At 47.1% G+C, this 143,189-nt stretch overlaps 3 protein-coding genes and 4 non-coding genes across 10 annotated transcripts; all 7 read right to left on the bottom strand.

Moving 5' to 3' along the window:
* Positions 1-33,493: 33,493 nt before the first annotated feature.
* Positions 33,494-42,152, bottom strand: RPSA (ribosomal protein SA). Its single transcript, XM_075573924.1, has 8 exons — positions 42,026-42,152; positions 39,772-39,939; positions 39,044-39,162; positions 36,689-36,934; positions 34,879-35,007; positions 34,467-34,626; positions 34,289-34,330; positions 33,494-33,659 (listed from the first exon to the last, which is right to left on the bottom strand). The coding sequence occupies exons 2-8, from the start codon at positions 39,902-39,904 to the stop codon at positions 33,559-33,561; spliced, it is 930 nt and encodes a 309-aa protein (XP_075430039.1). The 5' UTR covers positions 39,905-39,939; positions 42,026-42,152; the 3' UTR covers positions 33,494-33,558.
* On the bottom strand, positions 35,556-35,714 carry LOC142468648 (small nucleolar RNA SNORA62/SNORA6 family). The gene has a single exon (XR_012788806.1). It is a non-coding gene; the product is annotated as a small nucleolar RNA SNORA62/SNORA6 family (small nucleolar RNA).
* On the bottom strand, positions 38,150-38,308 carry LOC142468651 (small nucleolar RNA SNORA62/SNORA6 family). Its single transcript, XR_012788809.1, has one exon. It is a non-coding gene; the product is annotated as a small nucleolar RNA SNORA62/SNORA6 family (small nucleolar RNA).
* On the bottom strand, positions 39,365-39,520 carry LOC142468652 (small nucleolar RNA SNORA62/SNORA6 family). Its single transcript, XR_012788810.1, has one exon. It is a non-coding gene; the product is annotated as a small nucleolar RNA SNORA62/SNORA6 family (small nucleolar RNA).
* On the bottom strand, positions 40,337-40,495 carry LOC142468650 (small nucleolar RNA SNORA62/SNORA6 family). The gene has a single exon (XR_012788808.1). It is a non-coding gene; the product is annotated as a small nucleolar RNA SNORA62/SNORA6 family (small nucleolar RNA).
* Positions 42,153-52,147: 9,995 nt separating the features above from the next.
* On the bottom strand, positions 52,148-66,529 carry SLC25A38 (solute carrier family 25 member 38). Of its 3 annotated transcripts, XM_075573923.1 has the most exons (7): positions 66,262-66,520; positions 64,465-64,546; positions 63,062-63,241; positions 58,796-58,964; positions 58,136-58,323; positions 52,781-52,930; positions 52,379-52,468 (listed from the first exon to the last, which is right to left on the bottom strand). In XM_075573923.1, the coding sequence occupies exons 1-6, from the start codon at positions 66,441-66,443 to the stop codon at positions 52,808-52,810; spliced, it is 924 nt and encodes a 307-aa protein (XP_075430038.1). In that variant the 5' UTR covers positions 66,444-66,520; the 3' UTR covers positions 52,379-52,468; positions 52,781-52,807. The 3 variants fall into 3 exon arrangements, with proteins under 3 accessions (XP_075430036.1, XP_075430037.1, XP_075430038.1); XM_075573921.1 differs by lacking the exon at positions 58,136-58,323 and having other exon boundaries at positions 52,148-52,468; positions 66,262-66,529; XM_075573922.1 differs by having other exon boundaries at positions 52,327-52,930; positions 66,262-66,519.
* Positions 66,530-70,771: 4,242 nt separating this feature from the next.
* MYH9 (myosin heavy chain 9) lies at positions 70,772-139,263 on the bottom strand. 2 transcript variants are annotated; one of them, XM_075573918.1, is made up of 41 exons: positions 139,078-139,263; positions 119,918-120,268; positions 105,969-106,125; positions 100,310-100,337; positions 99,456-99,549; positions 96,876-96,968; positions 96,368-96,431; positions 95,847-95,945; positions 95,164-95,307; positions 93,430-93,525; positions 92,642-92,760; positions 92,353-92,505; positions 90,590-90,763; positions 90,304-90,477; positions 88,360-88,474; positions 86,952-87,145; positions 86,740-86,861; positions 85,832-85,901; positions 85,350-85,510; positions 85,097-85,205; positions 84,652-84,783; positions 83,816-84,022; positions 83,056-83,193; positions 82,354-82,477; positions 81,908-82,079; positions 81,582-81,794; positions 81,318-81,462; positions 80,574-80,780; positions 80,383-80,487; positions 79,626-79,778; positions 78,547-78,795; positions 77,825-78,037; positions 76,854-77,066; positions 76,359-76,520; positions 75,144-75,272; positions 74,701-74,789; positions 74,200-74,323; positions 73,816-74,024; positions 72,883-72,991; positions 72,554-72,726; positions 70,772-72,007 (listed from the first exon to the last, which is right to left on the bottom strand). In XM_075573918.1, exons 2-41 carry the CDS (start codon positions 120,248-120,250, stop codon positions 71,893-71,895), a joined length of 5,880 nt encoding a protein of 1,959 aa, XP_075430033.1. In that variant the 5' UTR covers positions 120,251-120,268; positions 139,078-139,263; the 3' UTR covers positions 70,772-71,892. The 2 variants fall into 2 exon arrangements, with proteins under 2 accessions (XP_075430033.1, XP_075430034.1); XM_075573919.1 differs by lacking the exon at positions 139,078-139,263 and adding an exon at positions 137,588-137,609.
* Between the last annotated feature and the right edge of the window lie 3,926 nt (positions 139,264-143,189).

Here is a 143,189-nt window from a genome sequence, read left to right as displayed (position 1 = left end):
CATGTCCTGCCTGTCTGCTTATTCCCCATCACGCTGTCATGTTCAGAGGAAGTGCCGAGGGCTAAGGGCACCTTCAGGAGGGCGCAGTCCTGTCTGCACCAGACACCCCGCTTCATAATCATTCGCCACATTTGTTTCCCTTGATGGGGCCTTCGTGTTGTTTAACCCCTTAGGTGCCCTGACGTCAAGAAAAAAGTGCCACCCCAGGGTCCTTATGCCGGTTTGCCAGGGGCCGTACCCGATGCGCGCTCCACCGTGCATGCTGCCAGACTGAAGGGGCGCCACCCTCCCTCCCAAACACAGAACTGATCACGTGACCAGGAACTACCGCAGGGTCCGTGGCCCCGGAGGCGGGACTCCCCACTGGCAATGACAGGGTTATTTTTTTTAACTTTGAGGGGTCTTCCTCTCGCCCGTTCCAAGGCTGGTTTATATATTATTATTTTTTATTCGGGCGCTTCGTTCAGGACGTTTGAAATATTACGCACCCGGGGGGTTAAAACGGAGCTCTACCCAGAGCCCCATGCAGCGTTAAGGTTACCATGGCAACCTCAGACACTAGCGATGAAGAAAATAATGCTCAGGCGGTCAAGATACTAACGTTCTACGAGCGAAACTCGCTTAGGATTCTGGGGGATTGCCGCTTCAAAGTCTACATTAGGAGCGGCCAACTCCAGTCCTCAAGGGCCACCAACAGGTCAGGTTTTAACGATATCCCTTCGTTGACTGAGCCACCTGTGCTGAAGCAGGGATATCCTTAGAACCTGACCGGTTGGTGGCCCTTGAGGACTGGAGTTGGCCGCCCTTCGGAGATCTTAACACCGTGGTCTCCAGCTTCCCACTCATTCTCAGGTTGCCTAAACTAAGCCGACAGCTCCAAAGCTTCGGGTCCATCGTCACCTGCTGATAAGGTGGAAACCGATCCTCCGCCAGCTGAGGGAGATGATATCTCGTTGGCTACAGTCACACCTCCTCCCTCCTTCCCCCCCCAACTCCGAAATACAGGTGCTGAAGCACAGGTCGTCCAGAGGTCTTCCCGACCAAGGACACGCAGACAGGGCAGCGGCCGTCACTTATTACAGCCGCGCAACACGTGAATGGAGAAGAACGTGGGAAAGGCATCGGTGGGTTCTGCGAGGGAAGCGGGCGGTGGCAGGCTCCGGGGGGGGGGGGGGGGGGGGGGGGAGTCGTGCTTCTTTACGGAAAGGCTGGTGTACTCAGGGGACAGCCTCTCAGAAGAGGTGGTAGTAATACAATAAAGGAATGCAAACATGAATTGGGATAGACACAAGGGCACCCTAAAAATGATAGGCAGCAGAGGATCGAATAAGGTCTAAAGCAGGGGGTGACCAACTGCAGTCCTCAAGGGCCACTAACAGGTCAGGTTTTCAGGATATCCCAGCTTCAGCACAGGTGGGTCAATCAGTGGCTCAGTCTTCGACTGATCAGGGAATGGGCAGACTAAGTGAGCCACTCAGCTCGTACCTGCCGGCACTTTATAGGGGTCTGTTTTATGATCAACAAAAACTTGTCCAGCCACATATCTCAAACTGCAGCCACGAGTCTGCACTGCAAAGCGAGGGGATGAAGTGGCAGCGATCGCTCCCGTGCAGCTCATAAAAACATTCTCCATGCAAAGGCTCCGCGGGCTACAAACCGTGTCACTGAGTGACTCCAATGTACAGACTCTTATCTTAGTGCAGGTGCAATCCCACGCAGCAGGCCAAAGCGCGCGTGTGGCAGTTATAGTTGGCTGAGGTTAGTCAGCCTTTCTATAATGGTGCAGCGCGTGCGGCAGGGAGCGTGGAACCGGCCGACGGGGGAAAATGAGAAAAAGAATGAATTCGCGCCGCTGAAATATTTGCGTGTGTGTGTGTGTGTGTGTTTATACGTTATTAAAAAAATATATATTAAAGGATTTATTTGAAAACTTATTTTAAAAAAAACACACACTCGTGCACAGAATACACACAAAACGTGTGCGGCACGCACGCACGCACGCACGCACGCACGGCCACACAGTGTACAACAGCCCTTAAACTACTCTAACCGTGCTACAAACAAAGATCTGGCTGCTTTTGTTTCTCTGGAAACAATGACAAATTGCATTTCTTAGGGGCCACTGAATGTGGGAGTGTTTGTCACTCACGTGTGTTCTTTCCCCTTTTCTTCCCCCCCCCCCCCCCCGTCTTTATCAGAGAGGTAATAAAGATAAGGGGAGGGGGAGGGAGGGGGCTCTGCCTGTGCAAACTCTTGTAGAACACACAGTGACATCAGACAGAAGGGAGCAGCCGGAGGAATTCTAGGCTGCGCTTATAGTGCCTGGCGACGCAACGTCGCCCCAAAACAAATGCATTGTCGCTGTCGCAAGCGCTTATAGTAAGCGCGACGCGACCGAGCGACGTCGCAACCAAAAATCTGGTAGCCGGTCAACTTTCGCGGGTGGCGATGGCAACTGGTAACATCATCTATCACGTCGCCGTCGCACACACTATACGCGCGGCCTAACCCCCTCCCAAGTCTCAGCTCACGTGTCTGCATAATAACTTTAAATAATGATTTAGACGTACTTATAGGTGCCAGCCCTTAAACGTGTCACCGTCATTAGTGCACTTTGCTCCCGGGAGGAATTGCTCCTTACAGTGGAATGAGAATTGCGTTTGCAGGACCACAGGAAGCAGTTGTATGTTGGGCAAATCCCCCCCCCCCCCCCTCGCTTCTCAGCGGCTTTGTCCTAAGCGGCTTTGTGCTCTCTTAACGAGATCTGCGTTAGCCAAACAGTGCTTATCCGGTCTGATCTGCTAGGGATTAGGGGACGGGAAACAGGAGCCGGGTAATCCAGGGAAGGGAGAGAGACAAGGAGGGGAGTGAAGAGCTATCCCACAGGCTACAGCACAGGGGGACCAGCGGGAAACAGCAGGAGCATGGGGCAAAGCAAGAGGTCCCAGGCAAAGAGGTCCCCCAGCAATAAGGTCCCAGGCAATAAAGGGTGGTCAATTGGAGAAGGTTCCATTGACTGGGTCAAAAAATAATAATTTCTGTTCTAGGGAAGACGTTTCTGTACGTACTGAATATTTTAATTTATATGATGTCAACATAATTCAGAAGAGGGGTTGAACAGCGGGTCATCATGCCAACCTTTATTCAAGCTTGACCCTTAAAGGAGCATGTGCTCCCCCCTAGGTGGGAAGCAGGGGGTCTCTGGAGCTCAGCCACGTCCATTCCAGCTCTGGGGACCCCCTTCTCCCCGAGATACTGACCTCTGTAGTGAGCGGCGGTAGCAGCTCCGCAGGTTTAAAGCTCCCGGTCACACGGGGTCAATAAGAAGCCGCAAGGGATGATGTCACGGCTTCCTATTGGCCCACGTGATGTGGAAGCTTTAAAGCCGCCATTTCGATAGCCCCCACATAGCTCAGCCGGAGCCGCTACCGGCACCCCCTACGGAGGAGGCGATTATCTCGGGAAGCAGGGGGTCCCCGGAGCGGAAACTAATGGGGCAGTACAGCTCCGGAGACCCCCTGCTTCAACCCTATAACTATATAAAAGAAAAAGGATAGCAGGATAGCAGCTTTCATTATATCCTCTCTGACTATAGTAAACATTCACCATTATTTGGCACAGAGGAATGAATGGAAGTGACATAGTAGAAGACTTTATTTAAGATGTAGCATCAACTTGCTGAGAACATCTATAATCCGTTGAAATTTGCAGACTGATTAATGCTTTTCACTCCATTGGGAATGTCAGCGATAAAGTCATTCGCTATATACGCACCTCTTCCGTGTCAGAAGACCCGTTCCTAAAGGAGACGGGATAAGGGGAGGAAGTGGGAAAGACGGGGGCCAGGACCAGCGAGTGACCAGTTAAAGAGCCAGGTCCAGCGAGTGACCAGTTAAAGAGCCAGGTCCAGCGATTGACCAGTTAAAGAGCCAGGTCCAGCGAGTGACCAGGTAAAGAGCCAGGACCAGCGAGTGACCCGTTAAAGATCAGACCCTCACCCCGAGGTTACAATATTTACAGACATTTTCAGGATACAATTACAAATATATATTTACACAGCGATTTTCTATATCTAAAAAACAAAAAAAAGGAGGTCAATCATCAAGTTTAACCTACAAGGCGTATATAATTATAATTCTTGTATAGAACTGGCAGTATACGCAGCGCTGCAGAGTCCCTGCTTCAAAGAGCTCACACTCTAAGGCGGCGTGCGCTGTGCGTGTAAGCACCGCCCCTCAATGGGGTTGGGCCCAGTACTCACCGTCCCGCTGAAGGTGCAGCTGCGTCATGCTGCAATGTTTAGACCTTGCGACGGAGGTTCACCCAATGAGGGCGAACCAGCCGCGTGACGTGATGACCACGCCCCCGCAAATCTCCGACCACGCCCCCTCCCGTCGCAAGCTCCCTCTCTCCTGAAGACCGCAGATCATGGTTATCGCTGTGCACGTGACAACCCCCCACCCCCCCCCCCCGCCGGGCGCGCGTCACAGTGATGACTGGGACCGCAGCCTAAGGCCTCGCTCAGACAGGACGCTCGCTTACGTGCGCACATTCGCCGCTCTTTCGCTGTGTTCTGTGGGAGTTTGCAAACAGAACGAGCCCCGGCGGCGCAGTGCAGCGTCATCGCGACTGCAGCTCGAGCTTCCAACTGAAGTTGACATTTCAAGCGGCAGCCGCGTCACGTGTACTGCGCCAGCCAATCACAAGCACACTTATTTCAGTTACGCCCCCAATCACGTCATTCTGTCTGCTGGGGATGTTCGCACATCGCCCAGCAGACAGAGGCTCGCGGACGCGCGTCCGTGTAGCATCCGGTGTGACCGAGGCCTTATGTGGGTGCCTGAGGCACAGGGAGATAAAGCGACTTCTCCAAGGTCACGGGGGGCGGAGGCTGGGATTTGAACCCGGGGTGACGCACTTTAAAAGCAGCGACCTTACTCCTTCCCCGTCAGAGAGAAGTAGTGGTGTTGTGTCTGGGGGTGGGGGGTGTTACCTGGGCGGAACAGTGATCTTTTAGGCTCGGGACCCCTTCCCCGGTATTAAAGATCCTTACCGGTGTTAAGTCTCGCGCCGGGAATGTTAAAATGGCCGCCAATCTCACGGTTCCCGCAAACCTATAGGAAGCCGCAACATCATCATTTGCAGCTTCCTATTGGTCGGCTGTTTAAATGTCCTGGGAGAACACTGGTAAGTGTATCGGGAACCAGGGGCGGTATTGGGAGCTCAAAATAACACGGTTCAGCTCCGGAGGATAACCGGTTCCAATCCCGTTTAACAACAAAAAAAACTAAAGATAGGTAAAATTGTCGGGATTGCTCCTTTAGTTAGAATTAAATCCTTTGTGCATTAAAAAGAAGACGAAACTTTGAATTTGTACCTTCCCAGTATTATCACACAGTCCCAGGGGTCCTGCATGGTACCTACACATACATCCACACCCTATACTCCATACCCTCCGCCTGTACCTCTCAGCACCAGCCACACCTATCTCTGCCGGTCTCCCATTGGGTGACACTCGGAACCTTCAGCTAACTACAGCAAGTTAGGGATCCCTGGCTGATTGGATGATTAACCTGCGCGTCAGGGGGAAGTTATCTATATATGTATTATATACAGACATACCAGGGCAACCTGATCTCTGCGTATAACACACTGCATGTGGGAACTTCATAGGAGTTCCATGCTTGTAAGCTCCTGTACCCCACAATGACGGGGGAACTAAGATGCACCCTACAGATGTAGCTAACGTTATTGCCCCGTTGACGTCCTATAAAAGAGACAGGTTAAATGCCCGCCCCAGCATTGGTTTCAATGGGGGCGCCGTGTTACCTACACCTGTATATACCTGCCGCCCCGGAGCCCCCGCGTCTCTATACTCACCATGTCGCTTCCGGGCTCGTCTTCGACCCGCTGTCTCTTCATGCCCGCGTCAGCCGCCAGCTGCGGGAGCTGCCCGGGCTCTCTCTTGGTGCCACAGGCATTGAAGCCCAGGAAATGCCCGTCGGCCGTCACGACGTTTGCCATGGCGAGCGGATACCGCAGGCCAACTTCAATACCCTGCTGGTACTCTGCGACCGCTGGCGCCAACCTCCCCGAGCGGGCGCCAGGAGCGTAAAACAAGCCGACGAAGCCGCGTCGAGGCGACAAACCCTTAAACCCGGGTTTAAAAAGTAACAGCAAATCAGTCCCGTGGCGTCAAAACAACCACAAATCTACCGGGTCGCCAAACGGGCCACGCCGATCCGGTCGCCCCCCCCCCCCAAAAAAAAATCGGATAAAAACAGCCACCAAATTATAGCGCGGGTTAGAGCAGAAAAAAACAAAAATGGGGGGGTGGAGGGGTTAATATTATTATTATGGGGGAATAAAAGGTAGCAATAAGGAAATAACAGAGGCTAATAATGTGCGGCTTATCAGGGCACAAATACACAGGGGGAAGTGAAGGAAATGGATTTAAAGCTGGAAGTACTATCCCCCAGGGGCATTTGCGGCTGTAAATGGGGTGGGTGAGGAGACACCGGAGAGGAGACACCTGTGGGTGTGCGGGGGGGAGGGGGGAGAGAACAAAATAATCCCACAGCTGCACAGAGAGCGTCCGACACACAGCGCGGCCCGAGACCGACTGACAGCTTCGGCTATTTCCGGAGCGCGGCCCGAGACCGACTGACAGCTTCGGCTATTTCCGGAGCGCGGCCAGAGACCGACTGACAGCTTCGGCTATTTCCGGAGCGCGGCCAGAGACCGACTGACAGCTTCGGCTATTTCCGGAGCGCGGCCCGAGACCGACTGAAAGCTTCGGGTATTTCCGGAGCGCAGCCCGAGACCAACTGACTGCTTCGGGTATTTCCGGAGCGCAGCTCCGAGACCGACTGACAGCTTCGGCTGTTTCCGGAGCGCAGGCCCGTGCCCCGGCAAACAGCTTCGATACCGACTGACAGCTTCGGCAATTTCCGGAGCACAGGCCCGAAGCTTCCGCTATTTCCGAAGCGTGGAATCCAGAGACTGACTGGCAGCTTCGGCTATTTCCGGAGCCCAGGAGGCGGGGGAGGAATGAGGACTTCGGCTGTTCCCGCCAAAGCGCTCGGGGATTTCCCTGGGCGAGGCTTGTGTTTTAGGGGGCAGCAGGTAGGAGGGAGCTGGTCACGTGATTGGACGTTCAGCGGCCATGTTGTATGTGGGCAAAGCCCAAGAAAAGTCAAAATAGGGTTTAAATTAACACAACTTTCATCAATCTCCACATCATTTGCAAATTAAAACTGTAGGTGGATTACTGTAACTGTCCTACAGACAAACGTAATGATATTAATGATAATATTCCCATAATAGTTTTATCTGAGATGTATTCACAATTTTACACAAATGTGCGTGCTATTTCAAGATTAGTTATATGATAATATACACCCCCACATCCATCATATACACCCTCACACCCGTCATATACACCCCCACACCCGTCATATACACCCTCACACCCGTCATATACACCCCCACACCCGTCATATACACCCCCACACCCATCATATACACCCCCACACCCATCATATACACCCCCACACCCGTCATATACACCCCCACACCCGTCATATACACCCCCACACCCGTCATATACACCCCCACACCCGTCATATACACCCCCACACCCGTCATATACACCCTCACACCCGTCATATACACCCCCACACCCGTCATATACACCCTCACACCCGTCATATACACCCCCACACCCGTCATATACACCCCCACATCCGTCATATACACCCTCACATCCGTCATATACACCCCCACACCCGTCATATACACCCTCACACCCGTCATATACACCCCCACACCCGTCATATACACCCTCACACCCGTCATATACACCCCCACACCCGTCATATACACCCTCACACCCGTCATATACACCTCCACACCCATCATATACACCCCCACACCCGTCATATACACCCCCACACCCGTCATATACACCCCCACATCCGTCATATACACCCCCACACCCGTCATATACACCCCCACACCCGTCATATACACCCCCACACCCGTCATATACACCCCCATATCCGTCATATACACCCCCACACCCGTCATATACACCCCCACACCCGTCATATACACCCTCACACCCGTCATATACACCCCCACACCCGTCATATACACCCCCACACCCGTCATATACACCCCCACACCCGTCATATACACCCCCACACCCGTCATATACACCCCCACATCCGTCATATACACCCCCACACCCGTCATATACACCCCCACACCCGTCATATACACCCTCACACCCGTCATATACACCCTCACACCCGTCATATACACCCCCACACCCGTCATATACACCCCCACACCCGTCATATACACCCCCTCACCCGTTATATACACCCCCACACCCGTCATATACACCCCCACACCGTCATATACACCCTCACACCCGTCATATACACCCTCACACCCGTCATATACACCCTCACACCCGTCATATACACCCCCACACCCGTCATATACACCCCCACACCCGTCATATACACCCCCACACCCGTCATATACACCCCCTCACCTGTCATATACACCACCACACCCGTCATATACACCCGTCATATACACCCTCACACCCGTCATATACACCCTCACACCCGTCAAATACACCCCCACACCCGTCATATACACCCCCACACCCGTCATATACACCCCCTCACCCGTCATATACACCCCCACACCCGTCATATACACCCCCACACCCGTCATATACACCCCCACACCCGTCATATACACCCCCACACCCGTCATATACACCCCCATATCCGTCATATACACCCCCACACCCGTCATATACACCCCCACACCCGTCATATACACCCTCACACCCGTCATATACACCCCCACACCCGTCATATACACCCCCACACCCGTCATATACACCCCCACACCCGTCATATACACCCCCACACCCGTCATATACACCCCCACATCCGTCATATACACCCCCACACCCGTCATATACACCCCCACACCCATCATATACACCCTCACACCCGTCATATACACCCTCACACCCGTCATATACACCCCCACACCCGTCATATACACCCCCACACCCGTCATATACACCCCCTCACCCGTTATATACACCCCCACACCCGTCATATACACCCCCACACCGTCATATACACCCTCACACCCGTCATATACACCCTCACACCCGTCATATACACCCTCACACCCGTCATATACACCCCCACACCCGTCATATACACCCCCACACCCGTCATATACACCCCCACACCCGTCATATACACCCCCTCACCTGTCATATACACCACCACACCCGTCATATACACCCGTCATATACACCCTCACACCCGTCATATACACCCTCACACCCGTCAAATACACCCCCACACCCGTCATATACACCCCCACACCCGTCATATACACCCCCTCACCCGTCATATACACCCCCACACCCGTCATATACACCCCCACACCCGTCATATACACCCCCACACCGTCATATACACCCTCACACCCGTCATATACACCCTCACACCCGTCATATACACCCTCACACCCGTCATATACACCCCCACACCCGTCATATACACCCCCACACCCGTCATATACACCCCCACACCCGTCATATACACCCCCTCACCCGTCATATACACCACCACACCCGTCATATACACCCTCACACCCGTCATATACACCCTCACACCCGTCATATACACCCTCACACCCGTCATATACACCCCCACACCCGTCATATACACCCCCACACCCGTCATATACACCCCCTCACCCGTCATATACACCCCCACACCCGTCATATACACCCCCACACCCGTCATATACACCCCCACACCCGTCATATACACCCCCACACCCGTCATATACACCCTCACACCCGTCAAATACACCCCCACACCCGTCATATACACCCCCACACCCGTCATATACACCCTCACACCCGTCATATACACCCTCACACCCGTCATATACACCCCCTATCCTGAAACTTGGGTCACGTATTGAGGTATGAATAGCTTCAGTTAGCTTTAACTCATGTCTTCCCTCTTCCAAAGCATGACAAGTCCTTAATGTCTTTCTTAACTTTATTGCAGAAGTAGAAAACACAGGAACTTGTAGGTGTAATGTAGGCAGAGAGTGCTTCTCTATGTGGAATGCTTCTATTAGGTTAGACTATGGTAAGACAGAAAGGCCTTACCAGGGGTGGATGCAGACAGGACTGTACTCACTGTGAGCTTAGGTGGAAAAGGAAGTGAGGGGCAAGGGTCACACTAAAAGTGAAGTGAGACTACACTAACTGTCAGCAAGGACATGGGGGAATGGGACAGCCCATTAACTTGGAGGACTGGAGATGTTGCCAGGGCAACCAGGGGTGTGACAGACTGGAAGGAAAAAGGGCAACATAATGTATCCATTCCATCTGCACTGGGAGTAAAACTGCAAGGAAAGTAACATCCAAGTACAGCTAGCAGGCAGAACTGCCAATGAAAGGGGGGGGGGGTGAAACAGAAAAGGCAGACATGTTCCATGACACTCCCCGTCTGGTATCTGGAGATACCACAATATAACAGAATTTGTGGAACATATGTGCAATGCAAACATAACATAACAATGCAAAAGTCCATGTCCACATAGCGAGGTGATACCGGCCGGTACCACTGGCGTCAAAGTCCTTTGGCCAAAACCTTCTGGTAAGGGGGGCCAGGTGGATGCACAGCTCCAGGTTAGCTGGTTGCACCACAATGTCTTTGCACTGTTGCACTGTTTTCTTTCACTGTTTTCTTTCAACTTTGTGAGAGAACAGTCCTTTTGTCTCTATAGTTTTCTCTACAGAATGCATTACCTCGTGGATATGCCAGTCGTGGTAGTCTGTCACCCTATCACCTGGCGTTTGGCGGAAGGAGATGGCCTTTGGCTCCTTGCAGAAGCGGATCAATGCCCCTGGAAGACTGGTTGTCAAGCCTAATCCAGTGAGTAGTGCGCCGTTTGGAGAGGCTTCCTGGTGCTGAGCATTGGAGCTGAACGTTACCCAGATCTGGCTGGGTTTCTGACAGTGGTGGACACCAGATGATGGGAGGTGCCGGCATTTTTTACCTTCCTTCAGTGAAGGCGCTGGCTGTGGTGTCCGCTAAGGAATCTCTTCCGCGTGAAGACCACAATTTGATTCTTGGTCTCTGGCTCCCTTTGTGGGTTGTGGCGGAGCGGAGTGAGCCTAGAGATGGCATGTTCTCTATTGTTCGGGAGGCGTCTTTTTGGTGAACGCACTGGTAGCGGAGTCACCCAACTGCCCGGTCCATCTTTGGAGAGCTCCTTGACTGAGAGCCTCGGGAATCCTCTATCTTCCCTCGATGGTGTTTGCTTGTCGTTGTCCCTTGTTGTCTGGAACGCTGTACGCCCTAGGTCATCGGAACGTTTCTCTTGCACGAGAACGTCTCCACGTACTTTGACGATACTCCTTTGTGTCTCTTTGTTGACCGCCATCAGGAAGTTGTTTTCTCCTTGGACAGGACGAAGAACAGTCTCTTTTGTCCTTGTAAATCCCTTTGTGAAATGTCTCTACGACTGTCTCTTTTTTGACATGCGAGAGGACAGTCTTTTTGCCACTGTGGCTTCACCTGCAGGGCGCAATCCTTTGCGGCTATGCCAGCCGTGAGAGCTGGCTGCTTTGTTGCTTGATACTCTGTGGAGAGGAATGGCTGTACATCTCAGCTGTGTCATTGCTCTCAAGGGAACTGTCTGATTGTTTCTTTTCTTTTGGGAGATCCTTTTGTCGGTCACTTTCGGGAGGTTACTTTCTTCCTGCGGTGGAGTCGACTCGTTATCCTTGGTTGTCTCAACCACTAAGCATCCTAGGCCATTGTCACATCCCCCTGATGTGAGGATGTTCTCGTCGATCTCAGGGGTATGACCTTGTCTCTTCTCTTCACTTGGCCCTCCTGTCACTTGGAGATGGCCAAGACACGGTTCAGAGAGGGACGTGTGTCCACATTCTGTTATCGCGTTCTGCGGGCGTCAACATAGTCTTGTCCGTGCCCTTTGTCAGTGCACGCGTTGCCCACTATCACCCATCCTAGGTCAAGTCTTTGGGCGTATGGTGCGTTGTGGGGTCCGTTACGCTGTTTACGGACTTTATGTACCCTCAAGATGTCCCTACCGAGCAGCAGCAAGATCTTGGCGCCTTGTTCTACCGGCGGGATGTAGTTGGCTATTCCTCTGAGGTGCGGGTGATGGCGTGCCACGTCTGGTGTGGGAATCTCGTCCCTGTTTGTGGCAATGTGGTTGCACTCGATGTGTGGGGAGAGCTATCTTCACTCTGTTATCCACTGAACGTATGATGTAACCGCTTGCTCTTCTCCCTGTTGTCTCAGTTGACCCTGCACAGGTTCTGAGGGTGTAGGGTGAGGCATTGTCTTGTGAGTTGAATAAGTTGAAGAACTCCGTCTTCGCCAATGATCTGTTGCTTTGATCGTCGAGGATTGCATACATCCGAATAGTCTTCTCAGGTTGTCCCTGGGGGTGCACTGCGACAAGACATATTTTGGAGCAGGACATTTTGTCACTTCCTTTTCCGTAAACCTCGGTACGCTGAGACGTGACAGATGTTGGCTCTCCTTCTCCTTCCTCCCCACCATGCTCCGCTACGGAGGATGGGTTGTTGAGTTGGTGGAGTGTCAGCGCCTCTGGATGTAAAGATGTTACGTGCTTGTCACTTTTGCACACTGCACATTTGATTTCTTCTTTACAGTCTCTGGCTAGGTGAGTCGTGGAACCGCAGCACCTGAAGCAAACTCTGAATTCCCAGAGTAACCTCTTGCGTTCCTCTAGGGACTTCATCCTTAACCCAAAGCCCCTGTTAAGTGGGTGTGGCTTCTTGTGTATGGGACATTCCCTGTTTGGGTCCCTTGGTTCCTCGTCTCCGGCGACCGACTGATCGGGAGTAGTTTGGGTCGTGGGAGACACGTCCGTCCTGTGGACCGAGATGGGTGTTTGAGTGTTACCGTATCTCGCCACTGGTCTCTCATTCCTCAGGCTGCTTGCACTGTGTGTGGTTTGCGCACCCAAGATGAAACTGGGATCGTTCCTTGTCCTTGCCGCTTCGCGGATGAAGCTCAAGAAGAATGAGAATGGGGGGAAGGTGACTTGCTTCTTCCTTTTGTATTTGGAGCCTTGTGAAATCCACCTTTCTTGGAGGTTGAAGGGTAGCTTCTCCAAGATGGGTCTAGGATGTTGAAAGGTAGCTTCTCCACGAGCTGAGTCTAGGACGTTGAGACCCGTTAAGGAATGGTCTTTTCTTGCAAACTCCAGCTCTTGCAGCAGGTCCCTGAGCTCTCGTAACTTCGAGTAGTCTCTAGCTGTGATCTTGGGAAAGCTGTCGACTCTTTTGAAGAGCGAATCCTCCGTAGCACTCTTCTAGCCTTTCCCATACTAGGTCGAGACCTACTTGGGGGTGGTTCACGTTTGCTGTCCGAAGTCTCTTCGCATGCTCCCTGGATTCGTTTCCCAGCCATTTGGATAGCAGGTTGAGCTCTTCCCTTGCTGAGAAGCCCAGGCTGTTGATTGCGTCCTTGAACGTGAACTTCCACGTCCAGTAGTTCTCAGGATGGTCGTTGGTGAGTCCTGTTTGCACCAGGTCACGCCGGATCATGTACTTGGCTATGTCTGTCAGGCCTGAGGCATCGGCATGTTGGTCACGTTCTGAGGTAGTTGCTGGGAGGGTTCCTGCGGTTGCCTCTTTCTTGGCGTGGCTGCGTGACGACCGCTGGTCAGTGTGATGGGCTGTGTTTTCCCGTGTGGGTGTACCTGGATTGCGAGCCTGTTGTAGTGCATCCGTGTGCGCGTTGGCATGTGGAACACTGTTGCGGCTGTGGCTATCCCAGGCAGCATGTACCATTGAAGGTACAGTGTCTTCTCCTCGTGGACCTAGCAAGTCTTCGGTGTCTGTGGAGTCACTCTCGTCGTGTTGAGATGGTGCGCTGGTGTTTACGCTGAAGAGGCTCCTTACGTAGTCTTCAGTGCGTTGGATTGGATCCTCTGAGGCTATCCATCTGTACAGTTGCTCCCCGCCGTGCTGTCTCGCAGCTGCTTCTAAGACTTCGGCTTGGGCTATGGCGGCAGCAGCGTCCTCTTCTTTGCTTAGAGCTTCTAGATCCGCGTCCAATTCGGCCTTTCTATGCGCAGTGGCAGCGGCGGCGGCATTGGCGGCGGTGGCATTGGCGGCGTTCTGCTCCTCTTCTTCTATGCGCGTTCTTTCTGCCCTTACGGCTGCCTCTCTCCGACCATATTCGGCCCTGGCACGTGCGGCCTCTGCGGTGGCTCGCGCCTTGGTAGCACTGGCGCTTGCGCTGGACACGTTAGATTGTGCTGATCTTGCTGACCTTGATGAATGCCTGGATGCGCTGGAGCGCTGTGATGCTGTTTCCAGCAAAAGGTCCTTTCTCCTACTCTCGGCCTCCGTGATAGTGGATCGCATGCGGCTGTCACGTGTTAGGTCAATGTTACTCTGTAGGTCTCTTTCTTGCAGGCTTTCGCTGGTGTTAGCCCTGGTCAGGTAAGTAATGTATGTCTCTGACAGCTCTTGGTAACACAAGTGATCAGTCCTTAGTTGCGTTATTGCCTGCTCGAGCTGTTGCGCATAGTTGCCAACGCTAGTAGCATTGCGTATTCCCAGTATGGTTATTTCCCAGGCCTTCTCTAATTTAGCGCGGTGCGCTTCAACGTCAGTTTCATATTTTTCGCGGGCCTTTTGTGTCAGTGTGACTGTCCGTTTAGGCCTTGCGTCTGCCTGCGCCTTTTGCAGTTGCGCAGCGGTCTCTGTGTCTGAGTGGTCACTCTCCTGCGTGGTGTCTGGTGGGGATTTGAGTTCTGCCATGCTGTAGGTGTGTGTAGGCCTTAGCCAGTGCGTGTGGCGTGTGGTGTTTTACCTGCATCAGCGATGGCCGACTGTCTTAGATGATGCCGAGCGGTGTCCTGCAGCATTCAGCGTAGGGGTAGCTGTACTCACAGGTGTCCAGTGGCTCTGACCCGTGTCCTGGCGGGTGTCCGGTGGTGTAGGCCTTTGTGGCGCTAGCCGAGGGACGTGCGCAGGGGTAGGTGAGATGATAGCTCTTTACTATGGAGCTGTGCAGAGGGTGGACTCCATGACAGAAAAGAGCAATCAAAGTTCTGTGTATATTGCAGTCTGACTGCAGTGCTGCTGCTTTTGTGTGAGCTGCAGGCTGTGTGCAGTGTAAGCTGCTTGCTGTACTGCTGCAGGCTTCTGTCTAAAGGCTGTAAGCAGTGGCTTTTATGCTGAATTCAAGGTATATAGAATCCGTTTTACTGTGCTGTGCTGTTTAAACTGCTGCTTGTTTTTGCAGAAAGCTGTAGCTGTTTGCTATATAGCTGTGTAATGCTGCACGTTTCTAGCATGAAGGCTGTGAGTGACAGCTTCTGCACAGACCTCCAGCACACAGTCTCTGTCTTACTATCCTGAAACTAGGGTCACGTGTTGAGGTCTGAATAGCTTCAGTTAGCTTTAACTCATGTCTTCCCTCTTCCAAAGCATGACAAGTCCTTAATGTCTTTCTTAACTTTATTGCAGAAGTAGAAAACACAGGAACTTTTAGGTGTAGTGTAGGCAGAGAGGGCTTCTCTATGTGGGATGCTTCTATTAGGTTAGACCAGCGGTGCGCAAACTGTGGGGCGCGACCCCCAGGGGGGGCGCGACACTGCCGACGGGGGGCGCGGGGTTTACAGAGGCCCCGCGCGCTTCCAGAAGGCACTTAAATTAAGTGCCGGGGGAGCTGCAGGGCCTCTGTAAACCTAACTTACCGTGGCTCCGGCGGCTTCCTCCCTGTGTCGCCATGGCAACGCGGCGTCAAAATGACGCTGCGAGGTCATGTGACGTCACGTTGCTATGGCAACGTGACGTCATTACGCCGGGGCGCGGGTAAGTTGGGGTTGGGAGGGGGGCGCGGGAGTGAGGGGACAGCCGGCAGGGGGGCGCAGGGAAAAAAGTTTGCGCCCCCCTGGGTTAGACTACGGTAAGACAGAAAGGCCTTACCAGGGGTGGATGCAGACAGGTCTGTACTCACTGTAAGCTTAGGTGGAAAAGGAAGTGAGGGGCAAGGGTCACACTAAAAGTGAAGTGAGACCACACTAACTGTCAGCAGGGACATGGGGGAATGGGACAGCCCATTAACTTGGAGGACTGGAGATGTTGCCAGGGCAACCAGGGGTGAGACAGACTGGAAGGAAAAGGGCAACATAATGTATCCATTCCATCTGCACTGGGAGTAAAACTGCAAGGAAAGTAACATCCAAGTACAGCTAGCAGGCAGAACTGCCAATGAAAGGGGGAGGGGGGGTGATGCAAAGAAGGCAGAAATGGGTATTTCTGTTCCATGACACCCCCACACCCGTAATAAACCCACACCCTTCATATACACCCCCACACCCGTCATAAACCCACACCCATCATATACACCCCCACACCCGTCATATACACCCCCACACCCGTCATATAGACCCCCACACCCGTCATATACACCCTCACACCCGTCATATACACCCCCACACCCGTCATATACACCCCCACACCCGTCATATACACCCCCAAACCTGTCATATACACCCCCACACCCATCATATACACCCCCACACCCGTCATATACACCCCCACACCCGTCATATACACCCCCACACCCGTCATATACACCCCCTCACCCGTCATATACATCTCACACCCATCATATAGCCACACCCGTTATATACACCTCACACCCGTCATATACACACCCACACCCGTAATATACACCTCACACCCGTCATATACACCCCCACACCCGTCATATACACCCCCAATACCCGTCATTTACACCCTCAACACCCGTCATTTACACCCCCACACCCGTCATATACCCACACCCGTCATATACACCCTCACACCCGTCATATACACACACACCCGTCATATACACCCCCTCACCCATTATATACACCTCACACCCATCATATACACCCCCACACCCGTCATATACACCCCCAACACCCGTCATATACACCTCCAACACCCGTCATACACCCCCACACCCGTCATACACCCCCACACCCGTCATACACCCCCACACCCGTCATATACACCCCCACACCCGTCATATACACCCCCAACACCCGTCATATACACCCCCACACCCGTCATATACACCCCCAACACCCGTCATATACACCTCCAACACCCGTCATACACCCCCACCCCCGTCATACACCCCCACACCCGTCATACACCCCCACACCCGTCATATACACCCCACACCGGGACGTCTGGTCACCCTAGATGTACACAGAAATGTAATTAGTCGCAGCCCTCCATATACTTGCTTAAAATAATATCCAAAATGTTATTAAAGTATCAAACTGGAAATGTAAATCACAAAGTACAAGGAGACACCGAGTGGTGGTTAGGCTCTGTGGGTCCTCCGTGGCCCTATATATAAGAGGTATTGCTGCTAAAGCGCTGTGTACAGGCATACCCCACATTAACGTACGCCTATATACATACCCCGCATTAACGTACGCCTATATACATACCCCGCATTAACGTACGCCTATATACATACCCCGCATTAACGTACGCATATATACATACATACCCCGCATTAACATACGCATATATACATACATACCCCGCATTAACGTACGCATATATACATACCCCGCATTAACGTACGCATATATACATACATACACCGCATTAACGTGCGCATATATACATACATACCCCGCATTAACATACGCATATATACATACATACCCCACATTAACGTACGCATATATACATACCCCGCATTAACGTACGCATATATACATACATACCCCGCATTAACATACGCATATATACATACATACCCCGCATTAACGTACGCATATATACATACATACCCCGCATTAACATACGCATATATACATACATACCCCGCATTAACATACGCATATATACATACATACCCCGCATTAACGTACGCCTATATACATACCCCGCATTAACGTACGCATATATACATACATACCCCGCATTAACATACGCATATATACATACATACCCCGCATTAACGTACGCATATATACATACCCCGCATTAACGTACGCATATATACATACATACACCGCATTAACGTGCGCATATATACATACATACCCCGCATTAACATACGCATATATACATACATACCCCACATTAACGTACGCATATATACATACCCCGCATTAACGTACGCATATATACATACATACCCCGCATTAACATACGCATATATACATACATACCCCGCATTAACGTACGCATATATACATACATACCCCGCATTAACATACGCATATATACATACATACCCCGCATTAACATACGCATATATACATACATACCCCGCATTAACATACGCATATATACATACCCCGCATTAACGTACGCATATATACATACATACCCCACATTAACATACGCATATATACAGTACATGGATGGCGCTATACAAATAAAGATATACATGTACAAAGCACGTTATTATGCCGCTCTGTGTATATTCCGTGGGCTCTGTGTATAGTCCCTGGGCTGTGTGTATATTCCGTGGGCTCTCAGCTCTCTGCACATGCCACGTCGGAGGAGGGCCGCTATGGGAGAAATCGCCCGGGCCGATATTTGCTGCACTCCTGGGTACAGCTGAATGTAACAGGTATAGCGCCTGCTAAATCGTTTCAGTTGAAGCGTATATATCAAATTCTACGTGTCTTATGTTATTTGTAGTTACCTGCATACAAGTCCAGCTTCATTTTTACAGGGAAGGGGATTTCTTTTAGAATGCAATCTGTTTTCAGAGCATAAATATTGTATAAGCTTAAATAAAAGGTCCGGAAAACGTGACCCCAATAATTACCATATTTAATATCCGTTCATATGGTGGAATTCCCGTGCTAAGTGGTTATTGACTTGTATTGTACATCATCTTTTATATATCGCCCACAGTGTACTCAGCGCTTTACAGAAGGTACAATACAGTACAGGGAATTATAATACAATAAGCGCAACACACAAAATCAGACAATAGGAAAGGAAATCCCTGCCCCGAAGAGCTTACAATCTAAGTGGCATGATGGGGGAGTTGCAGAGGCAGCGGGTGAGGGAATAAGTGCAGTAGATGGCAGTGCTTGGGCACAATGGTGGGTAGGAGCGACTGTGGGTGTGGGACAGTAGCCAGGAGTCTGAGTTATTGAAATGATTCATTTAAGAAGTGAGTTTCAAGGTTTGTCATAGAGGTGGGGAGAGGGTGCTTGGTGTATACTGAGTGTGAGGGAGCTCCACGGGTAAGGTGCAGTGAGGGGAAAAGGTTTAAGGTGAGAGGGAGCAGTAGAGGTGAAAGGGGGGAGAGGAGACAGCTATGGGCAGAGCGCTGGAGACGAGCAGGGGCATAACGAGAGATCAGAGCTCATATGTAGGGAGGAGCAGGTGAGGGGAGAGTCTTAAAAGTAAGGCTGCGCTTATAGTGCCGGCGACAGCGACGTCGCGACAAAATAATATTTTCCCACTGCGCCCCCCCCGCCGGCTGTCCCCCTCTCCTCGCACCCCCCCCCCTGCTTACATTGACACAGACCTCCTGGCGTCATGATGTCACGTTGCCATGGCAACAAGTCACCAGGAGCCATCTGGATCAAGGTAAGGAGAAGTTTACAGAGAACTTGCAGCTCCCCCGGCATTAATTTAAATGCCTTCGGGAAGCGCGTGGGGCCTCTGCAAACCCCGCGCCCCCCCCGCAGCGAGTCTCGCGCCCCCACTTTGCGCACCCCTGCATTAGAGTTCATAAGTCTGACCTGACGAAGTCTATGCAGTTTTAAGACCTCTGTACACTATCATTTCATCTATGACGACCTCTAAACAGTATCACAACGTACAATAAATGTGCTCTTCTCCAGGGCTAATACAGTTACTATTACTTTGAACTACGGTATATAGGACTGCAGACAGGATTTCAGGCAGAAGCTTCATATAGTTGAGCGTACAAATATAAAAGATTCAATTTATAGCAGCGGTCCCTACCTCAGTCCTCAAGGGCCACCAACAGGCCGCTTTTTTGGATATTCCTGCTTCAGCACAGGTGGCTCAATCAAAGACTGAGCCACTGTGACGATAGGGGTTGCTGGCATCACAAAACTGTTAGGCTAAGGCCCCGCTCCCAGAGTCAGCGCGCCCGCACTGCAGACAGGCGGGGCGCTGACATACACAGACCGCGATATGTAGGGAGCGGGAGGTGGGCGGGAGGTGGGCGGGAGGGGGAGGCTTGAGCGGGAGGGGGGCGTGGCTTGAGCGGAGGGACCCGCTACTCTCCGCTACTCTCCCCCCCCCTCCCTCCACAGCTCGGGCTGCTGATTGAAGGTAAGTAAAGCAACACACACACACACACAGACAGAGGCAGGCACTCACGCACTCAGGCACACACATACACACAGACAGGCACGCACGCACTCAGACACACACACAGACAGGCACTCAGACACACACACAGACAGGCACTCACGCACTCAGGCACACACATACATACACACAGACAGGCACTCACGCTGCTTTCACTCCACACTCCTCCCCGCTCCCCGAAGCCTCTCCTCCTCCCGAAGCCTCCCCTCCCCATTGGCTCACAGCCACACCACGTGACGCGTCAACGCTAGGGATCACCATTCTCTTGTGTCCCATAGCGGCTGACGCGCCACAGCGTGTAGTAAGCTGTGCAGCCAGGGGGGACCGGGACCGGCTCCGCAGGATTCCCCTGCTGGTGGGGAACTCGCGTGTGGCCGCCCGCGTCACCGAGCGCAGCGGGACCGAGGCCTAATGAAGCCCAGCTAGCTACTCCTAAATCTATCTAACTTGGCCACCGTTGTAAGGCTTCTTTTGGCCAAATGTATTTAACACCTGGGGAAGAACAGGGGATGTGTAAATGTATTTCAAAGTCTGTTTGTTATTACCTGTAAATGCAATCCCACAGTTTAGTGAATCACTATTCTTCTGCGCTTGGAGTGTCAGCTCTACCAGAAGGCAAATGAGATATTCCATTCTTACTATAATTTCTATGTTGAAGATGTGTACAGAATTGATAGGATTAGGGACAGCGAGGTGTCGGGACTCCTGGGGGGAGGTGAAAGGCTGATATTCAGGTCTGGGAGTAAGCGCATTGTATTGCACAGACTGATTTAATCAGGGATGGGTTCCTCATGCCCTCTGGCTGTTGTGACCCAAACTCAATCAATGTCCAGCAGCCCCCTCCCATGTAAATTATAGCCACAGAGGGATATATAAAGGGGTGCTGCTGATCAGAGAAGCAGTCTACTTCCAGGGAGACACTCTGGGAAGGAGTGTGGAGATCTACTTCCAGGGAGACACTCTGGGAAGGAGTGTGGAGATCTACTTCCAGGGAGACACTCTGGGAAGGAGTGCGCAGTTCTACTTCCAGGGAGACACTCTGGGAAGGAGAGTGCAGTTCTACTTCCAGGGAGACACTCTGGGAAGAAGAGTGCAGTTCTACTTCCAGGGAGACACTCTGGGAAGGAGTCTGGAGATCTACTTCCAGGGAGACACTCTGGGAAGGAGAGTGCAGTTCTACTTCCAGGGAGACACTCTGGGAAGGAGTGTGCAGTTCTACTTCCAGGGAGACACTCTGGGAAGGAGTGCGCAGTTCTACTTCCAGGGAGACACTCTGGGAAGGAGTGCGCAGTTCTACTTCCAGGGAGACACTCTGGGAAGGAGAGTGCAGTTCTACTTCCAGGGAGACACTCTGGGAAGGAGTGTGGAGATCTACTTCCAGGGAGACACTCTGGGAAGGAGAGTGCAGTTCTACTTCCAGGGAGACACTCTGGGAAGGAGTGTGGAGATCTACTTCCAGGGAGACACTCTGGGAAGGAGAGTGCAGTTCTACTTCCAGGGAGACACTCTGGGAAGGAGTGCGCAGTTCTACTTCCAGGGAAACACTCTGGGAAGGAGTGTGCAGGTCTACTTCCAGGGAGACACTCTGGGAAGGAGAGTGCAGTTCTACTTCCAGGGAGACACTCTGGGAAGGAGTGTGCAGTTCTACTTCCAGGGAGACACTCTGGGAAGGAGTGTGCAGTTCTACTTCCAGGGAGACACTCTGGGAAGGAGTGTGGAGATCTACTTCCAGGGAGACACTCTGGGAAGGAGTGCGCAGTTCTACTTCCAGGGAGACACTCTGGGAAGGAGTGCGCAGTTCTACTTCCAGGGAGACACTCTGGGAAGGAGAGTGCAGTTCTACTTCCAGGGAGACACTCTGGGAAGGAGTGTGGAGATCTACTTCCAGGGAGACACTCTGGGAAGGAGAGTGCAGTTCTACTTCCAGGGAGACACTCTGGGAAGGAGTGTGGAGATCTACTTCCAGGGAGACACTCTGGGAAGGAGTGTGGAGTTCTACTTCCAGGGAGACACTCTGGGAAGGAGTGTGGAGATCTACTTCCAGGGAGACACTCTGGGAAGGAGTGTGGAGTTCTACTTCCAGGGAGACACTCTGGGAAGGAGAGCGCAGTTCTACTTCCAGGGAGACACTCTGGGAAGGAGTGTGGAGATCTACTTCCAGGGAGACACTCTGGGAAGGAGAGTGCAGTTCTACTTCCAGGGAGACACTCTGGGAAGGAGTGTGGAGATCTTCTTCCAGGGAGACACCCTGGGAAGGAGAGTGCAGTTCTACTTCCAGGGAGACACTCTGGGAAGGAGTGTGGAGATCTACTTCCAGGGAGACACTCTGGGAAGGAGTGCGCAGTTCTACTTCCAGGGAGACACTCTGGGAAGGAGTGCGCAGTTCTACTTCCAGGGAGACACTCTGGGAAGGAGTGTGCAGTTCTTCTTCCAGGGAGACACTCTGGGAAGGAGAGTGCAGTTCTACTTCCAGGGAGACACTCTGGGAAGGAGTGCGCAGTTCTACTTCCAGGGAGACACTCTGGGAAGGAGTGCGCAGTTCTACTTCCAGGGAGACACTCTGGGAAGGAGAGTGCAGTTCTACTTCCAGGGAGACACTCTGGGAAGGAGTGTGCAGTTCTACTTCCAGGGAGACACTCTGGGAAGGAGTGTGCAGTTCTACTTCCAGGGAGACACTCTGGGAAGGAGTGCGCAGTTCTACTTCCAGGGAGACACTCTGGGAAGGAGTGCGCAGTTCTACTTCCAGGGAGACACTCTGGGAAGGAGTGTGGAGATCTACTTCCAGGGAGACACTCTGGGAAGGAGTGTGGAGTTCTACTTCCAGGGAGACACTCTGGGAAGGAGTGTGGAGTTCTACTTCCAGGGAGACACTCTGGGAAGGAGTGCGCAGTTCTACTTCCAGGGAGACACTCTGGGAAGGAGTGCGCAGTTCTACTTCCAGGGAGACACTCTGGGAAGGAGTGCGCAGTTCTACTTCCAGGGAGACACTCTGGGAAGGAGTGCGCAGTTCTACTTCCAGGGAGACACTCTGGGAAGGAGTGCAGTTCTACTTCCAGGGAGACACTCTGGGAAGGAGTGCGCAGTTCTACTTCCAGGGAGACACTCTGGGAAGGAGTGTGCAGTTCTACTTCCAGGGAGACACTCTGGGAAGGAGAGTGCAGTTCTACTTCCAGGGAGACACTCTGGGAAGGAGTGCGCAGTTCTACTTCCAGGGAGACACTCTGGGAAGGAGTGCGCAGTTCTACTTCCAGGGAGACACTCTGGGAAGGAGTGCGCAGTTCTACTTCCAGGGAGACACTCTGGGAAGGAGTGCGCAGTTCTACTTCCAGGGAGACACTCTGGGAAGGAGTGCGCAGTTCTACTTCCAGGGAGACACTCTGGGAAGGAGTGCGCAGTTCTACTTCCAGGGAGACACTCTGGGAAGGAGTGCACAGTTCTACTTCCAGGGAGACACTCTGGGAAGGAGAGCGCAGTTCTACTTCCAGGGAGACACTCTGGGAAGGAGTGTGGAGATCTACTTCCAGGGAGACACTCTGAGAAGGAGTGTGCAGTCCTACTTCCAGGGAGACACTCTGGGAAGGAGTGTGGAGATCTACTTCCAGGGAGACACTCTGGGAAGGAGAGTGCAGTTCTACTTCCAGGGAGACACTCTGAGAAGGAGTGTGCAGTTCTACTTCCAGGGAGACACTCTGGGAAGGAGTGTGCAGTCCTACTTCCAGGGAGACACTCTGGGAAGGAGAGTGCAGATCTACTTCCAGGGAGACACTCTGGGAAGGAGTGCGCAGTTCTACTTCCAGGGAGACACTCTGGGAAGGAGTGCGCAGATCTACTTCCAGGGAGACACTCTGAGAAGGAGTGTGCAGTTCTACTTCCAGGGAGACACTCTGGGAAGGAGTGCGCAGTTCTACTTCCAGGGAGACACTCTGGGAAGGAGTGCGCAGTTCTACTTCCAGGGAGACACTCTGGGAAGGAGTGCGCAGTTCTACTTCCAGGGAGACACTCTGGGAAGGAGAGTGCAGTTCTACTTCCAGGGAGACACTCTGGGAAGGAGAGTGCAGTTCTACTTCCAGGGAGACACTCTGGGAAGGAGTGCGCAGTTCTACTTCCAGGGAGACACTCTGGGAAGGAGTGTGGAGATCTACTTCCAGGGAGACACTCTGGGAAGGAGTGCGCAGTTCTACTTCCAGGGAGACACTCTGGGAAGGAGAGCGCAGTTCTACTTCCAGGGAGACACTCTGGGAAGGAGTGCGCAGTTCTACTTCCAGGGAGACACTCTGGGAAGGAGTGTGCAGTTCTACTTCCAGGGAGACACTCTGGGAAGGAGAGTGCAGTTCTACTTCCAGGGAGACACTCTGGGAAGGAGTGCGCAGTTCTACTTCCAGGGAGACACTCTGGGAAGGAGTGCGCAGTTCTACTTCCAGGGAGACACTCTGGGAAGGAGTGCGCAGTTCTACTTCCAGGGAGACACTCTGGGAAGGAGTGCGCAGTTCTACTTCCAGGGAGACACTCTGGGAAGGAGTGCGCAGTTCTACTTCCAGGGAGACACTCTGGGAAGGAGTGCGCAGTTCTACTTCCAGGGAGACACTCTGGGAAGGAGTGCGCAGTTCTACTTCCAGGGAGACACTCTGGGAAGGAGAGCGCAGTTCTACTTCCAGGGAGACACTCTGGGAAGGAGTGCGGAGATCTACTTCCAGGGAGACACTCTGAGAAGGAGTGTGCAGTCCTACTTCCAGGGAGACACTCTGGGAAGGAGTGTGGAGATCTACTTCCAGGGAGACACTCTGAGAAGGAGTGTGCAGTTCTACTTCCAGGGAGACACTCTGGGAAGGAGAGTGCAGTTCTACTTCCAGGGAGACACTCTGGGAAGGAGAGTGCAGTTCTACTTCCAGGGAGACACTCTGGGAAGGAGTGCGCAGTCCTACTTCCAGGGAGACACTCTGGGAAGGAGTGTGCAGTCCTACTTCCAGGGAGACACTCTGGGAAGGAGAGTGCAGATCTACTTCCAGGGAGACACTCTGGGAAGGAGTGCGCAGTTCTACTTCCAGGGAGACACTCTGGGAAGGAGTGCGCAGATCTACTTCCAGGGAGACACTCTGAGAAGGAGTGTGCAGTTCTACTTCCAGGGAGACACTCTGGGAAGGAGAGTGCAGTTCTACTTCCAGGGAGACACTCTGGGAAGGAGTGTGCAGTTCTACTTCCAGGGAGACACTCTGGGAAGGAGTGCGCAGTCCTACTTCCAGGGAGACACTCTGGGAAGGAGAGTGCAGTTCTACTTCCAGGGAGACACTCTGGGAAGGAGTGTGCAGTTCTACTTCCAGGGAGACACTCTGGGAAGGAGTGTGCAGATCTACTTCCAGGGAGACACTGTGGGAAGGAGTGTGGAGATCTACTTCCAGGGAGACACTCTGGGAAGGAGTGCGCAGTTCTACTTCCAGGGAGACACTCTGGGAAGGAGTGTGGAGATCTACTTCCAGGGAGACACTCTGGGAAGGAGTGCGCAGTTCTACTTCCAGGGAGACACTCTGGGAAGGAGTGCGCAGATCTACTTCCAGGGAGACACTCTGAGAAGGAGTGTGCAGTTCTACTTCCAGGGAGACACTCTGGGAAGGAGAGCGCAGTTCTACTTCCAGGGAGACACTCTGGGAAGGAGAGTGCAGTTCTACTTCCAGGGAGACACTCTGGGAAGGAGTGTGCAGATCTACTTCCAGGGAGACACTCTGGGAAGGAGTGTGGAGATCTACTTCCAGGGAGACACTCTGGGAAGGAGTGTGGAGATCTACTTCCAGGGAAACACTCTGGGAAGGAGAGTGCAGTCCTACTTCCAGGGAGACACTCTGGGAAGGAGTGTGGAGATCTACTTCCAGGGAGACACTCTGGGAAGGAGCGTGGAGATCTGCCTGCAGAGAGACACAGGAGTGTGGCGTTTCTGACTCTGATCCAGCGAGGGAGAATTGCTAGCCAGTTATTCTTGGACACTTCACCCTGTTATTTACCCGTACGTGTTATTTACCCGTACGTGTTATTTACCCGTACGTGTTATTTACCCGTAAGTGTTATTTGTGTTGTGTTTGCCCGAAAGGGAATAAATCTTCAGTTTATTTTATCATTTTGTCCTGTTCAATCAGTGCCCAGTACATTCGGCGTGAATTAAGTCTGGTCTATCGTGACAGCCACTGATTGAAGCCGCTTGTGCTGAAGCTGGGACTGATTGAGCCACCTTTGCTGAAGCAGGGATATCCAGAAAACGTTGCCCTTGAGGACTGAGGTTGAGTGCCCTCATTTGCAGGTATCAGAGCTGAACCCCCCGAGATACATACCGGGAACGGTAGCACCGTTACCGCTCCCTCCAGGGGAAATATAAGTTACAGAAAAGAGGAAACCGCGCAAAAACAAAGAACAACGCAACGTTTTTGGTTTTTGAACACGGGACACAAATAGCAGCTGGTTGTGAGTGCCGGCGACGTCAGGCTGCGCTTATTGTGCCGGCGACGTCAGGCTGCGCTTATTGTGCCGGCGACGTCAGACTGCGCTTATTGTGCCGGCGACGTCAGGCTGCGCTTATTGTGCCGGCGACGTCAGGCTGCGCTTATTGTGCCGGCGACGTCAGACTGCGCTTATTGTGCCGGCGACGTCAGGCTGCGCTTATTGTGCCGGCGACGTCAGGCTGCGCTTATTGTGCCGGCGACGTCAGGCTGCGCTTATTGTGCCGGCGACGTCAGGCTGCGCTTATTGTGCCGGCGACGTCAGGCTGCGCTTATTGTGCCGGCGACGTCAGGCTGCGCTTATTGTGCCGGCGATGTCAGGCTGCGCTTATTGTGCCGGCGACGTCAGGCTGCGCTTATTGTGCCGGCGACGTCAGGCTGCGCTTATTGTGCCGGCGACGTCAGGCTGCGGTCGCTGGAAAAATCAAATAGAGATGACTTCCAGCGATCGCGACCAATCCGTCGCGTCGCGCTTACTATAAGCGCACGCGGCTGCGGCAATGCATTTGTTTTGACGCGAAGTTGCGTCGCTGTCGCCGGCACTATAAGCGCAGCCTAAGGCTAAGGCCCCGCTCCCAGAGTCAGCGCGCCCGCACTGCAGACAGGCGGGGCGCTGACATACACAGACCGCGATATGCAGTCTGTAGGGAGCGGGAGCGGGGGCGGGAGGTGGGCGGGAGTGGGAGGTTTGACAGGGAGGGGGGGGTGTGGCTTGAGCGGAGGGACCCGCTACTCTCCCCCCCCCCCCTCCCTCCACGGGCTCGGGCTGGAGCTGCTGAGGGTAAGTATTAAACACACACACACACACACACAAGCAGGCACACACACAGGCAGGCACTCACGCACTCATACACACACGCGCACACACAGGCAGGCACTCACACACTCATACACACACACACACACACAGACAGAGGCAGGCACTCACGCACTCGGGCACACACATACACACACAGACAGGCACGCACGCACTCAGACACACACACAGACAGGCACTCAGACACACACACACAGACAGGCACTCACGCTTTCACTCCACACTCCTCCCCGCTCCCCGAAGCCTCTCCTCCTCCCGAAGCCTCCCCTCCCCATTGGCTCACAGCCACACACGCGACGCGTCAACGCTAGGGATCACCATTTTCTTGTGTCCCCTAGCGGCTGACGCGCCACAGCGTGTAGTGCGCTGTGCCGCCAGGGGGGACCGGGACCGGCTCGCGAGGATTCCCCTGCTGGTGGGGAACTCGCGACATGGCCGCCCGCGCCAGCGAGCGCAGCGGGACCGAGGCCTAAGAAGGCAGGAGACGTGTAAATAAAAACAAGAAACAACAGAGCATTTCTACGCAAGAACCCCAAACTCCATGCTATGTAACACCCCTAACATCCAGCCCCAAACCTTCATGGGATCTGCTGTGCGGCTGGACCATACTCCATCCTGATGTATACTCCATCCCACAATGAGCAGCCGCTTTACATTTTGTTTCAACATGGCCCCTTATTCCCTGTAGAGTGTAAGCTCTCCGGATCAGGACTCTCATTACCTCTCTGTATCTGTGCGTGTCTGTCCTTATTTGGTAAGGAACTGTTTATGTGATATACATCTCTCTGTTCCCCTGGTGTACCGCGCGGCGGAATATGTTGGCGCTTTACAAATATATGTTTGTCTTTATTTATATAGCGCTATTAATGTACATAAATAATACAAATAACAGATCATGGGGAGAAGTGCTTTGGACATTAAAGTAACATTTATGAAAGGGAATCCCTGCTCCGAAGAGCTTACAATCTAATTGTAACGGTAATAAACGGTCACAGGTAGAAACTGTTATGTGTTTGTGCTGCGTTTAAATGGCTTTTTATTCCCGCAGCCGAAGCCCCAGTGAAGTGTGTTGATTATTTTGTGAAGGGGTCACGGTTTCTCCTCGTGCGTTTATACGATGCAGCCGCGCGGAGCGTCGGCGCCACACGATCACTAACAGCTACAGCAGAGATACAAATCAATAGAGCAGCCAGTGACAGCATCCAGTGACAGCATCCAGTGACAGCAGCCAGTGACAGCAGCCAGTGACAGGGGCGGCACGGTGTCACTCCACCAGTTAACCTATTTACGGAGCGCGGGGACACAGATACGGCAGATAGCCAGCGGGGCGCGTTATCAGCGGTCAGGTGTCGGAAAAAGCAGGAAAGGTGCTAGGATAAACAGTGAGGGGGGGGGGGGGGCATAGAGCTGGTATGGAAGGGTAAATACCGCCACCATGTGCTCAAAGTAGTTTATTGCAAGCAGAGAATGGGTAGATGTCACCCCGTGAACCCCGAATAAGTCTTATCGGCTCCTCATCAGCCTAACACTAAAAGACCTGTGTGACCGATCCCAGGCAGTATATAGTGTCCTGAGCGCGTGGGGGGAACACACGCTTAATAAGCCCCCCAAACTGCCCCTCGGTGTGTGCAGGCAGCATGGGGGGGTATCGCTGTCACTCACTGCGGGATCTTCCAAAGTCACGTCCCACAATGCCTGGCTGCTGTGGATGCAAAGCATTGTGGGAAACTCCAGCTGTAAGTAACAGCCATACCCCCGACACTAAGGTGCAGTTTGGGGCCTTATTAAGGAGTCCATGCTGCCGAAGACCACGCGTCGCGATCACCTTGCCTTAAGGCATTGATCGCTCCCATAGACCGCGCATGTGCGCAACAGCAGGAGGGGACGCATGGTGCGCGAGGAATCGGTTCAAACGGATTCCTCGGCGCGACGAACCAGCTCCGTGAAGTCACAGACACGCCACAAAACGCTCCCACTTCACGCGGGTGACGTCACACGCGCCTCTGCGCGGTCAAAGGCTGTATGGACACAGCCTAAGGCTCGTAATATACTGTGTGCGGCCGTGTGCGTGCGCCTGTGCCGCACACTTTTTGTGTGTATAGAGTCCGTGCTGCCGGGAGCGACATGCTGGGAAGGTAGTGTGTGTGTGTGTGTGTGTGTGTGTAAATATATAGATATATATAGATATATATATTTATATATATAGAGAGAGAGAGAGAGAGAGAGAGAGAGAGAGAGAATAATTACTTAAATAAGATTTTTAGAAGAAAAAAACAAACATGTTTGATAAATAAGTTTTTTTTTTATTTGTGCACTTGACACACACACACACACACACACACACACACACACACACACACACACACACACACACACACACACACACACACACACACACACACACACACACACACACACACACACACACACACACACACACACACACACACACACACACACACACACACTTCAGCGGCGGTAGCGGCGCGAATTCATTATTTTCCTCATCTTCCCCCCTGTCGGCCGGTTCCACGCTCCCTGTAACTGCCGCGCACACACTATAGAACAGCCCTAAGAGCGCAGCCACCACACGGGCGCAGGAACCCGCTCTACGGCCTGGGACCCCCAATTACTTTTTGGGAATCCCTGTACCATATTAATCCAACTCGTGTCGCCTGGGGCTGCACGAGGAATTACATTCACAAGGAATCCCTGCCATGCAGAGCGTGGTATCTCCTGTGTGTTAGCTGAAGCACAGGAGACACACTCACTGCTGGGAGCCCAGCGATCTGACAGCAGGGATATGCTGAGCAGGATAAATGGAGGTGATTGACACCATTTTCAAAACAAACAAACAAAATCAGAGTACTTTTTGGTAAAAAAATAAAAAACCTCCACCGCACAGCAAATAATCCCACGCGTGGCACATTCACGTGTCTCAGACAGGTCTGCAACCTGCACTTCCCCATTATCTCGTAGCCTACAGTGCTTTCACTGCAGGGAGGGATTCTGGGTAGTGACATGCAAATGAGCAGTGTCACCTTTTGCTGCTTCTCCATTTTAACACGGACCCCTATAAACCTGCCTGCCGCATTCGTTTTTACAGCCAGCCTGGGTAACAGAGGGGTAGAGCCAAGGAACCCAGCTCACAGACAGCTATTTCAATCTTTTGGGTTAACATGGATTCCTATACGCTTTGTGTACCTGGTTCCAGCCACTCCCAGCTTCTCATTGCAAGGCCAAAAAACCAACCTCACAATGATGAGACTCAAAGGATCAAAAAGTGGTCTCTGAGCAGGGTTACTGGCTCTGCACTTCTTTATCCCAGACTGTGCTGATAAGCTGTGTAATACGGCAGGTATACGCTTATAGGGCTTCATGTTACACTGGATAAGCAAAGAGTGACACACTGCTCATTGTCAAGTCATTACCCAGAATCCCTTGCTGCAGTGGGAGCACTGTATGTGAGATAAAGGGGAAGGGCAGGCTGCAGACCTGTCCGAGACATGCGAATGTGCTCACAAGTGGGATTTGTATTTATATTTGAGTAGTCCTCCCTGTATTTTAATTCCAGGGGCCCCTCTTCCCCGAGATATATAACTGGGATGTCACCGGTGTCTGCCCCCAAGTACTGGGGAAACAAAATGGCCGTTTAAATTTCCCGTGGACTACAGGAAGCCACGTCATGCGTTGAAACGGCCTGGTGGCCTGCGAGATTATATATATATATATATATATATATATATACACACACACAAACAGAACTTCCATACGTGTAAAGGAACCGCATGTATCTTAGGATCCAGGGGGAAGGGTCTTCTCAGCTAAAGCAAAACGCAGCAAAGCCTCAGGGTGCCCCTGGCTCCCACCCCGGAGGGCCGACTGCTGCCACTTTAAGACCATAATGCATTACAAAGCCTCTAAATATCAGCTACACTTGTTTCATGGCAAATGCTTCCACTTACACTGCTCTGCATTCGACCTTCAATGCATTAGCCGAAACAAGCACTTCTCTGGAGTGGGGTTGTTGCATTAAGCCCCTCTCACCCACTTCACAGGGAGCGCACAGCAATTTGTCAGTCGCCTGCCTGTGCCTGCGCTTTACCCATTTGCAGGTTGACTCCCAGAACACTCGGCTACAACGTAACCACCGCTGTACAACGTGAGAACGGGCAGCGAGAGCCCGGCGGGAGACAGAGGTATCGGTCACCCAGATGTGACATGTCACGGCCGGTGTGGTCCTAGAAGGGGTTGACCCTAGTCCAGGGGCCACCAACAGGTCAGGTTATCCAAGCTTCAGCACAGGTGGCTCTGTCAGAGACTGTATACAACAAAAGACAGGGGTGTCCAATGCTACATCCAATTGACAAAACATTTATGGTAATAAGTATAAAGTTTAAATATTTCAATAATAATTACCTGGTTATTTAGTTAAACCCTTTGGCCAAAGCATCATAAGCCTGCATACCAAACGTCTTTGGTACATAACCTTATTGAAGTATTTGAACTTTGTACTTATTACATGTTTTGTCAATTGGATGTAGCATTGGGCTCCTGTCTTTTGTTGTATACATTTGCCACACAGTAATAGTTTTGATATAAATATATATATTCATGATGTGGTGGGTGTAGGAGTTTGAACTAGCTGGGAATGTGTTAATCAATTTGTGACTGATAACAGTTGTATGGAGGTAGGTGGCACCTCCCCTCAGAGCTCACTCCTCCCCACCTTTTTAACTTGTGAGGTTTTTTCACTTTGCTGCAAGAACAGGGCCTATTATGGTTCTTTCCCCTCAGAGGTAAGGGGAAGGGTTCAGTGTAGTGTAGGACCTGCATTTTTGGTTATACCTTGACGTTTGGTATGCGGGCTTACGACGCTTTGGCCAAAGGGTTTAACTAAATAACCAAGTAATTATTATTATTGAAGTATTTGAACTTAGTACTTATTACCATATGTTTGGTGAATTGGATGTAGCATTGGGCACCCCTGTCTTTTGTTGTACACATTTGCCACTCAGTAGCACTCTTTTTTTGACATATATTTTCATGTGGTGGGTGTAGGAGTTTGAGCGAGCTGGGAATGTGTTTATCAGAAACTGATTTAAGCCACCTGTGCTGAAACAGGGATCTCTTTAGAACCCAACCTGTTGTGGGTACTGGTGTTGGCCACCCCTGCTTTAGACTATTAACCCTTTACTTCAATTGGTCTCCCTTAATTCCAGCAGGTTATTAAAGATGAAGCCGTTGTGGTAATGGAGCCAAAGTGCAGCATTATCACCAGGAGTGGTCAGCGTATTAAAGTGCTTTGTGCATCAGCGTGTGATGGGGAGAGCATCGAGAAATGTGCTGGAGGCTTCAAACATACCAAATCCTGCTTCTGTTCCACCAAATCTCCGACATTGGACAGGCAGAAAATGAAGCAAAGCCACGACACACATCACCCCCCTACCGTCCGCATGGGAATAGTGATCATAAACTTTAACCAAACATTCCTGCGACAACGTTTTAGGTGATTTCCAGATGTAACAGTCAACACCCAAAGCTACAGGTCAGAAAGGTTTATTTTAAGGGTAATTGAATTTTTCTATAGAACAAACAATGCCACGCTGCCCCGTTGTGTGACTGCCCCTTTAAGGCGTGTACCCTTGCATTTGAGATCCAACAGAATTATAGGTTGATAGGTTTTTATTGGGTAATAAATACAATGAGACCAAGAGGTTGTGAAAACATGGATTTATTTCACTGGGCTGTGCCACATACGTTGAATGATGGAGGATTTCATCTTAAGACCATTCGGTGGTGGCTCCGGTCCACTCGGAGGCCTGGGCAGTGGGGGCGGCGGACCAGTCCTCGGTGCTGGCCGGCTGAGAGCTCCAGTCTTCAGCTACAGGGGGGAGGGGAAGAGAAAGATCATTAACCCTTTCACTGCCAGAGGGGCATGCAACAGCACAAGACAATCTATGCGCACACCAAACCCACACAGGTCCCCTGGGACCGACAGGGGTCACCAATAGAAAGCTGCAATGTTAACTCCTGCTATCACATTCTATCGATTAGTTGCCATAGCGAGCCCTGCCCCCCACCCCCAGTGGAAAGCCAGTTCTCACCCCTCCCATCCCCCGCCCCAGGCACCAGCCAGAGTTGCACCTTTAGAATTGGCGGCTGCCTTTGATATACTGGGATATGGAGCTTCTTCTGGAAGTATTCTTGAATTTGTTACACCTCCTTACTTGTCCTCTTTAAGTCATTACCAGGAAGCCGGCGGCTTTTCCAGTGGGCGAGACTAAACCCCACTATTTAGCTATTGCTCAGCATTCTGGTACACCCCAATTAAGATGTAGGCTTACTGCACACTAGTGACAGTCTAATACTGAGCAACTGATTCAACCACCTGTGCTGAAGCAGGGATAACCTTAAAACCTGACCCGTTGGTGGCCCTAGAGGCCTGGAGATGCCCGCCCGTGCTCTATGTATATATCAGCCTTATGGGGATTCACTATGGACAGGTCTTACCTTGTGGTGCTTTCGGTGCAGCTGGCGCCTCCGCACGTTCCGCTGAGGAAGACAAAGAGAGAGCTCAGAAGGAAGGAAGGAAGGAAGGAAGTGTGCATAGGGCCGCGCAGCAAAGCATCTTCCGAGGCCGGACACCATGGCAGTCCAACATGAAATGACTGCTCCCTCTCCTACTCACCGGCTGGGAACTGCTGGATGGGAACGGATGGGACCTGAACACCCTCTGACCAGTCAGCGACCTCCGGCTGAGGGAAGTCTGGGACCGGCGCTGTCCATTCTCCCTGGTACTCCTCCTTGGTGGTGGCCTTCTCGGCAGCAGCCTGCTCCTCCTTCTCAATCTGGGGGGGGGGGGAGGTTTGTGACACCGCGGTGACTCGGCAGAACACATTTAATCACTTCTAGATCTGGTCAAGAGACACTACTGGAGGACTCCACCAGTGAACAGAAGCAGCAGCAGATACCTTCTGCTCTAACAGATCACTACCGTGCACCTCCTGAGATCTCATCCCACAGATTAGGATCTAGAGGCCATCCTCTGCATTACTTTGTTGGGACCGAGGCTGTATGGAGTCCCTGCCACAACTACTCACCTCCTCCGGGTCCCGGTAGAAGTAGAGATCGGGCATGACCTCCCAGGGGTGTTCACGGGAGATGGTGCCTCTCATGCGCAGGACCTCACGGGCCAACATCCACCACATAAGACCAACGGAGTGGGCACCCTATTACAGAGGAGCAGAAACCGGGTAAGCGCAAGGTCTACCTCAACCAGAATGCTCTACAACACCACATCCGTATATTAAAGGCTGCTCATGTCTTCCAACCTTCTGGTTTATTATCCATGGGATAACGTGGAATACTAATACTGTGCACAGCTACCCCTACATCGCACAATCACTGCTGTTTATGGGGTAAGGACAAGGTCTGAGTAGAAGAAGCCTGCAGCCATGCAAGGTTAGGTACCTAATGTCAGACAACAGCTCACTGCGGGCTATCTGATCAGTTAGTTGGAGACGCCATCCTACCGGCCAAGATGGAAGCGCACGCTTCTTGCAAAGACCATCTCCCCTTTCTGCAGGTACTGAGAAGCAATGTCCAGGGAGTTTACGACCCCACAGAAATGCACCACGCGTCTTTGCTCGCGCACTAAATACATTCAAGCCATTGAGAGAAGAACTCGCAGAGATCTAGGTAACGCATATTTAGGAGCAGCTCCTAAGCTGTCCCTTCTTCCTAGCTGCCCTCCTTAAGTTGGAAACTTGGGATAAATGTTTGTGGCAAGGATTACTATCAAACTCCACTCATCAGAGCCCTCGAGCCCTTCGTGGCGTTAGCGAAAAACCTGCCATGTTACTGTAGCACACGTCCTACACTCGAGAGTTCATTGGCCAGAGACCGGCCTCAACTCCAAGCTCTAACTGTGTGCGAGGGGGCCCTGTGCTGTCCTGAACACCCCCCCCCCCGAACCTGCACAAGGGGCAATCCCCCAACATCCCCCCGAACCTGCACAACGGGCAAACCAAAGGGGCTGTAATGCATCACTGCATCTGCACAAGGAATATTAATGTTTCTCCTAAGGCCTTGATTATACCAGATGCCGCTGAGCGGCAGCGACATTCAGTGACATCACCTTGAGCTGCCGCGGAGCGGCTTCATCATCATACAGGGGAGAAAGGAAAGAGGAGACGCAGGAGACAGGGCGGCTCACCCTCATTGGCTGAACCGCTCATGTGACGGTCGCCTGCCAAAAACAATTTAGCAAATCTCTTCAGGAGACTGCGCCCCGCAGCCCCAGGCGGCGATCTCTGGTATAATCACGGCCTAGCAGCGCTGCATAGACTGTCACAGGTCCATGTCTGGAGAGCTGCAAGTCTCATTTTGTCCCGTGAGTGAGAGATTTGCACAAGGCACCAACATGGAGGCAGACATTGATAAAGCAATGTCCCAATGAGATAACCAGAGCACTGCCCACACTACAAATACCCCACTACGTACAATATACAGCTTTTAGCTACTTGGCAGGGTTAATGCATTTAGCAGAAAATTGAGGCTACATCTTGAAAATCAAATGATAATATTCAGGAAAACTAAACTCAAATGTTGGCAGTCCCCACATCCGAGCACTTCTAAGCCAGTGCCGGGAAACACACAGCGCATGCGCTCATGGCAGGTGGCGTCAGAGCCTCACGCTCCGCTGGAGGATGGGGAGGGGTTGAGTGAGGGGAGAAGTGTTGTAACCAGCTTATTAAAAAAAAACAAGGTTAGCAAGAACTGTTCCATCATACAACACGAGCCCAGAAGGACCAAGACAGAAACAAGCATCCCACAAACCGCTTAATTATAGGCACAGTTTTACCCGCAGGGTCCCAGGAGCTGCACCCCACACCCCAAGCAAGCACTCACCTTGTTGTTGCAGGGGATCGCGATATCCACGTAGCCCAGGGGCGAGTCGGTGTTGCACAGAGCAATGGTGGGGATGTTGACGTAGGAGGCCTCTGTGAGGGGCTGGTGGTCGGCCCGGGGGTCTGTCACCACTAGCAGGCGCGGCTCACGGAAGGCGGCCTGGATCTGATTGGTGAAGGTACCGGGAGTGAAGCGTCCAGCAATGGGGGTCGCACCGCAGCCAGAGGCGAACTTCAGCACCGCACGCTGAGGGGGGAGAGTGCAACGACACATTAACCCGTGTACTTCAGGGGCAAGCATGGCTTGGGGGCCAACTGCCACCGAAAGGGTCAACTCTTCCCATTGCTCTGGGGTTTACAGAAGCACCGCACCATTGTTATAACACCGGTCTATTTTTAGTAAAAGTTAAAGGGGGGGGGGGGGGGTGGATTTTCCTGTGTAAATTCCTCCCATAGAGTATCCTGGGGCAATCAAACCCCTTCCCCCATCTCAGCAGGTTTAGGTATCCAACCCCTTAAATAAGCCCTACCACTGGCTTCCTTTGGCCATAGGAGGGACTGCCCTCTCACAACTGGTCCCAGTCCCAGTATCAGCACCATTTCCCCCAGAGACACCAAGCTCTGCAAAACAGGTTATTGTGGGAGATGTGAAAATTGGCGCTATGGATTTCCAGAGAAACAGCAGCCAAATATATATATCACCGATTACATGTTAATAAATGTTATACGGATAAAGGGATTATGCTCGGGGAACCAGGAAAAGGCAGGTTTGATGCAAAGGGGCTGTCATCTAAAGGGCCCCAAACCCGACAGCAACACATGTTGGGACGTCACTAAAGCCCATGCAGTCTGGGTCTGCTCTATGTTCTCTCCCCATGGTTAAAGATTCGTTCAAAAGCTTCACAAGTTGAAGCTCCCTCAGGCCGAGTCCCCGGGGGTCACGGCGGCGCGCCACACAGCACAGCCCTCTATGGGGCAGCCCCCAGTGGCTGTGTGTGGGCGTGCAAAGTGCTGTGACGCGTACGCTGGCAGGGTAGAATTTTGTCTTCCCGTGCTGCGGTCACGTGGTCAGCGCGCAGCCAATGGCAGGGCAGATATGACCAGTCATGGCCGCACCCCCCCCCCCCACAGACCGCCAATCACGACTGTAGTCTCTGCACGCGCCACCATGCGTGCATGCAGCAGGGAGGACTGGGGTCGTCGCCTTAAGTCCATCGTCATCATAATTATTTTGGTTGAAGGTGCATACGAGGGTTATTTAATAAAGTCTCTGCTGCAAAACGTGGGCGAAACCAGCACACCGGAAAGATGCCGACGGGTTCAATGGGAATGGTAGTGTGCATGGGAACCCTCCTGATAAATACGGTCCAGTTGCATGACCTGGTTCCGCCCCAGTTTGGAGCCCGGAGACTTTAGTAAATAGAGCCCACGTCTATTGTCACGCTGACTGTTTCCAAGGGACAACTGTGGCAAAGATCACTATCAAACGCCGATCATTGAGCCGGAGGCCCTGACGGTGTTAGCGAAAATCCTGCCGTGGAGTTACTGTGGCACACTTCCGACACTCGAGAGTTCACCGGCCGTCAGACGACCTCAGCTCCGAGCTTTAACAGTGTGCGGGGGGGGGGAACCATCATTACAACCCCCCAAAACCCCACATTCATTACAGACCCATCATCCATTGCCTGCTCTACAATATTAAGGACACGGCACCTACCATTTGTATCCTACACTACAATAGTGTTTTACTCCTACCATTCCAAACTGGGCGAGTCTATAAATGCGCACACTTGCCCTTAGGGTTTAAAGCGGCGCAGATGTAGTGGGCTCAATTATTGCCCCCCCACTTGGTGAAATTGAGCCAAACTACCATCTAGTCCTCTGGGAACTGGTACGCCGAGATATCCAGATATGTGGGTGTTATCTGGGGAAACAATACCCTGTGATACATCTCATGCACCGCCATTAAAAAAATTAACGACTAAACCCCTTCTTCCCTACCTATGTTGGTCCCGTGAGTATCCCCCTCCCCACCCTGCATTCCATCCCCCTCCCTCTCCCCCTATTCTTTCTCCTTTATCTACAGGGAAAGACAGGGAGAATGTGATAAAGAAACATAGATAAAGGTTGAGGGTTAAGAAGTGTCTTGAAACGGTATTAATATTTCTAATCTTGTCTTTTTGAAAAGACCCGGCTCTGTGTACAGAAGAAATGTTGTAAAGATGCCCTTCTAAAACGCCGTTATATTCCAACCCTGTATTTCCTTGAGAAAACCAATAAAAAGTTTGAAATAATAATAATAAAAAAAAAAAAAAAAATTGGGGCATTGGTCCCATTCTCTGACCCGAGAACATACCTGGCCGGTGTTCCTGGAAGAAATGACGCAGACATCAGCTGGGTTCTCAATAGCGACGATGGCGCGGGCAGCGAGGAGCATCTTCTCCCATGTGCGCTTCAGGTTGATGATGTAAATACCTGTGCAACCCAAAGATTACTTAATAGGCCCTCGCTTCTCGCGAGCACACGTACAGCGGCAGTGTATGCCGTGCTCTTTAAATGGCAGAAGTATCTGCCCCGCAGAGCTTGCAGTCTCATTATGAATACTGTGTATTCTCATCATTATCTTTTTATCCCCATTAGCATTGTTCAAACAATAAAATTCTACCGATGTCCAAATCACTGTGGCAACGATCACTATCAAACGCCGATCATTGAGCCGGAGGCCCTGACGGTGTTAGCGAAAATCGCGCCGAGTTACTGTGGCACACTTCCGACACTCGAGAGTTCACCGGCCGTCAGACGACCTCAGCTCCGAGCTTTAACAGTGTGCGGGGGGGGGAGAGGAGGGAGTTAACTACAGGTACAAAAGGTCAGTGAACGTCATGCCGTAGCACAACACATTTTGGGTGCCACCGATTGGCCACTGAGCCGTTTCAGGCGCACTCTGACCGAGCAATAGCTGCCACGGGACTAGCTCTAATAGAGTGGAGGCAGCAACATTACCACTTGCCTAGACGTGTGAGTAGGGGTGACACATTACAGCCTTTTGGCCAGCCACGCAAAGCCCGGGTTCCCCACACTCACCATCACTCTTCCTCTTGTAGATGTACTGCTCCATCTGGAAGTCGAGGTTGGTGCCACCCAAGTGGGTCCCCGCGGCGAGGAACTTGAGGACATCTTCCTCCTTCATTTGCAGGACATCGAGAGCTCCGGACATTGTGAGTTACCCCTTTGAAAGCTACGACGGGGAACCTGCGGGAAAGAATAAAACCGCTATATTCCAACAAGGCCAAACAAAAAAAAGAAAAACACACAGCGGCCATTTTTACAGCTCACCCGAAAAACCCACAAGTTTCCTATTGAGAACGACAACTCTGGGAAAAAAGGTTAATCCAATGCTCCTGTGGAAATTAATATTCACCTAAAGTCAGATTGTAGTGTCTGAAAGGTAGACCAGAAAATGCAATCTTAACGTGTCAGAAGAACCCCCAACACCAGTGTGGTGGCTGCATGAAGTCCTGAGAAAGCTTTTGCTGTGACTACAGGACAAGGCAGGGTGTTTGAGGACCAAGTTATATATTTCAAGAGATACTTCGAGGAAATCGTTCATGTAACACTTCATGTGCCAACGGTCCTAAGCTGGAGAATGTACTGTGGCAAGGATTACTATCAAACTCCACTCATCGGAGGCCTCGGGCCCCTCGTGGCGTTAGCGAAAAACCTGCCATGTTACTGTAGCACACGTCCTACACTTGAGAGTTCATTGGCCAGAGACCGGCCTCAACTCCAAGCTCTAACTGTGTGCGAGGGGGCCCCGGGTTCTCTTGTAGATCCCCATAAAATGAAGACCGATATTGCAGCTCCCCCCCCGCTATGGTCAAGAAACAACCCTTTGGCTGCCACAGGGAGCTTGTGACAGTGAAACATTAATCTGCTGACAGATCACCTACTCCATTATTACATATTAAATGTATTCTGAACAGGGCAGTAGATAAGACAGCGCTGCAAAACAGTGTAGTTTACAAATCTAAGTACTAGCAAAGGAACACAAATGCTTAAATCCTAGTGTCAGCTCTCCTTGTGATCTTGGACAAGTCACTATCACTGTGCCTCAGGCACCCAAATTAGATTGTAAATTCTCCGCTTCAGAGACTTGCTGAAAAGGGAAAATTTTGCAGAGCGCTGAATTATGGCCATTAAGAAATGGAATTCATTCTACTCCGAAGTGAAACTTGCTTCAGCACGGGTGAACAATTATAAATTAATTCATCCCAGCGCATGAATAAAAATATTTCCAAATGCAGCACCAATAACACCTTCAAATAGTCGGCAGGGAGAGGTGGCTCAGTGAGTAAAGACTTAGGCTGGGGCCATGGTACTGCAGACCGTGCGGCTGAGCGAACAGACTGCCTTAATGCAGTGTTCGCGTCCATGCTGCGTGTCCGCAAGGAGGCAGCACGCGTTGCGTGAGAAATCAGCTAAACTGATTTCTCAGCGCGACAGAGGTCACGTGAGCGGTTCACCTAATGAACCAGCTCAGTGACATCACAAGGAACACCCCCCACGGCGCGTCTAGCATGGCCAGGGAAAGCACCCGCTTTCCCACAGCATACGCACGCCTCTGCACGGGAGAAGCCACCATGGCCCCAGCCTAAAAAACAGGGGAACCAATTTCTTGTGTCAGTTCCTTGTGACATTGGGCAAGTCACTTTATCTCCCTGTGCCTCAGGATCCAAAATCATAAGAGTCTAACCTTTACAGAGTAGGACTGTGCCTGTAACATCCCTACGTGCTGCGTAACGCGCGTTATACTGTCATTGTGCCGCGCTGTGTCCCATTGTGGGAAATGCACTATATGAAAGTTATTATAAAGTCACTAAAACCATTAAAGAGAATGCACGTAAACAGTAATGTGTGGGGGGCTGAAGCACGCAACTACAAAACCCCGTAACTACATTTAAGATATAGTTATAATGTGGGGGTAATTGTACATCCTATAGAATAAACCTAATAACCTATATACCGAGTTATGACAAGGGGTGACATGCTTACACATTAACAGTATGCTTATATTAGTCATATTGTGTGAGTCAATGTGTTTAATGTGCAAACAAACCCAGATAAGTGGATGTGCTGTTGAGGGGCAGAGGGGAGTTGGTGCCCCAGGGCCTATCAGGGTGCCGGCAGAGGCAGATACGCAAGGCCCCGGCCTTGCGGCCTAGAGCATGGAGCCCCCTAGTAGCTGCCCATGGGTGACTCGCCATCCCCCGTGAGGTGTATCCTTATCCCCGAGCCCCCGGCACGGGCTCCCCCGAGCCCCGCAGCCGCCGCCACTCACGGGAGAGACAAAGCCGTGTGGAGATCCTCCTGCAACAGGTTGAGCGAAAAGAGAACGTACGCGCCGCGGTGACGTGTATAAGTAGTCCGGCGGCCGGCCAATCACAAGGCGTCTTGTACGCGACCAGTCACATTCTGGCCAATGACAACCCTGCTTGCTTAGCAGGCGTTCACAACACGGAGGAAATACATACAACCCAGGTCCTCGGCCATATTGGTACTCAAATGCTACAGGACTTTTGGATGGTAGTAGGCCATCTTTGTACTCCACAGGCCATGTGCAGTATGAAAAGCACACTTTTTTTTTATGGCACGTGTGCTGTGGCAGTTACTTCCCCTGTAATTGCTGTGTATTATTAAGGTATTATTTTACTTTTGCAAAAAGCCTGACATGTATGCATAACTTTAAAGCTACAATATTATAATATATATAATTTTACAAATATATATTTTTGGCAATTATTATTTAATATTACCTAAATTAAGTGCTCCAAGAGCAGAACACGCTGGTATTGCCACTGGAGCGCGTATTTATATATGTAAATATTTACATTTAAGAATACCCCCTTCAAATTCCAAAAGGTCCATCTGTCACCCCTATATAAATATCTGGAGCCTGCTGCCCAAACTGGATGAACTAAGGGCATGGTGCCTTATGCATAAACCTAAAGTAATTATTATCACAGAAACATGGCTAACTCCTAAGGCCTTGTTCAGGGTGCAAGCTTCGGAGGGAGGGCGTGCTTACGTGCGAGCTGCCGTCCGAAACAATGTATTTAAAGTTCATTGTGGTTGTCAGGGTAGCAGCTGCCCTGTCTCCGAAGTACGGAGTTGACGCTGGCTACAGTTTCAATAAACAACCCAAGTCGTTTTTTGAAGCTGCAGCAGCGTCACTGGGACCTCGGCAGCCAATGAAGTCATTCTTGAGAATGATTTCAAGACAACAACTTGGATCCCTAAGCTGCTGTCTGTAGCCCGCCTCCTCAACTCCTGAAAAAGTCTGCTGGGGAGGATGTGCACACATCGCCCAGCAGACTGCCGCTCGCACACGCGAACGCCCGCCCTCCAACTCCTGCCTCTGGCACCCTGAACGAGGCCTAAAACCCTCGATGCAACTATCGCCATTCAGGGATACTCCATTTCGCGGAAAGACAGGTGAAAGAGAGGAGGAAGGGTGTTATTTTATATTGCAGACACCTTACAATTTATGCTCCTAAATTGCCCCCCAAGCCCACCCTCTTTTGAAATCCTAGTTGGCAAAATCTGCCACCCCTTTTGTACTCCTGTTCTTATGGCTGGCATCTACCACCCCCCTAGAGCCCCTCTACAGTCTCTGACTAATATCACCCAGTTTCTTGGCTCCATTTCCTCTCTAAATGAGAAGAGTGAGCTGCTAGTTCTTGCGGACTTCAAATGCAATTGGCTCAATCCTAAAAACAACAAAATCCAGATACAACTCAAGTCACTTAACCTAATGCAACTAATTTCCCAATCCACAAAGACAAATCTGAAATCGCACAACCATTCCTTGCTACACTGGATTCTCTCTTCTAGTCCCAGCAGAATCCAATCCTCTGGCATCCTTCCTGACATTTTCAATGACCATGCAATAGTGTACTGTGTAAGGAAAATTAAACCATCCCAATCCAGCCTTAAGTTCTCCTCACTAGAACATTTAGAAACTTTAACCTACAACAGTTTCTGGATGACCTTACCAACTGCCCATGGCACAGAATCGACTTAATTCCCGACCCTGATTCTACGCTCGACTATTTCCAATCCGAGTTCTTAAAACTCTGTGATACCCATGCTCCACTATGCAGAATAAGGGTACAGGGGGGTGGGGGGGGGGGGCACCTTCCGTGTGTTACAACTGACCTTATAGCACTATAATTTCAGGGATGCCTTGTGGAAAAACTACAAAGTAACTGGCACTACTAAGGCCACGCTTATAGTGCTGGCGACGCGACGTCGGCCGAAAACAAATACATTGCCGCCGCGTGCTCTTATAGTGCACGCGACGGAGCGACGCCGCCGTCGCAAAAATCTGAAGCCGGCAAAATTTTCTTTTTCAAGGGCCGTCGCGTCACGTGAATCCCGTGACCCCGCAGTCCGGCGAAACATAACTTTTGCTGGTGGCGACGGGTGACGTCACCCGCCGTGTCGCCAAGGACGGCTCTATAGGCACGGCCTAAGGCTGCACTTATAGTGACGGTGATGCGCCGTCACGTGCCCTTATAGTGCACGCGATGGCGACAAAGCGACAGTGCTACCAGAAATCTGGTAGTTACTGATATTTGATTTTTTCGGCGACGGTCTCCCCTTGCAGCCAATCAGGAGCTTCTCCGTGCCTCTGCCCTCCCCTTTTATGACGTCATCCAGTGACGTCGCCTAAACTTCCAAATACAACTCGTCGCAATGGCGGGGGCGACGAGTGACGTCATCAGTCACTTCACCGGCGCCATCTGTATAAGTGCAGCCTAAGGATCTTAATAACTACAGATGCCTGCGGAACATGTGCACAAGGCAAACAAGACATGCAAAAGCACAATATTACTCTGACAATCTCCACCAGAATACATCAAACCCAGCTAACTTGTGGAAGGTTATCAACAACATATTCCAGCCTCCTACCCATCAACAGCCAAGTAATATCACTAAGGGGGATATTACTCTGACAAACCCCACTGACATTGCAAATGCATTCAATGATTACTGTGTGGGGTGTGTTACTAATTTATTAGCAAAATGCAACCCGAACTACATACATGAACCTCATTCTGAGAGTACCTCTATAGCCCCACCCTCTCCCAACAATTTGTCCCAGTATCTGAAGAGGAGATTACACAAGCGCTCCTCAAATTAAAACTAAGCAGCCAATGTGGACCTGATTTACTGCAATCTAAGTTCCTAAGACTTGGTGCCCCAGCCATCGCCAAACCAATTGCTTCCATCGTCAACTCTATCCTGTCTGCAGGCCATATCCCTAAAACCTGGAAAACTGCCAGAGTTGTCCCAATCTTCAAAAGTGGGGACAAAAACACTGTCTCAAACTACAGGCCAATCTCTCTTCTCCCAATTCTATCCAAAGTCATGGAAAAATGTGTCCACTCCCAATTAAGCGATTATTATACCAAGACAACTCACTGGTGCAGTATTCCTAGATTATCATATTATCTTGCTAAAAAAAAACCCACTGGGTTTCAAGGGATAATACCGCGGTATCATTTATGGTGTAATATAAATATATATATATATATATATATATATATATATATATATATTGTGTTAAGTGAATAGTGGTTTATCTAAGCATGAGGGGCTACCGGGTGGAGGTATAAAGCACCAGTAAATATATACACAAGCCTCAGCTGGTTTTATTTAAGGGGTTTAATTATGGTGTACTAAGGGAGGAATGGCTTAGGCCCGCCACAGCACATCTAGATTGGGGAAAAAGAGAGGTTACACTCCTCTGCCCTTCTTACACCTCACCCTAATATCTGATTATACATCCTCTGCCCCTCCTTACACCTCACCCTAATATCTCACTATACTCCCCTCTGCCCCTCCTTACACCTCACCCTAATATCTCACTATACCCTCCTCTGTCCCTCCTTACATCTCACCCTAATATCTCACTATATACTCCTCTGCCCCTCCTTACATCTCACCCTAATATATCACTATACCCTCCTCTGTCCCTCCTTACATCTCACCCTAATATCTCACTATACCCTCCTCTGCCCTTCTTACATCTCACCCTAATATCTCATTATACACTCCTCTGCTCCTCCTTACATCTCACCCTATCTCACTATACACTCCTCTGCCCTTCCTTACATCTCACCCTATCTCACTATACCCTCCTCTGCCCCCTTACATCTCACCCTAATATCTCACTATACACTCCTCTGTCCCTCCTTACATCTCACCCTAATATCTCACTATACACTCCTCTGCCTCTCCTTACATCTCACCCATATATCTCACTATACCCTCCTCTGCCCTCCTTACATCTCACCCTAATATATCACTATACACTCCTCTGCCCCTACATCTCACCCTAATATCTCACTATACACTCCTCTGCCCCTCCTTACATCTCACCCTAATCTCTCACTATACACTCCTCTGCCCCTCCTTACATCTCACCCTAATCTCTCACTATACCCCCCTCTGCCCCTCTTTACATCTCACCCTAATCTCTCACTATACCCTCCTCTACCCCTCCTTACATCTCACCCTAATATCTCACTATACCCTCCTCTGCTCCTCCTTACATCTTGCCCTAATCTCTCACTATACACTCCTCTGCCCCTCCTTACATCTCACCCTAATATCTCACTATACCCTCCTCTGCTCCTCCTTACATCTCACCCTAATATCTCACTATACCCTCCTGTCCCTCCTTACATCTCACCCTAATATTTCACTATACCCTCCTCTGCCCCTCCTTACATCTCACCCTAATATCTCACTATACCCTCCGCTGCCCCTCCTTACATCTCACCCTAATATCTCACTATACCCTTCTCTGCCCCTCCTTACATCTCACCCTAATATCTCACTATACCCTCCTCTGCTCCTCCTTACATCTCACCCTAATATCTCACTATACCCTCCTGTCCCTCCTTACATCTCACCCTAATATTTCACTATACCCTCCTCTGCCCCTCCTTACATCTCACCCTAATATCTCACTATACCCTCCGCTGCCCCTCCTCACATCTCACCCTAAAATCTCACTATACCCTCCTCACATCTCACCCTAATGTATCACTATACCCTCCTCTGCCCTCCTTACATCTCACCCTAAAATCTCACTATACCCTCCTCTGCCCCTCCTTACATCTCACCCTAATATTTCACTATACCCTCCTCTGCCCCTCCTTACATCTCACCCTAATGTATCACTATACACTCCTCTGCTCCTCCTTACATCTCACCCTAATATCTCACTATACCCTCCTCTGCCCCTCCTTACATCTCACCCTAATATCTCACTATACCCTCCTCTGCCCCTCCTTACATCTCACCCTAATGTATCACTATACACTCCTCTGCTCCTCCTTACATCTCACCCTAATGTATCACTATACACTCCTCTGCCTCTCCTTACATGTCAGCCCTAATTTCTCACTACAGGTAGTCCTCGTTATACAAGGTTTCACTTTACAACGAATGGCATATCCAACGCAACCCTATGGGCCGTATTTCGACGCCTGAATGCGTTATCTAACGCTCACCGCCACTGATTAACATGGGACTCACTTTACAACGGTTTCACTATCCAACGCTACTTCCAGAACGGATTCCGTTGGATAACCGAGGACTGCCTGTATACACCTGCCCGACTTGTATTCTGCTCAAGGATGTCTTCTCTAACCCTTTTGTATCTAAAGTTCTTTCCCACCTAAAACCTTTCTCACTGACTGCACCGCACCTCTGAAATGCCCTTCCCCTCAATATTCGACTAGCGCCCTCTCTATCCACCTTTAAGACCCATTTTCAAACACACCTCTTTAATGAAGCATATGAGTAGCTCAATTGTCTGATACTATACATCTCAGATGCAGACCGTGGCCCCTTGCAGAAGCCCTTACCAGAGCACCCTCCTACTGTCTCTGTACATTCTCCCTACTTACCACTTAGATTGTAAGCTCTTCAGGGCAGGGACTCCTCTTCCTAATGTTACTTTTATGTCTGAAGCGCTTATTCCCACGATGTGTTATATTATTATATCACATTTGTTACTGCTGTGATGCGTTATGTATATATACATACATACATTAGTTTGGCCACGAAAGTAGAACACTTATTTTATTTAAAGATTACATAGTTACATAGTTACATAGTAGATGAGGTTAAAAAAAGACATACGTCCATCAAGTTCAACCTATGCTAAATCTAGACGACAGATACTTTATCCTATATCTATACTTACTTATTGATCCAGAGCAAGGCAAACAAAACCCCAGTCATATCACCCAATGATATCTCATAAGGGGAAAAATAAATTCCTTCCTGACTCCAAGAATTGGCAATCGGATTAATCCCTGGATCAACATCCTTCCCATGTATACTTATTTGGTATATCCCTGTATATCTTTCCTTTCTAAAAAGATGTCCAACCTTTTTTTTTAACAAATCTATTTTATCTGCCATCACAGTCTACATGGGTAATGAATTCCACATTTTAACTGCCCTTACTGTAAAGAACCCTTTCCTTTGTTGCTGGTGAAATCTCCTTTGCTCCAACCTTAAGGGATGTCCTTTGTACTGCCCGTGGGATGAATAGTTCTTTTGAAAGCTCCTTGTATTGTCCCCGAATATATTTGTATATAGTTATCATATCCCCTCTTAGGCGCCTCTTTTCTAATGTAAATAAATCTAATTTAGCTAGCCTCTCCTCATAAGTTAGATTGTCCATCCCCTTAATTAATTTGGTGGCTCTTTGCACTCTCTAGTTCCATAATGTCCTTTCTTAGGATTGGTGCCTAAAATTGTACCCCATATTCAAGATGTGGTCTTACTAATGCTTTGTAAAAGGGCATAATTATGTTTACTTCCCTTCCATCCATTGCCTGTTTAATGCAAGATAAGATCTTGTTTGCCTTTGCAGCTACTGTATAACTTTGGGCACTATTGCTAAGCCTGCTGTCTACAAGCACTCCTAAATCCTTCTCCATCATGGATTCCCCCAATTTATCCCCATTTAATTTGTAAGTCGCCTTTTTATTCTTGCTTCCCAAATGCATAACCTTACATTTATCTGTATTAAACCTCATTTGCCATTTATCTGCCCACGTTTCCAGTCTCTCAAAGTCCTTCTGAAGAGAAATTACATCCTGCTCTGATTCTACTACCTTACACAATTTAGTATCATCAGCAAAGATGGAGACTTTGCTCTCGATGCCAACCTCAAGGTCATTAATAAACAAGTTAAAAAGCAGGGGTCCCAGTACCGATCCTTGAGGTACTCCACTCACGACTTTAACCCAACCTGAAAAAGTTCCATTTATGACAACCCTCTGTTGTCTATCCTTTAACCAGTTTTCAATCCAGGTGCATATATTATTACTGAGTCCAATTTTCTTTATTTTGTATACCAACCTCGTGTGTGAAACCGTATCAAAAGCTTTTGCAAAATCTAAGTAGACCACATCAACTGCATTAACCTGGTCTAAATTCCTACTTAAGTCCTCAAAGAAACAAATAAGGTTAGTTTGGCATGATCTATCCTTCATAAATCCATGCTGACTATTACTAATAATTTTGTTTTCCATTAGGTATTCCTGAATATTATCCCGTATTAAACCTTCAAGTAGTTTCCCCACTATTGAAGTCAGGCTTACAGGTCTGTAATTCCCCGGTTGTGATCTAGCTCCCTTTTTAAATATAGGCACCACATCTGCTTTACGCCAATCTTGTGGTATTGAGCCTGTGGAAATGGAGTCCTTGAATATTAAATATAATGGTTTTGCTATTACTGAGCTTAACTCCTTGAGAACTCTTGGATGTATGCCATCGGGGCCAGGTGCCTTATTTACTTTAATTTTTTCAAGTCGCGTATGAACTTCTTCCTCAGTTAACCAATTGTTCATTAATATGGAGGTTGTGGCTTCCTCCTGCGGCAGTACTATTGAACTTGATTCTTCCCTGGTAAACACAGAGGCAAATAATTTGTTTAATACCTCAGCTTTTTCCTTATCTCCAATAATCTGCCTACCCATCTCACACTGAAAGGGTCCTATATTTTCTTTTCTAATTTTTTTGTTATTAAAAGGTACTTAAAGAACTTTTTAGGGTTGACCTTACATTCTATTGCAATCCTTTTTTCATTATCCATTTTTGCTAATTTGATTGCCCTTTTGCAATTTTTGTTACATTCCTTATAATTCTGATACGATGTCTCCGTCCCTTCCGACTTCAAGAATCTAAACGCCTTCCTCTTCTTGTCCATTTCCTCCCCTACCTGTTATTTAGCCACATTGGTTTTGACTTACAGGCAGTCCTCGTTTTACAATGCTTCGATTTACAACGAATGGCTTATCCAACGCTATGCAATGCATACCTATATTCATTTTTACAACGCCAAAATGGCTTATCTAACGCTCTTACGACGCTTTGCAACGTTGTGTATGTATGTATATATATATATATATGCACATTCACATAAACAACGTTGCAAAGCGTCGTAAGAGCGTATATATATTATACTATATAATATATTATTTATTATGTTATATTATATATATATATATATATATATATAATACAGTATATACACTATATAATTTATGTGTGTGCTGCATATCTTATTGCCTGCATAAAATATTTGGTGTATTTTAGTGTTAAAAATGCCTTCAGGAACGGAACCTTTCATTTAAACAGTGTTCCTATGGGAAAATGTGTTTTGCTTTACAACGCCATTTTGAGTAACGCATTGTGTCGGATAACCGAGGACTGCCTGTATTTCTTTTATACTTATTACCCAAGGGTATACACTGATAAGTGTGCTTTTCTAACAATGTTTTAAAGACTGCCCATTTATCTTCTACATTTTTCCCTGCAAAAACATCATCCCATTGTATTACTTGTAGATTAGACCTCAGTTTATTAAAATCTGCCTTTTTCAAAGTTTAAGGTCTTTGTTGAACCCAAGTTATCTGTTTTTTGATAATTTATTTCAAATGAGACCATGTTATGATCATTGTTACCCAAATGTTCCAGGACTTGAATATTTGTTATTACTTCTACATTGTTTGATATGACCAAATCCAGAACTGCCTCTCCTGGTTGGTCCCTCACTAATTTGGGTCATATAATTGTCTTTAAGCACCCCCAAAAACCTGTTTCCTTATGTTGTATTGCTAATCTAATTACTCCAGTCTATGTCTGGATAATTAAAATCCCCCATTATGCAAACATGACCCAGCTTTGATGCCTTCTCCAATTGCAAAAGTATTTTAGCTTCCTCAATCTCACAGATATTTGGTGGTTTATAGCATATCCCTACAAACATTTTATTTATACTTTTACCTCCACTCCTAATTTCTATCCACAAGGTCTCTACATTTTCATCATTCCCTTTGTAAACATCATCCCTTATAATAGGTTTTAAATCCGGTTTAACATATAACCATACTCCACCTCCCCTTCTATTTGTTCGATCCTTCCGAAAAAGGGAATAACCCTCTAAATTAACTGCCCAGTCATGAGTTTCATCCCACCATGTTTCAGTAATGCCTATGATATCATACTGCTCCCTTATGCCACGTTGTCCTCACCTGGATAATAACCGCACTGCAATACAAAATAAACCGCCCCTTATGTGGCGGAGCGTTTGTCAGCCTTATTTGCAGGGTGACGACCTTCCCTGAACGTTCCAAGCTGCAAGGTCGAACATGACTTCATCTCATACATTTCTGTGGTACAGAACGCTTCTTACTTCCAGCTGGAGTAGAATTGTGCCACGTTCTTTTCATTTAAGTGCAGATAATTGTGTCTTTCGAGTTTTTCTAACTTTACATTTTATTTTTGAAACATTTGGGAAATCAAAAAAGTTAGAGTGTCGCCTGAATATAAAAACAAACATTCGCTGCCGCCCCAATCTCTCGTCTCCCAATATATTCTGAGCAGCAACAAGGAAACCAAACATTGCAGGCGTGTTAATGCAGAGCCTTGTGATAGAGAGCAGGGGGGCGTAATTCCAGTCCCGAAGACCTCCCAGCAGGTCAGGTTTTAAAGATATCCCTGCTTCAGGACAGGTGGATCAAATCAGTGGCTCAGTCAAAGACTGCACCACCTGTGCTGAAGCAGGGATATCCTGAAACCCTGATCTGTTTGGGGGGACGGAGGGGTCTTTTGAGGACTGGAGTTGAGAACCCGATATAGATATATCTATAATATATACACACAGAGGTAGAACTAGGTATTTTGGCGCCCAGGGCAGGTTTTACCAGCTGCACCCCCCATTTAAAGAACCCACTCATCTCCTCCACCCCCCCACTCTCTCTCCCTACCCCCATTTTCCTCTCCTTTAAAAGTCCCTACTTGTGGAGGGGGAGGGTCAGTTCTCCACCAGCTAAGAGACTACGCCCCCCCACACACACTCATCCACCCCTTCCCCACCTCCCATCGCTCGCCCCCCCCTCTGTACCTCTTTATTTAGACTACATTTTGGGACTTGGTAAAGTGCTTCGTCTATTCTGTCTGCACGTTATAATAGATTTAATTTACTAGAAAAATAACTTATTATATTACATTGACGCAGTCGCGTCTTGCTGGGACCCACCAAGGTTTACATTGGATTTGGAGGTGCAGTGCGAGTTCGGACTTGCGCATAGATTAAACAGCTGCATTTCCAGCCGGCGCCAACGCGTCTGCAGCGGATGTACCGGAATAAGTGTCCTTGCTTGCTCTGCGGCCCATAAACATCTCCCTGCATCCAGGAGCAGAGCTAAGTCTCAGTCATAGTGTGGGACACATGTCCAGGAGCAGAGACAAGTCTCAGTCATAGTGTGGGACACATGTCCAGGAGCAGAGACAAGTCTCAGTCATAGTGTGGGACACATGTCCAGGAGCAGAGACAAGTCTCAGTCATAGTGTGGGACACATGTCCAGGAGCAGAGACAAGTCTCAGTCATAGTGTGGGACACATGTCCAGGAGCAGAGAACGGTCACAGCGTTGGACCCCCGCACACGTACGAGGAGTGCGGCTTGGATGGACAAAGAGCATCTCCGGATCACTTACAAAGTGCTCTGCAGAATGTCGGGGTGTTCAAGACTTCAGCCCCATCTTCTCCATCATCTGCTCGTACACGGTCCATGCCATGGCGGCCATTAGCGTCCGGCGTAAGGCGCGGGGGACACCGCCCAGAAAAAAGCCTGTTAGTCCATGGTTCTGTGACGGTGAGAAAAGATCAGACCTTACGTAAACTGCAATGAACCACGGACTTCAAGCAGCAATACCACCTACTAATTATTATTCCCCAACCAGGGGACTGAACCGCACTATTGTCAGCGCTGGGGAGATTCTTACTGGTAAAGTTACCAGGTTTTAATCCAGGGAAAACAGAATGGCTGCTACATTTTGGAGCAACAGGAAGCCGCAACATCATCGGTCGCAGCTTCCTGTTGGATGCCCATTTAAAGCTGCAGTTCAAGCAATATCCTACGTGTAAAAAAAAAAAAAATCAGTTCTGTACTGTGAGAAAATACTTGTAGCATTTTTTTAAATTACTCTGAATTACATTTTTAATGTATTCAAATGTAACAAGCAATTTTGTTTCTATAGCAACCATTTACAAAGTCACACCCCCTTCCTCTTCTGAAACAGGCTCTGGCACAACCGTTTTGTCCTCTCTAGCAGTGCACCAATTGTACAGAGTGCCTGCCTGGTCACATGATCTTCCCCACAGAACTTTGCATCCTGGGTAATCTTCTGCAGCCCTAATAGTGATTTAAAGAACCCCAGAGCTGAATCTTCAGCGATTAATCACAGGAGAATGGATCGATCGGCAGCTTAGCAAATCACTTGTCAGTGTGCAGACTGTATTGATGCACATATTGGGGGGGAAACAATATTTTTTTTAAAATAGCTTGAACTGCAGCTTTAGTCCCCTTTGAAAAACCAGCAAGGTGAGGGGGGGTGGGGGGGGGTATGGTAGTTCCCAGGAACGGAAAAATAGTGCGGCTCAGCTCTAGGGGAGCCTCCCGGTTACAACCCTGTAAAGAAAGGGGGGTGATTAAAATCATGTTTACCCATAAAAGTGCCCTTACTAGAAACTGCAGCCTAGAGAAGAGAGCAGCTCCAATCAAGTAAATGAGCCAAAAACCCTCCCCAGCCTGGGAAAGACAGCATAGCGATTGATTTGGTGGAGTGCGTTATTAAATGAGATATTTCTACACATTTATAAATCCATTTTCCAGCATCCGATTGCCCATGTGACCGCCTAATATTTGGGAGACCCTTCCTGTCTGTTCTGTGCCTGCGTGTCCCTGAGCTCCCCCTTTCATAGCTCTAGCGCTCGCCTCTTCTTCTGCTAGGTCCCCTAACATGGAAGGTTTTCATAACAAGCATAAGAGGGGGGAGGAAGCCTAAAAGGGGCGAGGAAAAGGAGGTGCGATCCCACCTAGTCACCCAGAAAACAGACTTCATCTAACTGGCTCCCCTAAACAAATGTAAGTGTGCTAATAGCAAGAATTTGGCTGCTTTCATGTTTTGGGAAATTACAAATCTCGTTTCTTAGGGGCCGCTGAATGAGGGAGCGTTTGTCACTCACGTCTTTTCTTTCCCCTTATCCTTATCAGAGAGGTAATACAAATAAGGGGAGGGGGACAGAGGGGGCTCTGCCTGTGCAAACTCTCGTAGAACGCACAGGGACGTCAGACAGAAGGGAGCAGCCGGAGATCAAACCCCCTCCCGAGTAAAACTTTAAAAAAAAATAATTTAAAAATACTTAGTTGTCAGATTTTGATTTAAAAAAAAAAAAAAAAGGCATCAATCACCCAGAGGAGACCCCTTAACCAGGTCACTGGAACGCGTTCACGGTGGTCCTAGGAGGGACTGCCCCTTTAACATAGACGCTGTGACGTAGGCAGAGCATGCGCATTGCGAGAAGCAGTTATCTGCTGACACAGCCCCCGCTGCAGATCAGGGAGTGCCGCTCATCAGCAGATCAGAGAAGCCCCGCTTCCCGAGATGGGTGTGGCAGCGCCTGTGCCATCAGCTGGGCAAGAAAGAAGTGCGATAGTATGCAGGATATTCAGGCAACAGAAACAGACGATGCAGACTGTCTGCGGCCGGGCAGCCCAGTAACCGGCAGCGGGCACATCACGGGTTTGTAGCTGTTTTTAAACCATGTAAACACACTTGGAACGTGGCAGTGCCACGTAGCAATAAGACAGCAATCTTTTTGTACTTATTGGTTCCTTGGGAAAAAAGGAAGATTGGGCGAGACTTTGCTGGGCTTAGCAGGGACTGGCAGGTTTCTTGGTGGGCCTCTGCCAATCAATGCCAAGCTTGCATCAAAAAATTCACTGCGGCAGCGCAACTGCGTCTCCATGAAACCAGGGGGGGAGGGGAGAGAAGGCAGAGGAGACGCTGGTTTCGCAGGGCGCTCTAACACTGGGCATGTCCAGGTTGTGCCCCTGCTCGTCACCCAAGTGAGCATGCTGATACAATGCAGCCAAGGTGAATTATGGCGTTGCAGTACTCCTCCCGCAGGAGAAAGGATCAGTGCACCGCCAATGAAATGATGCAGAGGCTGGGAAATGTGACTAAAGAACTTTATTGGAGCATATTCGTGGAGCTCTGGCGGATCCTCCAACGCGTTTCACGACAAAGCGCTTCGGCGTGAAACGCGTTAGAGGATCCGCCAGAGCTCCACGAATATGCTCCAATAAAGTTCTTTAGTCACATTTCCCAGCCTCTGCATCATTTCATTGGCGGTGCACTGATCCTTTCTCCTGCGGGAGGAGTACCGCAACTTCACGTGACGTCTTCGGGAGCACGCCGAGTCGCTGAACCAGCTGAGCCGCGCTGGATGCAGACCACCCACTGAGACTGAGGAGTCGCCGTCAGATTGTGGTGGACGAAGGAACTGAGGTTTTGCAGAGACGGCCGTGTCCTCTTATCAACCGTGAGTCTCCCTTCACATTTTCAGAGCTCATGTATAAGCCAGTGAGATAGGAGCACGCTCACGTATAAGCCAGTGAGATAGGAGCACGCTCACGTATAAGCCAGTGAGATAGGAGCACGCTCACGTATAAGCCAGTGAGATAGGAGCACGCTCACGTATAAGCCAGTGAGATAGGAGCACGCTCACGTATAAGCCAGTGAGATAGGAGCACGCTCACGTATAAGCCAGTGAGATAGGAGCACGCTCACGTATAAGCCAGTGAGATAGGAGCACGCTCACGTATAAGCCAGTGAGATAGGAGCACGCTCACGTATATGCCAGTGAGATAGGAGCACGCTCACGTATATGCCAGTGAGATAGGAGCACGCTCACGTATATGCCAGTGAGATAGGAGCACGCTCAAGTATAAGCCAGTGAGATAGGAGCACGCTCACGTATAAGCCAGTGAGATAGGAGCACGCTCACGTATATGCCAGTGAGATAGGAGCACGCTCACGTATAAGCCAGTGAGATAGGAGCACGCTCACGTATAAGCCAGTGAGATAGGAGCACGCTCACGTATAAGCCAGTGAGATAGGAGCACGCTCACGTATAAGCCAGTGAGATAGGAGCACGCTCACGTATAAGCCAGTGAGATAGGAGCACGCTCACGTATAAGCCAGTGAGATAGGAGCACGCTCACGTATAAGCCAGTGAGATAGGAGCACGCTAACGTATAAGCCAGTGAGATAGGAGCACGCTCACGTATAAGCCAGTGAGATAGGAGCACGCTCACGTATATGCCAGTGAGATAGGAGCACGCTCACGTATTTGCCAGTGAGATAGGAGCACGCTCACGTATATGCCAGTGAGATAGGAGCACGCTCACGTATAAACCAGTGAGATAGGAGCACGCTCACGTATATGCCAGTGAGATAGGAGCACGCTCACGTATATGCCAGTGAGATAGGAGCACGCTCACGTATATGCCAGTGAGATAGGAGCACGCTCACGTATAAACCAGTGAGATAGGAGCACGCTCACGTATAAGCCAGTGAGATAGGAGCACGCTCACGTATAAGCCAGTGAGATAGGAGCACGCTCACGTATAAGCCAGTGAGATAGGAGCACGCTCACGTATAAGCCAGTGAGATAGGAGCACGCTCACGTATAAGCCAGTGAGATAGGAGCACGCTCACGTATAAGCCAGTGAGATAGGAGCACGCTCACGTATAAACCAGTGATAGGAGCACGCTCACGTATAAGCCAGTGAGATAGGAGCACGCTCACGTATAAGCCAGTGAGATAGGAGCACGCTCACGTATAAGCCAGTGAGATAGGAGCACGCTCACGTATAAGCCAGTGAGATAGGAGCACGCTCACATATAAGCCAGTGAGATAGGAGCACGCTCACGTATAAGCCAGTGAGATAGGAGCACGCTCACGTATAAGCCAGTGAGATAGGAGCACGCTCACGTATAAGCCAGTGAGATAGGAGCACGCTCACGTATAAGCCAGTGAGATAGGAGCACGCTCACGTATAAGCCAGTGAGATAGGAGCACGCTCACGTATAAGCCAGTGAGATAGGAGCACGCTCACGTATAAGCCAGTGAGATAGGAGCACGCTCACGTATAAGCCAGTGAGATAGGAGCACGCTCACGTATAAGCCAGTGAGATAGGAGCACGCTCACGTATAAACCAGTGAGATAGGAGCACGCTCACGTATAAGCCAGTGAGATAGGAGCACGCTCACGTATAAGCCAGTGAGATAGGAGCACGCTCACGTATAAGCCAGTGAGATAGGAGCACGCTCACGTATAAGCCAGTGAGATAGGAGCACGCTCACGTATAAACCAGTGAGATAGGAGCACGCTCACGTATAAGCCAGTGAGATAGGAGCACGCTCACGTATAAGCCAGTGAGATAGGAGCACGCTCACGTATAAGCCAGTGAGATAGGAGCACGCTCACGTATAAGCCAGTGAGATAGGAGCACGCTCACGTATAAGCCAGTGATAGGAGCACGCTCACGTATAAGCCAGTGAGATAGGAGCACGCTCACGTATAAGCCAGTGAGATAGGAGCACGCTCACGTATAAGCCAGTGAGATAGGAGCACGCTCACGTATAAACCAGTGAGATAGGAGCACGCTCACGTATAAGCCAGTGAGATAGGAGCACGCTCACGGTTGTTTATGCTTTTAATCGAGGTCAGCCTGTCTTACTCTAGCCTCCTCACATATACTACTTACAGCATTGTTCAGCGACCCCGTTACCTCTGAGCGCCGGATTGGCGAACTTTATACTACCTTACCATCACAAGGGGAATTATGGGCATGGAGGTGAACAACGCCGCAATCCTATAAACTGCCTTCAAATAAAATGTTATCCTAAGAAATCATTTCAAATATCTCCGACATCCCATCGGCCCCCCAAGCAGAATCTGCGGTACGAGGGCAGGCTGCGGCGGTCTCCGCGCAGCGTACCTGAAAGACATAGCATGCGGCCTGACCGGTCCAGCGGTACTTCTCGGGCGAGAGCTGCATGTGAGTCTTGACCACGTCGGCCGGCTGGGTGGCCACGGATGCCAGGATGCCGGCCACGATGCCGCAGCTGAAGTTCAGAAGAGGGATGAGCGCCGGATTGATCTCATCTGTAGGAGAGGATTGTATGGCTGCGGAGACAGAGACTGGAGTTGTAACACTGGAAGAGTCACTGCCTTGATACGCCTACTGCGCAGCAAAGGATGTTGGGAGTTGTAGTTCTCTGGGAAAATAATGACACTGGTTGTTTTACTTGGCAACTCGGATGCTGGGAGTTGTAGTTCTATTTGCACTAAAGAAAGGGATGATGGGAGTCGTAGTCTCCGAGAATTTACACTGCTCCTTACCGAGCAGCATGGGATTCTGGGAGTTGTAGTTCTGCTGCTCCCCTTACTGCAGAGTATAGCATGCTGGAGGAGAAGTCAGGCCCCATTCATTTGAATGGCTTATTGCAAAGGGGCCATGGTCACTTCTGGTCCCAATGTTGCAAAAGGTTTGGAACATTATTCTGGTCCTACAGGCAGCCACACTTTTTAACCCCTCACTTGCTAGAAGGGCACACAGTGCATGTTAAACACCCCCCCATCCGAGCCCTTTCCTTACCGTGTGGGGCCAGCTTTTTGGCCTGGGTGTAAAACATCAGGTAGATGCCGGAGAAGGGGGCGTCCCGCAGGAGGGTGGCGGTAAGACCACTGAAGAGGCCCCGGGCCCCCTCCGTCCCGTATATATTCCGCAAGGCGCCGTACACGCTCCGGTAGCCATATTTTTCACTCTGGGGGCGGGCAAAGAGGCAGCAATTAGGTGGGAGAGGGTGTGGGTTAAACGTTTCAGTGCCCCGTGACTATTCCAGGGGTCCGCTCGTTTTCTGCGGGAGATTGAGTTATTAGCATTTATAAACGTAATGTATATGTAGGCGCGTTATAAATATCCTATATGTTTAGATCAGTTAGCCCTATATCTATGCCTATAAAAGGATTATATTTATTTTCTATGGGAATATCTAATGCTTGTGTATGTTTCCTATTAGAATGTGTTAATGTTTTTAATTCACCTTAACCCAGAAGCCTACATATTCCGTGGCGCAGTACAATAGGGTTTAGAGGGCGAAAAACAATAAGATATCAAACATTAACATACATTGTTACAGGAGGTAAGAAGCGCCCTGCCCCAAAGAGCTTACACTCTATAAGGAAGGGTCAGTGGAGACATAGGGTACAGGGGGAGAAGGTCGGTGGGATTCGGATTGTATCAGCAGCAAACGGCTGACACCCTTTGGCTGCCGCCAACCTCGTGTGGAGCGGAGACTCTTCTGTTTCCGTAATCCGTGTCGCTGCAGTGACATGATAGCGATGTGCCACTATTATTTCTTTCATTCACATGACTTTATTAAAAAAATAAGAAATAATTTGAACTTAAAGCTGTAGACAATACAATATCCTATGTGTTTTTTTAAATAAATCAGTTCTGTACTACAAGAAAATACTTGTAGCATTTTTTTTTTAAACAACTCTGAATTACATTTTTAATGTATTATAATTTAACAAGCATTTTTGTTTCTATAGCAACCATTTACAAAGTCACACCGAGTGCAGAAAACGCCTCTGCGGCCATTTCGTAAACCCCCGAGTCGAATCTTCGCCAATAGATCACAGGAGAACGGATCGATCGGCAACTTCACTAATTACTTATTGTGTGGATTGTATTTACTGGGGGAATGGAGCTGCCCCCACTGTAGGGCTGGGGGGTGTAGCTGCCCCCTCTGTAGGGCTGCTGGGTGTAGCTGCCCCCTCTGTAGGGCTGCTGGGTGTAGCTGCCCCCTCTGTAGGGATGGGGGGGTGTAGCTGCCCCCTCTGTAGGGATGGGGGGGTGTAGCTGCCCCCTCTGTAGGGATGGGGGGGTGTAGCTGCCCCCTCTGTAGGGATGGGGGGGTGTAGCTGCCCCCTCTGTAGGGATGGGGGGGTGTAGCTGCCCCCTCTGTAGGGATGGGGGGGTGTAGCTGCCCCCTCTGTAGGGATGGGGGGGTGTAGCTGCCCCCTCTGTAGGGATGGGGGGGTGTAGCTGCCCCCTCTGTAGGGATGGGGGGGTGTAGCTGCCCCCTCTGTAGGGATGGGGGGGTGTAGCTGCCCCCTCTGTAGGGATGGGGGGGTGTAGCTGCCCCCTCTGTAGGGATGGGGGGGTGTAGCTGCCCCCTCTGTAGGGATGGGGGGGTGTAGCTGCCCCCTCTGTAGGGATGGGGGGGTGTAGCTGCCCCCTCTGTAGGGATGGGGGGGTGTAGCTGCCCCCTCTGTAGGGATGGGGGGGTGTAGCTGCCCCCTCTGTAGGGATGGGGGGGTGTAGCTGCCCCCTCTGTAGGGATGGGGGGGTGTAGCTGCCCCCTCTGTAGGGATGGGGGGGTGTAGCTGCCCCCTCTGTAGGGATGGGGGGGTGTAGCTGCCCCCTCTGTAGGGATGGGGGGGTGTAGCTGCCCCCTCTGTAGGGATGGGGGGGTGTAGCTGCCCCCTCTGTAGGGATGGGGGGGTGTAGCTGCCCCCTCTGTAGGGATGGGGGGGTGTAGCTGCCCCCTCTGTAGGGATGGGGGGGTGTAGCTGCCCCCTCTGTAGGGATGGGGGGGTGTAGCTGCCCCCTCTGTAGGGATGGGGGGGTGTAGCTGCCCCCTCTGTAGGGATGGGGGGGTGTAGCTGCCCCCTCTGTAGGGATGGGGGGGTGTAGCTGCCCCCTCTGTAGGGATGGGGGGGTGTAGCTGCCCCCTCTGTAGGGATGGGGGGGTGTAGCTGCCCCCTCTGTAGGGATGGGGGGGTGTAGCTGCCCCCTCTGTAGGGATGGGGGGGTGTAGCTGCCCCCTCTGTAGGGATGGGGGGGTGTAGCTGCCCCCTCTGTAGGGATGGGGGGGTGTAGCTGCCCCCTCTGTAGGGATGGGGGGGTGTAGCTGCCCCCTCTGTAGGGATGGGGGGGTGTAGCTGCCCCCTCTGTAGGGATGGGGGGTGTAGCTGCCCCCTCTGTAGGGATGGGGGGGTGTAGCTGCCCCCTCTGTAGGGATGGGGGGGTGTAGCTGCCCCCTCTGTAGGGCTGGGGGGTGTAGCTGCCCCCTCTGTAGGGCTGGGGGGTGTAGCTGCCCCCTCTGTAGGGCTGGGGGGTGTAGCTGCCCCCTCTGTAGGGCTGGGGGTGTAGCTGCCCCCTCTGTAGGGCTGGGTTAAGGTGAACTAAACACGAACACATTCTAATGGAAAAGAAACACCAACATGACATATTCCTATAGAAATAAGTATAATTTGCTTATCTTAGCAACAGCAAAAGGTATATTAAATAACACGTTGTGTAAGGAGCCAGATGGGATGTTTGCTGCATGAAACACGTGATCACAATGACACAGCAAAGTATACATAACATGTCAGCTGATACAGCCGCCAGGCAGATCATGTGGACGTAATCGAGACTGTGTTCAAATCAAATACGTTACTCTTGGTGGGTGAGCCATCTAATCAGCGATTCCCTACAGAGGGTACGGGATGCGTCCCCCGCGAGTCAGCTCCCCCAGTCCCAAATGAAGTAATATATAGCGGGTTCCTGAGCCCATGTGGGGATTGCACACTTGGTAAGGCCCCAAACTGAACATTAGCGTGGGGGGTGGGTGTAGCTGTCAATTACTACAGGAGCTTGCAAAGTCGCTCCCCACAATGCTTTGCATCTCTACAGCAGCAAGGTATTGTGGGGCATGACTTTGGAAGCTCCCGCAGTGCTGCCTGCACACTGAGAGGCAGTTTGGGGCCTTATTAAGCATGTATTCTCCCCACAAGCTCAGGATACTATATACTGCCTGGGATCGCTCACAGTTTTGTTACTGTTAGTCTGAGGCAATAAGATTTATTTATTAAGGGTTCGCAGGAAAAATATTTCCTAGCATAGGGGGCGCGGGGTAAGAAAAATCACTGATCTAAAAGATTGAACCAAAGACTGCGGATGCTTTTATTTCTGTTATCATGCCAGTTCTCCGGTGTGGGCATCTATATTGTCATCAACAACTGTATTTGACAGAATCCAGTGGTGTAGAACGATACGCTGGCGGTCTTACAATCGCTCTCCTCAGGGAAGTGGAGACCCGTGCCCGTTTCTGCTGCCAGCCTAGTCACAGAACCAGGTTCTGCTTTCCGACACCCTCTAATGACCATTCAAAACATTGTTTCCTTTTCACCACATGAAGTCCACTTACTGCTGTATTTGGCAACCCCACCCTTTTTAAAGTTCTCAAGTTGCATTCTGGAGCTGCCCTTTGCTTAAAAATGTGCCTCCCAGGGAAATTAAAATGGCCACCGCCATCCGCTCACATTAAAACCGAGGCTGCCGCAGTAACAGCTGGTGCCGGGGATAATAAATAAATAATTAGAAACTAAGCAACAAAAAAAAGTCTGAGAAAAATATAAACTTGTGATTTACGTCATTACTTCATTTTTGCTTTTGTCATCCTTTAATAGACGGGAGAGATGGAAAAAAATATGAGACGGATAAGTATTTAAGGCAGGGGTTCTCAAGTCCAGTACTCAAGATCCCAAAACAGGGTTCTGAGGATATCCCTGCTTCAGCATAGGTAGCTCAATCAGTGGTTCAGTCGAAGATGGAGCCACCTGTGCTGGAGCAGGGATATCCTGAAAACCTGACCTGTTGGTTGGCTTGAGGTCTGGAGTTGAGAACCCCTGCCTTAAATACTTATCCGTCTCATATTTTTTTTAGCGTATTAAATTAGAGTGTCAGCTCTTGGGGGCAGAAGACTCGCTGTGTCTGCACAGCTCACTCACCACCATTGTCAGCACGTAGGAGATATTCTGCGTACCAGACGTGACAGGAGTGTGTGTGGCGTGCACGCGCCATGCTCACCTCGTAGCGTGTCTTCACCACGGTGAAAGGCAGCATGCAGACCCCGGCGACCGTCCGTGACCCGGCGCCCAGCAGCACCGACTCCAGGGGCCTGGGGTCGCGCTCGGAGAACAAGTGCTGCTTGACCGCGTAGAGGGTGCTGAAGTAAAGGCCCACGCCGGGAATACACCGCAGGAAGGACTGCGGGAAAGACATGGAGGGTCAGATCCTCGGTAAGTCACTCGGCGTGCCGTTAACCAAACAGGGGGGGCGCAACTCCAGTACTCAAGCCCCCCCAACAGGTTAGGGGTTAGGATATCCCAGCTTCAGCATAGGTGGCTCAATCAAAGGCTCAACCTGTGCTGAAGCAGGGACCTCCCTAATACCTGACCTGTTGGTGGCCCTTGAGGACTGGAGTTGGCCACCTCTGGTTTATGCTATGAAACATTAGAATGTCGTTTATTTCAGGTCTCTGAGAGCAAACAATATAAGTAACCAAACGGTGGCTCGAGCCGTTATATACAGGCTCGTGATGTCACAGGAACGGACGTTGTGTTCTCCGAGTTAACGTGGTATCCGCAAAAATAAAGTCTGAGCGACATCTCATTAGCACGAGCTTAATATCACGTTATTACATTATCTTCCAATAAGGTGACAGTACGTCTTGGCCCTAGATCAGGGCAATTATTTTGGCTGGAGGGCCACTTCACAAGCTTTGGTGAGCTCCGCAGGCCACATACAGTACTTCATGCCGAATGCACTGTTCGCAAAGCTTACCAAAGCTCCCCCCTCCCCAAAGCGCTCCTCACCAGCTTACCAAGACGCCCCTCCTCACCAGCTTACCAAAACTCCTCACCCTCCAGCTTCTCCCCTACCTTATTATAAAGTTACATCTCTGCGTTAACCATAACAGACTTCAGTGGATATGCGCTATGTTGACGCACTGTTTGCTTGTCATCACTAGCGCCTGTTCGAGTTATCTTGTTTATTTAGCATACATGGCTGGTGCAACATAAACAAACACACGGAAAGGCACAGGCAGAGCCCCCTCCCCTTATCTTTATTGGCTTCCTGATGAGGACAAGGGGGGGGGGGGGGGGAGATAAGGGGAAAGGAAACACTTGAATGACAAAAGCTCCCCATTCACAGGCCCCCGGAGAAATACACGTAATTAATTTCCAGAAGAACAAAAAGCAGCCCAATCTTTGCTTTTAGCATGGTTAGATTACCGTAAGAAAGCCAATTTGAGTAATAACATTCCTCCCCCCACCACCTTTAAAAGCACTTCCTACCTGACAGTGAATTAGGTGGGAAGCGCGCACCAAAAAGTGAGGCGACGGTCCCCAAAGCTTAAAAGAAAAATATACCCACATTTATACATGATAGGGGCGCGGTGTCTGGGCTCTGAAGAGGGGTATATTTACCGGGGACACCCCTTTCCACAGTCCTAGCAGGCTGTCGTTCCGGATAATCTTGACGAACAGGGTAAGCATCCCCGGGCGGGTCCTGTACAGAAACAAGCAGTGGTACCAACCGTCCCAAAAACTAGCATTTCATAAACTGCGTCTTAATCTTCAATTATATCTGTTCTCAACCCAATTACTGTGCCCTAACTGCTCTCACAGTAATGTGCCCTCCGCTCGGGGTGATATTCCCCATGATATTGCAAACGGAGTGCCTTATTGCACTGGTAACTACTTAAGTTTTCTGTGGGAGTCGCCTATACCCATCCATGGGTGAAGAGGCGGAAAGTAAGCAACTACTTATACTACTCTCGGTATGATGCACCCAATGATAACCCATAGCCCTAAAGTGCCTAGTTTACACGTCAGTGACCTGTGTTCCTCCTGTGTACCCATTGCGCTGAAAGCTGATGCTTATATACTCTTCCTACGTGGATGCATACCTGGTAACCCACCGGGTGCCTTACTGCAGGACATGTAAGGCCCCGGACATGTTTGCTGCGTGCTTGCGGAAGCGTGCTGACGCGCGCTCCCGCTCAGCACTGAGCCCCTACAGCCGCAATTAGAGCGGCTTTAGTAGAGGCTCACCTGCGCTTCTGCGTGCTTGCGGAAGCGCAGGTCTTGGGGGAATTTAAAATTCCCCCACTTGCCGGTGAGACAGGCCGGTCACGTGAGCGGTTCGCCCAAAGAGGGCAAACCAGCTCCGTGACGTCACTGGCCCGACCCCGGCCAGTGACGCGCCCGCCCCCGGACGGCTGCTGAGAGCGCTTGCGGTAAGTAACCGCAAGGCCAGGGAAAGCACCTGCTTTCCCTGCGCCTCAACACGCCAGCAGGGACCATGGACTCGGCCTTAGGCTACGCTTATAGTGCCAGCGGCAGCGACGCTGACGTCAAGCTGCAGCCGCTGGAAAAATCTAATTGAAGTGACTTCCAGCGATCTCGACCAATCCGTAGCTCCTATTATAAGAGCACGCGATGGCTTCAATACATTTGTTTTGAAGCGACGTTGCATCGCTGTCGCCTGCACTATAAGCGCAGCCTTAGAACAGTCTGGCATGACAGACCCCCTTCAGTGCCTTACTGCGCTCTCAGTAACCCATTCAGTGCACAATATTTTCTGCTATTTATATTCCTAAACAGATGGCTCCGACTGCCTCACTGCCACAACATCGTAGATTACGAGGGGATGCATGAGTCTGAGTTCCTTATTGCACCGACAGCCTTATACATTGCTCACAGGCTCAAACTCACCCCTGGTAACCTTCCCCCCCCAGTGCCTTATTGCGCTGACATGTATTTATTCATCGGAGACTCATACACACCCTGGTAATCAAACTCTGAGTGCCCTATTGCGCTGACATCTTTGTATATCCTTCTCCGGTCCTGACATCCCCCCCTCCCCCATGTAACCCAACCCCCTTTCAGTGACTTATTGCATGACACTGACTGGCACGGAGTTTGGAGCAGGGAAGCCTGGTTCAATTCCCGGTGTTGGCTCCTTGTGACCTTGGGCAGTCACTTTATCTCCCTGTGCCTCAGGCACCAAAAGAGTGTAAGCTCTGCGGGAAAGGGACCTGTGCCTGCAAAATGTCTCTGTAAAGCGCTACGTGAAACTACCAGCGCTATACAAGGGCATGCTATTATTATTATATCCCTCTGAGGCCCTGGCACCCCACTCTTTCCTAGTAACCCAAGCCCCGGGGTGCCTCATGCACTGATATTCGTTATCCCACCCCCTGGGTGCCCCCCCCGCGGTACCCGCCGGGCAGCTGCTGGCTCTGCAGTCGGGTCTTCACCAGGTCCAGCGGTTGGAAGAGGAGCGTGGAGCAGGTGCCGCTGAGGGAGCCGCACACGAAGGCTTTGAGCACCGGGTGTTCCTGGGAGAGAGAGGGCGCGCGGTTACCGGACACCGGGATCCGGTCCCGCGGGGCTTCCGCCATCCTCCTCACCGGTCACCCGGTGCACCCTGACCCACCGCTACCAACGTATCAGCGCGCGGCACAGCGGCGCGAGAGCACAGGCCAATCAGGGCGCATCTTGGCAGGACGGGCAAGCCAATCGCCGACTCTTGATATATAATTAAAAAAATAAAAAAACGGACCAATCAGCGCGCAAGGCGAAACTTGTGTAGAGGGCGTGGACGCTCTCAGTCGCCATCTTTGATAAGGGCATAGAGCTTATTATTATTGTAACGGCACCAGCTATCTCTACCTGTGTGTGAGAACCCGGGATCATTTAGCAGCCTGTCTGCCATTGGTTGAAGCTCAGAACCTTCAGCAACTTGGCAATCCATGTTGGATAATACGTGATCAGCGTGGTGGTGGTGGTGGGTGTAGGACAGGCACACCATAAATATGCACCACCCTCACCCCCCCCCCCCAATATTTCAACCACCCTTTATCAAGAGCTCCAGTCTGTAGCCAAAACATTGGGCCAATACATACATTTGTTTGCCTATTTATGGCGTGCCTATCCCTTTGTTTTCTCTTTGTACAGTATCATATAGGTACTCTGATAGGAACACCCTCTCTGGTAGTCTGGACCAGGGGTGCACAAAGTTTTCTCCCTGAGCCCCTCCCCCTCGCTCGGCTCCGGCGTCAAATGACGTAGCTCATGTGAGGTCACATTGCCATGGCAATGAGTCGCTCAACATAAGAACATTTAGGCCTCGTTCAGGGTGCCAGACGCAGGAGTTGGAGGGCAGGCAGCAGTCTGCTGGGCGATGTGTGTACATCCTCCCCAGCAGACTTTTTCAGGAGTTGAGGGGGCGGGGCTACAGACAGCAGCTTAGGCTGCAATCCCAGTAATGTCTGTGACACGTGCGCCCGGCGGGGGGGCCGCGCGTCACAGCGCTAACCGCAATCTGCGGTCTGTGAGGAATCTTGCGACGGGAGGGGGCGTGGTCGGGGATTTGCAGGGGCGTGGCCATTACGTCACGCAGCTGATTCGCCCTCATTGGGTGAACCGCCAGTGGGGGCGTGGCCACACCTCCGTCGCTAGGAGTAAACTCAATTTTATTGAGTTAGGAAAAACCCTGCAGCGCGGCTGCACCTTCTGCGTGACGGTGCATAGTGGGCCCAGCCCCATTGAGGGGCGGTGCTTACACGCACAGTGCACGCCACGCTGTGCGCACAGGCTGTACTGGGACCGCAGCCTTAGGGATCCAAGTTGCAGTCTTGAAAACATTCTCAAGAATGATTTCATTGGCTGCCGAGGTCCCAGTGACGCTGCTGCAGCTTCAAAAAACGACTTGGGTTGTTTATTGAAACTGTAGCCAACGTCAACTCCGTACTTCGGAGACAGGGCAGCTGCTCCCCTGACAACCAGTATTCAATTTGAATACATTGTGTCCCACGGCAGCTCGCACGTAAGCACGCCCTCCCTCCGAAGCCAGCACCCTGAACGAGGCCTTAGAGGCCGCACGCGTTCCCCAGGCATTTAATTTAAATGGCTTCAGGGAAGCTCGGGGCCTCTAGAATGCCTGCCACCCCAGAACATTAGCCCCTTCTTTGCGTTCCCCTAATCTGGACTATACTATTTGCCTTTACTTTGGTATATAACTATATACAAATAAATCAAGAAATACAAGTGTTTTATTGGTAACCTAATATTTGCATGTAATAAATTCCATATGATATGGTGTCGTAATAGGAGCTGCTCCCCTGATTGTAAGCTCTGGTATCCAACAAGAACAAAGACACTTAAAAAATAAGGAAAATAGTCATTTAATATATCAAATGTTTTGCTTTACTCATAAGATGTCTTGAGAAGGACATAAATGAATAAGCCAATCACATAGTAAAGGTGCCTAGTGGTATACACATGACAACCACAATATAAAGCACCCATTGAAAGTCTTAGAGCAAGATGTAAACATATAGAGAACCAGGTGCTGTGAAGGGACTATGCTCATTACCTGTAAACTCATGCAGGATCATCCAGTGTACCCAGGGCGTGCAGCCCATAGAGTTGAAGAGTCCAGAATGTAGCAAGAGAAAACGGAGCACAACCGACGTGCAGAAGGGAGAAAAATAAATCAGGATCCTGGGCAACTCCAAATACAAAATTATTTTATTGTGCAGCTCACAAAAAGGAAAGCCAACACATGCACCTACACGTTTCCTTGAGAAAGTGCATTCTGCACGAAACGCGTAGGTTTGGAGTTGCTCAGGATCCCGATTTTTCCTTCGGAACGTCGGCTGTGCTCCGTTTTCTCTGCTACATCCTGCAGAAATAAGTAAATTGACCATTACGTGAATTAATAACAAACGTGGAGCAGTTAGGTAAGTACATGTCCTAAAGGACAGAGCAGTTAGGTCGTCTCATGCTGGTTAGTGAGGGTCCAAATGATGTAGTTAATCTAATAAAATAGATCCTCTCTCGGGGTCCCTGCTGTTTGGTCTAATTACAAAAATAGTAACAATGTATCTGTAAAAGAGCAAAAAGCAGCCTCCAATAGTGCCTTAAAATATCTATTAAACACAAAATAAGAAATTACACTCACGTGAGTGATGACAGGGCACCAGCAGCTTAATTTGGGACCTGGGGCCCAGGGCGCCCCTCTCCCCCCCCCCGCTGAAATCTCTTGGATAGCACATACAGAGCAAACCCTGCTCCTATGCACTTTATCCAAACGCCAAATTAGCACTGTACATAGCACTAGATTGAATACATGGCAATAGTACTGGCCCAAGGGGAAAACCATGATTTACAATACCATTAATAAAATTGCTTGGCACAATTCACCTTGCATCCTTCTCCCTCCATCACCCTCAGCCTGCATATACCCCTTGACCCATCAGTCCATTGACTTGTAATACAATTGATAACATTTAAGCCAGAAAACTCAGTGTATATATAATCAAAAACTAGACAATACCGTTCTGTGGCTAACGAAATGCTTTTATTTATGCAAGCTTTCGAAATACAGATTGCTTCTTCCAGCGGTGTTACAATGGATAAAGCAAGAGGTTTTTACTTAAAAAAAAAAAAAAAAGTGCCTCTTGGAATGTATCTGACGGAAGCCTATCCCTTCCCTTGTGCAGTATGCATGAATTTATAAAGTGCCCACAGTGTATACAGCGCTTTACAAAGTGTGTGGGGAGTGTATACCAATGGTGTGGGTAGGTGTAGAAATGTAAGAGGGTGTTGCATTACTGGGTGTACTATGTGGTCCTCATTGGTATATAGGGATAGAATTACATTGTACATATGCATTGAGAATATAAATATTTCTATATCACTTCAGCAAAATTAAGCATTTGCTAGCTTCATTAAAGATACTTTACATTTGCTCAACTAATTAGAAGCTCTAATTTTGTTGTTTTGAAAATTAAATACATTTTCCTTCTATCTGAAGCCATTAGGAGAGACTTTTTTTTTTTTTTTTTTTTAAAGAATTAGTTGTACTTTGCTCTGAGACGTCAGGGCTTCTAAATCTTAAATAGATTTCTATATTGTATATCTGCTACATTAGAAACCATTTAGATAAAGGTAAAAAATTGTGGCAAAAAATTACTGGGACTTATTGCTAATATTTATCATTTTGTAGTAACAACATATCTTTAATCATTTTCTTGGATTGCTCCTTTAAGAGTTTCTTCCCCCCCCACATTTTTTAATACAGTATTGTAGCAAGGGGTCTACAGCGCTGACTTCTATTCATTTCAGCTCCAGGGACCCCCGCCTGTGATACTGGTACCCCCTTTTGGAGGCAAGTTTAAAGCTCCATCATTTGGGCTAATAGGAAGCAGTGACCCAGTGCTTTGAAAAGCAGCCATGTAAACCCTGGAGTGCCTATATGCACTCACTAAGGAGGTATGTATCTCTGGAAGCAAGGGGTCCCTGCAGCCAAGATTAACGGGCTTCAGCACCAGAGTACCCCTGCTTCAATCCTTTAAAAAAAAAAAAAAAAAATATATATATTCAATTGCTTAGATGAGCTTTTATACTGGAGGAATCATAGGTGGCAGTTGTTTCGTCAGTATCTTCCTATTTGTTACCAAAAAACCCCCCCAAAAAATTGCAAAAAGTTGCAGCAGGTACAGAGGTGGTTTTGTGTTCAACAATTCAGTACCTATTGTAGGAATGATATATGGTAGTGCAACCATTTCCTTTCAGTGGTCTGAAGTAAAGATGCATTGTAAGAGCTGTTATGGATGGCAGTGTCCATGGTGTTAAATAAATACAGCATTATGGCTAGTTAGCAGACATGTTGCAGTAGTTGCATACAAACAATTTAAGAGCTAATAACTACACAGGACAAAGATTGCAGCACTGTCAAACTTTATTATGTAAAGCAACAGCAAGTAAGCCCATGCTTATGTGCTCTGTTGGCTCTCAGTGGAGGCGACATTGCTGCAGCATAAAAGGCACTTATAGGAGACATAGGATAAAGATACAGGCGAGAAGGTAACACCTCACACTGAACAAAGTATTGTCGCTTCTGTTAAACTACTTCCTCTTTGGTTGGTGAGGCCAAAAACAGACAGTACGATTGATTCCAGTGGGAGCTTCTCTCATCCGAGCCAGAGAGGCAGTGATACGAAACGAGGGATTTTAGCCTTTTATTCCAAAATAACAGCTTGACCATTACAATAAGGTGTGTGCAGAATACCAGTTTGTATAGGCGGTGCAGTACGGCTAGTTCTCCAGTTACATATTTATTTATAATATATCTTTTTTTTTTTTTTTTTCTTCATCCCTTAGACAAGTACAAGTAAACAGACGTACTTGTAATGTAAAAAAATCCAACATGATTTCACACTTTTCCTGATTAGACTATTTGGTCCTTAACCGAATTCCCAGTATACGACAGCCAAAGGCTTCTGCCATTTACAGATTTTAAGATCTCCATAATGACAGAACAGAAAGCAGGAGGGAACAAGAATTATGAATGGGACGTGCACAGGAGCCCGTTTCATCTAACCCATCAGCAGCAGGAAATAAGAGCTAGACTGGCAGCAAAGGGTTATTAAACAAAAGACAAAGGCAAAATAATGACTGACTGTCAAGAGGGAAAATTGAATCACCTCTTCAGAGAGCAGCCCTTGTCTCATTTCTCTCCATACACAACATGTGCTGGAATGAAGTATGACTTTAACCGTGTCCTGATTGCCATAACAGAGTGCACAATATATTTGCCTTTAATATTTAGGACTCATAGCAACCATAGGCCATGACACAAAGCCTAGGTATAGGACCGATTGCATCTGAACAGGCTCTGGCTTTGGTGTTTAACAAGAGGAAGACCGGGAGAGGGAGAGATCTTGGTAGTTCAGTCAGACCGTGGCAGGTTTTGCTTGGTTACCATGACGAGTTCTGCATTGTTTAAACTCGCCCGGATCACTGAAGGACAAGGAGACGGGGCAGGTGTGGGGCTGAAGTTTCTTAATCAGTAGATTTGGTATCCCCAGAATCTGCTTTGCCATCCAAGTCATCATCAGAAGCTTCATCAACGCCCTTCCTGCCAACACGCCTTGTGACAAAGGGTATGTCGCCACGCCTGGGGAGAACAGACATGTGAGCTACTGAAATGCAAGTATATGATCTAGTGTGTGGAAAATAATCATATGTTGGGACTATCTAGTCTGGGAGAATTGTAACTGTGTGTAAAACATGTTGCACAGTAGTGCCTTTATAGAAACAGGATCACAGTAAGAATGCTGCTTCCACAAAAAGTGTTATACTATTTTGTTCTCATTTCCAAGAGTTCACCATCCACAAGTCCCGACTGCCAGAGCAGCCTGCCACTAATTGTATCAGAGCGTTACAGTTGCCCTTGTCAGCCAAAAGATTCTAACAATGAACGCTTGTTATTTTTCCAGGGCTCATCAGGCCAAAAGCAGGAATAAAAAAACAGTTCCATGTGATCAGCAGCATTCGTTTTTACTCCTAAATGTAAAACTGTTGTGCAAGGCAGCCCAAGTATTGTGCCTTTATTATTTAATAAGGGCACATCTCTACACAATGACAGGCAAGCTAAGCTTACAGCTTTTGGTGACTGGATTGGCACAGGACCTGGTGTTTGCAGTTGTACACCGGCTCTTACCGGAGTTTGCTCTTCAGAGTGTTGACTTCACGGTTCATGGTATCTGCAGTCTCAGTGGCGTCTTCTAGCTCACGCTGCAGCTTGCGTCGCATGGCGTTGGCACGCTGAGCCTCTTCCTCCGCTTCCTCCACCTGCCGCTTCAGCTGCTTCATGCGAACGTTGTTCTTCTCAGCCTGGTACAAAAATAAGGAGCTCAGCCAAACTTTTCCAGAAACCGTAAAGGGTATGAGGTTGTGTTATGGAAAGATGGCAGCCAACCACAAGGTATGGGAAGGGTGAATGCAATATGAAGGGAAAGTGTTACTAGGTAATGGTGGGTGCTGCATCACCTGGTCTTTGTATTGCTCAGAGTTGCGCCTCTCGTCATCCACCTGCATCAAGATATCCTTTAGTTTCTTCTCTGTGCGTCGCACTTGCTTGCTAGCGTTCTGGCGCTCCCTGTGGCAGACAAATTAGCAGGTAAGAGAAACATGCGTTGGCTCTTACAATACAAAGGCTGACCCCCTCTTATGAAGTGCTAGTGAAAAATACAATTAAAAAAACAAGCAAAGTCAAACGTCCCCCTCACTTGCTGCAAAGGGAAGCAAAGTGTTGCAAGTCCCCTAAGATGCAAGGGGTTAAATCTTTCATAGTGCAGTGTCCAGAAATACAAGTAGAGTGCACTGAACAGTGCAAGTTATGAGGAACAGAGACGGGACACCCCCTCTTTAAATGTAAATGTATAACACGTTGTCCAATAAATCCTCTACTTCAAAATATAACTATAAAAACATATTTACCAAGCAGGCACACCTGCAATAAGACCCACTCTAGTAGCCTTTCAGACCATTAAAGTGAACGGGTTGGAAACGGGTCTCCCAGCGCTGGAAGGCGTCTCATGGCAGAAGTCTGCTTAGTAAATATTGGCCAGAACCCATAATGTTTCTCAAAAGAACTTCATAATGCGAGTAAGCACAGCATAGATACTAGTATACAGTACCACGGGTGTTGGGTATAAAATGGCCCTTTTTTCAGTCTCCAGATGGTACGTTACCACAAAGTTTCAGTGGCCCAGATACACATGGAAAAAATCAGTATACATGCAAGTTTCTTTTAGAGGATGACTGCCAAGTAACTACGCTCTATCTTTACAACATTGTCAGTGTGCGCTGGAGGATTCATTTAGTCGATCTTTAAGATTGGATTAAATGGTTTAGATTGCCTTGCTTTTATAAAGCAGAGGGGCACACATAACTGCAGTTTTACATAACCCTGGGACATACTTAGTCTCTGTATCGAGCTGCTCCTCTAGCTGCGCGATCTTGGTCTCCAGTGCCGTGATGGATGCCTTGAACTTGGATTTCACAGTGCCTTCCATCTCTTGCAGCTTTGTCTTCAGTTCCTTGTTCTGGCGCTCCATCTGCTGGCGTGCATTATCATTCTTCTGAGCATGGCTACGCTCAGCGTTCAGGTCAGTATTAAGCTGGTCAATCTGTCAAAAGATTGAGAGTAGGTCAGCCAGCATCTCCACATACTATTCCCACAGAAACATGGCCAGTCTGCACCATTGGAAGGCAGGGTGCAAATGGTCCTGTGCTGCAGGATGATGTTCAGCAATGTTTGCAGAACCCATCACGCAGTATAGGAGTGCTGCTGATTTTATGTACCTGGAGAGTTGCTTTCCTCAGCCTGTCATTCACCAGCTCTGTGTTACCCTGCTCCTCCTCTAGCTCCTCCTCCAGCTGTGCAATGCGGGAATCCAAGCGACGCTTCTCTTCCAGGGCCAGAGCACTGAAGAAACCATACGAGGTGTGTAAGAACTTAATCAGCGCACACAGCGGGTGTTTGCATGGAATCCACCACATTTGACAGACATTCAGTTTTATTATAGCTGCTAATTTCTGAACATCTTCAGATTCCTTCCTATCACATTAACCACACCCACACAAGTGGGGAGAAGCGATGGGTTCTCAGTATTTGATCACTCAAATCATATGAGTATTTCAAGAAACACCGAAGTCAGGTGACTAATGAGCACACTTCTTATTCATGCACCGTGCACGTAAATATAGAACTCATTCACCTCTGTGTATAACTACCAGATAGTGACTGCTATTTGTAGTTAAAAGCAGAAAGGAAACATCTGGAGGCCTGGAGGAGCGACATACCCTTTGCCACTGCTGTTTGCGATCTCGTCGGCCAGTTCATCTCGCTCTTGTTGGGCTTGACGCTTTGCACGTTCAGCAGCAGCAAGTTCCTAAAGAGGACCACGTGAAAGCAGTGAGTGGTTCTGAATACTTTCCCTCGTCCAGAGACTAAACTAGTAAGGTTAATGCAAATGACCCGTTAAATCTAAATATTACCGGTGTAATATTGATGTCCCAGTCAATGTACTGTCCGATGTGAAGCATTGCATGATTTTTGAATCCTCCCTTTTAAACAGAAACTCCTCACCTTTCATCGTCAGTCCAACAGGCTGCAGTCCCCTCTGTCAGCAAAGGGTTAACTTGCCAACTTTAACACCCTCCAGTTGATATAGAATGGGGCTTGGGTCCCATCTACTTTCTCCAAATCCAAAACCCTGCACATCAAACCCATTTTCGATGCCTACCTCCTGCATGTGGATCATCTCAGCTTCCATGCTCTTGAATTTCTTCTCATTCTCCTTGGATTGGCTTAAAATGTCATCCCTGGATAGACGGGTGTCCTCCAGTTCTCGCTGGTAATCCTTCATCTGAGCCTGCAGAATAACCAGTTGGGGTTAAGTGCTGAAGTAGCTCAACAGTTGGAGTGAAGTTTAGTGGCAGAGGCTTTGAAGCAGGTGAACCCTTTTATAATCCCAATGCCTGCTCTCTTGTTGACCTTGGGCTGCGGACATAGTGCAGGATTCAGCACAAGAAAAACGAGGATGCTAATTCATATGCGCAGTGCGTGCACATGCGCAACAGGGAGACAAGCGCTTCGACATACAAACATGTTCACGTGAGCGGTTTGCCCAAAGAAAGCAAGCCAGCTGTGACATCACAGCCGTGCCCCCCGACACTCCTCCCTGTCGCCTCTGCCTGCAGGACAGGACTCTCCTGCTGCGCCGAGGAGCGCGGAAGTTAGCGTGTTGCACTATAGCCGAGGCCTTGGTGTGAGGCACAGACAGATCGTGACATGCCTATGTTGGTTTGCAAGATCCATGGGGCCTGGACTCATGTTGGCTACAAAATTCTATTGAAAGTTTCGAGAATACTCTGGGCACTACCAATATTTCTTATCAAGTGTCTAAAAACGCAGCGTTAAATCTGAGGGACCAGTAAATGATCTAGTAGTGTGTGTATAGTTTGTTATTACATTCATTGGAGGACTCCATGTTGAGTAGCAAGTTAGACATTAGTAGGAGGATAGAGGCCACACAGCATTTTATAGGAGTTGGACACATGCACCTCATTAGATGTAACCATATTTAAAGCAATCTCCTCTTGGATTAATGCTATAACGATCATGGCCAGAAAAGAAAATTAGTCCTGTAATAGATTTAATGTACTTTAAAACAGGGGGTGCACAAACTTTTGCACCCCCGCCTGCGCTCCCCGTACCTAGTCTCAGACACTAGCGTTGTCACATCGTGTTGCCAGAAGCCGCCGGAGGCAAGAGGCAGTTACAGAGGCCCCGTGCACTCCCCAAGCATTTTATTTAAATGTTGTGGGGAAGAGCATGGTGCCTGTATAAGCATGGCGCCCCCTGCAGAACATGTCACGCCCCAGTTAGCGCACCTCTGCTGTAAAAGATGTACCCAGGAGTCTGTGGAGCAGCAAACCCTGTACGACGGAGGATGTACCTGCAGTTTGCGCAGCTGCTTGATGGCCTCTTCTCTGCTCTTGTTGGAAGAGTCAATCTGCCCTTCTAGGTCCTTCAGATCCATCTCTAGCTTTTTCCGGCCGGCCACAGCCAAGGAACGCTGCTTTCTCTCATCTTCCAGCTCCACTTCCATCTCTTTCACCTATAGCACCAAGATAAAGCAACACATTCTGCTCAGGGAAAATACTCGTGCGTCTCCTTGGGGACAAACATGGAGCACATTGTTTGATGTTCGAGACATCCCCTCTTCATTTGTTTTTTTCTGCGATAGTCATTTACAGCTCTACTGTGGAATCTTTTAGTGGGTGTTCCACCAACTCTGACCATGCACCCATATACGGATAAATGCAATCTGGACTATTAACAGAATTTTGAGCAAGTAAACGTGGAAGTAAAATGCTGAGGTTAACCAGCAACTGTGCCAAAGCCATATATTAAAACCGGATAAAACATGTAATGTGGCAAAGACCTTTACCTGTCTGACTAGCTGCTTCTTCTTGTCTTCACTTAGCTCATCACGTCCCTGGAGATCCCGGTCAAACTGTGCCTTCATGGCCTGCAAATTAACTTCCAGGCGAAGTTTGGCATCCTCTGTGGCTTGCAGCTCATCTTCAAGCTCCTCCAACTGGGTCTTCATCTCTTCTACTTGTTGCTCCAAAGCGCGTTTGGACTTCTCCAGCTCATGCACCTAATGACAGACGGCAGGAAAACAAAACCGGCTGTCAGATGAGAAAACCAAAATCACATACAATCACATTTATTTTACTTGTGACTTCTCTTCCTATATTAACAGTTTGCTGCACTGACAAATGTCCAACTTTGTTATAGGTAACTGCAAGTAGACTCAATAGAAGGGAACGTTCTCAAAACACTGCCAGGTCAGACAATTTATTTTAATACTTTATGGAAAATGAATAACCAAGTTAAACAGGTTCACCCAATAGCCCTGTGTTGGACACGTCAAATCCTCAAACTTCATAGCCAGATGTAGAATTCCCCTTGAGTGACAATGTGCAGAACTGATGTCCCCATTTGACCAATTATGGTAAACTTTCAAACGGTCCATATACATAGATTAATGGGATTGGAGCTGACAGCAGCCGCCTTTACCAACTGTTTGAGCCACAACTGGGGAGATGTACCTAGAATGCCTTCACCTTGGCCAAGCATGTAAAGCTGCTTGATCAACATATGCTGGACAGTCAAGGGAGGGCTGTCCTTTACCTGCAACTACCTCTACAATTCCACGGGGAAGATATGCCCAGCCACAGCTCATTGCCATGGCGTTGTAGAGCAGGATATTGTTTTACTTGAAGACAACTTCCCTAATGCATTTTCTGAAACGAGGAGTGAATTAAAAAAACACGCATCTTGAAAAATCGAAGAGTTGCAAACGTTTAAACCTCTGTTACAGCGAAGGGCTTCATTTTGCTGGCGGAAACTTACACTCTTTCCAACATCATCCTTGGAGCTGACCAAGTCCTCCATCTCTGTGCGCAGCTGCTTGTTGAGTCTCTCCAGTTCTGCCTTATGCTCTATAGCCTCCTCCAGGGCACGGGTCAAAGACAGAGACTTGGTTTCCTTCTCACGAGCCTCTGCTTCGGCACGGTCACGCTCATCTGCATATTTAGCAGAGATGGTCTTCTCCTCTCCCAGCAGCTAATGGCAAAGGAAAGGGGGGGGGGGGCACAGTTTAGTTACTACGCCATGGAAACAGACGCTACGTAAATCAATGTTAGCGCACAACTGAAACCTCATGCAGCTCAACCAACGTAGGAAAGACTTCAAGACAACAGTTAAAGCCAACAGTTCAATATGGAGGTGCCAAGAAAACACTGTACGTAGGTCTAAGTAAAAATAGGCACCTGTTGGAGATCATTATAACACAAAATTATACAACCACTTCTCATCACCAGATAAAGCAGAATGAAACCAACGGTATGAAAAATGTGTCCATGTGACTGCCGACTAGCTATACTATACCAATCTTTTACATGAGAAACCCACAACCTAGGAATGTGTTTACGCACATTTATTAACACCCTTTCGCATGCCCCCCCATTTGGCAGGGTATAGAAGCAACTCGCCAGGCTGCATACTCATACAGCCCCATAAAGCCATTCAGCTCTCCAATCCCCAACGTAGCCATTCGTCTGCTTCTCGATTACCTGATCAAACTTCTTCTGCTTCTTCTCCAGGTTAGAAACGGTCTGCCGCTGGTGATCGAGGTCCACAGTGACATCATCCAACTCCTGCTGTAATCTGGTCTTGGTCTTCTCCATTTTGTCGTAGGCGGCCGCTTTCTCCTCGAAGCGCTGGTTTACACCTTCAAGGTCCTTCTGCAGCTTCTTCTTTAACTCCTCCACCGTCTCAAGTGAGCCGACACCCTCCTCCATCCTTTTCTTCATATCAGCCATCTAACAAGTGATTGGGATGGAATAGAGAAAGATCAGATTCATTTACTGCACCGATACTTTGAGGTAGACTACATCAGGGGTGGTCGATGCCAGTCCTCAAGGATGGTTTCCAGGATATCACTGCTTCAGCACAGGTGGCCAATGACTGCCACCTGTGCTGAAGCAGGACTATCTCAAAAACCTGACCTGGTGGCCACCCCTGTACTAGATGCTTCTGCCCGTTTAAAGATTTGCAGAAGAAAGAATTAGGACCAATGTAAATAAACTTCCGATGCATTACACAGCATCCTTGAGCCAAGTGATTTGTAATTTGCTCTGAGAAAGGGTTCAACATTACAAATGCTAAATGTTGTTCCATTTTTGGCAAGTTTAAATGTGTAGCTGCTCCTTTACCGACTCGGCTGGTTAATTGACCCATTTCCAAATCCCAGTTTATGGCACCACCTGCTCGTGTTATAGATCTAATCAAAAATAGACAGTCACATCTATTTAATCTTGTATTTAAGGTCTTACAAAAATAATGCAAGTATTTCCATCAAGCTTTCTGCATAACACCTTGGAATATGTTTGAGGCTCAAGAGCGTGTACTGATTGCATGTTTGTTTGTATGCAGAATGAAGATAAAGACTGGGGACAATGAGAAGTACAAAGAGAGGACAGAGGAAAGTGACCCAAAAAAAAAAAGTGTATATTTAACTATTAAACAGGTTTTCTGAAAATCCTTCTAGGCTAGTGTCTCCTGTACTACGTAAACCCAATCATGTCAAACAAGCTAACCCCACTGCATACTCGACCCTAGGGCACATGTTCATAACCGCTAGCTCACACACCTGGGACTGCAGTGTTGATATCTGCTTAACCATGTTTCTCTTGGCCTCCTCTTCTTCCTCAAGCTGCTCAAGGAAACTGTTCTTCTCATCTTCCATCTGCTTGAGTTTAGCATTGAAGCTCAGCTTTTGACGTGTCTCTTCTTGCAGAAGTTCCTAATCAGAGAAAAAACATCTAGGTGAATGTGCCGGCAGGTTTTTTTTTTTTTTTTTTTTTAAACAAATTACAAAAAAAAAAAACAGAACTTTATAGACAACTCTAAATGGGGAAATATTTAATAGACTGGCCCAATTCCCCAAACCCTAGATAATTGCATTTTAGTGACAGCCTGGCTAGTTCACATGCTGCATGCCCTAATGCCAGGAGGCCAAACCCTCTAAACTCACTCCTTGGCACTCGTTTATTAAATACCGAGATGGTATCAGAATGTTTAACGAGAAACTGATAAAGCTGCTAATTTTATAGATGCGCTTACTGCCGTTTAAAGCACATTGTATTTTGGTGTGCTGCCACACACAGGTCTATAACCATGTCCTACAGCAGCAAAAACGATTCCAAATTGAAAAAAAAAATTATAATAAATTACACATCAGCTTGACATACATGACTGAACTAATTATTTCCCTTACCCTCATTTCAGTCTTGTTTCTCAAATAGTCAAGGGCTTTAGGAAAGGGTTAAAGGATTCATGCCCATTAACCAGTGGGGGAGATTTGTTCCCATGACTGCGGTGGGGTATTGAGGTCTAATCCCGCTTACCTGCGCATCCTGCAGTTGTGACTCGATTGTAGAGAAATCTTTGGCAAGTTTAATGGATTTGGTGTCTGACTGGGAGAGGATACCGGTGACATTATCCAGCTCCACCTGCAGAAGTGACACGTAGGTTAGAGACTCGGAAAATAATGCTCAAGCTTCTCCCACAGTGAAGATTGGGAACACGAGTTGCTTACCTGCAGTCTGTTGGCTCTCTCTGCCAGTTCAGCCCGGACTCTATCCCCCTCTGTGACCTTGACCTGCAGTTCCTGAAGATGTGCCTCCACCTTCTTCCTCTTGTGCTCTGAGTCTCCCTTACCCTGCAGAAGAGCCTTCACCTCGGTGGCCAGCTCATTGCGCTCACTCTCCAGTGACTGTTTGGCCTTCTCCAAGTTGCCTTTCAACTGCAATTAACAAAGGGAAAGGTTTGTTACCAAGACAGCAATCATTACAGATACAAGCAGGTACAGTAAAAGGGTTCAAACTACCCAAGGTTACAAACTCATCCCTGCCCAGGTCGGGTGCGATTTAGAGCGCAGTTACATTAAATGCCATCTGTGTTACCAGCCTTTCCCCTCAATATGGGGCACCACTTACAATCTACGTTTGGTCAAACAATGACCCAGAAAGTACCAGCGCACAAAGCTCATTGCTCGAGGGCATTCAAGAACACAAAATCGCTCGTAAAATTAAGACAGTATCTTGCAGGATATTTCATTGGGATTTGAATCCTGATGCATGTAATATGCTTGTCAGAGTGCACTTGCAAACAGGCATGAGGAATGGTCATCCCCAGTGGGTCAAGACTTCAACCGTTGCTCATCTGAGCTTTACCACGAAATATTCCCACTGCCAAAACCATTACTTGGCTTTATTAAAGTTGCAAGTGATCAGTTTAGTACACCTGTATAATACACCCGCTATTACTCAAGGCCACACACCCGTTTGGTCTGCTCCAGCTGCTCGGAGAGCTCCTCCACAGCCTGAGAGTGTTTCTGCCTGAACTCCTGGATTTGTGCTTCGTGTGTCCGTGCCTCCTCGTCTAGGGTTTTCTTCATATGCGACACCTCCTGCTCGCGCTTTGTTCTGACAGAGACAAACGAGTGATTCCTCATCTCAGCGAGCGGTACTTTATACTCCGACCACAAGTAATCAGACAATGTCATGCAGTTCTTGCACAAAAATCGCCAACCTTACTAAAGTACCTGAGCTCCTGCTGCGCAGCAGTAGAGTCCAACGTGTCCTCCAGCTCAGTTTTCAGGGCCTCGAGCTCTTCGCCCAGATCACGTTTCTGTTTCTCTGCCTTATTGCGGGCAGCACGCTCAGACTCCAGGTCCTCCTGCAGCTCACCAATCTGAGACTCCAGCTCTCGGATCTTCTTTAGGGCCATGTTCTTCTGAGCAGCCTCTTCCTCCACCCTGGAAATGAAACACAAGTTATCACACACACACACATTGCTTAGACGAGCATGGTGTTCTTACACTGCACTGGTAGTAAATGCTCTTACACCTTTGACCTTTCCCAAGCTCACCTTGCCAACGCAGCTTGCAGTTCTTCCTCCTTTTTGGCGAGCTGCATTTTGAGCTCAGCAATCTGTGCCTGAAGCTCTGCAATTTGATCATGCAAGTCGGTGGAGTCACCTTCCAACTTTCGGCGAGTCTTCTCTAGCTCTTGGCGCTGCTTCTCTTCTCGACGAAGACGGTCTATAGAAAGGACAGGCCCCTTTAGTCATCAAAAGGCGCCAACACAAGCGCGTACGTAATTCATAAAGTACCGTATGGAGTTGGCTTATACCCAGCTTAAAACTTCATACCCCAGAAGGGTTTCTAAAACAATGATCCTTTAACACCCAACCAGGTCTTGTTGCTCTTTAATTTGTTAGCAAGGGGTTTACTTAAGCCATGCATGGTTTTTTTTTCTTCCTTCAGTACCAACTCTTCCGGCAAAAAAATTAATGTGCATCAGACTCGTCTGTACCTTCGAGGTCAGAGATCATAGTCTCATGCTTGTTCTTAAGTTTGGCCAGGCTCTTTGACTTCTCTTCTTCCTCTGCAAGGTTGGTGGTGAATTCTGCAACCCGTTCGTCAAGCAGTTTCTTCTCCTGCAGATAAACGGTGAACAAAAGTTAAAATAAAAGCATTGCAATGTAGTCTAGTGTGTCTTTAACGCAGCATTGTCTCGATTAGATATGCAGCCGGGGGTCTCCGGAGCGGAACGGCAGTAACAACAACTCCCAGGGGACTGACTCCCTGCTTCCTGAGATACATGGCTGTAATGGCGCAGTCGGTAGATGCCTTGGCTGGGCATGGATCTGTGTAAAAGTTCCGGTGGCCTGTAGGAAGCCGGGAGACATCCCTTTGCAGCTTCCTACCAGCCAGTATGACCGACAAAGTTATACAAGCAGCCCATTTAGAGGTTTGTATATCAGGGAGCATGGGGGTCCAAGTGCTGAAATTAAAACAGTTCCTGAGACCCCCTGTTTCTTAGCCAATGGGGACATTTTGTAGAGATAAAGCTCCTTCAATTTGAAACAATTTTCAAAATCAAAAGCCAGTGTGCTACAAAGGTAAGACAATTTCATCCAGACGAGATTGAAACAAATACACTTACCCAAGTGTTTAGAGTGACCTCAACACACAAATTGCAGGAATGCTGTACATTGCCTGTAAGTAATCTCACCTTGATGAGCTTGCTGTTATGATCCTCCAGGACTAGAACATCCTCTTCCACCTTCTTCAGCTTGGCCTCAGTGGTGACCTTCTCCAGCTGAAGTTTTTGCCTGGCAGCTTCCTCTTCCTCAAGCTGTTCCTCCAACTCCTGCAACAGGAAAATAGCAAGATTAACTTGACATTTACAATGGAGACATTGTTGATTTGCATGAACTATGGAAGAAATCAATGTAGTATAGTGATGCACACCAAATAAATGACACTGAAATGTTGCAATTAGTTGGGCGTGCCCATGGTTGCAGTGGCTGTCTGTGCAGAACCGAGTGTATTGCAGATTTTTGCTTTAAGCTAAGAAGAAGTTTATGTATGTTGGATGTTTACCCGTGAGGCTATACAGGACTGTGCTTAAAGTAGCACGCAGTGCAGCATGATTTATGTATTGTTAAAATATTAGTTTGCATCTTTATGGCTTCACACAGAGTTCAACGGTGCTGCTCCCAGCTCTGGGAAACCTCAAGTCTGTTTTGTGGGACCTGACATTTTCCAGGCAAGAGTACTTGCCAGAGATCGCAATATGGTCACTGAGCGAGCCTGGCGGCCGATGGAAAGGCGCAGAAGGGGGAGTTCTGGCTTTCAATTGGTGACCATATTTAGATTCTCTGGCTAAAGGTAATATTCACCAGCAACCAAGAGGTCCCCGGAGGTGGGAGTGTTGGGGGGAAGGGAAGCCCTACATGGTGGATTTGACTTTGTAATGAGAATGGCTGTACCCCAATGTTATGCTGCATTTTCTTCTTCTCCGTCTGTAAGATCTGGCATCTCTCCTCTTCCTCTTCCACCCGGGACTCTAGATCATGCAGGATCTCCTCCAGCTCCTGCTTTTTGGCAGCTAGACGAGCCCGCATTTCTTCTGCTTCAGCGCACAGCTCAGTCTCTGCCTGCAACTGTTCCTGCAGCTGCATTTTCTCTTGAATAAGCTAAAATTGGCATAGTGCTTAGCATGGTTTCATTGTAAGACACATACATTGAATGTGCAAGAAATAGCTGCAACATTGAGAATGGTCAATGGCCACATTCAAGGGAAGGGACTGGCGTGCAAGCAGTCACTGAATTAAGTGGGAGAGTCTAAATTAAGGTGCACCTGCAACAAAAAACACCTTAAAAAAAAACTGGCTCAACCTGGTTTAAAAGCAGATTACTGCCCATTTCTTTTCACCTAGAAAAGGAAGACATGCTGTATAGTACATCAAAAAAAGGGGGAACTGCACCTTTAGACAAGTGTATTAATGTGGTTGAGTGCTTCAGGGACGAGGACCAACAACATTACAGGGCACTACAGAGTGAGTGTGTGTATATATGTATATATGTATATAGGCTATGTTATGTCTCAGCTGGGTTTTAGAGACTGGGTATATGGTATACTGCATAAATAGCTACGTTGTGTAGATTAATAGATTGGACTGCAAAGCTGTGCTGTCAGTGCCCTAATGACAGAACTGAGCCCCTACGTTGGCACATTCACACGAGTAAAAGGACCCACCACCAGTTAGAATAACTAGCGTGAGCAGCACACGTTTGTGTTTCACAGAACAGCCGTTATCCTCACCTGATTCTGTGAATTCCCCAATTCTGCTATCTTCTGTTCAGAGAAAACGTGAAGTTCTTTCACTTTCTGAAGCTCCACATCTTTTGACAGCAACTCTTCGTCAAATCGGTTGGCTTGCAATAGAGGCTTAACCTTAACAGAAAACATTAGGAGGTTGAGGGGGGAGGTGGCAGAATTGATTCCATATATATCAGATTGCCCACGTCAGTTGGGAGGTCTCCACAAACAAAATCCCAAATAAACTTTATACTATTAAAGCTAGAGTTACATTATACTGTATTACTGTGCAAAACAGTGCATAGTTATTGCAGATGTTAATATATTTTTCCTATACACCATGGTCATTGACAAAAAGGTTCGGACAAAGTGAGAACTGAGGGTTAACGTGCGTGGGGTACTTCTAAAAATCAGCAATGAGATCACTTAGTGGAGGTTACACCATTACCTTTGTGAACAATCTCCACCACTGCCAGTTCCTAAGCTTCAGGTAGGCAGCGCAATTCCTCTGGATCACTTTCATTGCGGTCAGCTGCTGTTGTCGTTTGGCAAAGGCCCTGCAAACAGATCGTATTTTACAGGGAGGCAGCTCAAGCAAACATGCGATCACATGTATGAAAAACGGTCAGATACAACCAGTCATTTCCATTCTTCTGTGTGACAGAAGACAGGCGGTCATGAACCCCAAGCCAACAACTCACCTTCTGGCAATGAAGCCTCTGCACCAGGCCTGGAAGCTAATGATCACGTCTGTAATCTTTAAATCCCTTTCTTCCTCCAAGTGAGCAAGCACTCCGGCTCTAAAGAACACTTTGCTCTGTCCAATCCGATACAGGTTGGGATCCAATTCCAGGGCTTTGATCTGGAAAGAGTGACGTCAGGGTGTGGTACGCGGCATTGTTACTGGAAGTATCCAGGAGAGACTATATTGCGCACAGTGTGTGTAATGTTTGGGATACTAAACAGCAGTAGCAGCTGCTAATTTAGGACACCCTTTTCCTTTTTTCACGGTATAGGTACCAAGGGGGGACCCCGCAGAGTTAAACTTTTCTGCGCCTTACCCACCGGACATCCATTTAAATCCCAGCACAAAGTGACGTAATGCCAGTAACTAATGTTTAGCATCATGAGCGTATTTATTTAAGGCCTTAACATAAGCTTCCTTTTGGGTTGCTATTCTTACCATAATCACACACGCCTGTTTCCCATCCATGAAGCCTTTGGGAATAGAGTTTGGCGTGAGAATTTCATATCTAAAAAAGAAATCTTTGTTACAGAAGATACAGATAATTTATGTTTATTAAAATAACTGCACTCAAGACTATTAAGTTAATGGATGAGAACTAAAGTATTTTGAGAAGCAAACACTAAGGCTCCGTCTATACTAACTCAGACGGAGCGGGACGGGGGAGAGGCGCACCCACGCTGCGCCATCACATGTATTGTCCTCTTTGAGACCGTCTATAGATGGCGCCAGAGCGCACATCAGAGCTCAAAACGGCGCAAAATTGAAGACAGAGGCAAGTGATTTATTGCGCGATGGCATGATCATGTGACCTGTCTCCTCCAATCAAAGTGAAATGATATAGTCAAAGTGACGCCATTTTTTTTTTGGTATGCCGGTGGTAAACACACACACACACACACACACACACAACACAACCAACATACACAACACACAAAATTAAAGTTAATTTCCATACCGGGGGAAGTGAACTTGTCTGCCCAGTGCTTCAGATGCTGAATTTGAAAAAATGCCCGTGGATCGGGATGTGAGGTAGGGAAGTGACGTCCGCACCAGAACGTCATTGCCACGCCCCCAAATCGCACCCGCTGCATACTCTGCAAAGCCATGAAAACGCTCAGGCTTTAGCAAGAGTATCGCAGCGTGGGTGCGCCTCCCCTCCGCCTGAGTTAGTATAGACGTAGCCTTAGAAACGGCAACCTTAAAGTTGACGAGAGCCCTTTAACATGATGCATTCCTCTTCATTATGGCTGCCACCTGTTCTGTGATTGGAAGCTACAATATTTAGGTAGGAGAAAGTATGATGGCTATCACCCTTTTTCCATCCTGCAGGACCCATTCCTTACCTTTGTCTGAACTCTTGAAAGACTATTCTGTTGGGGAAGCCCTGTCTGCAGATCCGGATTCCCTCCAGCACACCATTGCAGCGCAGTTGATCTAGCACCAAGTGGGCCTCCAGCTTGCCGGCCTGCAAGGGAGAGCAAAAGGAAAGCATTAGGCAATAAAAATCAATGTTCTCCAGGAACAGCACATTGGTAGAGAGGGCGTCACGGTGTACCTTCTTCTCGTGATTGGGGATAATACAGCGCACAAAGTTGGGGTTGGTGTTCCTGAGGGTGGCCATGAGCTTGGAAAGTTGCTCCTTGTACAGCTGACCCACAGTACGGAACATTCCCTTCCTGGTCTTGAATGCTCCGGGCAGGGCGCTTTCCCCAATGCCGGCAACCTGATCCAGGCCAACAATGCGATCCACTGGAGAAAACAAAGGGGGATAATTTAAGATGGTTTGAAGAAAGGAGACAGAAGCAGAACCTTCAGCACATTCTCAGACCATTGGAGTAGTTGTGAACATGTTTTCCTACTCCTGAGCGAAGAAATGTCAGCAGAGCAGGGAATTCATACTAGACTGGCCCAACATTTCTGCCTTTGGTTATGTTCTTGATATAACCTGCACAGTAGTTTGTAGCACAAGATGTTTAGAGAAACAGCCATTTAAGAATAATTCATATGTAAATTTATCACCAAATGACTGAGTTCGTTGGTAAACCGGCCCCTCCTTTATTTTACCAGTTATTCTTGTCCCTGACATGCAGTGGGGCTGTCCTGTTGACTGGTGAGTATGGTGCCATCATGACCATTTTTGTAAATACAAACTCTGATCACATGAGGGCAACTGGGCAGTGCCCAATAAATACTGTCATGCAGAGCGCACTACTCTGATCGAACACAAAAACTGAAATTGCAATAACCAACCATTCTATTCTTGGGCAGAATATGCCAACAACCCAACTGTGCTACACTGAAGATGTTAAAGACCAGATGAGCGAGTAAAGCAGAAAGAATACATCTTCTGTTATCAGCCATGAGTTTTTCTGGTGATCCCAGCCCACCCTTATTTTTTGGTACCTTAAGACAATATTGTCGCAGCAGAATTGACCATTTTATACAGAAGATTCCCCCACCAAAACATCAGGCAGTCTAGGGGATCTCAATGCTGACCCCTATCTTATGGCGCATGCTTCATGTAGAGTCCAAAAGGCCACAGGAATACAAATCCACAAAAAATATTCTGGATTCAAAAGGCTCTTTACAGAGATCAGTGTGAATATAGACTACATGACTTTCAGGAAAAGGTGTGGGAGTGTTGAAGCTTTGTGAGCGGTTTCTCAGTGTCTCAAAACCAAACTCAGGCACGTGAGTAGCCACACCATGCACTACGATACCTGCTGCTTTCCATAAGCTCTAGATGGGAGACTGCCATTATTTCCGCAGATCTAGCAGGGAGGAGAGGAAGGGTATGAAGAGATATGAAACTAGGGCGCTAGGACGACGGCCTGAAACAAGCCAGAGGACTTTGCAGCATCCATCAGGAACCCTGTAACCCTCCAGGAATACAAGTGATGGGTCAACATGTTCTAAACAAATTGGTGCAAATGGCACATGTCCGTAACAGGATATCGTCTTACCATCTTTCCAGAGCTCGGACACAAATTTATCAGACGACTGGTTTAGAAGAGTAGCAATGTTGTCATTAAGGGGGTCCATGTTCTTCATCAACCATTCATCAGCCTTGTAATCCACCTATGTAGACAAAATTGCAGGAGGGTACATTTATCATCCTTATTTCTTCTCTCAACACAACGGCTAGTTAAACGCATCTACAACACAACGGCTAGTTACACGCATCTACAACACAACGGCTAGTTACACGCATCTACAACACAACGGCTAGTTACACGCATCTACAACACAACGGCTAGTTACACGCATCTACAACACAACGGCTAGTTACACGCATCTACAACACAACGGCTAGTTACACGCATCTACAACACAACGGCTAGTTACACGCATCTACAACACAACGGCTAGTTACACGCATCTACAACACAACGGCTAGTTACACGCATCTACAACACAACGGCTAGTTAAACGCATCTACAACACAACGGCTAGTTAAACGCATCTACAACACAACGGCTAGTTACACGCATCTACAACACAACGGCTAGTTAAGCGCATCTACAACACAACAGCTAGTTAAGCGCATCTACAACACAACGGCTAGTTAAGCGCATCTACAACACAACGGCTAGTTACACGCATCTACAACACAACGGCTAGTTAAGCGCATCTACAACACAACGGCTAGTTAAGCGCATCTACAACACAACGGCTAGTTACACGCATCTACAACACAACGGCTAGTTACACGCATCTACAACACAACGGCTAGTTACACGCATCTACAACACAACGGCTAGTTACACGCATCTACAACACAACGGCTAGTTAAACGCATCTACAACACAACGGCTAGTTAAGCGCATCTACAACACAACGGCTAGTTAAGCGCATCTACAACACAACGGCTAGTTAAACGCATCTACAACACAACGGCTAGTTAAGCGCATCTACAACACAATGGCTAGTTAAACGCATCTACAACACAACGGCTAGTTACACGCATCTACAGCACAACGGCTAGTTTAAACGCATCTACAACACAATGGCTAGTTACATGCATCTACAACACAACGGCTAGTTAAGCGCATCTACAACACAATGGCTAGTTAAACGCATCTACAACACAACGGCTAGTTACACGCATCTACAACACAATGGCTAGTTACACGCATCTACAACACAACGGCTAGTTACACGCATCTACAACACAACGGCTAGTTACACGCATCTACAACACAATGGCTAGTTAAACGCATCTACAACATAAGACTAGGGGAATTCAACTTTCCTTAAATGCAATATTTGTGTCTTTAATGACGTCTTTAATGTCACGAATCGGAGATAACTTTAGCGCCATAATGACCAAAAACCCAAACTTGGTCATGCCTGCGTTATAAACCTGGTCACAACTCGCACAATTCAGGTTCAGAAGCAGTTACTCATGAACCCCCAACTAGTCCTTCACAAGAATTTATTGCACATTGTGATGTTACATATTGGACTAAAATTCTTGTAAGACCCTAGTTATTAAACATATTGAAATACGTTTCAGAGCTCTTTCATGTGACATTTTAGTTGCTATAAAGCAAAACAAGAAAAAATAAAGTTTTGATTATTCACAAAATGGTTTAGACTTTCTATTCTAATCACTTTACTTGTAGCGATGACTAAAAGCTTGTGCGGGAGGGAACATTTAGAAGATCTTGCATAATGTATTCTTGCAATGTTGAGATGTAGAAATGCTGCCAAGCACAGCACTAACTCCATAGAGATTAAATATTGAAGAAAAGTTAAAAGATCCAGATTAAAGTGAAACAAAAGCCAGAAAACAATGACTGGATAATTAGAGCCCTCATAGCAAAGCTAAAATAAACCAATATTGTGTTTTGGCTGCAGGCCTTTTCCCAGGGACAATTCCCCATAGAGAGTAGTGCAAGTGTTACCTTGCCAGCATAGTGCATGATGCAGAAATCCGCCTTCTCCTTCAGCTGCTTGGGTTTCTGGAACTTAGAATGGGAGCCCTGCTCCTGCACCACTTTCTCCACAAAGCTCTTATCTGTAGCTTTTGGGAACCAACACTCCTCATCCAGGAGAGCCAGAATACCAGGAGGCCCAGCCTACAAAGAACAAGAGACACCGATAGTTGGAGCATTAAGGAATTACAGATATACAAGGCCAACATGCAACATAGAAATGTGACGTCACATAAGACCTTTGCAAACAACTCACAGGCTTTTCTATTAATTCGATGCAAGGCTGAAGATCTAATCCAAAGTCAATGAAGTTCCACTCGATGCCCTCGCGCTGGTATTCTTCCTGCTCAAGGATGAACATTGTGTGGTTGAAGAGCTGCTGCAGCTTCTCGTTGGTATAATTGATGCAGAGCTGCTCAAAGGAATTTAGCTGCAGAGATGAGAAAAAGTTACTCAGATGTGATCAGATCACTAGTGGGGAACAGACACTTTCAGCATATGTATGGATTGTGATCATAGAAAGCAGCTTGGAACCAGTCTCAATTTATAGACTAATTGCTGAGGTGTCTTTGTTAAAAGGTGAAACGGCAATAAAACATTTGTCAATAAATAGAGACAGCTTCCCATATTAAAGCACCAATCCCAGCAGCAATGATGCTTTAATCAAGTGAAAAAAATGAATTCAAAGAATTAACCCCTGAGGAAGCTCTATGCGTGAAATGCATAGGGTGAGCATTACAGTTCGTTTGAAGGACAAGAGGACCTTTAGCCGAGATTTGGTTCTCCCTTCACAGGACATTATCATCCCGGGTACAGCTGTCACAGGTGGAACAGTGAGGGAAGGCGTGCTGCCGATTTCCTCCACTGTGACCCAGGGTTTGTCTCAACGCCTGTTTATACAGCTTATTTGTAAGTATTACCTTTTACTGATTCCTATATAAAGCAATCTGCACTGTGTGACCTATTTTTCACATTTGGGAAGTTACTCCCCTTGAAACTACCCGTCTGGCGTTGAGGGACGCGGTCATGAGTATCTGAAGAATTGCACACGGGTTGGTTACTCATCACAACCACACTGCTTTTACCACTCACGGAAAATGTGAGTGAGATTTGTATTATTTTCTCATTTTTTCACTTAATGTTTAAAATAATTGCACTGTTTTTTTTTATATTATCTGGATATATTTGCGCTCCTGAATTTCTGTTTACCACATTTGGACTTGATTGAGTCCGTTCTGGAGCACTAGTGTGTTTACTGGGTTTAAATATTAACGGTATTTGTACTTTCACTACCAATCCCAGCTGCTCTGTTTTCACTTTAGAGGAGCAATTCAAGCCTTCTCCCCTTAATTTGTTAATACAGATTGAACCCTGTTAATTTCAGCTCTGGGGACTCCCTGCTTCGAGATTTCTTGCCTCTGAAGCAGTGCAGTTTTCTGACCAAGACTACAAACATGGCAGCTAGGGTCACCAATAAAAAGCAAAGGTGAGAGCTGTGACTGAGGCTATTCCTCTCCCTCCCTGCCCCCCCCTCCCCCAGGAGGTTCCCTGGCCCCAATTGGCATAATCCTGCCTGAAAAAGGGGGTTCGGGTATGAAATATCTTTTTAGACAGGATTGCCACTAGGAATGCAAAACAGATTAAAAATTCTGCAGTGCTAGGATCATTAATGTAACCAGACAGAACTTTGGGAGAGCTTCCCACTGTGTTAAACCAGAGTTCCTAAGGGCTTATAACAGGACTGCTCCAGAAGGAACCCCCTTAGACTTTTCCCAATCACAAATAATTATGGTTGCTGGCAAACTCCTTGCCAGAGAGACCAAATTTGTCACATTTAATGAATGGCAGGTCAACAAGGGAGCCGACAGTAGCTATATCTCAAAAGGAGGGCTCCTTGAATAAGTTCTACATCTGCAGCCAGGGCAATTAGGAGGGGAGAAACAGCAGTGTGCTCTTTTAAGGTAAAGCATTAGCCAGATTCCAAACATAGGGAGATTTCCCACACCGACTGTCAATTACCTCAAAGATCTCAAAACCAGCAATATCGAGGATCCCAATGAAGGAAGCCCCCTGCCTCTTGGTCTTGTCCAGTGCTTTGTTAATACGCATGACCAGCCAGCGGAACATGCGCTCGTAAGTGGCTTTAGCCAGCGCTTCAATGGCAAAGTCCGCCTAGGAAAACAGGAAACAGTTGTATTAGGAACGGAAGACAAGGTTGCAGCTTTAGCCCTCACTCAACCACTGATCTGTGTTAGGCAGGCGAGAGCAGGCTATGCCCCCCCACTGGCATACATTTGGGAGTATTCACCTGCTCTTTGGTCTGAGCCTTCTGCACATAGTCACGTCCGACCTTGATACGGGGCAGAAGTATACCTCGTGCAAAGTCGTTCACATTTACTCCCAAGAGATGGCACACCTTTTGAGCAGCTGCAACAAAGCAAAAAATGAAACCATTAGAATATTAACTCCAGCATACCAGGCTATTCCTACCACCTCCAGAATGATTATGTATCAAAGGCCTTGCATGAAGGATAGCGTCAGGCTGAACATTATGAACAGAGTCTTACTGGTTAAACACATCTGCACTACACGAAAGTGATGGGCACTGATCAGGTACAAAGAGCACCACTAATACGTCAGCTATAGCTTTGTTATACATGGGGGGAACGTCAACAACTCTGAAGCAATTGTTTTCTGTATGTGTGTAATTACTTCAGTGAAAAGGAAAATGTGCTTGTGTTTGAGAGCACTACAAATGTTCATAGCTCAGCTCCTACACCCTGTGGGGAAAGAGGGGGTACAGGTTGTCCTCGCCATCTGTCGGCCCATTATCGGTCAACGGAACGGATTAATATTGGAGTTGCAATCCGCCAGTGGTTTGCGGGACAGGGAAATTAAGAGATTTTCCAGGCAAGGGATTCAACAAGCCCCACTATTTACGGTGGGGCTTTACAGGCCTAGCATTCAAATAACTTATTGCACGTTTGATTCACTTCTGAATTGTAGCAGAGGTGGAACAGAAGCGTTTCAGAGCACCGTTCTCCATGTCGCTATATAAAGATAGTTGTAGCAAATCTTTCCACGCTAGCAGTTTACCTGTATTGTCTGGCATGGATGCCTGATCTGTGTTACGCTCCTTCTTGAACATAATATTTCCCAACTGTAAGACTCCGGAAATAACCCGTAACAAACCTATAAAAAAAAACACGAAGTATTTCAATAAGGACACGAATGGGGGTAAAAAAAATGCCAGAGTTACGGAAACTTATTTGCAAATCTGGCTTTTTCAAGGATGAGCAATCCCATCAATTGGCTTGTGGAAGACATCCTACAAGGAAGAAACAGACAGAATGCAAATAAGCACTTGGCCCACCCGTTATAAAACTTTGGCCTCAGGTCTGTCCCAAGCATATTTGCTGTACCTACTGCTGCTCCCAACTGTTATTCCATTGTATAAACCCTCCACCCTTTGTGTGACACTTCCTCACATTTCCCCCTGAATCGGAAACCATCCTGTTTCAGAGTAGGACATCTTGTCCAAGCACTGAAACAAGCTTCCCTACTGTACTTTGACGTTTTACCAAAAAGTTGAAAATTACCCTCTTATCCTCCAAGTTGTACATATTAAGGCAAGGGCATTATTTACTCATAACCCTGTAATATTGCAATACCAAAGAGAATCAATATGCAATTGTCCAAGTAGATTACAATGAAATTATGGGTATAATTTTTTTTTTTTTTTTTAAATATTGTGAAGTAAAATTAGATCAACGTATACAGTGTGAAGATATTTGGTCTTTGTACTGAACTTTTTAAGCTTCAGTGGAGAGCTTGAAAGAAACTAGTGGTTAAAGTATTTATTTATTTAACCAACATATTTTGTCTTTCACGTTTCAATAATGCTTTCAAGTATGTTTCAATTCTCCTCAAAACATTCAACATGTCACATGAACTGACACTGCCTGAACAAACAAGTGTTTATATTAGTTTAAGATTTCTCTTCTGCAACTAAATAAAGGCAGACAGGCATATCTTCTCGCATTTGTTCTATTAAGTCTGTCTAACTTAAATACATTGTAAAATATAAGCTAGCAAAGTGGGTTGTCTGCATTGCTCAAACGTGCATTAAAAATAAAACTACACTAAGAAATAGCACAGTAACCAATTTACACATTGAGAAAACAGCTCACCATGCGCCCCCCCCCCCCCTCCATTACCATGTTTAATCCCAAACTTTCAAGTCTACACATGCAAGAAAAACCTATGGGCCTAAAATTCCACCCAACCTCCTCCTGTCCTCATTTACACAAGGTTTTACTTGGCCCATGGGGATGAAATTGTAGGTCACAGCTTGTTTGGGGTGTGCGTGTGATGTTTCATATTTGGCCTTTGCCTCCAAGCTAAAGCAACCCCTCCAACCCACAGCAGCTGGCAGCCAGATGCATCTCACTGCCCTGCTTACATTGTACACATTCTAGTGTCACGTTCAAGAACAGATAGCCAAGAACCAATTAAAGAGTGGGGTGGCAAGGAGAGACTGTCATTAAGTAATGCCTGGTTTTCCATTAGGCAAATCAGTGGAACACGGTGGGAAGAGCCTCAAAAATGAAGCCTCTATGTTCAGCCACGCTGCACGTGCCATTCCATGGAACATTATGTACTGTAGTTGCACTTGTGTCATTAGGTTTGCTCCAAATTTCAGGTACGCTTATAGTCTTACATACACTATCCCAACGCTAAACAGAATTTAACAAATGTATGACTTGTGTCAATTTAAATATATCGTTTCAAGCCCATCTCTAAACTGATCACAGCATCTTCATCACATACCAATCTGCTCATCATCTGGGATTCCCATAATCTTCATAGCCTCCAGGGTCTCTTGGAACATATCCTTGTCCTGCTGGCCAGGGATGGTGACATTTCCGTTGGAGAGGAAACGGTACTTGTTATATCCCTCCAACAAGAGATCCGCTGCAAGAGTTACATTAGTGAAAACCTTTTATATGGACCAACATGACAGATTTAATGTGTACACAATTATTCAGTCAATTGAAACTTGTGCAGCTTTCAACAGGGTGGGTTGATAAAACCCTGCTAAATAGTGGTATACAATTATCTATTTTTTTCTAGGGTGATACCAGTTACCTCAGAACAGCTTCATAGGGTCCAAAACACTGCTGTTTATTCACTAAGTGCATTAGCCATCACTCCTTAACACCTTCAGTGACAGTGTCCTGACCCCTCCATGGCTCTTCTGGCAAGGACTACGTCGTGATCGTGCAGAAGAGCATGTGATTTGTTTCTGCCAGCTGGATGTAGGTCCCGACCCCCATAACCATTACCTTTAATACTATGCGGTACATTTTGGTCTGAAGAGGAATAGTTCAACCTTCTCCGAATCCCCCATAGTTGAACTCAGACTAAATACGCTGCCACAAGCCCTTTCAAAAGTAGACGTGGAATAGATCAATATAGCCATAAGACAAACAAGGAGATGAAGGGCAACTCACTCTTCAGGTGTTCTCCAGCCCCAGACAACAGGTAATAGAAGATGTGGAACGTCCGCTCATCTTTGGCCTGACGAATGGCACGAGATTTCTCCAACAAGTCTTGTATGAAGTAAAGGCAAATCTTCTGTACGCAAAGGGCGCGTTAGACAGACTGCGCTCACAATGTCTACTTGATCAAGTAGACACTCCCATATACAATTCCCAGCAAGTGTGTGCACTCAAACCACATACATCGGGAGAGTCTCCATACTCTCCCCTCCCGCCGTGAAAGACTAGTTTCTGTCAAACGGCATTTGTGGCTCATTCAACTAATTGCAGCCATCATTTTTAAAAGTGGTTTTTATACGTGTTATTCTGGAAATGTCATGTTGCCCCAATCCCGACATGCCATCAGTGTGGAAAAAGGAACCATGCGATTGAAAAAGCAAAGACACCGATTATGTACTTGTTACAATCTGACAACATATTTACAGTACTGGAAATGATTGTTAGGTGAACACATGCAATTATACAAAGGATACAGGTTTCAATATTGGCTCCAACAATGTAGCCGTTTACATCAAAATTAATCCGGATAAATTTGCCCTGGAGGAGAAGGAAAATGCCAAATAAGATTATTGCCGTCAGCTCAGGACATGAAAATTGTACGAAGTGAAAAAATAAATAAAATACTATCCAAAGACTGAAAGAAGCCAGTAAATATAACACCCGTACCGAGGAATAGACTTTATACAAGTATGCTTTAGAATGAGGCCCACCTTTCCAATGAAAATGGAATATAAAACGCAACTGCACTAACTGGAACGTTAACGTACAAACATTGTACTAAAAGCTATTGGTTGACTATATGTTGCCATGAATCCGTTTCTCTCCTGGAGAATGCATTATTTTAAATGACTAATTATATTAAGTTCGGAAGCAGGGTTATACCCTTTTGAATGAGAAACTGAAAATATATTGATCTGATAATTAAGTAAACTACCAACTGTAAAACCTCCTAAACAAGAAGACCGAGTCATTTTTACTTACAAATCTGGACGAGTTGTCGTTCTTGGTGGTCTTGGCATTACCGAAAGCCTCGAGAATTGGGTTAGCTTGCAGCAACTGTCTCTCCAGCTCACCCTAAAATAAGTGGGACAGTGGCATGAGCAATAAGGAGGGTACACAGAACTATTTGTTGGACGCAAAAAAACAAAATTGGATTACTCCATTATGGGATTGCATGGCTCAAACCGAATGACTTGCTTAAGGCATTGTGTATCCAAGTTCAAATCTTAAAGTGAGCAATTCCACGTACGGCCAGTTGAATTTCATAGGGGCTTCTGAATGAAGAAATATTGGTTAATCCTGCATTTCCTTTACGGATAGTTAAGATGGGGAAATCAAGCCCCTCAAATCTCAGTTTAGAACAGACCTACAGATTGCAGTAGAGGGATACAGATAAGACCCCTTAAAGCAGCAATACTACATCCCCCTATTTTTTTTTATATGTAAAGCATGTGACAATGTATAATTTTACATTCTGATCTAAGATGGCCATCGTTGGTGCTCCAGTTATAAATCTGTAAACCCCGATTGTGTACCTAACGAAATGGCCGCTTTCCAGCTGTGCTGAAGTCGGTAATGTTACATATCAGCCGTAGCATTTCAAAGTATAACACATTGTTACAGCTTCCAAAAGTCTGTTTGGAACAGCAACAGATCTGTTTGTGATACATTGTTGCCAGAGCGTGTTTCAAAAGAGGAAGTGGATGTGACTTTGTAAATGGTTCCTGTACCAACCAAAGTATGAGCAGTACACCAACAAAACATAAAAATAAAAAAGTAACGCCTAATGCCATTTTATTTTTTATTATTTTTATCTAATACACAACTGATTTTTTTTAAACATTTTGTTACTTTAAACAGGTCACTGGAACTAGTTCACTTTGGTCATAAGGAATTGCCCCTTTAAGACTGGCTGGATGGGAAACCCACAGCAGATACAGTTAATAACTCTGCAATAGCGTAGATAAAAATCAACGTTTGTCTGGGAAGAAGTATGGAATGTGAAGAGTCATTCATACCAGTTAGAACCAAAGAGAGTGGATTAGAAAAACTAAACATAAGCTACAGGGACATTTCCATCCGACCCAGTGTTAAATACACTGCAGCAGCATTTAAAACATGGCGATAATGCAAGCTACCCGAGCAGAATACCAACAAGACCAATCCTACTGGGAATGATTAAGTGGCAGGCCAAGTCAGGCAAAGATTATAATTTACAGGAAAGGTACATACAATTGTGTTTGACGTGAGAAGTTAATTATTGTGCAGCCTACTTTGAAAAGGAAAGGAAGGGCCTCAAAGCCCCAGGACAAGAATATTTCTCTCAACAGCTGGCTTCCATCACAGCTCTGTTCCTCTCATTCCTGGACTTGTTTATAAGACAAGTCATAGCTGGCATGATTAACACTCTGGATCAGTGTGCTGGGTTGCAGAAATAGGGATGTTACTTCAGCACTTTCCCAGCACCCCGCATCACCCTTGCAGAGGGGGAGAGGCTTAAAAACAAAAAGTGCTCAAGGTCATTTAGCTTGGAACACTGTACATCAATTTGGCAGGGAAATGAATTTTTGAGTTGACCCCAAAAGGAGCTTAGGTTCAGAGGCTCTGTACATTGCTTAAGTCAGAGTACTTAACATCAGTTCCTTTTCAAAAGGAAGAACTCCTAGCTTTGTAGGCCTGATGCTAAATACTACCTAGGCTTAAAAGTCTCTCCGACTCATGTATGGCGATTCTGGCCAAGCTTCTGACTTCGGCACGCACCGGAAAGCAAGATAAGCTCAGCTTCTGGCGCACACCGGCATGAGGGAGGCCCAGTGCCAGAAGCTTGGGAGACCCGGGCTCGGCAGCAACCAGAGGACCGGCAGCAGTGCCCGGCCAGAGACCCGAGACCATCCACAGCAAGTCTATTTTTATATGTATTTGGGGGAGAGGGATTTTTATTTTATTATTTATATATGATTTATATATGATTTATATATGATTTTTTGGGGTTGTATTTGAGGGGTGGGAAGGTTGTGTGGGTGGGGTTTTTCGTGGGGGGGGGATCGAGTTAGAGTGGAGTAATTGACTGGGGAGGTGTAAGAAGAGGGGGTGAAAGAGGATGAGGAAAAGAGGGATTAAGAGTGAGAAGCAGGGGGAGTGATTGAGTGAGGTAATTAAAGGGGTTAGAGTGAGGTGAGGGTGTGAGCAAGGCAGAGGAGTAATATATGGGAAGAAGGGGAACTCGCAGGTCTGAGATGGGGGAGCTGTCGTAATTAGCCCTGGGCCCCAGGAAATCTGCCTGCGACCCTGGTGATCAGATGCAAGATTCATAAATCCTGATCCATGATAGATTGTGGCCTTAGGCAAATCTATCTCTGGAGGCACAAAAAAAGAAAAGCACTAAAAAAAACCTTAGGGGCAGAGATCTAGTGTGCCTGCCTCTGTTTATAGCAACTCCATAAACCTATATCACCACTTACAATTGGTATCTATTATATGGTGTTTGGCTTTAAAAAAATATGTTAACTTAAAAGATCCACGTTTAACAATTTTCTTGGCATTATAATATTACATACTGACCTGGTCCTTTTTGCTTTTGTGAGACGATGCAACGTAAGCCAAGTACTGGATGACTTTTTTTGTGTTTTCTGTTTTGCCCGCACCAGACTCTCCCCTGAAAAAGATAGATTACTTTTTGCAATGCTTGACAAATCTTTGTTAACAGAATAACCGGTTCAAGAGCTGTAATTTGCCAATACTTGAGCCTTGCCTGGTCTACTTACACTGTTAAGTAACTAGGAACAGTGGGCAGAATAAAACTGCCATTGGCAACTGATTTTAGCTCTCCCTAAACTTGAGGGTTTATCTTCAAAAGACCAGGTTGATTTATTCTAAGTGCACCACATACACGGGGAGTATTTTAGATTTAATTTTTAAAGGTATGTTGCGATACAGCAACATTGTCGACATCAGAAACCCATCGTGGTAGATGAGATTTACTAGCATAACAAAGCAATAGAATTTTTTTGTTTAAAAAATGCTTGGTTTCGACAATTCGCTATTTAAAATCATAACACTTCTTGTAATGTGCTCTAACCGGTAGGTTAAGGGTCAGTCAAATCAACATGTGTAAAGGGCAGCAAATTTAAAAGCCAACCTGCTTAATTTAAGGCTTAAATTTAAGTGGACCTGACCCATCACAAATTGTGTTTGAGGGGGAAGGCAGGAGAGAACAGATGGCTTCTTCATTCATTTCCAAGACAAAATGATTTATAGCAGATTTTCCATTTCTTTGCTGCTCAAAAGCAATAATCCTGCAGTCACAATAAAATGCAGAAAGTATAGTAGAGGAAAGCTTGAAAACAAACTAACGCTTTCAGAAATTCACACACTTGCTCAGATATTTCAAGAGGTGTGAGCAGAGGGATACTTACGTGCAAAGGATGGACTGATCTTCCCGATCTGAAAAAGTAAACAAAAGCACTTAATGGTGAGGCAGAACAAAATAATTCAGGTTATTGCTTTTAGCTCATTTTAAAAGGCTAGACAGTCAAGGACAAAACAATGTAATAGTTACCAAAGTTATTGTCTGTTTGAGATCAATGCTCTATGATTAATCTCTAATAGCATGCCAAGGAGGAGGGGGGGGGGGGAGGGAGGGGGGGAGAAAGAGTACTGGGAACAAAAGCTTCAAGCATATACATTGAACAGGTGCAGTATAAACTTCCATTCGATCATAAAGCCCAACATTCATGCAGAAAGCAGGTACAAAGAACATTTATTGTGCACGTTGCCCATTTACAATCCTTGCACCTTACGGTCCTGCAGTTTAACAATTAAGCAACATATCAATATAGCATACCCAACTCAAATCTGCCAAGACCATTTAATTCAACATGGATAACTAGAACAGCTACTCGGGTCTCTTGGAGCATTACATTGCAGACGGCCCCACACCATATGTGTTATATTTGCAGCGAGTAAAAAGCTGTGAATGTATATTAAACTTCTATATTTTTAAAAAACACAATTGCACAAAGCAGCTATTCAGTTTAACAAGAGCAATACTGTATGTTGCTGGCCATATCCGTCAGCAAAGGAGCTTCCCATGTTGAAACCATAAGAATTAATGTAACTGGACTGGGAGAGAGTTCAAAGAACCCATCGAATACCTGGCTGCAGAGAAGCCTTTAGGCAAACAGTGTGAAAGGTGAGGCCATCAGCTACCAGGCACCCATTCCCCTCCCCTATAAAAAGGGCAGGGGGGGTGGGGGGGAGGAGAAAACTGCAACAGGGTGATGTCAGCTGGGTGATGACTCATTTTGGCTGATGTGTGCTGCTACTATTATGTCTATTTACCCAATCATATCTGACCTATTCTACCTTTAGCCTCAATTGTTTTTCCCTATGCTGCCTCAGTCCTCAAGTGGCAGCTTAAGTGTTTCTGGTTTAACTCATTAATGTAATTAGAGTTCCATTACTGTAGGTTACTGCATTTCCATCTATATTCTAGCTAGATTTAGATTGAGCTTTGTAGCTATATATTGCATTAATCTACAAACGTGAAAGAAGGAGTAACAGTTTTAATGAACAAGCCATCTAAGTGAGAAAGTTAGGTGTGAGACCCATCAGTCTGTAACCTCAACAGTCCTTTATTTCCCTGGGAATTAAATGCCAATATAGATCAACTATTGGTTAAGATATTACATAGATATGAATATCTTATTGGCTTGCAACGTATGATTGCATGTACATTAAAAAAATTTTTTTTTTTTTTTTAAACACAAATTGCTAAATCATAAGACATTTGGATGGGACTGCTCAAGAAAATCCATGTTGAACTGCCACAGGATCACCCAGTGGTGTTATCTGGATTACAACTTTCCAGTAATATTTTAGGCATCAATTTGAAGTAAAAGTTGCTAAACTGATACATTTGGTAGGAATTGTCTGCCAAGTGCCACCCCAATGCAACCCAACAAAACCAATGTACAAAGAATCAACATGTGCACAGATACAAATAGGTTTGGCTACAGAACGTTGCAAAGTAATTGATCAAGTTGATGTTCAGATGTCAAATGAAATTCTTCATGTGAATCCATTACAACAATAGGAATGCAACTGAATTGATGTACAAATGAAAGCCAATTTAAAAAAAAATAATTTAATATGGGTTTCAGTTGTGGTTAAAATCACATTTAAAGTTAACCCATCTCTGCTGGAAACACTAACAAAAGGAATTTGATACTTAGAACATGACATGTTTCACCCAACTTTCATTCTAATCTGCACTTGAGCAAAGGAACAGTATTTTACCTATGGTGGCAGCCAGTAACATTTAGCAACGTTAAGAATTTAAGATTTAGACTTGAAAATGGCTGCCCTGGGGGCCTGCACCAAAAATATGTTTTGCACATCCCACAAGTTATTCCAAAACAAGAAACCAGGGACATAAACCATTCCAGATTTGTGCAAGGGCTCTTTATTTTATAGGATAAGTAATTGCAGCATGCCAGTAAATAGAAAGCTGGGAGTAAAATGATGGGGGAACAGCTTTTCCAGTATCAATGAAAAATGTTTTTTTAAGTATCTGTATATCAAGGATTTTCATTTTACATGGTGGTTGTGGTGATAATTGCTACAAGCAAACAATCCCCAATCCTTTAAAAGGGATATTACTACTAAATCACACTATGGTGTTTTCACAATACAAATCTTGTATAGCAGGGGCAGTAATGAATACATGCCTAAAAGGCATTTGTAACTTGACATTTGGTTGAGCTGCGCTTGAAGAGCCGGTTGCACAAGAGTGCAAACATTAGAGGTTTTACTGCAAAAAAATAAAAAAACAAAAACAAACAAATGGATCCCTCAACTTCAAGCTTTCTGACCTTACTCCTCCCCGACAGACTGTGGAAAGGATACCAATACTAAAAGTTGCTGTCTTTCTTTAGATCAGGGGTGGCCAACTCCAATCCTCAAGCATGTCAGGTTCAGCATATCCCTGCTTCAGCACGGGTTATCCTGAAAACCTGATCTGTTGGTGGCCCTTGAGGACCACTCCAGCTGTAAAGTAATGCATGCAGTGCACTACATTTATAGTTTATCAGATGAAGATTCTGACAAGGTAAGGCTAAGGCCCCGGTCACGACGCTGTAACGGATGCCCGCGCTTTTGGCGGCGCGTTCAGCCGATTCCCTGGTCTGCAGCTCACTGCAGGAGCAGAGACGTGGCGGAGGAGTGACGGGGGCGCGGCCATGACGTCACCCGACAGGTTCGCCCTCATTGGCTGAACCGCCGGGGGGCGTGCCTAGCCGCTCGACGCGAGTCCTGCTCTCAATTCTATTGAGAGCAGGAGTAGCTCTCGCGCGAGCGCTGCAGCCCCCCCTCGCAGCGGGCCCGGTGCCATAGCGGGGAGGGCTCTCGTGCGCGCAGCGTCCGCCACAGCGGACGCTGTAGTAGGCAGCGGGGGCAAGGCCTTAGTCCTGCAGAGAGGCGTCCCACTGGGAAAGTTTACTGTTCTGTGATCAAGGAAGACCACGTTGGTGTTAAGTTAAGCCACTTAGGTTTTGTTCTTATCCACTAGCCAACAACTAACATGTACAGTGTACTGTATTTCAACTTTTTATTCATTATTTCAAGATGAACTTATTACATGCTACTCCTGAAGCAAATGAGTAGTTGGCAAGTGAAAGAAACGGTTTGTAAGTGTAGCTCAAAATAACTTGGGGGGGTCGGGGAGTGTAAAAATTAGTTTACAACTCTGCAAAATGTTAATACAAGAATACAGAGAACAACTTCCTGTGTTAAACCTATCACAATTATGCCATTACTACCTGTACCATGCCAATACAGACATGTGCTGGAATGCTATGGCACTTACACAAGCTCCTGCAATAGTTGACCAGTTTTAACTCAGAATAGTATTTTGTAACGTCAGTGAGAGAAGCATCAAAGCTTAACACGAAACAGATTTATGTTTTTGCTTTCAGCCTGATTGCCAACGTGTATGTGTGTGTATGTGTGTGTATGTGTGTGTGTATGTGTGTGTGTGTATGTGTGTGTATGTGTGTATGTGTGTGTATGTGTGTATGTGTGTGTGTGTATGTGTATGTGTGTGTATGTGTGTGTGTATGTGTGTGTATGTGTGTGTATGTATGTATGTATGTATGTGTGTGTATGTATGTATGTATGTATGTGTGTATGTGTGTGTGTGTATGTGTGTGTGTATGTGTGTATGTGTGTGTATGTGTGTATGTGTGTGTGTGTATGTGTATGTGTGTGTATGTGTGTGTATGTGTGTGTGTATGTGTGTGTGTGTATGTGTGTGTATGTGTGTATGTGTGTGTGTGTATGTGTGTGTATGTGTGTATGTGTGTGTGTGTATGTGTATGTGTGTGTATGTGTGTGTGTATGTGTGTGTATGTGTGTGTATGTATGTATGTATGTATGTGTGTGTATGTATGTATGTATGTATGTGTGTATGTGTGTGTGTGTATGTGTGTGTGTATGTGTGTGTGTATGTGTGTGTGTATGTGTGTGTGTATGTGTGTGTGTATGTGTGTGTGTGTGTGTGTGTGTGTGTGTGTGTGTGTGTGTTATGGAAAAGTTATTTTGAGAGGGGGAGAGGGAGGAGGGATAAGAGGGGGAAAATGGGGAGGGGAGGGAGAAGAGAAGTGATAGACAAGGTAGGGGAGATAGATAAAGGACAGGGTTCCCCAGAGTTTCACAATATTATTCTGGATACATACACCACTTATTACTCCAAGTTTCCCAAACACAGATACCCAGCAAGCTCTCAGACCACCTCCCGCCCCCCAAGGTTCTCCATTTTGACGATTGAGCTATATCCTTACGTTGCATCAATACTAAACATACAGTTTACTGCAAAAGCGAGAATGTCTGACTTTTACAATGTACAGCTTCCTCTGCCTGGTAAGACCGTGACGTGCCCATTATCCTTCTCAAACATCAGAGATTGCCAACATTAGGCCACTGAAGTAAAAACCAGAAGCGCTGCTCACATTGCATTTGGACATTACCAAGAACACCCACAATGCAAGGTCACCCCTAAATGTAACCTTGTTCAAAACAGGTTACATTTAACAGTTAAGCATCAAAAAAGGTTACCTCTTGGAGACAAACTTAATCCAAGTTAATATTTATTACTCCTAGTAAATCCACAAAGTGCCTAACATTTTAGGGGTAATTGCCCAGGCAGATTAAAGGGCAAACACATTAGGACATAGCAGAAGTTTACGCAAACAAAACCTCACCTGTCAACCCACAAGTTGCATTTAAGACCAATGTAATAAGAGCATAAAACGACAGTAAAAACATGAAATACTGAAGTGTGGCAGATTAAGATCTGTATTTTATGACTCATTGTTGCTAGAAGAATGCAGGTAGAAATGACCTGTGTGTGCTCCAACTCAGTTATATTAATAGTTTGTATGCCAGAGTTGATTAGTTTATATCTTAACTTCAAATCTGCTGTTTTATGCCCGCCCCTGTCTGAAGGCACGTTACATTCACTAGTTCTATAGCTCCTGCCCAGGAAAGGGGAAAAAGGGGGGGGGGGGGGGGGGGGGAGTGGGGGGAACAAAAAAACCGAGAGAAAAAAAACGCAGCTACTTGAAGCTCAGAACTACATTACTGTTTGTTCAAAAGCATTGCATGTTCTGTAATTTTCTGTGTGTACACCAATATACTGTAGATATATTGCATCTATATATAGTGTACCTGCGCTATTCTGCAGTATAATTAGACAGCAAACTACATGCTTTGTGACTACATGCCTAGATTGGGAAATATATACTGTAGAGAAGTGTACAGTGTGAACATCTGAACCAACTTTTCCCAAAAATTTAAGCAAGCAGATAAAGTGTGCCAAAAGGAGAATTTCCGAGTATTTTTACTATTTCCATGGGGGCGAGATACTACATCCATACAACTAAATATGACTGCAGATCAAATAAATAGAGACTTGCTGTATTTGTGCACTGGTTGTCGGGCAATTTGTTTTCAGGAATATACAAAGTCAAGGCGTCCGGTGAACGCCAGCGATTTGATGGCGCAGAGGGGGGAGCTTACCTTGCATCATGCTTCGGTAGGCAGTGTCTGTGATGGCATAAATGTGAGGGGGCATTTCATGTCTCTTTTTCCCTTTGTACATGTCCACAATTTCTTCTGAGTAAATTGGCAAGTTCTTGTAGGGGTTTATTACAACGCAAAACAGGCCGGAGTAAGTCTGCAAATAAGTTAGGAGAAAAAAAAATGTAAAAGAAATTATAAAGGGTTTACTGATTTCTCTATTCTGAATTTGAAATTTTAATTCCATTGCATTTAAAAAAAAAAAAAAAAAACCACACAAAGCTTCCTCAACATTACTATTAAACATGGACGTTTTTATGGTGTGCTACAATAGCAATATTATATTGTAAAATACCACTTGTGAGCACATTAAAGCAGGAAAACATGTGAAATCTTGTTTAAATAAAATTAGTACTGTAGTATTTGATAGTGACTTTATTCATCTTCGTGCCAAGTTTTAAAGCATCTTTGATTTCTATAGCAGGTTTTAGCTCACCTCCCCAGCAGAGCAAGATTTTTGCAGCACTCCTGTTTGCTGGGAACATTTGCAACAAATCAGAGTTATGCGCTGCAAACTGTAGCAATAGATCATGTTACTAAGCGACGTTTTGACCAGAGCCGTCTTTCAAGTGGCCACTAACAGCTTTAGAAAATCTGACATGCCTTGTGTTGTAGCATACTATTTGGAGTTCCAGCAGGTCATCCTTCAATACAAGAGCACCGGTAATGTATGTTTGTTGATTATATGGTGTGTAGCAGATATCCCCTTTCTCACCTTAACATAAGGATACATTGTAGCTGTTGAGTTAGGCCCGGGCCATAGAGGGGGGGAGCCGTGCTGAGGCGAGCGGACGCTGAGGCTCGCCTGCAGAAGCTGGGCGATTTCACGCCCATACAGGCGAGCCAGCGTCCGCGATCGGAGGTGGGGGGAGACTGTAGGGAGGCGGGGCAGTGACGTCGCTGGGCCAATCGCCCGCGACGCACTGACGTCGACGTCACCGTGACGTTGACGCAGCCCCACTCATTGCAGGGTTTCAGCCGACAGCGCGCTGAAAAACAGCTTGGCGCTCGGCTGAAACCTCCAACTCCTCCGCACGCCTGCGTGAGCCCCCTCTCAAGGCATCCTCATTGAGGATGCAGGGGCTCAGCGCGGAGCGTCCACACGCCTCAGCACGGCCTGTCCATCTATGGACACGGCCTTACACTGACCGAAGCTGCAGTTAACTGCATACATGAGAATTTTTATAGTTATAACAGGAGCACGAAACGATTGCCAGCTTAGGTAAGAATATAGAATTATAGTCACAAAAGAAAAGTTGTAGCACTGCTGCTTTAACATGCCAGGCGGTCTGCAACCCTGCTTCTCCCCCATTATATATCTTTGCATACAATGCTTCCACAGCAGCCAGGTATTCTGGGAAGTTACATGCAAATGAGCACAGGTAAATTAGAACTTTGTTTTTGAACCAACACTGGGGCTCATTCACTAAAAACAGCAGCTGTACCTCATGTTAGTTGGACCATTGATATTAACCATACAGCTACAATGTTTTACAGTGTCATTTAAAGACCAAGTATATTCATCGCCAGGGTAAATATTCCAAAAACAGAGTACAGGCATACCCCGGTTTAAGGACACTCACTTTAAGTACACTCGCGAGTAAGTACATATCGCTCAATAGGAAAACGGCAGCTCACGCATGCGCCTGTCAGAACGTCCTGAACAGCAACACCAGCTCCTTACCTGTACCGAAGCTGTGCGCAAGCGGGGAGAGTATAGAGCCTGTTACACATGTATTATTTACATCACTTATGCACGGATATGAAGATTGAAGTACAGTACATGCATCGATAAGTGGGGAAAAGGTAGTGCTTCACTTTAAGTACATTTTCGCTTTACATACATGCTCCGGTCCCATTGCGTACGTTAATGCGGGGTATGCCTGTATTATACTTCTATATCCTGCTCGTCCCAAATAAAACAACCTGCAGTGTTAGCAACTGTTCAACATTAAATGTAGAACCAGCGATCCGAGTACTTTGGACCAGAAGGCCTGTAATATAGTGAGCGTGCGGCAGATCTGAGGAAATGCAAAAAATGTGCATTGTTGCGCCACATGACAGCCAATCACAATACCCTTCTGGTGTCATGGTCACGCCCCCTAGCCACGCACATCACCGGTTATGTTATATGCGCAACACTGCGCGCCAGCACTTACTATAAAACCAGCCTAATGGAACTATGAGTCAGAATGATGGAGGGGATTTAGAAACGTGGCATATTGAGAGTTTCCAATAGCTCCTGATCTTTAGTTAGAACATTAAGAATCAACTAAGCTCCTGAGAGAGGGGGGGGGGGGAGGGAGAAACTTGTAATAATGGGCTTAAGGAAATACTTTTTACTTAGTTCACCATGCAACCTCTGCATGTTACCACAATCTCTCCAACACAAGAATGTAACTAGGTGGCATCGATAACTCATTACATAGCCACAGAATGTGAGGGGAAGCCTCTCTAAAAACAGGAAACTTCAACTATAGCACACAGGCATTAAAGGGCCCAACAAAGAAGTAGGAAGCAGAAATGTAGCTTCCGGGTTAATCACAGTTTCCAACTTAAAAAGGGGTGGAAGAGAATTAGTAGGCCGAGTTAGTATCACTAGGCCTTATAATTGTTCCATTGAGAAGGATGCTGCCGGAAATGTAATGTGAACAATGGGTAAAAGCCTTCAAATTTTACAAGAACGGTATGATCTGCAGTCGTCGTATAGCCACACAGGCTGTTCTAAGACCTCAACTGCTTGGAACATGTTACCATTAGGGCACTTAGTTATTGGCAACAAGCCCTTCATCGGCACTCAGTCACAGCATCACCACACTGCCTCAGAGTCAGACATACAGGTGCACTATACATCTATTAAAAACTATAGGCATCAGATGTCAGGGCTATTTCCCATTTACTATTCAAAACGTGCCAATTATGCACAAACAAGCTCATTCCTTACCTTGCAGCTCAAAGAAAACTAATGAATGTACACTGAAAGACTAGCATACTGTAGAGCGCAGATTTTACCACAGAAAGGTAAGGGGATGTTTAACATGTTATTGAAATGGGTAGTGGGAGGGCATCCGAACTGTGGCGGAACTACTATATGTGCACCTGGTTTGGCTGCATCAGGGCCGACCTTTAGGGGCCCGTTCTTCACATCACACGAACACTAATTTTATCAGCCGACAGTGTTCCGGCATTTCTAAGGGCCCCCCACAGATTCTACCAGTGGTGCAGGGGCTTAATTGGTGGCAGAAGTCCACCAAGGTGGTCCCAATATGGAAGTTCGGCCCACCTTCCCCGCAACAGCTTAGGTGAGCTACCTCAGTTGCTGCGTAAGGACCACTCCACAGGTAGGTCCCTGGGGCGAGGGCTTTCATTTATTTTAAGAAACAGAGGCCCACTCGTGACTAGCTGTGCCCCAGAGACCCAAGCATGAATTAATCTCAACTTTTCTAACAACGTTCTGGACGTATCAAGACTGGGACAGTGTACCAAATACTCAAGTGACAAAGCAGCAGGTTCTTCCAATTAAATCGAGATGGGATGCCTAAAATGCAGCTGATCACTTCTAGTGAGGGAGGCAGAAAGTATTAGAGTTCTGCAGCATAAACTAAATGTACTACAAAAAAACAAATAGTAATAAGGTGTCATGTTAAAAGCTTTAAAAAAAAATAAAATAGAGAACCTAAAGTAAGATTGCAGAACACCAATTTGGCAACCAGTAGGTCATGTCACTAAGGTTTATCGGGTGCAGCCGTTTATTGTATTAACTCGCGTAACAATAGTAAGATTATAAAGCGCTTCTGAACTCTGAGAACATGACAGATTTGAAAAACACAAGATGAAGGGTACACTTGACATTGAGTGACACTGCATTTCAAATGAAATTTTGAATGAGAAGTTAGACATTTCCAGAGACAATTCCTGTTTCTTCACCATGTCCCATCCTCAACTGTGCTACATTAGATTGGCATACACTGTTTGCAAAGGTGTGATGTGGCATACAGTCTACTTCTGATTTGCATAACAGGGTTTAAATCCAGTAATTATTTTTAGTCTAATTTGACCACTACACCCACACAAAAAAACTAACAAAAAGAGTGCCTTGTGTGTCTGGCTTGCCAGACACTTTTTTGTAGTGGTCACATTTTTCCACCAGTTTTACATACATCAAAGCCTTCCTTAGGCTTGGTCCCCAGTACAGCAGGCAGCGTGCGCACCGCTCTCCTCCCTAGATGTCCCTAGTGCCTCCTCGCGTCCAGTCACTACACACTGAGACGTCAGATAGCAAGGACTACAATAGGATTGTGATCCTGAGCGGCGACACATCACGTGGCAGGGAGCTAATGAGGGGAGATTGCTGGCAGCCTGGCATAAATGGGAGGGGATGGACAAAATCAGATTCTGGGATAGGTTCTCCGCTCCACACACACAAACCTGCAGCCTTGACACTAAACAGATGTGATGTGGCTCCAGAACTTCTATAGCTTGGCATTGCAATCCCTTGCTGCAGGGATGGGGGGTGGGTGGGTGCACTGTGTATACTGCCCTGACCTGGACGTACCGCCAGGACGCAAGGCGCGTGCAGTGGGGCCTTAGCCTGGCTGTACCACTAAACACATACAAACCACATCTGTTATCTGCTGTACAATACCTTCTTACAGGGACAAGTTGAAGCAGCAACCACCTTCAAAAGTTACTTGAAATTATACCTAGTGATTGCTACTAGATCAGCTATTTCTACATTTTCTTTTCACAAACTGGTCACTTTAAAAACCTTAATGGTGCAAGATTTTTGGAAGTATATTTCCAAGTGCAACTATGAAAATTTTATTTATTTACTAGCTGAGAGACCCGGCGTTGCCCGGGATGTAAATGCGTAATAGGTAGTATTATTTATAAATCGTGGAACAATAGGTGACTGTTTGTTGTAAAGGTTGGATAATAATATTGAAAAGAAAGATGGAAGAAAATGTAATACGATGTTGTATAAAAATGGTTTATTGTAACCACACCACAGTACAATGTATATTTTGGTGCCATAAGTGATGTAAAAATCTGAGTCGTGTGTCCTGCTAGGGTGTGAGGCGGCGGGTGGCGCGTGGGTTGTGAGTGCTGTCTGTGAGTGGGGGTCCTGCTAGGGTGTGAGGCGGCGGGTGGCGCGTGGGTTGTGAGTGCTGTCTGAGTGGGGGTCCTGCTAGGGTGTGAGGCGGCGGGTGGCGCGTGGGTTGTGAGTGCTGTCTGTGAGTGGGGGTCCTGCTAGGGTGTGAGGCGGCGGGTGGCGCGTGGGTTGTGAGTGCTGTCTGTGAGTGGGGGTCCTGCTAGGGTGTGAGGCGGCGGGTGGCGCGTGGGTTGTGAGTGCTGTCTGTGAGTGGGGGTCCTGCAAGGGTGTGAGGCGGCGGGTGGCGCGTGGGTTGTGAGTGCTGTCTGTAAGTGGGGGTCCTGCTAGGGTGTGAGGCGGTGGGTCAGTGATGTCGGGGGGTAGGGGCGGGAGGCAGCAGGTGTGTGTGGCGGCAGGTATGTGTCGAGTGTGGCGGGTGTCTGTTGAGTGCGTGCAGCGGCTGTGAGGCGGTGGGTGAAAGGCAGAGGCGGCCGGAGTAAGGGCGGGTGAAAGGCAGAGGCGGGGGTGGGGAGGCGGTAAGGCAGGCATGAAGGCGAAGGGCGGCGGGAAGGGGAGGAGGGGGTGGAGGAGGGGGGAAGGGTTAGAGGAGGGGGGGGGGAGGGTTTGAGGAGGGGGTTGAAGTGTGGGAGGGGGTGGGAGGGGAAAGGGTAAAAAGAGGTGGAGGGGGGGGGTGGAAAGGGGAGCGGAGGAGGGGTGAAGGGGAGCGGGGGGGGGAAGGGGAGCGGGGGGGAAGGGGAGCGGGGGGGAAGGGGAGCGGGGGGGGGAGGGGAGAAGTGGTGGGAAGGGGGAGGAGGGGGGAGGTGGTGGAAAGGGGGAGAAGGGGGGAGGTGGTGGGAAGGGGGGAGGTGGTGGGAAGGAGGAGGAGGGGGAAGGTGGTGGAAAGGGAGAGAAGGGGGGATGTGGTGGGAAGGGGGAGGAGGGGGAAGGTGGTGGGAAGGGGGAGGAGGGGGAAGGTGGTGGGAAGGGGGAGGAGGGGGGAGGTGGTGAGAAGGGGGAGGTGGTGGGAAGGGGGGGGAGGTGGTGGGAAGGGGGGGAGGTGGTGGGAAGGGGGGGAGGTGGTGGAAAGGGGGGGGGAGGGGTGAGGTGGTGGGAAGGGGGAGGAGGTGGGAAGGGGGAGGCGGTGGGAAGGCGGGGGTGGGAGGCGGTGGGAAGGGGGTGGGAGGCGGTGGGGAGGCGGTGGGAAGGGGGGGAGGGAGGCGGTGGGAAGGGGGGGAGGGAGGCGGTGGGAAGGGGGGGAGGGAGGCGGTGGGAAGGGGGGGGTGGGAGGCGGTGGGAAGGGGGGGTGGGAGGCGGTGTGAAGGGGGGTGGGAGGCGGTGGGAAGGGGGGGAGGGAGGCGGTGGGAAGGGGGGGAGGCGGTGGGAAGGGGGGGTGGGAGGCGGGGGGGAAAGGGGGGTGGGAGGCGGGGGGAAGGGGGGGTGGGAGGCGGTGGGAGGCGGTGGGAAGGGGGGGTGGGAGGCGGTGTGAAGGGGGGGTGGGAGGCGGTGTGAAGGGGGGGAGGGAGGCGGTGTGAAGGGGGGGAGGCGGTGTGAAGGGGGGGAGGCGGTGGGAAGGGGGGGGAGGCGGTGGGAAGGGGGGGAGGCGGTGGGGAAGGGGGGGGAGGCGGTGGGAAGGGGGAGGGGAGGCGGTGGGAAGGGGGAGGGGAGGCGGTGGGAAGGGGGGGGAGGCGGTGGAAAGGGGGGGGAGGCGGTGGGAAGGGGGGGGGCGGTGGGAAGGGGGGGTGGAGGGGAGGTGAAGGGGTGAAGGGGGGGGTGGAGGGGAGGTGGAGGGGGGGTGGAGGGGAGGTGAAGGGGGGGGAGTGGAAGGGAGGGGGGTGGAAGGGAGGTGATGGGGGGGTGGAAGGGAGGGGGGTGGAGGGGAGGTGAAGGGGGGGGTGGAGGGGAGGTTAAGGGTGGGAGGTAAATAGGGAGGTGAGGGGGGAGGTAAATGGGGAGGTGAAGGGGGGTGGAAGGGAGAAGTGGAGTGAGGGGAGGTGAAAGGGGGTGAGGGGAGGTGAGGGGAGGTGATGGGGGGTGAGGGGTGGTGAAGGCCGCTCACTCACCCGTCCGGCAGGTCCCACGTGGATCTGAGGCGGGAGGCAGCGTGTTGTGGCCGCTCCCCCGCTGTGTCCCGGGCGCCGCCATCTTGGGCACTCGGCGCCGCGAGGCAGCCTGCCTGGCCACTGGCTGTTCCCCCGCCGGGGAGGGGGTGAGTTGTAGCGCCGGTGAGGGGGGGGCATGTATATGTGTGGGGGGGGAGAGGTGGGAGATATAGAGGGGGGGTCTCGCACGGCCGCTGACACTGGGTGGGGGGGGGGGGGCGCTGAAGGGGTAATAATAGTGTGTGTGTCCCGCTGACTGTAGCAGCGCCGGGGGAGGGGGGGGTCGGGGTGAAAGCGCGGGAGACACGGGGAGAGGAGGAGGTGCGCGCGGGTGCTGCTAACTGTGAGCCCCGCTAATGTAGGTAACAGTGTGTGTGTGTGTGTGTGTCACTGTGTGTGTGTCTGTCATTGTGTGTGTGTGTCCCTGTGTGTGTGTGTCCCTGTGTGTGTGTGTCCGTGTGTGTGTGTGTGTCCCTGTGTGTGTGTGTGTCCCTGTGTGTGTGTGTGTCCCTGTGTGTGTGTGTGTCCCTGTGTGTGTGTGTGTCCCTGTGTGTGTGTGTGTGTCCCTGTGTGTGTGTCCCTGTGTGTGTGTCCCTGTGTGTGTGTCCCTGTGTGTGTGTGTCCCTGTGTGTCCTTTGGCCCGTCACTCCGCCTCAGGCCAATGAGAGGTGTGCGGGGGCGGGCCAAGGGACCAATCAGATTTCCCCTAGGGACACCGGACATCCAGCAGGCATGCATGCATGCAGGCAGGCAAACATACAGTGCTTTCACTAATATAGTATAAGATAAAAATGTTTTACCAGGAAGTAATACATTGAGAGTTACCTCTCGTTTTCAAGCATGTCCTGGGCACAGAGTTAAGACAAATACAGTTACATAAATGAACAGGGTATACATTATATACAAGACATTGCATGCACAGTTAAAGGAAATATATATTATGAGCGTATGAGACAGTTACAGATCAGATTAAAATGTGAGAGCCTTAGATTTGAAAGAACTTAAACTGGTGGTGGATGTGAGAGTCTCTGGTAGGTTGTTCCAGTTTTGGGGTGCACGGTAAGAGAAGGAGGAACGGCCGATACTTTGTTGAGCCTTGGGACCATGAACAGTCTTTTGGAGTCAGATCTCAGATAAGTGCTGCAGGTGGTAGGGGTGAGGAGCTTGTTCAGATAGCTGGGAAGCTTGCCCATAAAGAATTTAAAGGCAAGACCGGAAAGGTGAACTTTGCGCCTAGACTCGAGTGATGACCAATCAAGTTCTTTGATCATTTCGCAGTGATGTGTGTTGTAGTTGCATTGGAGAACAAAACGACAAATTTAATTGTAGAGGGTGTCAAGTTTGCCACGGTGGGTTTGAGGTGCCGAGCCATATACTATGTCTCCATAGTCAATAATTGGCATTAGCATCTGCTGTGCGATACGCTTTCTGACCAGGAGACTTAGGGAGGATTTGCTCCTGTAAAGAACCCCTAGTTTGGCATAAGTCTTGGTTGTCAGGGTATCAATGTGCATCCCGAATTTTAAGTGGGAGTCAAACCATAAGCCCAGGTATTTAAAACGAGTGACAGGTGTTAGGGTGGTGTTAGCGTTGGTTCTAATCTGGAGCTCAGTCACTGGAAGCTTTAAAAATTTAGTCTTGGTCCCAAATACCATTGTTACAGTCTTGTCAGTGTTTAAAAACAGTTTGTTTTGGGAAATCCAGTTTTGGAGTCTGAAAAAGTCAGACTGAAGTATGTGTTGAAGGTCAGAGAGGCTATGGCTGTGTGCATATAGGATTGTGTCATCTGCATACATGTGTATTCAGGCTTCTTTACAAACTTCTGGAAGGATGCCAGAAGTATACATTTTTACTCACATTTATGCCAAGAAGCACACTGTATTTTGCCTTTGAAGCATCATAACAGCATATACAGAAAACAATGGAACATGCAAAGCATGTTAAACAAACTGGGAAAACAAGACAGACAAGCAGTTGAATAGACAGGATGAGACCAGCATGTCTAGTGATGTTCTCAGCGTTTTATATATTTGAAGGGGATGTCCCTCCTAGAACCAAAGCAAATGGTCACATGTCAACCTAAGAGAAGTGACAATCCTTTAATTTCTCAAAATACTGTGATACTTACAATCCTTACCCAATTCTCGTGGTGTTTTTGTATATAAAAAGTACATTGTTGAACACCTTCACCACTTGTTTTGAATGGCCAACGATTGTAACATTTGAGAAAGTTAAACAAAAAAAAACCTCCTCACCATATACTAATTTTTATGCAGAAATATTTAAAACCATTTTAATTTGTGCGGTTGAATCTTTTGAAAGGAAGTTAATCTGCCACCATGAACCTTTACATTACTGGTGTATTGATCGTGGGCACTAAAGGAAGCATGTAGACAATTGGAAGCTGACAAGACTGCAGGAAGCACTTTCAATATTTTTTACAATAGAGTTGAGGCAACTTTGACAACTTATTTTACACCGTTTAATCTGCTATTTAACAAATTCCTTGCATTTAATAATGTCAGAAGAAATGCTCCATTTAAATAAATCTGGATCAGAGGTTAATGTTAGTTGCAAATGGTCTTACATTTACAAGGACTGTTTATGGCAGACCTGGCTGTTTTTCTAGATGTGAGGTTGTTTTTGAAAGTGGGGGATTGAAAAATGGATTCAACTTCCCGACAGCAGAAATAAACAACTTTTATATAACAACTTTATAGATTCCTGAAAGTGCCTTAAAATAATAGAGGGTGTGGCAGTCAAAAAGTTGTGCAAGTTTTACAAAATGTGAAATATTTTAGGGGTCGGACAGCGAGTTGCAATAGTCCGATGGTAAATGTTCTGAGATCTAAATAAGGCAAAGTGTTCGATTGGGAGGGTAAGGGACAGATATCCACGGTCACTCAAACTTCACACTAGAAAAACTTATACCCAAGTGTATTTTAATTACAGGTGCAGTGAAGATTGAGTTCTAATTATAGAAATTCAATCAACTATTTCATATATTCAGTCAGCTTTTGATTGAAAAGTTCTCTAGCCATAAAAATGATTGCAGGTTGATGAAGGGGGGGCTCGGACACTCAGATGGGCTTGTTTTCAATTAAGTTTTAGGAAGAAAAAAAAATCTAGATGAATTTATATTTTCAACCAAGGGCATGTCAATGCTATGACATGTGAAATCTCATTTTCCACTCAAGACCCCTAGAGAACCCCAAACATATGGTGGTGTTGGGGAGTTCTGTTTAGTTTAGAATTTTGATGAAACAGTCTGCATTTATTATACTGTATTTTTGTAATATTTTCCTGTAACTTGAGCACCTATTTTTGTATATTTAATCTAAAATGTAGTGACCATAGCCTTCTGATTGAACTCTGCACGTTTTGAAGAGCGATTACATTCTGACACATTTTGCTACGAGGTGTGAAGTGCATATTTTTTCTAGGAAAACAAGGACCAATGACCCTAGGGAAAATATTTGTTGTATCCTTGGTGGCGATAGATATTATATAGATATTAATTTGAAGGGCCTGCGTAGGTGAAAGTGGATCACTTATATTGCTGTGTATTAACCCTCGTCAGATATACGTCATGTGCTCAGAGGTGTGCTGTTCATGACTCAACTACCAAATAGCATATGCAAGCAAAATGGTACCAATCCTTACACTAAAACCTATCCATAAGATGCTAAGCTGTATTCCATAAGATGCAAACGTAAATACTACACACCCCATGAGCTGGAGTGGTTTAGCGCAAGTCTACACTTAACCTGCTCCTCAAAGCAGAAGTCATGTCAGCTTTGGGACCACTTCTTGCATAGTACACCAGATTAATAAAACCTGCCACACCTTATAGGTTGAATCATTCAAAACCCTCAGCCAAAGATGTAAAGAGACTATGTAATACTTGTGCCAATCTAGGTCAGTTCCATCCTGCTACTTGCCACTCATTTTTATTTTATAATATAAGATGCAGTTCAAGTATTTAATTTGCAACTGCTTCATGCACAATTTGCTTCAAAGCATAAATGCTCCAATTAGACAATGCTGCGTCTGTCAAATTCTTGGTTCACTTTAGTTGAATGGGAGGCTGCAGTGCAAAGTGGAGCTTTGTTCATGGCGGGCTACTCCCCTATATAAAAAAACCCGTAGCCCCAATGTTACATAAATAGAACACAAAAAAATACAATACTTATGTTAAAGATCTGACGCTGCAGTGCAGCTAAAGATACATTATTTAATTGCTTTTAAAGGTTCTCCAGTTTGCAGTTCTGCAAAAACAATGGCAAGGACAGGCTAGTATTGTGGGCAGAAGACATGCAGCATCCTGTGCAGACAGAATGCCAATCTCTTAACATCGTAGCAGGGGGTCATGGGAAAGGTAACCATGGTGGGAGCCAGGAAAGATTAACTCCCAACTATGCCATTTGGCACCCGCCCCCGCCCCGCAGTCTGCCTGCAATTAGGAAGCACAGGATGTGGAGAGATCGAGCCGGTGGGAATGCAAAGGATAAAAATAGTACTTTAATTCATTAGGGGAAAATGGATTAATATTCCATTTAAAAACAGAGCGAAGGCAATGAAGACAAAAAAAAAAAATCCTGCATAAAATGTGCCTGATGTTGCTGCCAGAACTATCTGTTGAGGAGGAACAATGTGAATTGAGGGGGAGGAGAACAATTTAAAATGTACACAGGAATGCTAGGAAGTGGAAGGCAGACCTATAGGAATATTAGCCATATAAATACAAACTGGCCAACAAAGCAAGAGAAGGGTTTAGGAATTAGTTTGTACACATACACATACACATACACATACATCTATATATATATATATATATATATATATATATATATATATATATATATATATATATATATATATATATATATATATATATATATATATATATATATATATATATACTATATATTTGTGAAAGTGTTCTATGTGTCCGTGTCTGTGTCTCCCTGTGTCCCTCCCAGTGTCCCTAGCGGCAATCCCATTGGACCTTGGGCCAGGCTTGGTCCGCCCCGGGCCAGGCTTGGCCCACCCCCGCACACCTCTCATAGGCCTGAGGTGGAGTGACGGGCCATAGGACACACACACACACACACACCACCCCCCCCTCGCCCATCCACCCTCTCACCCCCCCCGCCCTCAACGGCTGCCCGGCCTTGACCCCCCCTCGCCCTTCCCGCAGCGGAACTCCCCCTATCACCACTCCGCGGGACCTCACAAACATCACCCTCTCCCCCGGTGCTCCCTCTTACAGACCACTCCCCCCCAACCCCCCAGAGCAAGCTCTCGCCGCTCTCACCTTCAGGCCTAGAGGCCGCGCCCCCAGGTCACCATCCCCGGGAGCGCTGCTCCGGCTCCCTCAGTCGGGAGCTGTACGGGCCGGGGCGGCCCACACTACCTCCTCACCTGAGCGTCTCAGCTCCGCCTCGCCGGGGGGAACGGAGACCGCCGAGGAACCCGAGGAGGAGCGCGGCCCGGTGCGAGGTAAGTAACCGCAGGGGAAGGGATCTTTCACCCGGGCCCGGCCCTTCACCCCCCCCGGCCCTTTGCCCCCCCCCTCCCTGCCCTTTGCCGCCCCCCTCAGCAATCAGGGTTTATCAGCTAGTGTATGTATGTATGTATATTTTTTTTTAACAGTCATAGGATTGAAGCAGGGGGTCTGAGCTGAACAGTTTTAATATCAGCTCTGGGGACCCCCTGCTTCCCAGGATACTTGCCTCGGTAATGGGTGCCAGTAGGCACACCATCAGGGCAATCGAATAGTGTCCCAAATGTCCCGCGGGCCAATGGGAAGCCATGACGTCATCACTTGCAGCTTTTTATTGGCCCCAGTGACCGGGACCTTTAAACCTGCAAGAGCTGCTACCGGCACCCACTATGGAGGCAAGTATATTGGTGATCGGGGGGGGGGGGAGGGGGAGGTCACTGGAGTTCAAATGACTAGGGCTCCACTCCAGAGACCACCCTCTTCCCACTTAAATGTGGTGTTTTTTTGTTTTTTTTAATTGCAGAATGCAGCATAACTACAAAGCAGGGTAATTTGTATATTGTGTGCTATTTACGTCTCCTACCCCAATAGACCATAAATTAAAATGTTCATAGAACAATGACAGCAGTGTTGAAATAATCACCCTCTTTCTAAACACTGGAAAAAAATTAAGAGAACTTGCCAATGAATGAACTCCCAAGAGCCTGGCTTGTATTTGCTTGCACCCAGGATAAATGTGGTCTCGCCCCATTTAAGAGAAAACTTGGTATAAAGTGGTAGTTGTGTGTTTTTATACAACTGAAAGTAAAAGCTCTGATATGCTACATTTGCAGCCAATGCTTTTTTAAACAGAGGCTAGGTTTAATAGCTTAGTAAATATAGGCCATAGCAGTCTACAAAAAGCACATTAACAAATATTAAGGAGCAATGTAAACTATACATGCCTTAATACGCTCATGAAAAAAAATATTACAGGGGAGATCATTTAAGTTAGGCTCTTTCAGAAATTATTCTACTTCCTTATTGAACAAAGCAGATATGTACGATTAGGGTGGGAAATGGTTTTTTTACTTTGGAAAAGACGCAGAGACTCTTACCAAAATCTTAATTACGGCATGCTGTAAAAGGAGAAAATTGTACCATGGCATCACAGGTTATTTGGAATAAATAAATTGTAGTTAGTTTGACTTACATAGATCAGGCCAGAGTAGTATCTTTCTTTAAGATTGTGCAGGACGGAGGCCTCATTCAGGCAGGTCAGCTCTGCCATGTCTTCCACTTTGGAGAACTTGGGAGGGTTCATCTTCTGGATGTCATCCTTGTTGACCTTCACCTTCTTGCCATTCTCTGCCAGCTCAACAATTGCTTCATCCCCCATCTCCTCCTTCAGGCAGGCTGGCTCGAAGCCATGCTTCTCAGATGGCACCCATACTTGCTTTTTGGCAGACCAGTCAGCCTGTGCCAATGGGTTGTTAATGAAGTTGCGATCCACATATAGGTACTTGTCAGCATCTTTTTGTGCCATGGTGAATCAGGGTAAGGTCTGTAACAAGGAAATATCTATATTTAATCAATGCATATATTAACCTATGCCAACTAGCATCTTTAACAGTACACATTTGCTTAAGTAACTTGCAAACTGCAGCAACACAGGAGGCCTTATGAAAATTTGTAAATTAAAAAATTGGGGCAACTGGTGTATTATATGAAACCCTTGCACAAATGGTTGATTTGATGGCAAAGAAGTTAGAGTTTCACATTACTAGAGTGTTTAAACATCTAATGTCAGTAGCAACAACCACAACAGTAAAGGGGCAGAGAATGTTTCAACAGAAGAATAATCCGAGCCAAGTTTGACACTGGTTCCTCTGCCTTAATACAATGATATGAAATGCTATATGCACTATGCCAAGTAAACCTTATATAAGCCAAGTCAGTCCAGTACATATTGTCAGATCCATGTATTATTTTGCTGCTATTGAGCCTTGCTATTGCATTTTTCTAAGAGAATTAAGACATCTAAATAACACTAAAACATAAGTGTTCAAAAAGAACTAAAAAAATAAAAATTTACTCAGATAAATAGGCTTTTTCATTTTGTAATGTCTTACTAACAAATGGAATGAAATTAAGACGTCCTGTACTAGCTCTAACATGTACCTTTAACTAAGTGGTCCAGTCAAATTGAATGAATTTATTGCAAGGTCATAAAATGTTCTCCTCAACGGCAAGACCTCCTGTGCACATTAAACAAGTGTATGCCAGCATGGAAATAAAGGCTGAATGTCTCCCCCAATGGTGTGAAGGGTTTTAAGAAAATAAATCTGGCCCCTTGCCCCAAAAAAAGTATGAGAGAGCCGGGTCATTACACTGCTCATATTACTCGACTTTTCTGCAGCCTTTGATACTGTGGACCACCCTCTTTTCCACATTCTCCATACTCTTGGTATTCGTAACAAAGCTCTATCCTGGATCTCCTCTTAGCTCTCCCACCATACTTTCAATGACTCTTCTGCCAACACCACCTCCATCGATCTGTGGCAGTTCCACAGGCTGTCCTGGGACCTCTTTTCTCTGTACACTCTAGGTGACCTAATCACATCTCTTGGGTTCAAATATCACCTCTATGGCGACTACTCAAATTTACCTTTCTACCGCTGACCTTATACCTGCTGTACAGACCAAAGTTTCTGAATGGCCCTCCACCGACAAACATAACAAAAACAGAGCTCCTCATTTCATCCCAAACCTGGCCCCACTACCTCCTTCCACATTACTGTTGGAAGTTCTGTCATACACCCAGTAGCGCAAGCACGCTGCCTGGGGGGGGGGGGGGGGTCACACTACTCCTCTCACATTCAAAAACGTATCTAAAACATGTTGCTCCGCATTACAAAGTTACGCCCTTTCTTCTGTTGCTCAACTGCTGAAACTGACAGGCCCTTATTCTCTCCAGTCTATTACTGTACTCTTTCCTAAATCTGTCTGTCTCCGCCTGCTGAGATTACTCTCCTGGCCTATCAAATCCCACATCTCTCAATTCTCCTCACTTTTAAAGCTTTACACGCTTTTGCCCCTCCTTACATCTCAGCCCTAATTTCTCACTTTGCACCATCCCGACTCTTGCGCTCTGCTCAAGGATGTTCTCTACTTTTTTTGTATCTAAAGCCCTACCGCCTTTAACTTCTCACCGACTGCCCCACACCTCTGGAATGCCCTTCCCCTCAATATCTGACTAGCACCTTCTCTATCCATATTTAAGACCCACCTGCTTAACGAAGCATACAAGTAGCTCTGTGGCCAATACTATACACCCGATACATAAAATCTGAGTCCCTTGCAGATGCACTCACCAGAATGCTCTCCTGTCTGTATGTTCTTCCTGCCTACCAATTAGATTGTAAGAAAAAGGAGTCCCTGCTCCAAAGAGCTAAGTGTTACTTATGTCTGAAGCGCTTATTCCCATGATCTGTTTATATGATTGTCATGTGATTTACTACTGTGAAGCGCTATGTACATTAATGGTGCTATATAAATAGACGAACTATTTAAAATTAAAAAAATTTTTACACAAGTGCGCGCACGCAAATTCCTTTCCTAGTTAAGAGCTTTTCAAATGCCTAAATTCCAACAACAAATACCAGTTAATTTCTATAATTTTACCATGAACGTGACAAAGTGCAAATCTCACATTCAAGTAGCCTTGTTTATATTAGGAGCAAGAAGTTAGGATCTTCTGCCTGAAATAATGCAGCTGCAAGTCAGTTGACCGCATACAGCCAAATAAAAACATTTGCAATGAGCAAATGTTTACATCGATATTGTGCAGAAAGCAAAATGCAGGATGATTTCAAACAAAAGTATGCAATTGGGATGTAAAGAATTTAAGAATTAAAAAAACTGAATGTCTGGGGCAGGAGCAGAGCAAATCTTATTTTTTTATTTTAAGAATGAGGCAAGTCTGTTATTAAAAAGATATTTAGTATAATTTTGTACCAAAACAGATTGGAGTGTACACTGAAAACAGTACCAAACCAGAAAAAAGGGAGGATAGCCAACCTTTTGCAACACTTTCAAATATACACTTCACTGTTGGTTATTTTTTTTAAATAAAAGCATCATGAAAGAACACTTGTGGACATGATATGTTTTGTATCAACTCATCTTTTAAATCGCCAAGCATGAAGGGAGAAGAGACCGTTTATATCTGCGGTAGCCAAAGTGATACCCACTTTAGTGGCTACTTCACCTATAAGAGGAGGCTTGCCAATGTAAACTGTGTGGGACTACTTGTTACTAGTGCCAGTTCCTCTCTTCATGCACTCACTGGCTAGTTGCCACTTTTCAGGTTCAAAATGAAAGTGAGTGCTGATGGCAATGCTACACACCCATTTGCCTAAGGTAATGCGCCAAAGAAATTAAAGTCTAAACACACCCTAAAATGCATTACTATTCCTAGGCTGTGGAGATTGATCCAAGAGTGCACTTTCAGAAAACTGTTTTATAAATGTATAACTGTATTAAGCATGTATTATTGAACATTAAGAAATATTCTGTATTAGGTTGATGGCAAACAAATATAAAAATACAAAATATACTGTGACAAGCGCTATACCTAAATTAAAACTATGCAGTGCATATGTGAATTAATTAGTGCAGTGCACAACTAAAGCAGCCTGGTAATCTATTGAGGAATATCCCAAAATAAACCTCAAAATCAAGAATATAAATACAAAAATAGACATAAACCTGGCGCATGTGTAAATACAGTGAAATAATGTGAAATTATATTAAAGTCCAAATATACAGACTATTGTTCCCAATTCTGAGTGGTCATCTGGTGATAGATGGTATCAAAATCACAGAGCAAAGAGTAAACAGTCCTCCTCACGATATATTCAACCTGCAGATGTATGACATAGAGCAGAGAAAAGAGGCGACCGGGACTCAGAAGGCTCCAAGTACAGATTCTCTCCCCTGCATGCATCCTATCTACTTCTAGTAAGTAGGCATCTCATTGAGCTTTGATCATAAGGGCACATTTGGCAACTAGATATACTGCGCAATGTCCTGTTTCTCTGCTTTATGTCATACATCTGCAGGTTTATTTATTTATTTATTTATTTATTTATAAAATATTTTACCAGGAAGTAATACATTGAGAGTTACCTCTCGTTTTCAAGTATGTCCTGGGCACAGAGTAAAACAAATAATACATGGTTACAAATACAGTTACATAAATGAACAGGGTATACATTATATACAAGACATTGCGTGCACAGTTAAAGAAAATATATATTATGAGCGTATGAAACAGTTACAGACCAGATTAAAGTGTGAGACAGCCTTAGATTTGAAAGAACTTAAGCTGGTGGTGGATATGAGAGTCTCTGGTAGGTTGTTCCAGTTTTGGGGTGCACGGAAGGAGAAGGAGGAACGTCCGGATACTTTGTTGAGGTTGAATATATCGTGAGGAGGACTGTTTACTCTTTGCTCTGTGATTTTGATACCATCTATCACCAGGTGACCACTCAGAATTGGGAACAATAGTCTGTATATTTGGACTTTAATATCATTTCACATTATTTCACTGTATTTACACATGCGCCAGGTTTATGTCTATTTTTGTATTTATATGATGGCAAACAAATGTTGCAGCAACAGCAATTTGTTTGTTCCCAACAATACAAGTTGGCAACACGCACCGAATATGCAAAGCAGCAAATTCGGATAAATCCAAAAACTGAGAAACCACAAGATGGTTGGCTGCAAAAGGCTTTAACAAAGAATGGGACTAAACTTTGCAGTCAGAGATTTTATCCTGCAGAGACCAAATAAGGCAAATGAAGCCTTAAACTTTCCTAATCTAAGCCATAAGCTTCTGTAATAAGACCATTCTGCCAGCAATGTAAAACTGTCAGCAGAGACCATGTATGCTAGCTCGGAGCACAATGCCAGTTTGTCCATTATTGCAGACTTAAGCCCCCCAAAATGTTTAAAGCCCTTGTCTCACAATTGGACAGCCCCCAGAGTGCACACTGCCTTTACTTTGTATCTTATCCCTATGACATGCATCCTTTCAGTACTATAATAAATGTTTCAAGAGTTCTTGAATCCAAGAACCTTCTTACAGCCAAGTCCTGACTTTAAACATCGATTATCCTTATTTCCTCAGGCATGCCTCAAATGAAGCAGTGTATGAAGTTTAATCTGATATTCCTACTTTTTGCAATTAGACATTAGGGCCTACACTTAAATCCATTACAGCATGCAGGGAAGAGCCTGTTGAATTATGACCAGCAGCATTAAAGGGGTAAAAACCTCCACATTTCAACTCAATTACATCTCAAAATAGAATGTAGGAGACAGGAGGTCCATGTTTCATGCATAGTCTTTAGCAAATATTTCATAACTTGGCAAACTGACAGCTGCATGTGAACACAGTTACACCATTTCCTGCATTTGCGATTGAAGTGAGGCCCAGCTGCAATTGCCTTTTTTGGTGATATTACAAACATTAAAGGCTTACTAAAAACAGGCAGTAAAAGTTAAGGCTGGGTCGGGCTACTCTTTTAAGAGGAGATATCCTTAGAAGATACAATACCACAAGTTGAGAAAAGCAGATGTAGATCTTGTCCTCTGCCACTTACAGCATATTTAGGTTAAAATTAAATCATATTACCTAGTATTTGACCATTACACTTATATGAAGGCAATTATAAGGACCAAATAAAAATGTATACCCTAGCTCCTTCTGAATCAGTTAACAAATGACCAACTGTTTCAACATTGACATGTTTAATTCAGGGCACCCACATTCAGTAGTGCAGACTAATATATGGTTAATCCAGGTGTGTCAGTTACTTGGAAGTCATGAAAACACAAGTGGCAAACTAGGGAGACTACCACTGAACGATTCTTTTTTACAAACTTATTGAAAGGACCCGACAATTTATTTGTAAAAGCTCACGACTTCCATTGACAGTTCTTTCACAGTTAACAAAAAAAGAATTCTAAGCATATGCACAAACATTCCCAGCCATAGAAAGAAAATACAACAGTGAACGTAAAACAAGGTGAACAAATTATTTTTTTCAAGACATCCAGGAAAACCACAAGGATATAGATAGATAAAAAGTCTGAGATTTTACTCGAAGAGCTAGTACACAAGTACTGCTACAGTCTTTAGGCCAGTCTGGTTTACATTATGACCACCTTCGAAGCCTTAAAGGTCTCCTCCATGTCTCCTGTAGTGGTCTGATTGAATTGTACATTTGTTGTAGGTTACCTTTAAATGCACCAATGCTCCCAATAAAAGTATTCATGCAGTCACTCTAAGGACCAGAGTTAACTGCAGGGGCTCAAGGTTATGGAGTATGTTTGAGACTGCACATTTAGTGCTTTACTGCATTCTGCATTGAAGACTAGTCACCAATAGCAGACAATTTTTCTGCAATTACAAAGTATGAGGCACGAAGACAAAATTAAAATGTTTTATATAGTATTTGACCTGGGCTTTTCATAGTTCTGCTTCTTGGTCTACATTTACATTTGTAATTTTGAAATTGGACTAATATCCAGAACCTAAAGAAAAGCACTACTCTCCTGTATTGCTATCCAATCCCCTAGTATAGCTGCAACCAGGTGGCATACAGTATTTCATCATAACTGTTACAAGACCATACTTATTTATGTTATTCGCATGGCAGAGAAACATGTTGAAAGACAAATCATCCAGCTTCATAAAATGTTATCATACCAGATATTAGAATTAGAAAACATGCTTCTATAAAAAACTGATCAAACATGGGTTTCACATTCAAGTTTGCCTTGTTTATGCTTGGAACCCATTTCAAATGTTTATATAGCTTTAGGTAGGTTAAGAAGGTAGTGAAAAAGTTGCAGAAGGAAAAATAACCAACTTGTAGAACATTGAACTTGGATTAAGGAATTATGAATCCACCAAATTACACTGAGGTTGTCCAAGGTTAGTCGCCCACATGCTCATTTGCATGTCCCCAACAAGAGATTGGAGAACCTGTACCTGAACTGCAAAGGAACCAAGGAATTTGTATTTGCCCAGTTCAATTTACCAAGTACAATATAGATCATTACAACCCTGTCGTACACCTGAGATATTGGGACCTGAAAGACTGTCCCACTCACAACTTCAACGAATACTCATTTCAGCCCAATAATAAATAGTCACTTTGCAACCAAGAACTTCAGGACTAGAGTACAATACGCACTAAAATACAAGTACTCAGGTGTTTGTTCTTTGGAAAATATTTACGTTTTGGTGCAAAACTGTATAAATAGCTCAATGCCATTTAATTTTAATTTTTTAAAGTTAAAGAAGGTATCCATGTTAACCTTCATAGGGTGTTAAAAACCAGACATTAACCCAAATCATTATTTTTATTGCACAATTTATTGGGTCCACAGCCGCCTGTCTGAGCCAAGTAAAGACAAGGGTTTGTTAGACTCACCTTTTGATCTGTGATTAAGCCCTCACTGCTGCATGCTTCACATTCCTTTATGCCATGTTAAATGAAGCAAGCAGTAGGCAAAGAACAGACCTGGAACTTTTAGCAACAACCAGACTGTCTACACAATCACATCTGGATTGTTAATATTGCATACTGTATCTCTGAAAAACAAGCCTTGTATCACTGTCTTGTTTGGGCACAAATAGGACAATTAGTAACCACGTATACAACCTATGTCTTATTTAATGACCTAAAAAGGAGATCACAGGAATGCAATTTTAACATTCATTCCAGAAACGATTCAATAGCTTTAAAGAAATAAACCCAATCCACACCAATCTTTCTATAAGACTGAACACAAACAGCTCTCCTAAAATGTCCTGCCATAATAAAATTGCAATGACATCAAAATGCAAGGCTGAGGCTCTAGACTTAAAAAGTAATCCTAGTATTATGCAATGAATAGAGCCCATCAACAAATTCAGAACCCCAATATTATTGCTAGACATTGATTACATCCCAAAGCTGAAGTACATATTTTCAAAGGGGCAAATTGGGCCACAAAATAAGTAAATTTGAATATGTTAAAGCATGTGGACAGAAAATTCTTCCCACTGTTAAAGTATTAAAATAGCATTATTAAAATAACTGAAGGCAAAAAAAAAAAAAAGTGATCCCAATTGTACACGACTACCTCTAAAGGAGAAGTTCTTTATAGAAGAATGCAGCCCAAATCACAGGAACAATGTAATCACTGCAACATTCAACTTTAGGACTGCAATAGTTATGGCATTTTATGTGCAACAAACATTTTAAATATGTGGTGTCAACCCACCCCCTAAGATGAAAGAAACCCAATAGCAGTGATTAACATGGATGGACTACAGGTGGAGGGCTAGGTCATGTTCCTCCCTGAGCCATGTCCTTCCATTATTACTTGGTCACAAAACACTCCTATCCTCCCCCCTTTCATGGAGAAATTCACTTCTTCTCCTGGAAGAGCAGATGGAGGAAAGAAACTCAAGCCACCACAACAGAACAGGTCAGGTGGTAGCTGCTACATAAGAGCCTAGAACCACATCTCAAGTAACATTGAGAGCTGATGCTTACAGATATGCGAGATTACAGAAGTTACAATAAGGGGGACAATAATAGTGCTAGAGCAAGGAATCCTGCAACCTCTTGCGAAACAAAGTAAATAATCGCAAGTGAAACCTAGCAGCCACATCCATGCACCTAACCTGCACATTGAGGGGAGAGACGAAAAAGAAAAAAGTGCATTGTTGCTTCCCCCTTTGTCCAAGTTGTACTTCTTGGCCTTGCTGATATTCCAATGTAAGTGTGTGTAGGGTTGCCTAAAATTAGCTGGGCAGTGCCAGAGTGAATTATTGGCGGTGGTGTTTAATAGGCGATATCTTTGGAGGGTGTATACAATTTACCAAGTTTGTGAAAAGAGGAGTATTCCCCCCCCCCAAATTGTTTTTGTGTTCTTTGCTTTAATTCTACAAACTTTTTTTTTTTTTTTTTAAAACACTTTAGATCAAATTAACCTTTCCTCAAGGGTGATTACATTTAACGTTGAGCTTTTAAACGTCATACTAGTTCAGCTTTTAAACGATTAAAGCACTTTATTTAAAAAACCATAGCGGCTATGCAGAACTGGTTCGAACATTTTAATGTAGAGAATTTGAACTCTGATTCCACTCTTCAGCAGCCAATATTGTGTTTTGCATTGTTGAAGTAATTAAATGTATTCACGTGGAGACATGATATTTGCAACTGATACATTCCTACAGTGTATAATAAATCATGAACAGTATTCCAATACAAGCAGCCTCAGTTACAGGTCTAAAGATACTAAATTATTCTGTTTGATCAAATCAAAATTATGATAACTCACTGCTGGTCTTCTCCAGTACACTATTTGAAACCCTCAGTTTAGCAGAGCTGCACTGGCAACCCCAGATTGTGGGAGGTCAGGGGACCCGCAGATTGATTTTGGGTGTTCCCCAGTTCTAGTAATATTAAGAAAAATGCCAGTTGCAAAAAATACTATTTTGGCTGGATTGTTTAATGTAGATGTTTGACCATTCCTGTGAAAAGGTTGGGATTTTTATGGCATGCTCTGTATTTCTTATCTTATCTGGTAATGATTGCTTTGCTCTTTGTAAAGTAGCTAAAAGGCCGAGTTAACTTAACTGTAGATTCCAAGGCTCGCAGACAGTCCACCCTGAAACATTTGGTAACGCTTGTTAAAGCATTTGGTTTACGTTAAAAAATATCCAAGTTTCAAAATGTTAATTCTGTATGATTCCTTTTTTCTATTCCATGTAATTAAGAAATAAAATATGCAACCAAGTTAAAAAAAAAAAAAACCTTACTTATTTGCTGATTTTTAAGGTGTTTGGCACATGCAGTTAACTTCTGAAACATGCAACAGCTATTATATCACTCTGATATCAGGGACCAAACCTTTAAGATCATAAACTTTCAAGACAGTATGCCGCCATGTTTTGGGAGGGAAGTGTATGCACACTAAAGGAACTGGAAGAATATTTCACTTCATACTGCCTCAGAAGCATTAGGCCCGGGTCATGGTGCCTTCACCCACGTGCAGGCTGTGGGAAAGCGGGTGCTTGCCATGGTCGACGGGTGTTCCAGAGCTGTTCGCCCTCATTGGGCAAACCGCTCACGTGACCCGTGTGTTGCGCCAAGAAATCAGTTTCAACTGATATCTTGCGCAATACGCACCCCCCTCCTGCCTCCGCGCGCGATCACTGCCTAAGGCAATCTGATGATGGCTCTGCACGGTCTCCCACACCATGGACTCAGCCTTACACTTATTCTAGTACCCTCTTTGCAGGTGGCTCATGGGAAGGTGATCCATGCACTGGTGCCTTTCCAGTCCATGCTCTGAAGAAAGCCAAGAAATATACTAGAGCAGGAGTGCGCAAATTGGGGGGCGCTAGATTTTCTGGGGATGGCATGGCAGATAGAGCTCCCCCACTCATTTAAATTAAATGCCAGGGGACCGCGCAAGGCCTCTATAAACAAACTTGCCTTCCCGCAACGCATTGTCATGGTAACCCGGCATCAAATGAAGCCGCGGGGTCACGTGATGTCATGTTACCATAGCAATGTGCCGGCACATGACCCCGCGCAAGCAGAGGACGTGAGGTGCCGAGTATCGGGTGCACGTGGGGAAAGTTTGCTCTAGCATGTTAAACTCTGCTTTGACAGTTACAAACTTGGGTGAAAGCGGCTTCTCAACCATAAACTGTAGGCAACCGATTGCCAAAGTGTAGCAAATCCATGTTTTTAAATTCAGCTTCACGTAGCAATAATACATGAACCCCTTTATTTCTTATTTTTATATGTAAAGCATGTGGCAATGTATAATTCTACATTCTTACTTAAACTGGCAATAGTTTGGTGCTCCTGTTATAAATGTGTCAAAATCCTGTGCCAAAAATAATGGCCACCTTTCTATTTCAATCAATCCTTCAGTTAGTCAGTGCAACAGTGACTACAATGTATCAATATATTACAAAGGTAACATGATCTATTACAGTTTGCAGCTAAAACTGTTGGGAACATTGGCAAGAAATTAACAGAATAGTGCTGCAAAGATCTTGCACTGCTTGGTAGGTGGGCAAACAACCCACTGTATAAATCAAAGGATGCTTTAATATAAAAAAAAAAAATGAAACCCACACCTCGTTAAAAAATGGCATGGAGTCGAATAAAAAATAAGTCTCTATTCTAGTACTACAGAACCGATTTTTTTTTTTAAATAAAGCTATACAAGGCTTCACATTTTTTGCTGCTTTGATTGTAATTATTAGATAGAGCCCTTGCTTTATTTGCAGAAAGTAAACAAAGCTAGTAAATAGTTATAATGCTAAACTAAAGAAACTAACTTGTAACATGAAATATTCAGAATCAACATTTAATATTCTACTTTGATTTGCATATATTTTGTTTTGACATCACCAAGGCTGCCAAACTTATTTTAACCGTTAAAGATTAGATTAGAGGTGTTACACAAGTATTATGCAAAACTGTTCTATAGCATTGCATTTTCAACCACTTCCTGAGACAAAACCTCAAATCTGAAAAGGAATGCACACTAAAATGCAAACAAAATGTAAGCCTGCAAATACACAAATGTGTTCTAGTTTCATGTACAGGAGCCCCCTGCATGTGTGCATCTTGGATTTGATAATGAACCCACTAACCAAGTAGCAAAGAAAATTACAAAGGGGCAACAAGGTTCCAATAAAATAATTGGTAAATATATTGGGATTTTCTGGTGTTGATAGGAGGGTGCTGCCATAACTGCAGCAAATCTGTAGAAACACTGCTTATAAAAAAAAAAAAAATCTTAATGGTCAGTCTAGACTTTTGCTTGCACTTTCCAACAAGAAAAGAAAAAACTTGGGGATTTGTAGTAAATTAGATGCATTTAATCCTGTGAGGAAATGCCCTGGACTAGATTGAGGACACTTGTATTGATCTGGTTCAGGTTCTTTCCAGCAGTGAATATAGTGTATTTAATCTGTTTGGAGTACCAGGTTTTTATTTATTACAATAGAAACATGCTAGAGCAGTCATTCTCAAACCTTCGGTAAGGTTTTGGTAAGGTAAAGTTTTGGGGCAGCCAATCAATATAATTGTCTAAAAATTAGGCAATTCCCCTGTGTTTAAACAAAATAATGGTCTATTCCCAAAACTGTAGCTATGGCCACTATGGAGAAATACTGTGCTACACAATGCCCAGTCCACTTAGGCCGCGCTTATAGTCCTGGCTACGGCAACTTTGCGTCAAAATAAGTGTATTGAATCAGTCGCGTGCGCTTATAATTAGGTGCAACCACTTGATGTCAATGCGATTTTTTTTTGCCGACTGACGCGTGACATCAGCGGGCACGTGAGCAGTTCAGCCAATGAGGGCGAACCAATCACGGCCACGCCCCCACCACACACCCCATCTCTTGCCTCCTACACTAAAGGCAAAAAAGCTGCGACAACAGGTGACGTCGTGTTGCTGGGACTAAGCGCACAACCTTACCCACGTATTTTCCGGTTATACGGCATACAATTGGATTCTGATTGATGCACTCATTATCCCTAACCTAAATAGTAACATTATGTATCCACCTTAAGCATTACTAATAAAGCTTCATTTCATGACAATCAAATTTGTTTCAGGCATTAAAATACCCCTCATGTAAAGATGCACCATAGTCCATTTACCTTAATAGTGTTAGGATACATTGAACTTCCAACATCCTGTAAAAGCTAGTGCAGCCAAAGGCTGTTATATAGTGCGGCCGCATGCTACGCCGTGCGCGTGCACGGTAGTTATAGACGGCCGAGGTTAGTCAGCCCTTCTATACAAGGGCCGCGCGTGCACGGTAGTTATAGACGGCCGAGGTTAGTCAGCCCTTCTATACAAGGGCCGCGCGCGCACGGTAGGGAGCGGGAAAAATCATCTTTTTGCGCCGCTACCGGCGCTGCGTATGTGTGTGAATTTAATAAATATTTTATATTTAAACACCACCCCTAAACCTACACGATAGTCTTCCACTATTGCATTAGGTTTCTAGTTCTTATTTTTGCAGCGCCTCCCTGTTCCCCTAGCTGACGAACAAGACTGCTATGATAGTGTGGTATCCTGTGTGACACTACCGATGTAAGAAAGTACTCTAAAAATGTTGTTTGAAAGCATTACACTACAGAATGTTTCAGCGAGTTTCTCGTGATCCATACAAAGAAAATGCCCAACAGCAAAACCAGCATTTAGCATGTCCCAACAGCACACACCTTCATACAATTATATGTTCTACCATCCTCAAGATAAGAGCAAAACAAACACCCAAGGGGGTTAATAACTTGCAATTAGTTTTTGAAGGACTATATATCAATGGGCAAATCACTGCGTTTTGCAAGTATTGTATTCATAAAGCTGAGTATAACATTAAGGCAAAGTTCATTATACAAACATGCGCTGGCAAAGTTCATTATACAAACATGCGCACAAGTAGAAGCTAGCAAGTTTCAGGATCAAGTCTTCTAAACTTCTGGGGAAAAGAACTAACCTCCATGGCCATGTAACTGCACAGCTGCTAAATGCAAGATTCCCCATAAAGTTTTCTAGTTAGCTCTGTAGCCTCACATTAAGTTTTTCTTAAGTCAAGCAAACCGTATACCACTTATACATCACTTATACATCACTTAACAGGGAAATAATTCAACAAGTTAGCAACCTAAAGTCACAACTAAGCTATAGAACGTGCAAATGCAAAAATAGGAAATAAAAATGGACTTCCCTTTCTATTCTTGCAGACCTTTAATGTGCTCACAAGTGACCTTTTTATTTTTTATTCTTACATATAAATGTCAGAAACATTTTTGGGAATATTATAACTACAAGAATACCCACCCATTAGTCCAGCACTAGTCTGATGGTCAAAATTCATAGGATTTAGACAGGAGCACATGTTTTTGCTCCAAAGATCAGCAGTTGGATGTGAAGTCACAAGTATTCACATTCCAACAGCCAGCCGATCTTAAGCAGAGTCAGAGGGGTACCTCAAAATTATATGTATATAAATTATACACAGTGCAGTAGCGTGGTGCACTCACAAATATGATACTTGCCACACAAGTGCTCAAAGGTGGTCCCACAGCAAATTGGATCCCACCAACAATCCATAAGACAAAAAAAAAAAAAAAAAACACAGTATCCTATGGTCCACCACTGTCTCAGTGGTAAGGGAAAGCATCATTCAGATGTGTTCAACTGTAGCTGAAAGTGACCAATAAAACCCTTACTAATTACTCACAATTTGCTTTCTGTAGTTAATATAGATTCTAAAAACAGACAAGTATCTGATTTCCAGTCACCTAGCCAATAATTTAACTGCAAAACATGCTCCAACAGCATGACTGTCATTATGGTCACCGACTTTAAAAGGAAACTCGCATGCAGAAAAGTAGTACTTCAATGCTGCATAATAAGAGTATAAACCTCTAAATAAATGACACTATAGCAACAACAGGTATAAAAACGTTTGCCAAAAAAAATCGCGTGGTTTCAATTTTAAGACCGACAGCATCTAGTAGCAAGGTCACAAAACCTCTACATTTGCAAACAACCAAAGCATATAAAGTTATTTTCCTGCTTCAAAGTAAACCATGTTTTCACTATTAAACTTGATATATAGATTGATTGAAGTGTAAGGCTGCGTTTATAGTGCCGTCGATGCGACCGATGAAATCACTGGCGAAAGTTAAACTTTAGTTCTGAGCGACGTCGCTGGCGACAAGGCCAGTGACGTCACCAAGGAGGTGGGCAGCGCTCTGTGATTGATTTAGAAACAGACAGTCATGTTGCAACTGTCTAAAATAAAAATTCACTGGCTTCCAAATTTTTGGTCGCGACTACTATAAGCGCATGCGACAGATTCCATGGATGTTTGAGTGACGTCGCATTGCCAGGCACTATAAGCCCAGCCTAAATGAGGCAAACTGCCTGGATGAGAGCACTTCATCCTGAATTTGTACAGCAGCTAAAGTAGTTGGTTGCCCTCAATGATTCAAGTTCTATAGCAGGGATGAGCAAATTCAGTCACCAAGGGCTACCAACAGGTCAGCTTTTCAGGATATTCCTGCTTCAGCATAGGGGAGACCTGTGCTGAAGCAGGGATATCCTGAAAAGCTGACCTCCTTTGCGACTGAATTTGCTCATATCTGCTCTATATAATCACACGAACATTTCAAAAGTCATTGTTTATTTTGCAGAGAAAGCAGCACAATATTTCAGAGGTTGCAGCCTTTCCGTCATGCAACTGTAATATACAACACTTGCATTATACAGATACTCTAGGAACTGGATTTAATGAGGTAAAATAATCGCACACTCCCTTGTCCTACATACAAAGAGCTTCTTGGGCGCGGCTTCGTCACTGAAGATTTTAGGCCAGGCAATTAGTTTTATTTTAAACTAAATTGTTCTGTAACAAAAGTATCTAATTCAATCCTACACTTCAAGAAACAATCTACTACATAAAGAACCCTGCTTGGAAGCTGGGTGTAGCCATTCATGAACCTTTGCTTTAGACAAGGAAATAATGAAGTCTAGATAAGGAGTAAGGTCGGGAACGCCACCGTGTAATAATTTTTTAGCATGTACAAATATACTGTACGTCATTCACATTTTGTGATAACATTTTAAGGGGAAAATAGTCTTACATTAATAATACACCATAGTTAACGTATCTTACAAGAATGAAAGAAATGTCATCTGGATTATGTTACTCGTTTCTGGGAAAGAACACCTGGCACTTATCAAATTGTCAAACATGCAATCCTAGTAGGGAAGGTTGCGTTCAGATTGGTACAGTGCACTGCAGGGGGCAGCTTTAACGTCATTTTGAGTGTGACACTTGGTACGGTCAAGATTTTTCAAGATGTTTGAGATTTATATCTTGAGCTGACTGTATGACAAAATACCTCACTGAGGAAGTGGAGAGGGCGGAAACCAAACCCTGCAGCAGCGCCTCAGTCCAGGAGAAATCATGCCTGATTCACATTACATACCAGCCTTTTCCCAAACCCTAAAACAGAAGTCTGCCCTCAACTCAGGGGGTAGTTTACCAATATTGGTAGCAAACTGGATAAAGAGAAACAACTCGAGCCCCAAATAAATGAAATTTTATTACACACTTACAATACCCCCTAGAAATATTAAGAATTATTTTAGATCCCCAAAAAATAAATCTACAAGCAAGCATCTATTTACACAAGACTGTTAAAATTGAGCAAGTGTTTCACAATAAGCCAGACTGAATGGAGTAGATCAGTGGTAGTGTTGCTACCTTAGAAGCAGGTGAACCGGTTTGAATCCCAGTGTCACTTAGTGACTTTGCTCCTTCTCCCTATCCTCCAGGCACTAGAAATTAGATTCCAGGGGCATGTTCTGTCTGCAAAGTTTCATGTACAACGCTTCATAAGCCATCAGCACTATACAAGAAATTACTACTACGGGTCATATACTGAACATGTAAATCCCTCCATAGGGAGTATAGCAGACTACAAAATACGTTTTAAGGCCTTCCTGCAACATCAAGAAGCCGTTTTGCTGCCACGGGGGCCTGCAACACATTGCAGAGTACTGCAGGGCTATCTAGCAGCTAATGGGTTAAAGAGATCTTGCAACCATTTCCTTGCCTCTGAAAGACTAGCAGAAACCAGTGACAAGTTTGCAAACCATAACAGCAGACAAAAACACAAAAGGAAGTGGTAATGCAGCAACTTCACACAGAACACACGTCACAGGATGAAGTTTAGACTTTATATAGAGACATCTTGATCACAGACGACCTTAAGATTAAACCCAAGGGCGGTTGGGCTGCAAAGAATGACTGGGTGATACATAGCCGTTATAATGCAATGTCTGACAATATAAACTTGTCGTTCCCTGAACTCTCTCCTACGCAGTCATTCATAACCTAAGTGCATAATAGGGCCCTATTTACTCAAAGTATTTTAACATGGGGGGAAAAAAAAAAATGTACAGACATCCTGTTTGGGATAATGTATTTTCTCTGCTGCACAACAATTGTAACACTTGTATTTCCAATACCAGATACTAATTCACTCAATACCAGCCAGGTATCAAATAAAGTTTTATATTTTCAGTGAGAGCGTCCAACTAAAGTTTCACTGATACAGAACAGCAGGTCAATGCCGAAGACCCACCTTTCAAGTTACTAGGTCATAACTATTTCATATAGCACTTTTTCCCCAATGCGACTCAAAGCACTTGACAATTACAATATAGTGCAAGGTAAAAAATATATAGAATTTTTACAGACATTGTATACAATTGTAAGAATCATCCATGCATTATTTTATTTGATGGCACAAACATAATCTGCAGCAAAATATTATACATGGATGAAATGGATGTAAAGCTCTGCAGGACAGCATAAGGTCTCAATGTATGTATGTCTCTCCCCTCCCCCCCCCCCCCCCATCATGCAAGCTTATAGTGTAACCAAAAACATGGTAATTGTAACAGCATTTAAAGTATAGTTTACCCCACAACCACAACAGTGCATTAAATTGATTCAGTAAGGCCACAATTTCACACCTGGAAATTCCCAGACTCATTGCAAAGTACCTACACAAAAGGACAACTACAAAAGACAACACTCAAACTCTGCCTTTAGGTTACAAAGAGATTTTGTATGAAATATGCATAATATATATTAAACAAGTGGGCATTAAATGAGCATTGCTACTCCCTGTAAGGGTTAAAGCTTCGGCTATAATGATCAGAAAGCCTGAAATAAAGGAAAACTTACTTGGACCAGTAACAAGGAAGATTACAGATACAGACACCCTCCCCCCAGTGTACACACGCTATAGCATTTCCTGCACACAGGTCTTGATAAAGGTGCCAGGGGTGGAAAAGTTGATCACCACAAATAATATGTTATTAAGATCCCAGTGTGCAGGACACACACACAATACGCAGGCTGTGAAGAAGTGACTGACAGCACGGTGCTCCCAGCATGACTCGGGCGGGGGAGAATAATGGAGATTACAGAACTGAACTCAAGAAATGAGTCGGCAAAAATTGTCTGCAGGAGAGGGGGGGTGACGCGGTGTCTCCCGCTGGGGGGGGGGGGGGTGTGACGCGGTGTCTCCCGCTGGGGGGGTGTGTGTGTGACGCGGTGTCTCCCGCTGGGGGGGGGGGGGGGGGTGTGACGCGGTGTCTCCCGCTGGGGGGGGGGGGGGTGTGACGCGGTGTCTCCCGCTGGGGGGGGTGTGACGCGGTGTCTCCCGCTGGGGGGGGGGGGGGGTGTGACGCGGTGTCTCCCGCTGGGGGGGGGGGGGTGTGACGCGGTGTCTCCCGCTGGGGGGGGGGGGGGGTGTGACGCGGTGTCTCCCGCTGGGGGGAGGGGGGTGCGGTGTCTCCCGCTGGGGGGGGGGGGGGGGGGGGTGACGCGGTGTCTCCCGCTGGGGGGGGGGGGGGTGACGCGGTGTCTCCCGCTGGGGGGGGGGGGGGGGTGACGCGGTGTCTCCCGCTGGGGGGGGGGGGTGCGGTGCCTCCCGCTGGGGGGAGGGGGGTGCGGTGCCTCCCGCTGGGGGGAGGGGGGTGCGGTGCCTCCCGCTGGGTGAATTCGGTGAACCCCCACCCCCCTGATATGAGTCCAAGAAGGGTAACGCTGTGTCTCCCCGGTGTGTTGGTGCGGGGCAGGGTGAGGTGGTGACACGGTGTCGGGCGTCGAGGTGACATTGTGTCGCCCCAGTGGTGTGGGTGAAGGGCAGGGTGTGGTGACCCGGTGACAGTGCGCCGGTGAGGGTGTGGTGTAGAGGTGACCCGGTGAGGGGGGCAGGGTGTGGTGACCCGGTGACAGTGCGCCGGTGAGGGTGTGGTGTAGAGGTGACCCGTTGAAGGGGGCAGGGTGTGGTGAAGAGGTGACCCGTTGAAGGGGGCAAGGTGTGGTGAAGAGGTGACCCGGTGAGGGGGGCAGGGTGAGCTGGTGAAGAGGTGACCCGGTGAGGGGGGCAGGGTGAGCTGGTGAAGAGGTGACCCGGTGAGCGGGGCAGGGTGAGCTGGTGAAAAGGTGACCCGGTGAGGGGGGCAGGGTGAGCTGGTGACACGGTGTCCCGGTGAGGGGGGCAGGGTGTGGTGAAGAGGTGACCCGGTGAGGGGGGCAGGGTGTGGTGAAGAGGTGACCCGGTGAGGGGGGCAGGGTGTGGTGAAGAGGTGACCCGGTGAGGGGGGCAGGGTGAGCTGGTGACACGGTGTCTCGGTGATAGGGCAGGGTGTGGAGGTGACGGTTACCTGCACAGTAGGCGCGCACCGGCTCCGGACACCGGGGGGGCTTCCCACTGTGTAACTCGCCGCGGGCGGGGTGCTTGCCGCCGGAGACCGGTATACAGGAAGCAGGGCGGAGGAGAATCTCGGGAGCGCGGCCACCTCACAGAGACCCGCGAGACCAACTGAGACCGGCAGCGGCTGATGTTTGAATGAGGGAGGCGGCTGCGAGGACGCAGGCCACGCCCAGGGGGGAGGGCGGGGCGAGGCCTGACAGGGGAAAAAAAGGCGGGAATCGCTGCCGAAGCTTGACACGCCTCCTCCGCCTTTCTTCCAATCATTGGCCGGCAGGGGGTGTGACAGAAGCTTGGGCGTTAGTCCCGCCCACTGCTATTTAAAGGGGCCAACCCACCATGGCCAGTAAAGGACAGTCATATGTATGAGATCACATCTGGGTGATTGACTTGGGAAGGGGTGGCAACTGCCTGACATGTTCAACAAGAGTTCTCCCCGCACCGCCCTCATTTGTGATAAACTTCCAACGGAACAAAAGCAGCCAAATCTTTGCTATTAGAACGGTTAGAATTTGTTTAAGAAAGCCAATGACACTGTTACATTTTTTGCAACAGGTTGTTCCCAGGGAATGGCCGCTATAAGTCTTGGCCCACAGTGTAGACATCTGGGATGTCCAATCAGGGGGACACCCTATTCCAGGTTGGGCTGGATTTGACGCTGTGATTCCAGTTGCAGCCCCCCCAGGGATGAAGTGTTGATCTTGGCCCCCCCCATGTTGAAACCAGAGACAGAACATGAAACACAGACAGAGCTCAGTGCACATCCAGTGAAACGTATACACGGTACAGTGCCTAAATATATATGTATAGATATCTATTAAATAAAATGGTCTTTTAGTTTAACATTTTGGCCAAAGTGTTGTAAGCCCCTGAGCCACTACACGGCAGACCACATCTCAAGGGTCCCTAACACTAATATAAATTCTTAATAACCTGTGCATTACCAGGAAGAATGATTTATAATAAATCTGTCAAAATTAGTTGCAAAGTTCTAAGTCGGATTGAAGCTTTTTGTTAACCTGTACATTACCAGGAAAAGCACTCTGTATTAGATTTGTCACAATCATATTGCAAGCAAGCAAGTTCCCCTGAGTGGGAGATGCTATGGAGTGAGCTTTTAACCATTTAAATGTGGGAGGGGATGAGCTTCAACAAGATAGGAAGAGCCACCCTCCAATCAGCTAAGACCAGCTGAACAAGAATTGTAAAATAGGTGTCCTGTATGTCCCACCCTTGTTGAGCATGGGCAATAGGGTCGCGTCCCGTTGAGTGGGGGGTGGGGGGTGGTTCTATCGTGGGCCTGGCAGAAAAAAGGGTCCAGGCTGGCCAATCACAGGTCAAGGTCAACTGCCAGCATTGGTTAGCCAGGCCCCTTCCGCGGCCCGGCCCAGGACAGCTGTCCAACCTTTCCACCCCGTTTGCGACCCATTCAATCTACGGGCCTAATTCTATATATCCCGAAAAATTGCCATTGCATTCAATGATAGATTTAGGCCCTAAGCCTGGCCTCACATACATTACTAAAACCACTTCCCCCCGGGTGCTAGTGGGTGGGTTGACGTCTTTTTCCGGGTGCCCTCCTGGTTTCTGATGCTGCTATTCCACCGTGGCTGCCAAGGAGAACATTTCCATGCTCAACCAGCCATTACACACAGGCCAGAATTAAATAAGCTTAGAGGCTGCTTTATTATCATTATTATTATTAATAATAATAATAATAATTACCATTAATGTATAGGCTAAACCAGGGGAGGCCAACTCCTGTCCTCAAGCGCCACCAACAGGTTAGGTGTTAAGGATATCCCTGCTTCAGCACAGCTGAAGTCATAGATTGAGCCACCTGTGCTGAAGCAGGTATATCCTTAAAACCTGACCTGTTGGTGGCGCTTGAGGACTGGCTTTGGCCACCCCTTGGCTAAAGCTACCAAGCCTACCCAGGGCAGCGTACGCCAACAATATATTGGATTGTAGAGTAGGAGGCCACAATAAAAATGGCAACTGAAGAAAACAAAGAAACGTTCATTTTTCACAGGGCACAAATAAGTGTGCATTTTACTTAACCCTTTGAATGCCCAAATGACGTACCCCGAACACCATGATGGCCGCCACTGCCCTGTGACGTACAGGGTACATCGTGCTATCAGTGCTCGCTATTTTAGGGGGGAGATCTCGTTGTGAAAGGCCACGGGGGGACCTTCCCGCAACCACGTGGTAGCTGCACCCAAGCGCGTCACAATGACAGTACAGCGCGCGGTACGCAGCACCTAGGGATGTTACAGGTACAGTGCCTGCCCCGCAGAGCTTACACTCTACGTGTTTGGTGCCTGAGGCACAGGGAGATAAAGTGACTTGCCCAATGTCACAATGAGCGGGAATCAAACTAGGTTCCCCTGATTCACACTCAATGTCATTGTTTAAAGAGTCAGTGTCTTTACTCCCCGCGAGCCTTTACTCGCTGAGCCTTTACTCCCTGAGCCTTTACTCCGAGCCTTTACTCCACGAGCCTTTACTCCCTGAGCCTTTACTCCCTGAGCCTTTACTCCCCGAGCCTTTACTCCCCGAGCCTTTACTCCCCGAGCCTTTACTCCCCGAGCCTTTACTCCCCGAGCCTTTACTCCACGAGCCTTTACTCCCTGAGCCTTTACTCCCCGAGCCTTTACTCCCCGAGCCTTTACTCCCCGAGCCTTTACTCCCCGAGCCTTTACTCCCCGAGCCTTTACTCCACGAGCCTTTACTCGCTGAGCCTTTACTCCCCGAGCCTTTACTCCCCGAGCCTTTACTCCCCGAGCCTTTACTCGCTGAGCCTTTACTCCCCGAGCCTTTACTCCCCGAGCCTTTACTCCCCGAGCCTTTACTCCACGAGCCTTTACTCCACGAGCCTTTACTCCCTGAGCCTTTACTCCCTGAGCCTTTACTCCCCGAGCCTTTACTCCCCGAGCCTTTACTCCCCGAGCCTTTACTCCCCGAGCCTTTACTCGCTGAGCCTTTACTCCCCGAGCCTTTACTCCACGAGCCTTTACTCCCTCAGCCTTTACTCCACGAGCCTTTACTCCCTGAGCCTTTACTCCCTGAGCCTTTACTCCACGAGCCTTTACTCCCCGATCCATGGGCGTCCGCAGAAATGTTTTTAGGGGGGGGGCATAATTTAAACTAGACAGAGAGAGTGGGTGTGGGGGGGGGGGGTGGGTGACGGGGTGGGTGACTGACACTTGGGTGGGTGACTGACTGACTCGTGTGTGACTGACACTTGGGTGACTGACTGACGCTTGGGTGGGTGACTGACTGACTGTGGGTTGGTGTCTGTATTCATTCACAGACAGACAGACACAAACACACACACACCCTCCCTCTCAGACTCTCCCTCTCAGACTCTCCCTCTCAGTCTCTCCCTCTCAGACTCTCCCTCTCAGACTCTCTCTCTCAGACTCTCCCTCTCAGACTCTCCCTCTCAGACTCTCCCTCTCAGACTTCCCCCCCCCTCAGACTCTCTCCCCCTCAGACTCTCTCAGCCTCTCTCCCCTTCAGACTCTCTCCCCCTCAGACTCTCTCCCCCTCAGACTCTCTCAGACTTTCTCCCCCTCAGACTCTCTCCCCCTCAGACTCTCTCCCCCTCAGACTCTCTCAGACTTTCTCCCCCTCACTCTCTCCCCCTCAGACTCTCTCCCCCTCAGACTCTCTCAGACTCCCCCCCCCCCTCAGACTCCCGCCCTTCAGAATCCCTCTCTTACTCTCAGAGACTCTCTCTCAGACACTCTCTCACTCTCAGACACTCTCTCTCACTCTCAGACACACACACACACACACACACACACACACACACACACACACACACACACACACACACACACACACACACACACACACACACACACACACACACACACACTAACCTTGTTGTAGCCCCATCTCTTTCTTACCCCCTCTCTTCTTCATTCACTCTCCCCCCTCACCCCTCTCTTCCTCACTTCCTCTATTACACCCCCTGTCTCCTCACTCTCCCCCCTCCATCAATTATCCCCCTCTGACTCAAACCCACTCCCTGAATCCGCCCTCCTCACATTCATT

Source organism: Ascaphus truei, chromosome 17, assembly GCF_040206685.1.
Source record: "Ascaphus truei isolate aAscTru1 chromosome 17, aAscTru1.hap1, whole genome shotgun sequence".
Classification (NCBI taxonomy): Eukaryota; Metazoa; Chordata; class Amphibia; order Anura; family Ascaphidae; genus Ascaphus; species Ascaphus truei.
Note: the sequence above shows the minus strand (reverse complement) of the source record. Positions and strands in the feature narration are given on the sequence as shown.

Coding starts and splice junctions, on each gene's coding strand:
- SLC25A38 (XM_075573921.1), bottom strand. CDS start 66,443: ATGGCGGAAGCCCCGCGGGACCGGATCCCGGTGTCCGGTAACCGCGCG. Junction 64,547..66,261: donor AGCCAGCAGCTGCCCGGCGG/GTACCGCGGGGG, acceptor GTTTCTGTACAG/GACCCGCCCGGGGATGCTTA. Junction 63,242..64,464: donor TGTGGAAAGGGGTGTCCCCG/GTAAATATACCC, acceptor TCTTTCCCGCAG/TCCTTCCTGCGGTGTATTCC.
- MYH9 (XM_075573918.1), bottom strand. CDS start 120,250: ATGGCACAAAAAGATGCTGACAAGTACCTATATGTGGATCGCAACTTC. Junction 84,023..84,651: donor TGGGGAATTCACAGAATCAG/GTGAGGATAACG, acceptor TGCCAATTTTAG/CTTATTCAAGAGAAAATGCA. Junction 72,008..72,553: donor ACTCTGAAGAGCAAACTCCG/GTAAGAGCCGGT, acceptor TGTTCTCCCCAG/GCGTGGCGACATACCCTTTG.
- RPSA (XM_075573924.1), bottom strand. CDS start 39,904: ATGTCCGGAGCTCTCGATGTCCTGCAAATGAAGGAGGAAGATGTCCTC. Junction 39,163..39,771: donor CTACAAGAGGAAGAGTGATG/GTGAGTGTGGGG, acceptor TGGGTTGCACAG/GTATTTACATCATCAACCTG. Junction 36,935..39,043: donor CTTCCAGGAACACCGGCCAG/GTATGTTCTCGG, acceptor CTCCCCCCTCAG/CGTGCGGTGCTGAAGTTCGC.